Source organism: Lissotriton vulgaris, chromosome 4_1 (assembly GCF_964263255.1).
Source record: "Lissotriton vulgaris chromosome 4_1, aLisVul1.2, whole genome shotgun sequence".
NCBI classification, from domain to species: Eukaryota; Metazoa; Chordata; class Amphibia; order Caudata; family Salamandridae; genus Lissotriton; species Lissotriton vulgaris.
The window spans coordinates 323,998,865-324,143,043 of record NC_141691.1 but is presented as its reverse complement, the minus strand read 5'-3'; positions in this window follow the sequence as shown (position 1 = coordinate 324,143,043).

Sequence of the window (144,179 nt, the reverse complement as noted above, 5' to 3'; positions counted from 1 at the left end):
GCCTGCATCTTATATCCAGTCATTGCAGTCTTGCTAGAAGTAGTGATAGTTCCACAATTCTTTATCCCATCTTCCCCTTCATTGGTCTTGGATGCAGTCCCAGTACACAGTGCTTCAGCATCGCTTTAGCCATTCCCTCAACTGCATCCTGCAGTGGGTCACAGTTTATTATTATTATTTTTTTTATAAACATTTTTATTTGCATTTTCATTAAGTAACAAAAACCCAGTCATGTCACCAATAGTCGGCCCATCCCGACCCCTCACCTCCCACCCACCGTTCACTGTTACTAAAGTCTTTTCATTATTACTCAACACAGGCTCTGCAGACGAGCTCAGTCCTTCACTGGGGCCCTCATACCTTGGTAGCATGCGGTGCACTGGCCCTCCTTCGATGGTTACTGCGGTTTCCCAATCAGCCTCTAAGCCCCTCATCTAGACCATGATATTTCCTCCATTTACCCCAGATTCTACCAAATTTCTTAGGGCACCCATGCACCTTGTAGGTAACCCTTTCAGCTGCCATGTAGAGATCCATGCCCCGCCGCCATTCCTCCAGTAGTGGTCACGTCGCCGCACAGTTTTATCTTAACACTCTCACAACTGGACACATACAGATAATTTGTTGGAAATTAACTTTCCCTGCAAGATACCCAGGGTAACCATCTAATTAGGTTAAGGAGATCCTCTTAAGCACTGCTGGAGTAAAATGTGTCCAGTGTAGGAGCTCATATGTGTGTAACAAACACTGACCTTGCTTGTAAATGATTTAGTTTAGGAAAGCAGTCTCTCTCCTAATGAACCTTTATCTAAAGCATATGTTCCAAGTGCACTCTGCAAAGTGCTGCCTCCGGCATCAGCACAGCTCTATCATGCGTTTGCAATGAGTTGAGCTCTGCACGCCTGTGGGTTTCAGGTGGCCTTTCTGGGAATCCTCCCCAGGTAAATTGAGCAGTTCCAGTCCATCGGACGTAGTTTGGAAACTGATCTGGTTTTCCCTAAATGCAGACTTTTGCCTCATTATAAGTCAGAAACTTGTCATTGTGGTATAGGTCACCCATCCTATGGCAGCGTCCTGTTCTACATTCTGGGACAGCCTTCATTCTTTCCAGAAACCTCACATCTCCACCTGGGGAAGAAAGTGCATGGCCTATTACTTTCAAACCCTCCCATTCTAAGCAAGAGTGTAAAGGCACTGCCAGATAGTGCTAAGACTTGACACATCTGCAAACTCGTCTAACAAACAAAGCATGTTGTCTGCATAAAAAGTGAGTCACGGCCCCAATCTTTATGCCACAGTTAACATGTCCCGTTGAAGCACCACTGCCAGGGTTTGCATGGCAAGGCAAACAAAAGTGGGACCTTGGGCAGCCCTGCATAGTGCCTAACCGATAGCACTTCATTTGTTTTTACTCAAGCCCTGACATGAGAGTACAAATAACGTCATGCCACCAGTAAACCGGGGCCATACTTACATCTCATAAATGCTGCACAAACATTTGGAATGGAATGCCTTTTCCTTACGAAAGACTGCCACTGCATAATCCCTCACTTCTAATTCAAGAAAACAATTAACATGGGCCAACTGATGCAAGTTGGCAATCGTACCCCTACCTGTATCAAATATGAACTGACCAGCAAGGGCACAATTTACACTGTTAATGCTTCTTTAACATAGTTCAAGCAAATTACTGAACTGGTCATATTTTCCTGACAATTAATAGCTCAGTTAAATTATACAGTCCATTTAAAGTAGCTAGGTTTTGAAATAGATTGGATGGAGTTTGTCAAGGCGAATCTTTCATAGAAGATGTTGGTAATACAAAGAGGTATCTTCCCATATGTCTCATCTTCCTCACTAGCTAGTTGGGTGAATTGGCTTAACTCTGCAAATTGAAAACCGACAAGGAGACAGAGGAGAAAGCTGAGATCCTAATTGAGGTGCTTTTAGTTTCTGTCTGTTTATGGTTTGTATATCGTATTATTGTCTTTTGAGATAAATAATGCAATTAAGAAAAATTGATGGTCCATAAATACGATAGAAGGAGAAAAGCAGTGGAGTTTATTTGTGTGTTGTTATTATTGAGATGGCGGCTCTGCCACAAGAGAGTGCCAAAGTGTAGGCATCTTAACAACCGAGTAAAAGATGAGGTACACCACCTGGTAAGAATCTCGCTTTCTTCTTTCTTTAACGCTTTTAATACCAAGTCATTCCTACATTGCCGTTGTGTTAATACACTAATTAAGCGTAAAGATGATTTTCAGTAATAAGGATTTTTATGAATTGTGAAGCTATATGCAGGTTCATAAAAGTAAAACTCACCACTGTAAAGAGAATCGCTTTGTTTAAGAAAGATTCAGTGGAAGTATTCCATTTGTCTATTGGTCTGGCCTTGTTGCTGGTCCTCGTATGCACAGACTAAACCTGTCTGAGATTGTCCCTAAGAAGAGGCTATGCAGTTTGTTTAGAGTTTAGCGGAGACGGTGAACCACCATAAATTGGTGGTTCACCTGCTCTGCCAAACCCATGATCTCCCCTTCTCCATTTACAGTTGATTGAACCACAGTGTTTACTACAGTAGAACTCATGAATCAAGAGGGAGAGAGAAGGAAAATACGAGATCCATCCAATTTCCTTGGCATCTAATCTCATAAATCAGTTAAGGAGGGGGGATCACTTGTCCTGCGTAACCTGGGTATACAGGTAGATTGTATGTCCCATGGTAAAAACCCCTCATGCACGTGTAAAGTTGTTTGTGTTAGCGGTATATCTTGATTCTCCGCTCCTTTACTCACGTGACTGCATAATCATTGGGTTAGTTGGTATGCAACCTCCACCAGGAGGTATTCGCCCTAGGTTAAAAGCAGTAGTGACCAGAGTGATAAGTGGTGTGTTTGAGATTTTAAAATAACTCGGACAACCAGATAGTCCAATTTATTTTCCTGGATTCGAGTTAGGGGTGAGAATGTATTAAGTATACGTAGGTTGAATTATTAGGATTCTTACGTATTCAATTCTCGTGTTGTAAAATGGTCGACATGTTTCCGCCCTGTGTTGCCTAGATAGGTCGGTCGGGCTTTCTTCAGGACCGTGTAAGATATGTGTGGTAGAGTAACGTATTGGTCATCTACCTCATAGAGGTCAAGTTTGTCCTGTGGATTAAAAATAGTGTATGTAATTAGGGAAAGGGTAGTGGGACAGTGTTATTAATGTAGTAAATTCAATAGTACAAATTGCAATTATAAAAATGGCAATACTTTATCGATCACTCTCCATGCAGTCAGCTGCCACATACTCATACTGGTTGCACTTAGCCGTTTGGTCCTACAGGATTTTCTAGTATAAATCCATGTTGCTGTCCCACTTGCGGTGAGGTATTACAAGGGTATCTATTCTAAGGTAAGGAATGAATCTGTGGCTACAAGTCTCTTCAGTAATGCTTTATCTAGGAGAGACTCTGTCTAGCCACAGATTCCTTACAAACCCACCAATCCTCCCCGCTCGGTGAAAGGATTTCAGATTAAAGGGTTATTTCCCTTTTATGGGCCCTAGCTTCACACACCTTAATCAGTGTTCTTCGTGGCGCCACAGTTCTGGCTTGGAAAGTCACGAAAAGATGCTCCGATCAGCATGATGGCGCTTATTTAGGCACTGCGCATGTCACTTCGGCGCTACAATGCAGACGATGTCACACGCAGCTGATAACGTCACCTTCCGGCACAGGGGTAATGCTCATTAAACATTTCCAGATCCAGGGGATAATTCTAAGGTGAAAAATCTGCGGCTAGATAGAGTCTCTTCCAGCTATGGTGTTACTGAAGGTAAGTAACTTGTGCGTTAGTGGTGTGAGGAGGAATCAGATGAAAAAGCATGCCACCATATGATGGTTGAAGGTTCTCCGTTCTTATAACAGATATGTTTGTAGTTTATTTATCTTTACTCTAAGAGTATTAAAGAGAACAAATATGACCCAGCAGTTGTTTGTTTTATTTAGCCCCCTTGCATCTTACGTGTGTTTGTAATTGAAGGTGTAACAAAGGAAGATGAATGTTAAAAGCAAGTAACAGTGGACAGCGTCCTACATGAAGCTTTGGACATGAAGAATGGCTGGGACAAGAGGAACAACTTAAGTGCTGAAATTCTGGAAGGTCAGAGATGAACTCTTAGAAGGTGAGTGGATGATTTTTAGAGGGACCACACTCATACCACTTGTAAAGTTGAGGAAAAACTGGACTGAGTTAGCACACCAAGCTCGCTTTCGAATTTTTAAGATAAAGGAAATATTAAGGTATTATTATTGGTGTCCTTGATTAGACTCACAGATGAAGAGGGTAATCACTGATTGTGTAAAATGCATGAGTAGTGACAAAATACACATACTAAGGGAACAACCAGTGGGGATTAGGAAGTTAACCAAATAGATCGTTGGAAGATGTGGCATCAGGCACCTGTGGGCAATTATAAGGAGGATCTTTTCAACAGTATATCATTTGTTAATTTGACATTGACTTCAGATGGCTGTAGATATATATAACCAATAGTGTTGAAACAAGGAAGACGATCAAAATTCTTCCTTAAAGTATTCATCAGAGAAAGCATACCTGAAATGAAAATGAAATGAAATGAAAACATTTTTTTATCGCGCAACTAAGCCCAGGTGGGCGTCAAGGCGCACAACCAAATAATACCAGCTATCAGAGAATAGTCCTAATTACGGATATGCCCTGACAAAACACCAGGTCTTGAGCACTTTTTTAAAAGAAGACAGAGAGGGTTGCATCTTAATCTCAAGAGGTAACAGGTTCCATAGTTTGGGGGCAGCAATGGAAAAAGCTCTGTTTCACCAGCGTACCCTTTTGGCACGTGGGACAACCAACAAATTCATCTAACACGGTAATGACGGATATCAGACTACACCTTGTTTCAAGAGAAATGGAAGAATTTCTAGACAAAAGAGGAATAAGACTCAAGAAATATTGTCTTTCACCCTGAGGCAATGGCACGGTTAAGAGACGTATTAGGGTACTAAAAGAGACCATACACATTGCTTGGGGGAATGGTAAAGACTGGAGAAGAATTGGTAATCAGAGTGGTAATGTATAGATTAGCACTACATTCTATGACATGTAGGGTACAATTTGAGTTGTTCAGCGGAAGAAAACCTAATACTCAGTTGTGTCCTGCTTGAATAAACAGGAAGTGAGGTGACTAGGACACAGACACTGATGCTTGGAGGAAATGCGAAGAAGGAAAAATGAAAGATAGGAAAATTCATTTGATGAGAAGGCACCAAGTAAGTGACAGTAAGACTTGGTGACATTGCACGGATTAAGAAATCTGTGAATAAATGTGGGCGCTCCAAATTCCCCAGACCTTTAAAAGTTGTGAAATTGTTCACTAAGGCAGTGAAATGGAAGATTCTAGTGTATGGAACGTGTCATTCAAAGGGTTGATGAAAACCACGGTACAGATGTTCTGAGAGGAAGACTGGGTTAGGGGAAGGAAAGATGTTCTAACATGGATAGGACCAGAAAAGTAGGTAAGGAGAGTGAGAGGATGGTTTATAGACCTCAACGCTTCAAGGATTATGTTTAATATGTATATGTAATATATGTATAGGTTTCTTTTCCAAATGCAATGTATTGATTTTCTCAATATTAAGGACAACTTTCCATTCAGTACTTAGATATTATGTAGGAAAATAAATTAAAAGACAAGCAAACAAAAAGAAAAACACCCCTAACAACCCCCACCTCCCTCCCCCCAGTATGCGTCAATCATTTTCCAGGTGCCAAGTAAGATCACATATGAAGAACACTAAGGGTTCACAATATCATAGCAGTGCAATGGCCCACAATTTGCTTTATCATGTTATGAGGTGGAGTCCTCTCTTGAGACCTAGCCGAATAAATTCAGTGCTCATAGTCTGGGAGGACATGTCAGCACATCTTGCGCGTTATCCATTTATAAAAGTACTGGCTGTCAAGTGGTCAAAAGGTTGCTCCTGTCCTTATCTATGCATCCTATCATGTTCTCAGTTGCCATTGTGCCCCAAATATGCCAACATCATGTGTGCCATTCCGGAGTCTTCATCTGTTTCCAATATTTGGCAATGGTCATCCTTGCAATAAACAGTATACTGGTATATTAGACGCCACTGGTACTGTTTTTGCGGGCTCAGCTGGCTCTGTGACACTGGTAGTATCTTTAATTGTGGATAAGACTTCTTTCCAGAGGAGTGTTATCTTTGTATCACAGAAACAACTAAGGAGTGCTTATGTGCAACGTAACATACGTGAAAAGCAAAAACAAAAATCAAAATCAAAGTGACAGGTTGTTCCAGGACCCCTACTTGGTTCAGGCAAAACTGGGATTTAGCATGTCCAATCCTAATAATCAGGAGGCAACAACCCTGTGGACAAGAATGACTGAATCCAACAGGGCAAGGCAAGTAACCTCTTGTTTAGAAGGACCCTCACTCACCACTAGTTGGTAACATGCTTCATCATCGGGTCCCCACTGGGGTGGCCGAATGCCGCCCCAGCGTGCTACAATGCCTGAGTTACAGCGGAGCGGGTTGATGGTGAGTGTAATAGTGATTAAACTCAAAAGAATGTGCAAAATATGTGAGTGCAAGGTTAAAAAATACAAGGTTGGAACCCAAACAAAATTTTTAATGCGGGCCAACCCGTATTAGGGTTAAAAGCGTGAAAGTCGGACACCCAAGGGTTCTTTATTAGGAGACCTGTGTCCTTAACTACAATATCTGGTCAACATGCTTCTGCTGTCAAAAAGCGGGATCGCACAGCATTCGTCAGGACCCCACCTAAATGGCACTCCGGTGGTATGTATGCGCTAAGGTACACCCTCCCGTGAGGCACTTAATGTGAAAAATGTAAAAATAGAATAGTGAAAAGGTAGTTACTCACAGATATTACCCGTGCCGGCACACTGTGGAGTACAGTAGCCAAAGATACCTGTAGAGGGAAGAAAGAGAACAAACTGACGCTTAAAACACACACAACAATGAACATGTAGTCCATATGAGTCACATGTAATGAGACAACAATAAGGCTCGACAATGCCTCTGTGTCATTGACCCCATCGTGTAGTTCCAAGGTTATAGTACCTTTTACATGACACAGGTCTCCTAATAAAGAACCCTTGGGTGTCCGACTTTCACGCTTTTAACCCTAATACGGGTTGGCCCGCATTAAATATTCTGTTTGGGTTCCAACCTTGTATTTTTTAACCTTGCACTCACATATTTTTTACATTCTTTTGAGTTTAATCACTATTACACTCACCATCAACCCGCTCCGCTGTAACTCAGGCGTTGTAGCACGCTGGGGCGGCATTCGGCCACCCCAGTTGGGACCCGATGATGAAGCATGTCACCAACTAGTGGTGAGTGAGGGTCCTTCTAAACAAGAGGTTACTTGCCTTGCCCTGTTGGATTCAGTCATTCTTGTCCACAGGGTTGTTGCCTCCTGATTATTAGGATTGGACATGCTAAATCCCAGTTTTGCCTGAACCAGGTAGGGGTCCTGGAACAACCTGTCATTTTTGTTTTTGCTTTTCACGTATGTTACATTGCACATAAGCACTCCTTATTTGTTTCTGATATACTTTATGGGGTACAGGAGTGTTTACTCGAGCCCTATCTCTCTTGTTGGTATATAGAGTGTTATCTTTGGGCAGCTTCCCCAAACATGGAGTGGATCCCTACCATTCCGCACCTCCTCCAACACAGATTAATTGCATCTATGGGAACATTTTGTGGAGTTTGTCTGGTGTATGGTTTCAGTCTGTCAGTATTTCAAGAGCTGACTCCCTGTGATGAACCAATAGGTTATACTTATAAATATCCCTCCACAGTTTTTCCCATCTCTGTGTATGGATGGTGTGTTGGAGTACCCTTGTCCACGTGAGCATATAAGACCAAGGGTTTGGCATTGGAGTGGTCTGTAGATGCCTGTATATGGCGGAAACCCACCCCTGAGTTCCCAGTACGATTTGAGGAGTTTTTTTAACTCTGTCAGTGGTCGGGTCGCTGCCGTCTTTACTTGTGAGTGAAAGACCCAATGTTGTATTTGTTGGTACCTGAAGTGTTCTATCTCCGGAAAATTATGTTTTTTTACAGTTCAAAAAGGATCTAATTTCCACCTTCAAAAACATGTCTAACATCATTCTACAGTCCTCATCCCTCAAATGCAGGTGAGAGCTCACCCCTAGTACCGGTGTGAAATTTGGATTGTCCAGTATGGAGGATAGGGTTGATGGGAAGATCTTTATTTCATGTCAGGCTACCACAGTGTCCCATATATTCAACAGTGTAGTATTGATTTGGCCATAGTATGCCTTTTGGGGCCTATGTTTACGGGGCGTCCAAATTGCATCCCATAGTGCACTCCCTATAGCAGCCATGTCCATATGGAATTAGTTTTCCATTTAGACCATTCCCCTATTATTCGCAGTTGAGTGGCTCAATAATAGTGGAGACTATGTGGGAAACTAAGTCTCCCCTCACCTGCAGAGCCATCTCTGGCAGGGTAACATTTACAACATTTACTTTGTAAATGTTACTCTGCCAGACAAAGTTAATAAAGGAGCAGGTGAAGTCATCCAGTGTGGAGTGTGGTATGTGCAAGGATAAAGCTGTTCAAGAATCAGGGAACCAAGTTAATTCTGATTTTTACTATCCGGCCTAGACACAAAACGTACTGGCTTTTCCACTGCTGCATTTCAAGTGCCATGTCCCCCAGAAGCTGGGGGATATTGGCAGGTATCCACTCCGATAGGGAGCTAATTATTAGAGGTAACTTTGAAGGGTGTGTTGTTCATTAAAAATGGGATCTCCAGAATTGTGAGTCCCAAAGGGAGAAGCTCCAATTTAGAATGATTAATTTTGTACCCCGAGAGGTCCCCGTATCCATTGCGAAGCTGCATCAGTGGGGGTAAAGAATCTTGGGCCACTCCATGGTAAAAAGGACATTGTCTGCAAAGTGCAAAATCTTATGTTCTACTCCCACAAAAAGGATGCCCTTCACTGCGGGGTCTGGTGAATCTTTATAGCTCGAGGTTCTATGACTAGCACGTATAGTATGGGGAAGAAGGGGGAACGCTGCCTGGTGCCGAGCTGCAGATAAACAGTATCAGAGAAGGATCTGTTCACAAGAATTTTGGAAAAGGGTGCCTGATAGGTCTCCAGGACCATACTTATGAATGTCTCTCCAAATCTGCAGTGATGGAGCACCGCCACTAGAAAGGGCCAGCACACCCTGTTGAAGGCCTTTTCAGCATCTAGTGTTTGTAGTTCACTTTGTATGCGCTTTTCCTTGTTCTTTCAACAAGGTGGGTTATACCGTCGATGTTGTTAAAAGTTTGTCTCCCCATCACAAAGCCTGATTGGTCCTTGTGGATTAGTTGAGGGAGAAGATGGGTCAGTCACATAGCCAGCATTTTTATTTATATCTTGATGTCTATGTTCTATAGGGTTATAGGTCTGTAGGCTGAGCAGTCTTAGTGGTATTTACCCGGTATGAAGATCACCACTATTGTGGCCACCTCCATGGTCGGGATGACTCTGCTACTGGTTTGGAAATGATTAAAGATGCATTGTAATAGTGTTGCTAGTTTCCCCATATAAAGCTTGTAAAATTCCCCTCTGAACTGGTCCGGTCAGGGGGTTGTGTTTCTTTTGATTGATTTAATTGCTGATCTAATTTTGTCCTTTTCGATTGGGGAGTCCAAATCCTTCATCTGGGATTTGGTCACCCTTGGGAATAGGAGGTGACATTGATACTGTTGTATTGCATGAGCCGACACTTCAGTACATTTATAGAGGTTAGCATAAAATTGTTTGAAAAGGTTGGCCTTTTGCTTTGGCTCATAGGTAATGGAGCCTGTTGGTGTTCTCAAATCTATAGTGCACTCTTTATTTTTCCTCCATTTCAACTTATTTGCTAAGAAGCGGTGTGAATTCTCCCTGGTGTCAAAGGCCCTTCTCTTCAAAGCAAGCAGGGCACGTTATGCGTTGTTGACCTGTATTGTTCGAAGTTGCTCCTTGAGAGCCATTACTGCTTTGAGGTCAATTTTAGACCCTGTTTGTTTCTGTTTGTCTTGAGCCATTTTTAACTCCTTCTCAAGGTTGGAGGCTACCAATGTCCTTTCCCTTTTGGCAAAAGCAGCTAAAGCAATACGTTTCTCTCACAGCACAGCTTTAAGGTTGTCCCAAAACGTGCCAGGATAGGTGTCCATAAAGTGGTCAATTGTAGAGGCTATTTCGCTCAATTAGCTTGTCCTGTAAAATATATTTCCCTAGTCTCCCTCACCTTTCGGGGTGATCCAAGTAGCCCTCCTTGAGCTCCATCCCCACATGTGCATGATCGGAGAAAGTTATAGGCCCTATCCAGGTGTCTGTGTTTAGGGGCATAGGGTCTCCCAAGACATTTATCATGTCGATCCTTGAGTAGGGTTTGTAATCCTTGTCCAATGGGTGTAGTGCCCTGCACGTGTCCATTAGCCCAGACTGGCGAAAGGTTACCTGTGTTTCTGCCGTCATTTCCCTGTGTGTCGCCCATATTGTCCCATTTCTATCCATTGCTGTCTGCATGACTGTGTTAAAGGCCCCCGTTCAGAGTGTTGTTCTTTATTTAAAGTCCTGTAGCTTTTGAAAGACGTTTGTCAAGAACCTGTCCTGAGCTTGGTTTGGGGAGTAAAGTATGGCTATTGTTAATTTAATCCCCTATAATGTACCTTTAAGCATGACGCAATGTCTGTGTTGATCATTAATGACCTCAGTTACAGTCAGGTTGAAATGTTTTGCCAGAAGGATGGCTGTGCCACAAGTCTTGTTATGTGAGTGGAATCGCTTTGGATATTGCTTAGGAGTGAACCAATGGGGGTCACCCATCTTGAGGTATGTTTTCATCTAGTGTGATGATCTCAGCTTTATGTAGCGAAAGGAAGTTTTTCTGCTTCGAAGGGGAATTAGGCCCCTTCACATTAAGGGATAGGACCTTGAATGTCATTAGACAAAAGGAATCCATGTCCCAAGTGTGCACCTGCAATGTAGTGTAGCTGGCGACATATCCGGGAATCAAATGCTATCTCCCCACCTTCAACAGCTACCCCCACCCACATCCCCCAAACAGGTACAATAGCATATATATAAAAAGAAACAAACATTCAATAACCCCTTGTGGGTTCATTACCACTGACACAACATGTACCAATGACTGACCTCGTGGCGATGACGTCTGTGATAGTTACATTGTGGAGGCGTTGCAGATCCTTCCCCTGGCGTCTTGCAGCCATGTCTGTTGCACCCTGTCCGTGTCCTCATGCAGAGCCACATAGGGTGCAGACTGGTTAAGTTTTCCGGCTGTCATTTCCTTTCTTTCCCATTGCGTTGTGTCAACGTGGTCTTGGAGAGCGTCCTCTGTCTCTGCCTGTGATGCTGTGCTCCCTGTCCAAGTTGTCAACTGACTGGTTAGAGTCTACATGTAGTAGATCAAGACCCGTATCTACTGTTACTGCATGACACTGTTTCCCTTCCATTGTGAAGGCCACTCCACACAGGAATGTCCACTGTAATTTGATGTTGGCCTTGTTCAGGGCGACCATCTCTTTTTATGTGGTTTGGGCACCATTCAGGTCACAAGCATGGCCTCAAGCATTGGGATAATAGAGACCATTGAGTGCGACCAAGCAGTGCTCACCTCCAACAGCCCCCCAATCCTAAGCATCAAAAGCCACCTGGCCTGAGGGGTTGCTCCGAGTTCTAGCAATGCTGGTCTTCCTTCCTCTACGAGATGCACCGCTGTGTCTCGCCCAGCAGATGTGATGCCCCAGCCCATCTCCACAGCAGTCAGGATACTCACAATGCTCCTCCTTTTGACTGTCTGGCTCCTTTTCCCCTCTTGTTCTTCCTCAGTTGGGTCGGCTCCCTGGTTTACTTTGGACTTGGACCTCGTAACTTTTGGACTGGAACTCGTGTGCGCTTGCCATTTTGGGACCCTCTCCTGTTGTCGCTCTTGCCCTGGGTGCATCTTGCCATGTTGAGATGGTTTTCATTGATGCCCACGACCAGGGTCCGCCATTGTGTGGATTCTTGTCCTTTCCTTTGGTCCCTTGGATTCCATCCTGCTGACCTTCAGACATTTCACTTACGCTGGACTGCCTTATCTCTTTCTCCCCCTCAGGTCCCCCTCTCAACCTCTCACCAATCTCAGCCTCCAACTCTTCTCCCCCACATAACGCTCTCTACCCCTTTTTATTTTAATTTTTTTAATTTTTTTATTTCTCTTTTCACTCTGTAAATATGTGATATATACTTGTCCAAGCCGAATCGCTGGTAAAATGGAATCCTGAGCCAATCTACTATTTCTATATATATGTATATAGAGATAACTCTAACCACTAGTATATTTAGTAGACCTTTGTACTCACTACCATTCATATTTGATTCTTAGAGTTTATCCATTTGTATCTCTTCCTTGAGTGACTTTACAACTTGTGCATTTGCAATTTTTTCTACTTGCCGGTGACTTGCCCTACTTCATCTGGAGGGCCAACGCTGTGTGTCTCCCTGCCGCCCCTTCCCTCCACCTCGCAGCCGGAGACTACAGCACCCAGGTAGCTTGGCGGGCACTTCCGGATTCTGTCACCATCGCACCTGGAGGCGCTACTTAAGAGGAGAGGCTCCCTCGTTGGAGCGGGGGGCATTTCTGCACGAAGAGTGGTGCATGCACTTACCTGCTGGCCCGGTGACTTGCACTGCATCTGGGGGCCAACGCTGTGTGTCTCCCTACCGCTGCTTCCCTCCGCCGCGCGGCCGGAGACCACAGCTCCCATGTAGCTTAGCGGGCACTTCCGGATTCTGTCACCATCGTGCCCGGAGGCGCTACTTAAGAGTAGAGGCTCCCTCGGTGGAGCTGGGGCTTTTCTGCATGAAGAGTGGTGCGTGCACTTACCTGCTGGCCCGGGGACTTGCCCTACTTCATCTAGGGGGCCAACGCTGTGTGTCTCCCTGCCGTCGCTTCCCTCCACCTCGCGACCGGAGACTACAGCTCCCAGGTAGCTTAGCGGGTACTTTCAGATTCTGTCACCATCACGCCCGGAGGCGCTACTTAAGAGGAGAGGCTCCCTCGGTGGAGCGGGGGGCATTTCTGCATGAAGAGTGGTGCGTGCACTTACCTGCTGGCCCGGTGACTTGCCCTACTGCATCTGGGGGGCCAATGCTGTGTGTCGCCCTGCCGCCGCTTCCCTCCACCTCGCGGCCGGAGACTACAGCTCCCAGGTAGCTTAGCGGGTACTTCCGGATTCTGTCACCATCGCGCCCGGAGGCGCTACTGAACAGGAGAGGCTCCCTCGGTGGAGCGGGGGGCATTTCTGCACGAAGAGTGGTGCGTGCACTTACCTGCTGGCCCGGTGACTTGCCCTACTGCATCTGGGGGGCCAACGCTGTGTGTCTCCCTGCTGCCGCTTCCCTCCACCTCGCGGCCGGAGACTACAGCTCCCAGGTAGCTTAGCGGGCACTTCCGGATTCTGTCACCATCGTGCCCGGAGGCGCTACTTAAGAGGAGAAGCTCCCTCCGCGTCGCGGGACGCGCACAGGACTCGCCGGGCTAAGACGGGGCAAAGGGCGGGCCGTCTGTGGCCGTCCGAGGACGTACAAGGACGGAACGGGCCATCCCCCTTTCATCTGCAGAGGACAATTTCAAGGTGAAGGCAACCCATAAAAAGGTACTGTTACTTGGATTCTAATCCCCCGGGCTATAAACGCACAACAGTAGCAGTTTACTCTGCAACCTTGAGGGAGTTAGACTATCTGATTGGGACCTTGTTGCTTAATTCTATTCCTACCTAGTTTTATTGACCTCCTCAGAATGAGTAAAGTGGGGAAAAAAACACAAACCCCAGCAGCTACACAACCAAACACTAGACTGCAAGCGGCAGTACCACAGCCCCTTCCCAGCTTAACAGCAATCGATAAGATGCTACAAAAAACTATTGGGGTTGTGGTCACTGCAATCGAAAATACCGAGAGAAGGTTATCAATTACACCCACTCTATGTCTGCAAAACCAGGAGGGTGACTGTTCATTTATTGCAACTGATGTCCCGGATCAAAACTCCTACCTAACATCGTCTTATGTACAATTGCCCTGCGCACAGGTGTCCACAGAGACCCCTGTAGTTGTGGAGGATCCACCTATTGTTTTGACTCCCTCCTTCCCTAGGGAAACCCCTATGGTAGGCAAACCACGTCCTAGGAGAAAGAAAGAGAGCCTTCCCAAAAAATCGGGCAAAAAGAACTTGGCCAATCACAACCTGGTGACCCCAATTATTAATACGTCGCATCCAAACTCAGGAATTCCGTGCTGGGTCACTAACATGGTGGCTGACTTGCAAGCATACCTGGAGCAGACTATTGTTACCCACATTGAACCTTTGGTGTCAAAGCTTGACAGATTATCCTCTATGCTAAATAATAAGGGGGCAGGGATTATAAAGTCAGTAAATCCCCAGGGAAACTCTGCATCCTCATCTGATTCTGATTGTGGTGGCACACCTAAAAGAACATCTAGTGACAGGGTAGCTTTATCAAAAAATCCCTCAAAACAGACTACAAACCCAGTAACACCAATAACTAATACTAAGTCTGCACATGTTCTACATCTCCTCCCTCCTAATAGTAACACATACGGCCAAACTCAATTGACAGTGGGAAATCCCACTGCCAATTCTGATAAAACTGATTTGAAGCCGAAGGAGGGTAAAAATGAAAGTAAAACTAGTACTCTAACGACCAGGAACCTACCACCCAAAGCTTTTTCCTGCCAGCTACCAACCATTAATCTACCCGCAGCATTCGACACCATATCCCACGCCATCCTCCTTACCAGATTAAAGGAGATTGGTATTGATAGATCTGCCTTGGCGTGGTTTACCAGCTTTCTCTCCGAGCGTACCCAGAAGGTGAATATGGGCCCTTTTAGCTCCCCCTCGGCCAGCATCACCAGAGGAGTCCCGCAGGGCTCCTGTCTTAGCCCTACGTTGTTTAACGTATATGTCTCCCCGTTGGCTAATATTATGAGGTCCTTCGGGTTTATGCCCATCTCTTACGCAGACGACACGCAGCTGCTGTTCACTTTGAAAAAATTTACGTCGGAGATAAGACAATCTTTCTCCAACGGCATGACTGCGACCGCCAACTGGATGGCCACGAACTTTCTCCAGTGCAATGTGGGAAAGTCCGAGGTCATGTTATTCGGAGAGGCAAAAATCCTGTGGACCCCTGACTGGTGGCCTCCCAGTCTGGGGCAGGCCCCCTCCCCTAAACAGGTGGTGAAAAACCTGGGGGTTCGTTTAGATCACGACCTCACCCTTGCCCACCATGCCAGCACTACGGCGGGATCCTGCTTCCACATTATAAGCCTCCTGCGGAAGGTGTTCCCCCTTCTTCCAGACTACACAAGAAAGATCTTGGTCCAGGCCCTCGTTCTGAGCCACCTGGACTACTGTAATGGCCTTTTCTTGGGAGCTAACGAAGGAGTGCTTAATAAACTGCAGGTGGTTCAGAACACCGCGGCCCGCCTGGTGACCAATGCCCCCCCTAGAACTCCATCTCTGCCCCTTCTCAAGGCCCTCCACTGGCTCCCCATCCGGAAACGGGTGGAATTCAAGATTTGTTGTGTGGTACACAAGAGTCTTTACAACCTCGGTCCTCACTATTTGGCCGAGAAATTTGTATACCACCGCCCCTGCCGCAATCTCAGGTCCAGCAACCAACTGTTACTCCAGGTTCCTAGACACTACAAGACCAGGCAGGGAGGTCGTGCCCTTTCCATTATGGGCCCGCGCCTATGGAACAATCTCCCTCTTTCCCTTAGAGAGTGCCCGAGCCATCTGGCCTTTAGGAAGCTCCTAAAGACAACTCTATTCTAGTTTGGAGTGCTGTTTGTCCTGTCTTCCACAGCTCCGCGCGGAGATACACCTTCGGGTGTGATGCCGGCGCGTTACAAGCCCATAAATAAATAAATAAATACCCCCGGAAGCACTACCATATGTGGTAGCCCTTATAGGAGTTCCAGTCTTAAGTGATGGGAAAAGAGTTAAGGAGTCTGACCTGAAAAATAAGTGCATCCAATGGTTAAGCGCAAACAGACCCCTACCTCCAAATGTCTCAGGGGAAATACTGGCAGTTAGAAGAATAGACTGGATAGGGAGGGGACCTAAAACAGTGTCAGGAGATGTTGTAATAATACATTTTAGGGACACCTCCGCTATGGATTACATCTGTAATGCCCCCTTTCGTAGATCAAATTCCCAAATATGCCCACTACACCTGTCATTCTTTTACCCTACTCCAAATTTGAGATTAACCTAAGGGGACTCACTATAATAGGGGAATTTATCCACCATCAAGTAGAATGCAATACAGGCCGACATTTGGGGAGGACTTGATTCCATATAATCCTACACACCTCCTCCAACCCCATTGGAACAGGTTTAGTGTGTTGGAGGAGGTTGATTGACTTACATCGAAGGGAAACTCCCCACCACAAACCACCAATGAAGAGCCCATTAGGAGACGGGCTTTGGAGGAAAAGGTTACATTTACCTCCATCGGGGATGACTCAATATTTTACTCTTTGAGGAGGGAGGGGACCAGAGAAAAGAGGAACCTGGATACCCCCATGTAAATGGCGGGGGGGGATGCACAAGGTTCTGATAAAGCAGTGGAAGGTTGTTTAAAAATAATTTCCTGGAACATAGCCGGGCTAAAAAACAAACTGCTCACACCAGAGTGGGATTCTTTCATGGCTGCTCACGATATCTGCCTGATGCAGGAGACTTGGGCAATGGAGGAGAGCAAAAGTACGGCCTTTGCAACTTACGATATCCTTGCAGTATCTACAGGTAGAGGCCGCCCTTCGGGCAGACTATCAATATGGATAGGCACTCATTTGGGCATCCAGGCAAAACAAATGCAAACAAATTACCTAGACATCCAGTGTGTCCTATTAACACCTCACAGTAAACCACAAGTAGCTATAATAAATATCTACTCAAAGCCAGTTAAGAAGGGGCAGGAATCAAACACAATTGAAGCACTCGATTATTTTATCCAGGGATTGGACCCCTCTATCGCACAATTTTGGGTGGTGATTTTAACTGCCAGTTCGAGCCTCTGGGTAGTATGGAGTTTTGTGAACAAGACGAGGTAGACTCACTCTGGCGTATCCCAGACCCCAAGATCATTCCAGTTAGGGCATGGACACCGTTGGTGCTCCAGATAAAATCTTTCCTCTTGCAACGTCTCTGTCGGCGTGCAATGGGAGATTGGATCCTGACTGTTCAGGGCTAGTCACCTATAATAGGGCAAACCAAACCTCCATCATTGATTACATCATGATGGAGGCAAAATATTGGGATAGGCTGAAAGAATTCAGGTTGTACCAAGGCATGATTGTGACCATAATGCCCTGGTTTTAACCCTTAAGCCTGGGTCCTTTGGCCTTACAAATCCAGTCCCAAATCCTGCCGTGGTGATGACACCTCTCACGGTAACAAACAATAGGAAAAGGATTAAATGGCCCCACTTTGGGAATTACCCCACCAGGCTTGCAAAAATATACCAGATTGCAATTCCCCGCATAAGCGAGATGGGCGAACCGGCCCTTTGCCGGCAACCCGTAGAAATACATACGCAAGTAGCCATGACACTAGGGGAGGTGCTCTACTCAGTAAGTAGAAACAAATGAAGCACACCTAGGTCGCATCCCTGGTTCGATTGTACCTGTAAGAAAGTAAAGAGGGATCTCCTTGCAGCAATTAAATCCAAAGATAACGCAATAATTAGGGCAACTAGACTGCGGTACAAAAAGGAGATCATCAGGGGCACGAGAGAGTGGGAGGAAGCCAGGTGGGAAAAACTGAGACAAGCGCTCCTTTGAAAGGATGCCAAATCATTTTGGGCTATAATTAATGCTGGTACAAAAGGGGGGGAGAGGTTAATTTCCCAAACATAGCTCTCTCAGTATGGGAGGCACACTTCGCAGCCCTTTATACAAGCCCCGAGACTGACGCCTACGTGTATTAACGGCAGGCCCAGATGCCAGGAATAGATAGGACCCTTCGGACTTCCCCGGCCCTAGACCCCCTGCACGAGCATCGACTGCTGGGGGCCTCAGGCTTGGGTCGCCGGAGGGGCCCGCTGGATGATCAGGAGATGACTTCCACTCAAAACCTTGAGAGTATTTCTCTCAAGGAAGGGGAGTCTGCTATGGAAAGATTGCTCCCAAACAAAGCCCCAGGCCTTGATAACTTACCTGGCGATCTCTTTCGCTCCCAGCCCAAACTTTGGACTCCGTACCTTGTAGTTTTGTTTAATGCGATCCTTGGGGGTTCCAAGTTACCGGAAACCTGGTTGGGAGCTGAGATCGTCCCCATTTACAAGAAGGGCTGCCTGTTATCTCCATCAAACTACAGGCCCATTAGTCTTTTAGACACTACGCAAAAATTAATGGGCCGGATTTTACTAGACAGAATTTTGGGATGGACAGAGGAACATAAAATACTGACCACTCTCCAAGCCGGATTTAGGTCTGGCATCTCGACCCTGGACCAGATTTTTAGGCTGCAGGTCCTTTTTTGGAGGGTGGCAGCCTCTACTTTGTTTTTGTGGACCTGCGGGCCGCCTTCGACCTTATGCCTAGGGAGAAATTATGGAGGGTACTGGAAGAACTCGGCCTCCCGTCCTACTTATTAGATGTCTTGATCCGACTTCATGCGGGAAATTTTGCCCAGGTCAGGTGCGGAAGGAATGGAGAACTTTCGGCCCGCTTCCCAGTAACCAGGGGTGTACGCCAGGGTTGTGCCCTGGCCCCTACACTCTTTAGCCTTTGTGTTAATGGCTTGGTAGATGAATTAGATGGAGTCAGGGATAATGATGCCCCGAGGTTGTCTACTGGACTTGTGCCCGCTCTGATGTTCGCGGATGACACCTTGCTGTTATTCCGAACATCAACGGGCATCCAGCGGGTTCTGGATGGGTTTGCAACCTTCTGTGCCTCGAGGGGATTGTAGGTAAACCAGGATAAAACCACCTTTATGGTTTTCAATCCCCCAAGGCACACCCGCCCGAACCCTGTCTTGAATGGCACCCCGCTTGAGCGGGTGAAAACCTTAGTTTACCTCGGTGTCGGGCTAACCGAAGACTTTGACTGGGGTCACCAGGTGTCTAGATCCGCCCTGAGACTTTCACAGATTACAGGGGGTATTGGGAAATTTCACAAAACATCACAATTTAAACCAGTTGCCCCTGTTCTTGAAACCTATAGAACTCAGACCAGGTCAGCAGCTACGTACGGTGCAGAACACTGGGGACACAAGAACGTACTGAGTCTTCTAAAGGTTGAGCAGGCTTTTATGAGAAATCTGGTAGGCCTACCCCAAAGCACCCCTCTCATACCATTGCGGCTATATATGGGCCTTGAGTCCATTAAAGATCTGATAGCCGCATAACCCCTGCTCTACTGGAGAAGGCTCTGGACTGTACCGGAGCTTGTTGATTACAGAGCGGAATTCTCTGTAGTCTGGGGGAAGGTCAAGAACAAAAACATCCCACATCAAGGTTCTCCTCTACCAAATTGGCTTGCCTCAATTGTGGGAGTCCCCGGGGGAGAGCTGCCCAAGGTTACAGAGGTCAGAGCTGTTGGCTATTCTGAGAAACCATAGCCTTAACATGCTACACTGCTCGACAACTCTGTGTAGGCTATCAACTGAATTTCTGCAGGTGAAAATTGCACCCAAGAGAGAGGAATTTCTAGATCTAGTGCAGCCTCCTCTTGCGAGAAAACTATATACCCAATTGAGACATGGCTGCTTGCCCATTAGGGTGCTGACCTCTAAATGGACTATCTCAAATGAGGGAACCTGCGCAGCCTGCAATAATAGCCTAGAAGATATTGTGCACGTCCTGTTCTTCTGCCCGGCGTATAGCAAAATACGGAAATGCTGGTTGTCTCCACTGTGCATTAACTTGGGACTCAGACAATGCGCACAGGCTTGTAGAGTTTTTTTTTTTTTTTTTTTTAAATTTGTTTTTATTGCAGAATTAGAGACAAGTCATCAAAATTAGGCCAACCATTACACTTATGACATCACAGTTAAAAATGAAGCAAATACTCTACACAGCCATTCAGCCCACATCCCGGAGGCTGGGCGGCGCGCCAAGAGCACTGTTCTCCAGAAGCTGCCTCAGTGTATGCCCTGCTCGGGTACTCGGTCGGTCACATCATGTTGTATCTGCTTTTACCCCCCTAACGCCCTCCCCCCCCTTGCACCATCAGAACCCAGAATACTCCCTGGGTACGTTCTTCAGTTCTCGTCCACATCCTAACAGGTCCAGTTGTTTCTTCTGAACTACGCCGCGGTGCCTAACTACCCTTTCAAGAACGCCCCCCCCCCCCCCCCCCCCCCCCCCCCCCACAACTGCTGCTGATTCGGGTACTGACAAACCTTGCAAACACCAGAGTACATCCCCCATAGGATCCATTCACCTTCGTGCAATCCACATGGAACCCAACTATCACATCTCCTCCTCTTCATCTTCCGCCACATAGTCACGCAATGCCTGGACCACCATCTCCCACGCCCTCGCCAACTCCAAGCACTTCTCATGGCCAGTCCTAGTGGCCTGCCGCATTCTGATAACACTTTCGCAGCCTGACCACTTCAACAATTCACTCATCCATCTCCTCACTGACGGACCTTCCTTAGATTTCCAGTGCCAAGTTATCTCTCTTTGAGCCAGCATGATTCCCAGGTCTATAAATTTACTAGTAACTTTTGTCTTCTTGGTATGAGGGAACCAGAGGAGCAGACACGCTGCCATATCAAAGTCTACCTCCCTATCCGTTACTGCATTCAGGAGTTCCCCCACTGCCGGCCAGTACGCTCCTAACTTCGGGCAATTCCATAGCATATGATCCAAATCTACCTCGGGTGTCAAGCATCTCGGGCACACGGCATCGGGCACTTGGAAATACCGTTTCACTCTCTCCGGTGTCATGTATGCCCTATGGATAATGAAAAAATGCACCAGTTGAAATCGCGCATTCCTCGTTCCCTTCCACGTCCGTCGTAACACTTGGCTCCAAACCGTGTCCGGTATGGGCTTGCCTACGCTGACCTCCCACCGCGACTTCAATGCCAGTAGTGGCGCCAGTCCCTCACTCAGCATTCTAGTATGGAGACAAGACACCGCCTTAACAGTGCCCGCCGCCATCACCACATATTGACATGCCATGGTCACTTCCGGTTCTTCCAACCCTTTCCTCCAATATCGCTGCATCGCTGCCACCACAGCTGCGTGCAGCAGGAAAGTCCCATCCGGTAGGCCAAATTGATCCTGCAGCGTCCGATAGGGGACTAATGTCCCATCAACACACAGATCCCCCACTACCTGCAGGCCCAGCTCCTCCCACCCCAACAGTTGAGACCAATCGCCTCCATGAGGCAGCGCGGTCAGCATTCCTAGCGGTATCTCCGGCGCGTACGGACGGTCTCTTTTTGCTCTTTTCAAGCTCCTGTGCCAACACAATTTAAGCGTTCTTTCTTCTATCGTGAGCTCCCTCATGTCCAGTTTCTGTTGCATTATTATATATGACAAAACACCCCTCTGGATGCCGAGCTCCCGATCACGCTCAGGGCCCCTGAATACTCTGGCGACATTTTGTGTCAACACCTGGAGTTGCGCCGCCAGGTAGTATAATTCAAAGTCAGGAACGGCCAACCCTCCCTCAGGCTTAGGTCTAGTCAGAGTACTCAACGCGACCCTGCGCCGCCCATGGCCCCAAAGGAAGCCAGTCACCAATGTCTTCAGATCTTTAAAAATCTTCTGCGGGATCCATATCGGTAGCGTCCGGAAATAGTAAAGCAGCCGCGGGAGTGCCACCATCTTCAACAATGCCACCCGTCCCAATACCGACAACGGAAGGGAGGCCCAGAAATCCATGCAGCCCTTCAGCGCCCGAATACACCGCTCCACGTTCCCTTCCAAGAGATCCACAGCCTCATGATAAATGCGCACCCCCAAATAGGTGAAACAGAAGGGCTCCCACACCACCTCTCTCGTCAGCGGCGGACTGGGCGCGCCCTTCCGCAATGGAAACACACAGGTCTTGGTCCAATTCACCCGGAGGCCTGATAGCTGCCCAAACCTACCCAGCATATCCACTGCCCCCTCTAGTGATTGCATTGGATCCGCTAGATACAATAACAGATCATCGGCGTATAGTGAGATATAATGCGACTCCGGGCCTTGCGCTATCCCATTGTACATGGTGCCCAACCGTGCCTGTGCCGCCAACGGCTCCACTGCTAAAGCGAACAGCAGAGGGGATAACGAGCAACCCTGCCTCGTCCCCCTACACACTGGGTATGCTGGAGATACAATAGGCCCCAGCCGTACTCGCGCCTTCGCCGACGAGTAAAGCACCCTCGTCCACCTCCGAAAGCCTTCGCCTATCCCAAATTTCAACAGTACTCCATCCAGGTATTCCCACTCGAGGCTATCAAAAGCCTTTTCGATATCAACCGCCAATACCACAGGGTCAAGATCCGACGCCCCGGCACCATCCATAATACGGATCAGACGACGTATGTTCATCGAAGTGTTCCTAGTCGGGATAAATCCCGCCTGATCCCTGTGTACCAATGTAGTCATGTGCGGCATCAACCTGGCTGCCAAGATGCGACTCAGAATCTTATAGTCCACCGTCAACATGGACAATGGGCGGTAAGATGTCACATCCAACGCATCTCTGCCCGGCTTCAGCAGTGGCACCACCAGTGCCTCCCTCATTGATTCAGGCAAGCACCCCCTCTGTTTCGCCTCCGAGTACACCACCAACAATCTAGGTGCCAGTATATCAACAAATTTGGCATAAAATTCTATAGGCAGCCCGTCCACCCCCGGTGTTTTGTTTCGCGCCATATGTTTAATTGCCCCCCTTATCTCAGCCAATGTTATGGGCCCTCCCAATTCTGTCGCTTCCTCGCTATCCAACACCGGCAGCGGAATCGGATCCAGGTACTCGCCTATCTCCGAGACCTCTGCCTCCAGGTGGCTTTCATACAATCCCGTATAATAGGATTGAAAGCGCGCCAGGACTGCTGATTGAGAATAAACCACATCTCCATCTTCCTTTCGTATACTCATGACCAGGCACCCCCTAGGCTCCGGATCAGCTAGTTTGGCCAAGAGCGTACCCACTTTATCACGCTCCTCATGCACCTTAGTAACATATGACTTATAATCATAGCACCGCAGCCGCTCCGTCTCAGTCGCCACCATTTCTTTAGCCTGCATCAGTTGTTCCTGTAAGTCTGGCCGCTCAGGCCTTCGTCGTTCCAGCCCTCTCAACACCTCTTCTGCTTTCGCAAGGTCATTCAGCACTGCTTTTCTCGCATTCGAAAATCTGCCCATGCATACTCCTCTCACCACCACTTTCATTGCATCCCACTCCACTGATCTGGTCGAGGCCGAGCCTCCATTGTCTTCAAAATAACAGTCAATGCCCTGTCGAACCGTGTCGCTAAACACCAGATCTTCCAATGTATCAGGCCGCAGTCGCCATGATGGAACCGCCGATCTCGCCTGCTGCCACTGCATAGAGATCAGTAAAGGGTTATGATCCGAAATGGTTCTAGTTAAATATTCAGACTGGGTCACCACAGCCGCCAGGGGGCCGCCGCATAGCACAGAGTCCAGTCGAACATGCAAGTCATGAAGCGTGGAAAAGTAAGAGTAATCCCTGATCTCAGGATGTTGTACCCTCCACACATCTATCAGTCCCCACCTCTCCTGCCATTCCCTCCTTTGGGTTGCTAGCCTGCGCACCGGGGAATCGACCAATGGCGGATGTGACCTATCCAGCTGCACATCTGTGATTGAGTTAAAATCTCCTGCCAGTAAGAGAGGGCCCGCCAAGAAATAGGCCAGCGAGCTTGATAAACCCTCAAAGAAGTGGGCCTGATCGGAATTGGGGGCATAAATATTGCATAGAACCACCTCTCTGCCACAAAGTCGCCCCTCAACCGCTACATATCTGCCCTCAGGATCAATTCGTTGGCTCGTCATGTGGAACGGCGTGCCCGCCCTCACCCAAATTAGCACCCCTCTGGCGAATGCTGAGTATGTCGTGCCAAATACCTGACCTCGCCACCTCTTCTGTAAAGCCCCGCACTCGGTCTTGGATAAATGGGTTTCCTGAAGCATTGCAATCTGTACCCCCCGCCTCACCAGGTAGGCATGCACCTTATGACGTTTCACCATTGTACGAAGACCTCGGACATTCCATGTGATACATTTCAAACTAGGTAACGTCCCCATGGTGTACCTTTCTGCACAATGGCACTAGCCAACAATTATCCCCCGCACTGCAGCAGTTGTGTACCCCCCTCAAAACACCCCAAACAACACCCCAAACCCCTCTCCCCAGGACAGGACCTAGTAACCCAGCTTCAGCCCCGTTCCAAACCACCAACACCCCACACATTATTCTAACCTGTGGTCGTCACCACAGAAGGCCTTAAGGGCCTCAAGAGGTCGATGGAGCGCCGATCCGGCGTAGGCGGAGCCCCAACCCTACGCCTGCAGTCCCATAGTGCTAGTACAGCCCCGTACCTGGTAGTCCAACAAATGTCCGGAGAGTTTGTACCAGTAGACACCTCAGGATAATCCAGCGTTCTCAAGCCTCACTCATTAAACAAACCGTCCGAGGTTTGCGGTGTGACCGCCGGTCCCTTCACACTTCCCGTGTCTGAGTCGTCGCCTCCGGACTTCTCTCCTTCCTCCTCCGATTCCGACGCACCGGACGCCCTCTCCTGTTGCGATCCTGTGATGGTCGCCGTTGCAGCCAGCGCTCCCCTCCTGTCCGCCGCCATTTGCGCCTCCCGCTCGGCCTTTTGGAGCTTGTTCCGGGAGCGGATGCGCTGTGATTTTCTGATCCGTACAGGTTTCTGCCGCTCCCTCCCGCTTTTGTGTGCACGATCAGTCCCTGCACGGTACAGTTCAAGCCACGACCAAGCCTCATCAGGAGTCTGAAAGAAGTGGGTCCTGTCGTCAATGATCACTCTCAGTTTCGCAGGAAAGAGCAAAGAGTATTGGATCCCCTCCTCCCTCAGTTCCTTTTTGACTGACAAGAAGGACGCTCTGCTTTTCTGGACTTCCTGAGTGTAATCCGGAAAGACTGTGACTCTACTATTGTCCACTTGGAAGGGGCCCTGGGATCGCGCCCTCTGTATCAACAGATCGCGGTCTTTATAGTGCAGCAATTTGACCACCATCGGCCGAGGTGGTCGGCCCTCCAGGGGCGGCCTGGCGGGAACCCTATGCGCTCGTTCCAGGGAGAAGAAGGGAGACAACCCCTCCGGCGCCACCACCGTCTTGAACCAGTCCTCCATGTAGGATACAGCGTCCCCCTTTTCAATTTTTTCTGGAAGACCTACTACCCTCACATTGTTTCTCCGGTTACGACTTTCCGCATCCTCCGCACGTCGCTCCAGAGTCGCCAGACGGCCAAGGATATCCGTCAATTTATGCTCCGCCGTCACCACCGCCGGTTTCAGTTCCTGGAGCAGCTGTTCATTCGATTTCACTCGATCCGAGAGCTTGGCGTGGTCGGCTCTCAGTAGCCCCAGCCCCGTGGCTACCTGCTCAATGTCCTTGTGCAGAGAGTCCTTTGTCGCAGTGATCGCCTCTAGGATGGCGTCAAGGCGCTGGTGCAGACGTTGTTCCTGCGTTGAGGCTTCCGGCGGGGCGCCAGTGCCGCCATCCTGGGTCAGAGCGGCCGCATCGTCTCGCCTCGGCTGCGCAATTGGTACCTCGCCCAGAGCAGCCATCTTGATCGCAACACGCGGAGCACTCGGGCCGCCGCTGAGGGCCACTCCAGTCCTCCGTGCGCCCAGTACAGGCCTCACGGTCCCAGACCTCTCTGTGTCACCTAGTCGTGTGTCTGGCCCCCACAATCACAGTCCCAACAAGTCCCTACAGCACTCCTGGGCGCCCTTCCACTCACAGATCAGTTTCGCCAGTCTATGGCCGGGAGCTGCCCGGGGCCACCAGCATTCAGCCCAACCAGGGTAGCAAACCCTCAGCTCCCCGCCAGAAGGGTGGGCGGGCGTTGGTCAGGGCCGGTCACTCCCGCTGTTCAGTCCAGCACACTGCAGACACCAGGTCTGCTGACTCTGCTCACTCTCCTCGGCCGCCCAGTCCCCTCGCTATGCAGGCTCCGAGGCAGGCAGCGCCCGCCGCCGATTTCGGGGCACCCAGGACGACCCCACTAGCTCCGGTCGCTCATACGGGGCCACAGGGACCGGAGGGACCCAGGTCCAATCTTGCTCTCGGGCCCGTCGTGCAAGCCGCCACCTCTCCACTGCGCCCCACGCAGGGCGGTCGATCTCACTAGGACAGGCCCCCTTCTGTGTAGTCCGATCTGTCCTTAGGGCAAAAGGCCACCACCAGATGCCTGTGCCGCCGCCCAGGAGCAGCCCGTTCTCCTCCAAGCTCTCTCGTCGGTGAGCGTGGGAGCGGGAGGGGGAGGGGTGCCGTACTCCTCGAGCTGCGGGGTGCCCAGAGCCCCGCCGTTCCTCACCGCCTTCAGTCCCCGTCCAGTCCCCGCTCCGCTCACTCCGCTCACTCCGCTAAGCAGCCTCCGGTGGATCGGCGCAGAGCCAGGACATAGCTCTCAGTCCCTCTGATCGTCGATCGCCGCCATATTCCCTTTGTTTGCCGTCCAGCGCCTCTGGGCTCCGAGGTCCGAGCCACACGCCGCAATCAAGTGTCCGCTGGGTTCCAAACTCTCCCCTCCGGCTTTACAGCACCCCACACAGCAGGAACGTTCCTTCTAGGGCACTAAAGGGCAAGTTTCCAGGATATTAGTTGGGACTCGGCGCGGAGCTTCAAGCTCACACAGCCATCCCGGTCGGCGCTTAAGCCACGCCCCCCCCAGGCTTGTAGAGTTTTAACATATGAAACCTCCCCTCCTATTGTTTTCTCGGTTTCCCGCTTCCTATATGGTATGTGGCGCAGAAGGACCACCTTTCTGACAAGGATCTAACTGGTGTAATTCCCCTTTTTTTCCTTTTTTGATAACTTGCTGTTTAATAACTTTTTAACTGCTCGTATTTATGGATTTTATTATTGTGCTTGTATGTATTTTATCTGCACTTTTATGGTCAAGGACCGAAATAAAGTTATCAAATGAAATGCTATTTATTGCTTTGGTTCTTTTCACTTTTATCTGTATAATCTCTTTATATTTGATGTGTGCTTACATTATGTGTAATTGTTTTCTTCATAGTTATAGTTCAACATAAGATTATTTCCATGCAGGTTCTTGTCATTTTGTATACACAAGAGAAGTATCTCAATACCTGTGGAATTTATGTGTTGTACAATGTTAGTGGGGTGTCTATCAAAAGGGGGCTGAAGATGGACTGCGTAGTAGGGGTCCCTGAGGGCGAGGCGTGTATTTAGGAGAATTAAACTACATTTGGTCTTCAACCCTCTCCAGCCATGTTCCTCCCATCACAATGTTACACTCAGTCTGAGGCTGTGGCGGCCCCCTGTTTGGCCTCAGCCTGTGTAGTATTGAGTCCACTCAATATTAAGTTGAGGAAAGAGTTTATTTGAAGGAAAGCACAGGAGCAAGGCAGGATACAACCTATGCATGACTTCTTCCCCAGCAACTGTCTGCACAGCAGCTGGAAGAGAATCCTGTGACAGCAAAGAATGTTAAAGCAAAACAATTCTGAAACATAACTTAAAGGAACAACACAACACATCTTCTTCCTTATAAACAAAAGAAAAAAAAAACAGAATAATCAACAAACAAAATCTTGTAACCATTTGGGTTTGGAACAAACACGCTTCTCTCCAATAACAGTATCATTAGTACAATTAGGATCTTTAACAGTGGTATTGTTGAAGTTTTGATTTGATGAACAACAATTGTCAGAAATGTTAGCATCACTAACAGTTCCAGTGGAAACCAAACCTTCCTTGTTGACACTTTCTGACATAGCTTCATTGTTAATACTTCCAGGAATATCTTCATTGGAGGCACTAACAGGAACAGAAACACATTCAGAAAAAACCAAACCACCATGATCCTCATTTTGAACAAGTTGAGATTCCGGAGTAATATTAGAAAAATGAGCAGAATTAATGGAATCAGTACATAAATCTTTCTTCCCTTTGTAAATAGCAATCCTCCTTAAGTTCCACACCTTCCCATCACTTTAAAGAACAGCAATTCGTAAAATATTTTTAATCATTAAAGGTTTTGAAAATTGAGATTCACCTTTGCGAACCTTCCAAGGTTTTTTAACCTTAACCATCATGCCAGTTTCAACATTCGCAGAGCAAGTGGCAAATTTATTGTCAAAATTCTTTTTATATTGAAGATGTTTCTCGATAATATTGCCTCTAATTTCGTTCATACAAATGTCCAAACAATCTTTCTTATACAACCAATTTGGATTGTACTTAGTCCTGGCAACACGACCCCTCATAATTTCAAACGGTGACATCTTCAAAGCATCATGAATGTTGGTTCTGTAGGACCAAACAGCTTTATGAATGCCAATTTCCCAATCTTCTCTCTTTAACTTAGCAATTTGAATGGCATTCTTCAGAACCTTATTAAATCTCTCACACAATCCATTACCACTAGGATTATATAGTGAAGTGGTTTTATGAATTATACCTGTTCTATCAAAGTAAGATTTAGCAAGTTTTGACAAGAATTGAACACCAGTGCCACTAATAATCTGAGTAGGCAAACCTTCTTCCATAAATACTTTATCAATAAACTCTAAAACAGTGGCTGAATCAACTCTATCTACAATAGTAATGCAAGGCCATCTAGAAAAAATATCAATAATGGAAATCACAAATTTGTGACTGTCCCCAACCGGTCCCATAATATCCATTGCAACAGTATGCCAAGGGCCATCAGGAACCATAGATACACACACATATCAGGTTTTAGAGTTAGAGTTTTAAGCACTTTGTCTGAGTTTGAACACACCACACATTCACGTATCATTCTTTCAGTCATGACATCAATACCAGGCCACCAGTACCATTGTCTGATATTCTGCTTAGTTTTAACAATTCCACAAAGATCCATGTGACATAAGCCTAGAATGGAGTTCCTCAAAGATAAAGGAGGAACGGCTTTGTCACCTCGAAAGATCGTATCATCTAAAACAGTAAGTTCATTCCTGACCTCCTAGAATGGCTTGAGATCGGATGACAATTTGCTCTTCTCCAGCCATCCTTCACGAATGGATGAAACAACAGAAACTAACACTTTGTCCTTTACATACTCTTCACCCCAAACTTTCTTTTCAATACAAAAAGGGTTCTCATCATGAATAAGAGCAACTTGAAAAGAATCCCATTCATTTACTACACATTCTTGCAAATCAGAAGGCATGCGCGAAAGAAAATCAGCAATTACGTTGTTTTTGCCTGGAAGATATTCAATTTTGATTATGAAGTCTTGTAAACGCATAGTCATCCTAGAAATTCTAGCAGTGGCATTGTAAAGACCATCGGTGGAAAGCAGCTTGGTAAGGGGTTTATGATCAATTCTAACTACACATCTCTTGCCCCATACAAAACTCCGAAAATGTTCTAAAGACCAAACAACAGCAAGAGTTTCCTTCTCGATAACCGAAAATTTACCCTCAGGAACAGACAGAGCCCTAGAAGCAAATGCAACAATGTGTTCTTTTCCAAAACTATCAATTTGCGAAAGTACACTTCCCAAACCCTTATTACTGGCATCAACAGTAATCACGGAGTCAAGATCCAAATCAAAGGGAGATAACACTGGAGCATTGATGATGTCGGATTTGATGCCATTAAATTAATTTTCACAAAGGGCAGACCACTCAAACTTGACCTTACTTTTCAACAGTTGTCTTATGTTAAAAACTTTGCTAGAAAAACCCTTAACGAATTTAGAATAAAATTCTACCATTCCAAGGAATGATCGAACATCATCCTTACTAGTTGGGGAAGGTGCTTCCTTAATAGCATCAACTAACTTGGGTTTGGTAGATACACCATCAGAACACAAAACATGACCCAGATAAGTCACAGATTTAACCCCAAAATGACATTTGGAAAACTCAATGGTCAAACCTTTTTTTTCAAGAATACTAAGAACTTCTTCAAGAATGGAATTGTGCTCAGCCTCATCTTTTCCGTAAACTAAAATGTCATCTTGGCAAAATCTAATTTTAGGATGTTTGCCAAAAAGCTGGTGCATAATACGTTGGAAAATGGCAGCAGCAGAGGCTAATCCAAATGGCATTCTTTTAAACTGAAAACACCCCATAGGAGTAATAAATGCTGTAAGATGCCTACTGTCATTATCCAGAGAGATCTGATGGTAAGCAGCAGAAAGGTCCAAGGTCGAGAAAATAGAGGTACCTTTAACTGAAGACAGCATTTCAGAAATTTTAGGTAATGGAAATGTATCAATTACAATGTTCTCGTTCAAATGGCGAAGATCTACACACAGCCGAATTTTGCCATTTGATCGTCTGGCGATTACAACTGGAGAAATCCATTCGGAGGATTCTATTGGTTCAATTATATCCTCTCCAACGAATTTCTCCAACTCCTTCTCAACATCACTACGAACCAAAATAGGAATATTCCTGGCCTTAAAAATTTTAGGTCTCGCATCACTCTTCAAGATAATGCGATGGGAAAATCCATGAAGATTACCAATCTTGCCACTAAAGACTTTGGGAAATCTTTTAAACATAGAATCGCCAATTTCTTCGCCATCATTAACTTCTAAAACTGGTTCGGGACTATTGGGATTCAAAATAATATCCAAATCCCTCTGATCTCTCCATCCAAGAACAGAAGGACCACGTTTAGCCACATAAAATTTCCCCAGGGATTCCCTGTCCTTAAATCTGAACTTCAAAGGCTTAAAGTCAATCATATTAATCTTTTCCCCCGAAAATCCTTCAGGAGAGATGTCTGAAGCATAAAAATCATTTCCCAAATACTGTGCAAAATCAGAATTCCACACTTCCTCATTAACTATTGTGTAGGGAGAACCAGAATCAGCATAAATATTAATAGGAACCCCACCAATCAACATGTTGCAAATGGGTTTTTGAGAATAATCCCCTTAAAAGAATCATTAATGTTGAAGATATTACATTTTTCAAGCGGTTTCTGAACACATTCATCTTCCATCGAGCAATGTGTAACTTTTTTAATACACTCATCTTCAACAGAACAATGTAAAACTTTTCTAACAAAATCTTCCTCATCACTAGAAGATGAATCACAAATAACCTTAACTTTTTTACTCTTAGATCTGTAACAAGCTCTAGAATAATGCCCAATTAACCCACAATTGGAACATTTTTCCCTAATTGCTGGACACAATTTAAAATTAGCCAAGTGTGAACTGCTACCACACCTGAAGCACTTGAGCTTATCTGAGTTTTTTACATCACTGGACTTGGTTTAATTTTGAAACTTTTGCTTATAATTAGATTTACCTTGAACTTTAGAAATAGTATGTTCAGAAACAACATTAGAATCGGAAGAAACTTTGTCATTTACCTTGATAGCTTTTACACTGCGGCCAGAAAGCTCAGCTTTCCTAACGATAGCTAAAACATCTTTAAGATCTGAATCACCATTAATCCAAAGTCTGTCTTGGATTGATGGATCAGATGCATGCATAACTACCTGATCCCTTATAAACTGTTCTTGAAGGTGATCAAACTTGCAATCATCTGCTATCTTTTTCAGTTCAGACACGTAGACATCAATAGTTTCTCCAGGCTGTTTTTCCTGCGAAAAAATGTATACCTGGTAATACCTATACACACTTTTGGAGAAAAGTGATTATCAAAATCCTTCAAAATATCACTAAAAACATTAGATTCCCCACCACTAGTACATTTTGACATTTCCTCATAAAGTTTCAAACCACCAGCACCAAGAGAATGTAAAAATAATTTCTTCTTTCTTTCCGGTTTCATTTTCCCTTCTTCGTCGATAGTATCAATAAAGTTTAGAAAATATGCTTTCCATTGAAGCCACTTCATACAAGGTTCTGTCCCAGAAGGCCAAAAGGCTTGCGGTGATTAAATGGTAAAGTTTTGAGTAGCCATAGAGAAATATGAAATTTAAAAGGAAAGCAAATAACGGAAGGATGTCACAAAATGGTTAATGGGGAAAAGATCTTACTTGATGTAAAATGGTGAACAGTTAGAATTTGTGAGGAACTGAAGGAAAACCAGCAATCACGACAATTCAGTGTGGTATTTCAAAAATAAAATGCCAGTTGATAGAAGATTTGAAGTTAAAGGAAAACGCTGCTGAAAATTGCCTCAAAATGACGAGATAACAAAACGCTGCTGATCGATGTTTCAGAGTAACGAGAAGCAATTGCTGAATTAGTTGGTAGCGTTGTCAAGGAAACTTCCAAATGGCTGCCAGCGTCTTACGTCATCACGCGATGAGCGTAATACGTCATGGTATGATGTACATCACTTGAGTAGAAAGTAGAATGAAATCGGAGAGTCGGAGAGCGAGGAGGGAATGGGGACGCTCGATCCAAGTAGAAGGTAACCGCTTCACTACGCTTTCAAAAGATGCACTACCACACAAAGCGCTTCGTAGGGAATAAACAAACACAGTTTCAGCGCAAAGACAATGAAAATACTCAAAGTCATCAAAAATCGGTTGTGTTTGAAAACGGAATTAATTAATCAAAGAAAGTTTCCTTACTCACACGGATAACGTGGAGGCAGCAGACAATCAATGTAGAATCAGTATCAACGAAGGTATAGTGTAGCAACTAATTCTTCAGTAAAACGCTTCTTTCTTGTAAATTTGAAAAAAAACCGAAAAATCCTTAAAAATGAAAATCATCAGGGTTCGAGGGGTTTCCTAGTGCTTCCTGGACCTCGTCACCAAAATTGTAGTATTGAGTCCACTCAATATTAAGTTGAGGAAAGAGTTTATTTGAAGGAAAGCACAGGAGCAAGGCAGGATACAACCTACGCAGGACTTCTTCCCCAGCAACTGTCTGCACAGCAGCTGGAAGAGAATCCTGTGACAGCAAAGAATGTTAAAGCAAAACAATTCTGAAACACACGACAGCCTGCTACTGAAGTGATTCACACTGTCTAATACTTACAGTTGAAAGAGCTGTTGGCGAGAACGTCCTTGCTATCATTTTTTTCTCTCTGCACCATCTCTCTCTCTCTTTCTCTCCTTCTTGGTCTCTCACTTTCTGCTCCACTTTTTCTCTACACCCCTTTCACTCCCAAGTTCATCTTCACAACTTTAAATATGAACACACTGTATTGTTTTATGAGTAAACGATTATGCTGCTCATATATGAATGCAGTCATTTAAAAATGACAAACTAAGATGAATAATTCAAATAAATCCTCAATGCCATATTCATGCTGGTTTTCTTCAGGAAGTTTCGGGGGGGGGTGGGGGGATTGATGCGGTTAATACTGTGAAAGGGGAAGCACTCTTTTTCTCACAACAAATTAGTTTTTTTCTGTTTCCTCTACTTCCTGAGAGAAAATTACGTTGCCCTATCGAGATATTGTATATGTGCAAGGTTTGATTACTTGGCCGATGTGGTGGAGGTTTGGTTCGAGGGAGCAATATTTATGATAACCGTGTCACAATCAAAGATTAAATCACCCTTTCTTCTCTTCTTCAACCACCTTCCCCCACTTCCCTGCCATAGCACCCCCTTCACTCTTCTGCACACAAGCTGCTCCTGCTACTTCAGACTGTCATCTCTTGAGACACAAGCCACCTACTTCATAGGGTAGCAGGGGCCTTACTGCAAGGAAGGGAAATGAGTCCATCTGTCCCCTGAGAATGAAAAACAGCCATTATATGGGAACTACATGCTTCTAACTCCACTGGGGCCTGGTGACACTGCATCTACTGAACTATTGTTACCTACACCTTGCTCAGACTGTCACACGGATTTCATCTTTGATTGCGACACGGTTATCATAAATATTGCTCCCTCGAACCAAACCTCCACCACATCGGCCAAGTAATCAAACCTTGCACATATACAATATCTCGATAGGGCAACGTAATTTTCTCTCAGGAAGTAGAAGAAACAGAAAAAAACTAAATTGTTGTGAGAAAAAGAGTGCTTCCCCTTTCACAGTATTAACCCCATCAACCCCCCCACCCCCTGAAACTTCCTGAAGAAAACCAGCATGAATATGGCATTGATGATTTATTTGAATTATTCATCTTAGTTTGTCATTTTTAAATGACTGCATTCATATATGAGCAGCATACTCGCTCACTCATAAAACAATACAGTCTGTTCATATTTAAAGTTGTGAAGATGAACTTGGCACTGTTTCTGCAGATTTGAAATACAATTTGCATCTAGGGCCCGCATTATAAATTGTGCGCCGCGGGGCACAAGAGGCGTGAGCGCCGGCTTTGAGCGCCCCGGGGCACAATGGTACTACAGAGGGGCCGCAGATGCATATGCGTCCCCTTCTGTAATACAGATAGGGATGACTTACATGTTCTGCCAGCGCTATCAGGAGGGGCAGGGGTTTTCCTCATTTGCATGGGGGCCAGGCCTCATGCCCGGGGACCCCGCAAGCATAGGGGTCTCATGCTAATCTATGCACAGACTGGAATTGAACCAGGGGCGAAAATCTACATTTTTATTCCTGTAGGTGGTTGTGTAGGCAGGGCCCAGTGCACTGATTAGCCCCGGGGGTGGGGGGCTATGATGCTGTTAAGACGGTCCTGACTGCACCAGCCTGCAAATGGATTTCTAATCCCCCTTAAAAGTGCAGTCAGATTGCTGCCTGCACAGTGAAACATAGAGCAGCTTTTTAAAATGCTGCTCCTAATTTCACTTGAATGCACAGCTGCCCAGGGCAGCGCAAGTTCACGGCTGCCCTGGTAGCAGCGCATTCATTCTAATATGGTGCACTCTGCTTGTTTGCGCAGGGCGCAACATTTGAAAGATGCGCCATAGCGCAAACAAGGAAAGTGCACTGGATTCGTAATACAGCCCAGCTCCGTATTTTACTTGAATGCGCGACCCCAAGACAGCGTGAGTGCACAGCTGCCCGGGTGGCCGCACACATTCTAATTATTGTTTCCGGAGGACTCACCTTTTGAAATGTGCGCAGAGGCGCAAACAAGGAAAGCGCACTGTATTTGTAATATGGCCCCAGAAGTACAGTTTCTATTGATAGGTGCAGAAAACCATATTGGTGCATATAAAGAAAGAAGATGCTGCCAAGTCTACCACACTAGATTGTTTTTTATGCAAATTGTCTTCGCCCTGATTCGCGAAACCTTGAGTATAGCTCACAACAACAAAAAACCGGGTTGCATAGAAAGAAAACCAAAACAAATTATAGTTGTGAAATTTCACCCGAAGCGTGTAGTACTCTTAGAGAAACAGGCGTAAACCACAGAAACTCCAGAAATGGTGAACTTAACTCGCACAAGCCTGTTACTTTTGTTCCCAGGTTTAAAACTGTACCTAGAGCACGTGCAGTCTTAGGATTTCTTGTGAATCGACACGTTATGCTTCAGCCTCTCGGCTGCATTGGATTTCTGCCAGTGCAGTAAAGCATGTTATTGTTTTTACTATATTTTGGCAGCTGCGCTCCCATGTCATGCAGCCCCGTGACAGGAGGAACTGCCCGGTGTGAAGCAGTTTCTGCTTTGTGTCGAACTCTAACTCTGGTGAGACACTGTTGAAGTTAGGAAATAGAGGACAGCGTAGCCAGGGACATCCTGAGGATATTCGGGGCCCTGGGCCAAACGTATTTTGGGGGCCCCTGCTTGGAACTGTTTTGAATTTATGATCCAACTTCAGCTCTTTCATGCTCTCTTTGGCAAGGTCACTGACAGCGCACATTCATTCAAATTCTAAACGTGTTTACATTTAATATTCAGGGATAGTGATGTGTGTTTTCAATATTGTAACACAGCAGCAGCTCTTTAACATTACTGCAAATAATCTCTGTGATACCCTCCCACTTCTCATATGTGAGGTCCTGTTTGGATCTAAAATAAACTTTTTTTATAGATAATGCATGAAACTTATACACAACATTTCTCTGCAAACTGTCTGTAATAGTCTCTCCGGCATCACTCACTTTAAAAGTAAATTAAAAGAAAACAGTATTTACAATGCGTTTAACAATTATTCAAGGTCATCAGAGCAAAACTCTCTGCAGAACAGAGCTGGCTCTCTCAGGGGACCCCTGAAAGACTGGGGCCCTATGCCAGCAGCTCTGGGTGTAGCAATCCCCCTGTGCCTCAAAAAACATGAATAGAACCTTCTGTAATATACCTTGTCGAATTTGCTGTGTGTGTGTGTATATATATATATATATATGTAAATATATATATATATCCTCAAAAAATCGCTCATTCTCAGACCACGGACCTGTGGAAGGTGGTGCGTGCACCGGCGAAGCAAACCAGCAAAAATATCAATCAAAGTTCCACCTCTCAGAAGGAATAACGCACTCTCAGGACACACCACGACATGGACAGGAATTGCTCAAGATTATTTAATAGCTCCTCGTAATGAGTTTCGGCTGACCTGCAGCCTTGCTCACACGTAGGAAGCCGTGCACAGAAAGTGTCATAAGTACAGAGTACAAAGTTAAAAAATATAGAACAGACTTCAGAACATCTCATTTATAAATAATAACATTTCGGCCATCTTATAATGGTTGGGCTAGGGACTAAGTATCTCCTCAGTTGCAAACATATGAGTGAAAAGTTACATTGACAACATAGTGAATAACCGATGAATGTGTATATGCACCATGCAACACGATTACAATTGTAGAAAAAAGTAAACAATTAACAATGTATTGGCCGTGGTAGCTCTCAAAGTGGCCAAGGCCTTTGACAGAGTGTGTTGGGCATACCTCTGGGAAGTTCTAAGGTCAATGGGCTTTGGCCCAATTTTTATCTGCAAAGATCTTGTTAAATGGCTTGGTGACCTCCAGTTTCAGCATCCAAAGAGGAACAAGACATGATTGTCCCATCTCCCCCCTGTTGTTTTGCATCTAAATCGAGCCATTGGCACAAGCAATAAGACTAGACGATTTAAGTTTCCCCTTTAAATCAAATCAATATAGTAGCAAGTTGGCCCTTTACGCAGATGACTTGCTGTTATATACTAGTAATCCAGGGACGGTTATACCAAGGGTTGAAGCATTGTTGGAGGAATTTGGCTTCCTCTCTGGTTATCTGGCGAACACTTCCAAAACTGAGGTAATGTGCTGGAATATCGATGACTGGGAGCGCCTCACGAGCAAAGAGCTAAAATATCTGGGTATTATTATCATTAAGGATTTGGATAAAATCCCCCAGATTAACTTAAATAGGACCAGTAAGTTATCTGGTATTCTATCGCCTTTCAGTTTAAAAACATCCGGATGTTACTTGTAAAACCGGTAGAGTCATCATGGGGGAGGTTATTGGGTGAGATGGTCATGTTGGAGGGTGGCCGTGGAGAAGAAGGCTTTCTATATAAGTTTGGGGCACCAAGGTTCTTTAAACGGGTGCGTCTGAAGGTTCTTAGGGCTGCCCTGGATATCTGGTTTAAGGTTAGATGTAGATGGGGGATTGGGTACTATCCAGATTTTGCACCCATCTGGGAATTCCCAGGGACCCCGCTTTGTTTGAAGGATAGTCTTGCAATTCCAATAAAAACGGTGGGTATCACCATCTGGTCACAGCTTGTCTCTGAAGAGAGACTTCATCCATGGGAGGTATTAAGGGCTAGGTGGGGGTGAAGTTTTTGCAGGTTTAAATACCTGCAACTTGTCTCTTGGTTTACAGCGGAAAAGGGAGATGTAAGAGGAGATCGGGAAATGGAGCAGTACTTGCAAACGGCACATTGTAAAAAGAAAGAAGTTTCTATTTGGTATAGGAAGCTCATGGAAGCTGACGACATGACATGACAATCCCCCCGCAACATGAGGTCTGGAATCAGTCTCCTTTTGAGTCTAATATTGCAGACTTTTATGAACGCTCCTTGAAACTTCTCTATAAGCATGTTAAACTGGCCAGTTTAAAGAAGAACCACGATCAACAAACTTTACTACACACCTGTAAGAATTGCTAAGTTTGCCCTCTTTCTTCCCCCAAATGTCCAAGATGCAATCTTCTCAACGCCAACGATATACACATTTTTTATGAATGTCCTGAACTTGGAGTCTATTGGAAGAAAGTGGGGGATGTACTTTGTGGCATCTTTAAATCCAATAGAGTGGTGAATATTTCTCTGGTAATATTTGGAGATGATGGTGCGTCTGGGAGAAATCTATCGCAGCCATATAGAGGGTTGTTGTTATACCTGGTACTATTAGCCCAGGGAGAGATCTGCATGAAGTGGAAAGAGCCAAGACCCCCGAGGTGTGAGGATTGGCTTAAAGCTGCGTTTGCTATAGCTCGTTTGGATCAGGGAGAAACTAGGAAAAGTGAAGTGAACATCTGGCAGGCTCTAGTGAACTGGGGCCTGGATCTGAGATTGATATAATCCCCTCTGGTATGATCCAGTCCAATGATTACACCAACATCAAAGGAACTGGTCTGGTTTGACCTAAGCGAATGCAGTAGCCGTCAGGTGCGCAGAAATGCATGTTCACGTAGTTCTCATCAATAAAGCATTAACATTTGATGGTTTCGGGGTATCTGTGTTCCCAACAAGTGGGACAATAAAGTGTGAACAAAATGAAAATGTCCCAAATTAGATGTTAAGTAACTGTGCTTGCCAGCAGTAGTGTGACAATTAATTATTTTACTGCAGTTAAAGTCAGTAGCAGCATAGAGGCTTGATATAGGAAAAAGTGGTAATAACATACAGAATATTGAGGCATAGATTATCAATTTTAGCAATACAAATACTGGAATTTAGCAGCATAAAAACTGAAATTTAGCGGCATTTTAGTGTCAATTTGTTTTGCTACAGTTACACTCACCTCTAAGTTAAACCTGTCTGCTCTGTGCCATAGCTATCAGATGGCTGACCTCAGATTTAATTAGATACTTTAGTGGTTGATCTTGACAAGAATTGTAATTATTACTTAAGGTGAGGCACCCAGGGTTCCTTGTTTTGTAGGGGGGCCCTCTCACCCTCTGAGCCATGCCATTGCAGGCTTTGTAAAATGCGTGCAATGGTATGGAATAAGACATAGTTAAACGCTCTGGAATGTTTCTCGAGCAGGCCCCTCAAGACCAATGAATATCTGTGTGATCTGGGAGACACCGGGGTCCATCATCACGTTCTGCATGGGGCCCAATCATTTTGCGTTATGCCACTGTTTTGGGCATAGGGTGGCAGGATGGAGGATAGAGTTTTTGGAGGTGTTGAGACAAAATATTGAGTTAGAAATGTCGACTTACACAAATATCGAGTTGGAAATATCGTGATTCAGAAATATCAACAGCAAGAATTTCATGGTCAAGAATATCAAATTTAAGTTAAGAAATATCGTTTTTAAAAATATTGAAGTAAGTAATATTGTTTGCAAAATTATAGTTTAAGATATCTATTTGTTTATTAATGTTATGTAATTTAGGTTATATTTTAAATGTATGTGATGTATGTTTATTTGTGTAAGTATTGTTTATGCTTTTTAATATCTGTGTTACATTTTTCGTAGTTATGAATTTTGTTTAATTACATTTTGAATTTTTTAGTTCCGTAGCGGGTTGTGGGTTTATAGGACAATAGGATAGGAAGTAATTTAATTAGAATAATTTAATGATTACTTTTTATTTATTTTTTTTTTTTTGTTAAATTTTTTGAAAACCTTTATTTGAGATCAGAACACACAGCTATTTAGCCTAACATCCCGGAGGCAAGGCAGCAAAAAATGGAGGAGGTCATTAGTGTTCAACAGTAGAAACATAATCATCAAAGGTTAATTTTTATGATAGAGAAACAACAACTGGCGCCCGTGGGCGCGAAAGTGGCAGTAAGTAAAACGTGACGCTGGGTGTCGGGGATGGGTAGGGAATAAGGCAGGAATACTATCAAGAAAGGAAGAATACAGGATAGGATAGAGGGAGGTGGGGGAGGGCATCAGGAGAAAGAATCACTTCGAAGCTCAGTTGGCGTCACAGGTCAGGGAAATTCAGCATCTTGTTGGTCAATTGGTTCAGGTGGTTGGCACACACCCCCCCTATATTCATTCCATGCTCCCCAGACTTTCGTCCAATTCCGCGGCCTCCCTCTGGCTACATAGACTGTCTTTTCCCTAAACATACACCAGTCCATGTTGGCCTTCCACTGCACCAGTAGAGGGGCCGCAGTCGCACCCCACTGCTGGGCTATGTCCCTCTTCGCCACCATGTTCCCAAGGGTGACCCACCTAGTCTGCGCAACATTATGGTCGGACGGTTCCCAGACATTTAGGAGGCATCGACGGGCCTCCGCATGGGAAGCCACGCCAGTAACCTCCGCCATCACGCGGTGGACCCTCCTCCAATAGGAGGCGATCACCGGGCAATCCCAGAGGATATGTAGGAAGGTGGCAGGAGCCCCACAACCCCTGCGGCAAAGGCCGTCAGAGGAGAAACCCATGCGCATCAATCGGGGCCCAGTCACGTAAACCCGGTGGAGGATCTTAAACTGCACAAGGCGAAGACGGGAAGAGATGGCAACCTCCTTAGGAGAGGAAACCGCACTTTGCCAATCCTCGTCGTCCAGCTCAAGGCCATCCGCCACCCACTGATCTCTCAGGCCAAGGAGGAGGTCTGTGCGTACATTTATCAGCTTCTTGTACGAAAGGGAAATCGCACTGTCTGGCACATGCCCATCCAGGATCCTATCCTCCAGCGGGGAACTTTCAGGAATGACACCATCCGGCGGGGAGGCCGAAATCAGCGCATGTCTCAACTGTGCACACCGGAAGAACTCCGACGCGCCCAGCTGGTACTCAGCCTGTAACTGGGGGAAGGTCTTAATCAAACCCCTAGAAATCATGTCCTCAACCCTGCTGATGCCAATGAGGTCCCACTTGTCAAAACCTTTGGTGTGCCACAGCCTACCCAGGATGTCGGAGTCAAAGAGGGGAGTGAACCTCGTGAGCCTGCCCTGCCATCCCTGCGCCTTGGTAACCGCTTTCCAAATGCGAACCGCCGTGCGAGTGGGGCCCGTCAGTCTGCGGTCAAAGGACTTGGAGTATAGGGCACGGTAATAATTCCCGCCGCCCATCAACCATCTATCCATGGCGTATCCAGGGTTCTCCACTGGGCCGTAAAACCCATGGTTCAGGGCAGCGAGCTGCGACGACCAATAGTACCGGCGCACGTCGGGGAGGGCTATGCCCCCATCATACCAAGGGAGCGTGAGTTTGTGGAGGGCTACACGAGGGCGACCCTCCCAGAGAAGATTACGAAGCAGGCCTTCGATGTCGCGGAAGTAGCGGGCCGGGACAGGGTCTTGCGTATTCTGTAGTGCATAGAGGAATCTGGGAAGAGCCATCATCTTAAAAAGGGCAGCGCGGCCTAGGAGGGAAAGTGGCAGGTGGCGCCAGCTTTCGACGTCACGCCGCAACCGCTGAAGAGGAGGGAGCAAATTGTTATCATACCGGAGCTTGGCATTACCGGATATGTATATACCCAGATATTTAAAGCCGCGCGAAGCAATCTGGATACCGCAGCCCCCCGGGAGGCGCGGGGTATCCCCTTTGAGGACATAGAGGGACGACTTGGCCCAGTTAATAACCAGGCCAGAGTATCGCCCAAAAAGTTTGATGACATCGCAGGCCACAATGAGGGAGCTACCCGGTGAAGACATGTACAGCAGTATGTCATCAGCGTAGAGAGAGACCCTGTCCTCAAAGCCGGGGGCCCATTCAATACCTCTCAAGTCGGGATGGGAACGCAGCTGCGCCGCAAGGGGTTCGAGAGCCAGGGCAAACAACAGGGGGGACAAGGGGCAACCCTGTCTGGTGCCACGGCGCAAAGGGAAGGGCGCCGACAGGCGACCATTGACCGTCACATTGGCCATCGGTTCCGCATAGAGGAGTTTCACCCAACCAATAAAGATCGGGCCGAATCCGAGTTTAGCCAGAACCGCCCACAAGTAAGGCCATTCTAGCGAATCAAAGGCCATGGTGGCATCCAGGGACGCCAACACCGCTGGGTCTTTAAGAGTGTGGGCCCGGGCCATAACCCCATGGAGGCGGCGCAAGTTCAGGGCAGTGTTACGGTGGGGGATGAATCCAGATTGATCGGGGTGTACGAGGACACTAATAACTCCAATCAACCGATTAGCCAGGAGTTTGGCAAGGACCTTGGGTTCCACATTAAGGAGGGAAATGGGACGGTAAGAGCGACAAACGTCCCGTGGTTTACCTTCCTTGTGGATAACCACGATGGTAGCCAGTCGTTGGTCCAGGGGAAGGGAGCCTCTCTCAAAGGATTCGAGGAACATCTTGCGGAGATGCGGGGAGACCGCATCCGATCGGATTTTATACAGTTCCACTGGTATACCGTTGGGACCAGAGGCCTTGCCTGAATTAAGGGCGCGGATCGCAAGGTCGATCTCGTCCGCGGTAATGTCCCTATCCAGGTCCTCCCTTTCTTCCTCGGAGAGACTGGGCAGGTCGATATCAGCGAGGAAGGTCGTAACATCCGCCTCCGAGAACTCCGAGGCAGACTCATAGACTCCACGGAAGTAGTCCGCGAAAGAGTCAACAATGGCACTGGGATCCGTAAGGATCGTACCGTCGTCTCCAAGGAGCTCCGGCACCACTCGGCTGGCCATCTCCCTCCTGTCGAGCCAAGCCAACAGTTTCCCGGCCTTATCGCCCACATCGTAGATGCGGCCTTGCTGTTCTTTGGCGAGAACAAGAGCGGCATTAGTGGCCAAGTCGTGGTACTCCGCTTGTTTCAGCGAGAGATTGTGGAGGGCCAGGGGGTCCGGATCGGAGCGCAGCTGGGCCTCGAGGTGTAGCACCTCCTGCTCAATGGCCAGCATAGCCGAGTCCCTATCACGGCGTGTGGCCGCGATGAGTGCCTGGGCCTCACCACGGAGCACCGTCTTAAAAGCTTCCCACAGTGTAACGGCCGACTCCACCGAGCCCACATTTTCGGTGAAATATAGGTCAATAGATTTGGCCAAAAGGGTGCGGGTCTTAAAATCACGAAAGTACCAAGGATTGACCGCTGCCGGGCGTTCCGACAGAGTCACGCCAAAGTCGAAGGAGACCCATAACGGGGAATGATCGGAAATGCCTCGGGCAAGGAAGCGGGCCTCCGACACAGCTAGTGCATCCGAAGCCAGCATAAGGACATAGTCAATCCGCGAGAGACTCCCGTGCGCACCCGACAGGAAAGAGAATTGACGAAGCGTGGGGTGCAAAAGCCGCCACGTGTCCACCAGCCCAGTAGATTCAAGGAAGGACGGCAACCACAGCTGTGGTCCACGTAGGTCGCGAGGCGGTTGGCGATCGAGCAGACCAGAGCAAACCGCATTAAAGTCACCCCCTACAATCAAACGACCAGCCGGCATAGACAAAATGGCACCACCAAGGTCCCGAAAAGTACTAGACTGAAGCCCTGGGGGGACGTACACAGACAACAACGTGAGGGAACGCCCTTCCCATCTCCCGGATACGGCGGCGTACCTCCCCCTATCATCTATCAAGGTGGTCCCTATCTCTAAGGGAAGGGATGCGCGCACAAGAATTCCCGCCCCCCTGGAGCCGGAAGAGAACCCCGAATGAGCCACCATTTTATAACCTTTGCGATTTAGGGCTTTACAGGCATTGCCCACCAAGTGCGTCTCCTGAAGAAGTACAACATCCGGCATATGCCGTTTAACCAGTTGAATAACCACCCCTCTCTTGATACGATCACCCAACCCGTTAACATTCCAACTAAGAATTTTCAACACCCTACCCCTCATCCCTCCACCACCCGCCCCACCCACCACCCAAGGACACCAGCATCAGAAAAAGTCCAGGATCACCATTGTCTGTGTGCCACAAGAAAGAGAAAAAGAGAAACACAAACCAAACCAAAACTGTACCCAACCAACCCCCCACCCTGCACCCCTGCGTAAGACTAAAAAGCCCTCCCAACCTGCAGTGTGCCTGTCGCCCCATTAACTACTCTACCGAAGACCCAGAGGAGGAAGGAATCCCCGTGGAATCGTCCCGCCACCCACCATAAAAAGTAAAGGAGAGAGTAATCACACCAAAACAGCAGTCCGGCGGTCATTCGAGGCAGGGGTAGCCCCGGCTCCCAGTTCAGTCTTGCCGCTCCGCTCCGCCTGAGGCTCCTCCAACATCTTCCTCACGCTCTTCCCGTTCTGGTGTTACAGTGTCCAGCCACTCGCTCACATTGTCCGGGTAATCAAAGAAGTATGCACGGCCCTTGAATTCCACACGGAGCTTCGCAGGGAATTGCATAGAGTATTTGAGACCCATGTCCCTGAGGCGTCTCTTGACTCCCGCGTAGCTCAGTCTTTGGCGTTGCACCAGCCTGGTGAAATCCGGGTAAAAATGCACCTCCGCGTTCTGATATTGTAGTGGCCCGTGCGATCTGGACGCTTGGAGGATCGCATCTCGATCCCTGAAGTTGAGAAGGCGCGCCACAATGGGTCGCGGCGTCGCCCCTGTTTTAGGTGGACCCCCGGGCACACGATGGGCACGTTCCACCGAAAAGAAGTTGCTCAGCCCTGAGGGCGCCAGATGCGTCTTGACCAGTTCTTCCACAAAGAGATCCGCTGCGCCATCTTCGGACCCTTCCGGAACCCCCACTATGCGGACGTTCTGCCGCCTGGCTCTCCCCTCAAAGTCCTCCAGCCTTTTCGAGAACTGATCGGCAGTCGATCTCAGGTTCCGGACCTCCGTTTGTAGTTCAGAGACATCCGAGGTCAGACTAGTGGTCTTAATGTCTAGCGCTCTCACACGGTCGTTCGTCTTGCCCAAGTCGGTCCTGATTAGAGCAATATCAATGGCCATGGAATCCACCTTGTGGGACAGAATCTCGTGCTGGTGTTGTGCGTCGGCACGGAGGCTGGTGATGGCACCCATAATATCCACCAGGGTAGGATCCGAGCCGTCTGGCGGGGCAGTCACTGGGGTTCCCTTGGAGACAGCACCCGACGTAGGTGGTGATTTGAGATTAACATACCGCTCCATACGGTTGTTCTGCGTCTGCGGTTTGCCCCGACTACCTTTATTCGATGCCCTCTCCGGATCGCCTCTGCCCGCCATGTTGGGTCCTCAAGAACAAAGGACCGGTGGTCGCAGGTCAGGGTCCACAGCCAGGGGTCAATCAGATCAGAAAAGACAATCAGGTCGACCAGGGCAAGGCTAGAGCACCGCGTCTTCACCAAGGAGATGGCAAGCAAGGCCCTTGCAGTACGATCGAGCGAAGTGGCGAAGTGACGAAGTCCGGATGGACAATGGCACCGTTACGGAGCGGAGTTCAGCTCGACGTAACTTCGCTCAGGAGCCACCGATTTGGGACCCGATTGCAGCCCCCGCCTCAGCAGGCCGCCAGCTTTACAGTGCCACCAACGTGGACCAGGATTCTAGGCAGGATAATTGCGGTGGATCGGACGGTCCACGGAGCTCCGAGCTTACGCGGCCATCTTGGTCGCCCGCGAAGCTCCTCCCCTACTTTTTATTTATTTAATTTAGATTTTATACTGTTGGGAAGTGATTTATTTGTAATTAGTTATTAATTGGTTGCTAATTAATACTTATAACTATTTGATAATTAATTATGATAATTAGGTGCGGGTTGTGGGGTATATAGGGGTAAATAGTTGGAAAATTAGTTGTTAATTTATATTAATTCATCGATTGAAAATGAATTATGGAAATTGTGTAATTACTTTTAGGTGTGGGTTGTGGGGTTTATGGGGGTAATGGGTGCGAAGTAATTTATGTTTAATTAATTAAAAATTAGTTGATCATTAATATTAATTAATTAATTTATATTTAAGTAGGGTATTTGTTTATATGCTTTTGTGTGTCGGAATTACTGTTATAGGGGGACAGTGTGGGGAGTAAATTCATTTTATTTACTTTTTGTTCCTTTTTTTTTTCTTTAATTTATTTTTATTAGCAATACATGAGTAATCACATAACGTGAAGGAGAAAAAGAATATGGCAGATGCGACAAACAGTCTTTTGATAAGCTAGAAAAACCAGTTACAAATTGTCTGAGACAATACACATGATATAATAGAATTGAATTGAATCCAAACAGGGGATATAAAAAGAGGCACATAGGTATTAAGAAAACAAAAAATAAATAACAATAAACCACACAGGTACATACTATATTTCTATATCAAGATAGGACAAAACAGGACCCCAAATTTGCAAGCCCAATTTCCGTTTACGGCTGCCTTTGAGAGCATATAAGCTATATTCAATATTAAACTTAGCCAGAAACTTAGCTCTCCAAGCATCGATAGATGGTGCCTCTTTCTGAAGCCAACAGGAAGCTATACACAACTGCAACACTGCAGAAGCTACAAAATAAAGGTAAACAGCATTCTGCGGTACGGTATCCACATTTGCATCCATTTCTACACCCAACAAAATCTGGGTAGGTGACAAATGTATAGGGGATCCCAAAATTGCATATGAAAATGTATCTACATGCTCTAGTAGTTTATCTAATTCTGAACATGTGTAAAAAATATGGACCACATCTGCATCTGGATTACCACATCAAAAACATTTCCACTCCTGTTCTCCACCACCTTTAGCGACTTTGTTGGGTGTAAGGTACAAATAAAATATAGTTTTGTAGTGTTGAGCGGCTAGGTTAGCGGACATAAACAGTCGGTTGGCTAATTCAATGGAGATCTCAAGCTGTATCCCATGACTGCCAAGTCTACTCTCCCATTTATAAATCTGTGCCTCCAGATCATTGGGTTTTGTATCTAGCATGAGAGTATACAGTGCCCCAATTCTTAATGACTTTCTGATAGCTTCTATAAGGGAGTTAGTCTAGATATTCCAGCTAGCTTTGAGGAGATAGTCTCTGATCTGTAAATATTTGAAAAAATCTGCAGTGGTATACAATGTTGCTCTGCAATCTGATCAAATGATTTCATACCCCCCGCCATATATAGATCCCCGACCATTCTTATGCCTTTACTCCGCTACTTATGTAAAATCTTGCCCCAGAATATACTCGGAAAGGGGGCCATTGCTGTTAATGGGGTATACCATGAAACTTTTTCTATCTTAAACATTTGCTTAACAACCTTCCATACTTTGTATGCAGCTATCACTATCTTGAATCTTGTGCGTTTGTAATAGCTCCAATCCAATTGTAAAAACAGGCAGTTTTTTTCATCAGAGCCCAGCAGCATTTGATATATAGAGGGGGACTCAGCAACATCACTTTGTCCTGTCCCAGTAAGCAATATATTCATACGCTGTAACATACATGCATAATAGTAAAAAGTAAAATCCGGAACAGCCACCCACCGATACAGCTCTCCGTAACACCATATATTGCATTGCTCAGCGAGCTTTCTTACGTGCCCATATAAAATTCATACATAGAGACTGTAATTGTGCCAAATGAGTTTGCGATATCTCCAATGGAACACATCTGAAGAAATATAATATTTTTGGCAAAATCATCATTTTAAGAACATTACACCTGCCAACAAGTGACATATGCAGACATTCACACTGATCTAATTGCCTACGGGCCCCATTTAACAACTTTCCCCAATTAGAGTCAATCAATGCAGCTGCAGAAGTCCTAATTAAAACTCCAAGGTACATTACTTCCTGCAACACTCTTGGGTCTTTGAAGCCGACTACATTGTTGCACAAAATTTGAGTTTTAGCTGTATTCAGCTTGTAACCCGAAACAGTTCCATACTCCCCTGCTAATTGTTCTATCTCTTGCATTGCTGGCACTGGTTTCGGAGACACTGCAGCAACGTCATCTACGTAGGCGAACACACGGTATTGCTGTTGTTGTAAAAATATGGGTTGTATCTGCCGGCTGTGTTCAATTTGAAAATTTTTAGAAATGGGTCAATGTAAAGAGAGAATAGTAATGGGGAGCAGGGACAGCCCTGTCTGGTCCCCCTCTGGATAGAGACTGCCGTAGATTCAAGGCCCATGGTGTAAATCCTAGCAACAGGTTGACTATATAGCGTTTGTACTGCAGTGAGGTATTATTGCCCGAAACCGCGCTGTAACATCAATTCCCATTAAAAGCACCAAGAGACTCGATCAAAAGCCTTCTCGGGATCTAATAAGATAAGACTCAGGGATCACCGGTGATATTAGCATGGTCTAATAAAGTGATAACACGATTCACATGATTTGTCGTTCCACGGTTAGGAATAAAACCATGCTGTCTTGTAGATACCAGTGGAGTGATGACAGTGGCTAACCTAGTGGCCAGGATCTTAGAGTAGATTTTACCATCCGTATTTAATAAAGATATGGGGCGGTGTGATGCCGGCAGATCAGAGGGTTTGTCTTTTTTCAAAAATACAACAATGCTAGCTTCGTCCCATGATTTTGGGGACAGCCCCCTTTGTGCTCTCCTAACTGTGGCTAACATATCTTCTTTTAAAGACTCGAAAAATAATTTATATATGTCGAGCGGCAATTTATCAGGGCCCGCCGCCTTACCAATTGCAAGCCCATTTAAAGCTTGTTCCAGCTCAAGCATTGTGATAGGGGCGTCTAGTCTCGCTGCGTCCACCTCCCCCAGATCTCGTTCACAATACTGATGTACGAATGTTTTAACCCTTTGTAAGTCATATTGATCTTCCGCATATAATGTTTCATAGAAGTTTTCAAAAACCTCCAATATGCCCGTCTCATTCTCAATACGACGTCCGCTAGAGTTCAGAATAGCATTAATTCTTCCGGCCGCTTCTTTTATCCGCAATTTTTGGGCCAAACATCTCCCACTTGCCTCCCCATTTTCATAACTGAACTGCCGCTTAACAATATATTTTTTTGCAGCCTCTTGACTTCATTGTAAGTTTCTTTTTGCTTTGGTCCGTGCCACTTCTGAAGCTGCAACCCCAATATCTATGCCTGCATGTATACCCTGGACTAAAATCTCTTCAGCCTGTGCAAGATCTTGATACAACTCCTGGAGGTGTAGCCTCAGCTGCTTTTGACTATGTAGCCCATGACTAAGAGTTTCTCCCCTGAAGGCAGCCTTAAACATGGCCTGGATCAGTGTTTCCATGATTAAGACGAAAAAACTCAGCTATCCAAGCCTTCATATGTACCAGAAATTTTTGATCCAGCAAAAGCTTACGATCAAAGGAGAACATCCTAGGTTTATAAAAAACCTCTATACCAGACAGAGTTATTACCACTCGCCCATGATCTGACGTCACCCTTGGATATACCTGAATGCTTGCAGCATTAAGAAGATACTGTGGAGCAAAAAAATAGTCAAGTCTGACTAGCTTTTGGTGAGGACACGAGAAAAACTTGTATCCAGCCTCAGAGCCCCTTAAATACGCCCAAGTGTCAACCAATCCATGAGCAGTGATCAACGATTGTAGTGCCTTAAACACCTTTGGTTTTGACCCATATACCTAAAAATATTGTATAATATTTCAGATGGTAGATTTATATTCAAATCACCACATATGATGAGGGGGGTTGGCTAAGTAGCTAGTTCAATATTCAGGAAATCTAAAATTGCAGCTTCATCTAAGTTAGAGCCATATATTGAGCAAAGCGTAGCGTAAATGTCATTGCTCCAACCATAAGCTCAACAATTGCCCATCTCCCAAATCCATCCGACGCAATCCGACCAATATGACTAATATTTTGTTTTATAATAATAGCAACACCCCTAGATGTACAGGTCTGTTTAGTGCATATGGCAAGGAGAAGTGGATAGGGCACTAGACCTAGTTAATGAGGGTCGTGCTACAGGCATGGACTGTGTGCCCACAGACATATTCTTGAATAACAGAGCCCATTGGAGGATATATATCCTGCATATGGCAAATGCCATAGCACAAGGGATGGAGGTACCCCAATCATGGAAAGGTGCAGAGATAGTGCCAGTGTATAAAAAAGGGGATGAGTCGTCAGCAGCTAATTATAGACTGATAAGTCTGATCGACTCGATCCAAAAGATAGTGTGCCGGCTTGTATTGGGCAAAATCCAGTCCTGGGTGGATGATGATAACATCTTGAGTCACTTCCAGGCTGGCTTTCGCCTGAAAACAAGCACTATAGACCTGGTCTTCAGGTTTATTATGTTATACTGGCGCACGGTGATCTTGGAGAAAGGCACCCTGTATGCCGTCCTTGTCGATCTAAGGGCGGCCTTCGATCTTGTTCCACGAAAAATTCTGTGGCAAGTTCTTGCAGGGTTGGGAATGGGGCCTGAGCTGTTGAGACTAATCGTCCACCTACATGAAGATACGTTTGCCCGGGTTCGGTGGGGTCGTCAGGGAGAGGTAACGGAAACCTTCACCTATCTGGGGGTTAACTCCAGAGAGATTTGGGGTGGACTAGCCAATTAGATATTGCAGTCTTAAAACACCGCCAGCAGGCTGGCATTCTTCTGAAAAAATGTAGCTTATCAATAACAAAGCCCTTAGGCCAGTATTGGAAATCTATGGGATGAAGGTGTTAAGCTCGACATAGTATGGTTCCGAGCTATGGGGTTTTCAGAACTTGAGAAATTTGTCGCTAGCAGAAAATGAATTTTTGCGTAAAGCAACTAGCGTCCCTATAAGTACCCCTCTAACACCTCTAATGTGGGATCTCGGAAAAAAAGCGGTCCAGGACTTTGCCTTTCTACGTCCCTTGCTCTATTGGCGACGACTTTGGACCACAGAGGAACTCCAACATTATGCACAGGGACTAAGGGAGATTATGACTAAAGATGGCAGGCAAAAAATACATTGGCCAAAGTCCATTCGGTCCCTACTATTTAGGTTGGGATTGAGAGAACTATGGGACGACCCGATAAATGCTGCATTCCCTTCCAAGAAAATTCTGAAGGAAAGTTATTGGAAGATGGTAAATGCTGAAGCATGTATAAGGGGTTCTTCTTCACACCTAACAGGCCGTTTCCTAGAGTTTAAGGCCCAACCGAAACTGGAAGTATATTGGGATGCTATCGAAAAAAATCAGGATCGCAAACTCTATTTCGAATTTAGAGTAGGCTCCCTTCCAGTTAGGTGTTTTACAGCTAAATGGGCAGGGGAAAACGGAAAGGATAAATGCCCTAAGTGCGGGGAAGAACGAGAGACAATAAGCCATCTCCTCTTCTTTTGCCCCTTATACTCCGCACCTAGAGCCTTGTGGGTTAAGCCTATTTGCAAAGCAATTGGCATACGTAGGCATGCAGAGACCTTAAGAATTTTATGTACTGACCCCAGCCCTTTAATTGCCATAGCTATGGCTACATTTTTTAAATGGGCTTGGGCAATTCGTATGCGCTTTGTTGCGGCAGGGCTATGATTATTAATTAATTGTTACTGTTGATCAGGTGTAAATATGTGGGCTTATTTATTTTATATAACCTATGCGCAATACCCCCTGTTCTGTTAAAAAAAAATAAAAAAATGATGGACTTTGTTTTATGATTTTAGATTTTATGAAATTGAAATTATTGATATTCAGCAATAGTCTATAGTAGTTTAATCTATTCTTAGATATTTATTGAACTGTTTTATTGGATTTTATATAGAAAAACTGTTTTTTTTAATGTATGTTTTATGAATGCTTTTATGACTTAACTGTCAAATAGAGTTTATGAAATCAAAAGCATATGGCAAGCTCGTAGCCTAAATCATTTAATAATTTTCTTTTCGACCAGGGTATATGAGTCTCTTGAAGACAAATTGTGTCACAGTGAAGTATCTGAAGCTCTCTTATAACCCACTGCCATTTATTGATACAATTCAAACCCCTGACATTAAGTGTCCCAAGTCTAATACCTTTAGCCGACATCTAATTCAGCTGAACCAACATAACAAAGACACATGTGCCCAGTGACCAAAGCTTTCCGACACTTTAACAAATAATACCCATGTATTGCTCCTAATTTCTTGATTTTTACCCCCACTCCCTCAGTCCCACCCCCAGCGCCCCCCCACCCAAGCTGGCCTGCACCCACCCACACCCCAAACCACCCCCCTTCCACCCAAACCAGGGCTTAAGGACTATGTCCTCTGTGATGGAGAGTGAAATGTGCATTATCCCCTTCCCGTGACCCTCCACCCGCCTTAACCCAGCATTACCTACTCTCTTCAAGTATCACCAAATAGAACCTTATTCGCTCAGTTCCTAAACTATCCAAATATTGAAATCATATTTGCATATTCTTACTAATGGAACCAAGCTCAGCGAAACACAAACAAAAACACCAATGCTGGAAGAGAGACTCACATGAAACACTGTTATATCACCCAAGAAGCCGGTTTCATATATGTTAGCCAGAGCCCATAGAATTCAGGAAATCCTGTGCCAGAATCTCCGAGGTGAAATATCTTGTTTGTGCCTTGTATACGATCTTTAATTTTGCTGGATTAAGGAGAAATACCTGAGCACCCTTTGCTTGGAAGGCTGACATTAACTTCCACAATTGCCACCATTGCTGTACCGTAGCCGGACAGAAATCGGGGCGTACAAAAAACTCGCACCCCAGACCAGCTCTACGCCTGTCTGGGCATGCCAAGTCAAAAATAGCCTCCCGTAACAAAAAATTATTGAAACATATTAGAATAGCCCTCGGATAAGCATTAGACTCTACTCTAGAGACCCGCAATACCCAAGACGAGAAGATTATTCTGTCTAGAGCGGTTTTCTAAGTCAATAAGTTTCCAATCAACATCAGCTCTAGAGTTTTGAAGTGTGTCTATTACTGCCTGTTGTTTCACCAGGGAATCTTCAGCACAGGAGACACGTTCTTCAACCTCCCCTACGCGAGCAGTTGTTTCTGCAGAAGACTTGGCCATGCGTCGCACTATGTTTTGCAATTTTTGAACCGCCCCCTGCATACGCAGACCCTCTGCCTTGGTCTCGGCTCGATGAGCCATAATGATCTTATAAATTGTGCCTAGCGTGATTGTGGCTTCATCGATATCATCATCCAAGTTAGGCTGAAGGAGGGGAACACTCAGCCCATAAGGAGAGCACGTGCCAGGATCAGTTGGTTTTCTTACAGTCTCTTGAGGCGGAGACTGAACAGAGTCCTTGCCTTCCTCATCGTCCAAACCATCACCCCAATCACCTACATTGCTCATATTATCATTATCGTCGTCGTCATCCTCGTTCTCTTTACCAGAGGCCATTAAGAGGTCGGACATAGAATAAAACTTGCCTTCTGACCCGGCGTACTCAATATCACTGCCCTTATCTGTAGCGGATGGGGAGCGGAGGCCGAATTCAGGCCCTCTGTAATTGAGCTGCAAGGTGCTATAATAGCAGGCAATGACAAGGTACTAGCAAGTGGTGCAGCAATATTAGTTGTAGTATTTACCAAAGTTATCGAGTCAGGCTCACAATTTGGTCTGCTACCCATGTCCACTTCTAAATTGCCCAGCGCACTATTTAATAGAGATACATTCTGGTCGTCAATGCGCATATCTGCACCTGTTTTATCTTTCTGTGGTAGTTTTTGGTAAAAATTGCAGGTACTCGGGGTCTAACCACGTTTTCTTGTTGTTGATGGCCGTCCCGTTCACTATGTCCATTCACTGGCAGCGGTGACCTGCTCATACCAATATCTTGTTGCTCACTCAACAACAACAGAGAATTCATCTGGGGGCTTTCATTATTTATGTTCCTTGTGTTAGTATTTTTCTGCCCACTATGCATGTTTCTGGGCGCCCGAGCTGAGCTGCACTCCCCATTCACCGCATGACCCGTAGCAGCGTTTCCTCCCTCTGCTTCGCCACAAACAGCAGTTGCGGTACTTGCCGACGCTCCTCCTCGGGTTCTCGAGGTGCCTCTCCCTTTCGGAGCCATCTTTCACCAGTACACATAGGTAGAGCAGAGTCTCCCGGCTGACAATTCCGCCAAACACCACAAAGCACTGATGCCGGAATCGAGCCAAGCTGATTGTCAAATCTGCTCCAGGTGGTGATTCAGTTCGCTAGCTCCACTTCTCTGTGTTCTCTCACCGCTTGCCATTAGTGATCACCGCTGCACCGCTGCAGCGCTTACTGTCTCTCTCACTAGAGTTTTCTCACCACGCTCCAAGCTGTACAAAAGCGTCGTCCGCCGTCCACAATTCGCATTGACGGGAATCCTGCCTGCTTCACACCGTGCTGGATATCAGGTGAGTGGGGAGCCACGGAGGACAACGCACACACAGCTCACTCGGCCACAGTTGCGGCCTCCATCTTGCCCCACACTATCTCATTTTATTTATTTACTTTATAATTATTTGTTAAATATTATTAGTTTTTTAATTGAAAATAAGTTTTAATTGTGTAATGAATTTTTTTACAGTTTCATTTTAGCTGTGGGTTGTGGGGATTATAGGAGTGTGGGAAGTTAAATACTTTTATGAGCTTTAATTTGTTTTTTAATTAATAATATTTCTTTAATTGGTATGAAGTACATTTTTTAAAATTTAGATGTGGGTTGTGAATTGTGTGGTTATTTTTTGTTTTATTTAATTTAATATTTGTAGGTGTCTGTCATATGTATTTTACATTATATTAAATTTCTTTAAATGTTTAATATTAAATATATGTGTATTTTAATTTGTAACATATTTACATAATTTTTAATTAATTTTATTTTTTAATATTTTTGTTATTAATATTTTGTTTGGTTTTATTTTTGAACTGACTGGAGTGAGAATATTAATTGTTACTCCTCCGCAATCCAACACTTTCCCTACTGTTGCACTCACTGGCGTGGGAATACTCATTTTTAACCCTTAGCTATCCAACACTGTTCCTACTATTGCACTGATTGGAGTGAGAATAGTACATTTTATCCCGCCACTATCCAACACTTTCCCTACTGGTGCACTTACTGGAGTGGGAATATAAATTTTTACCCCTCCACAATCCAACACTTACCCTACTGTTGCACCCAGTGGAGTGGGAATAGTAATTTGTACCCTTCTGCTATCCAACATTTTACCTACTGTTGCACTCACTGGCGTGGGAATAGTAATTTTTACCCCTCTGCTATCCAACACTTTCCCTACTGTTGTACTGGTTGGAGCGGGAATAGTAATTGTTACCATCCGCTAACCGAATGTCTGACAAAATATCGAAATCCACAATATCGATGTACAAAAATATCGGAACAAATATATCGAAATCAAAAATATCGGCTTCCTATACTTAACTACATATATACACAAATATCGATTTTTTAATATCGATATACAAAAACATCGTTTACTGTGATATCGACTACATTAATATCGGAATACAAAAATATCGCTTTCTACAGAAAATAATGACATTTACTATAATATCGACTTCAAAAATATCGTGCACATAAATATCGGATTATAAACTATATCGACTTTTTATAAGCATCTGTTAACATAATTAATTAACGTTTTATATGTTTTCACATCAAAATAAACATACAATACTTTCATTAATACTATAGACACACTATTAATTCATCAAATATTTCCTATTGGTATAATTATATCACCTACACATATAAAAATATTCTATGCTAGTTTGTATACTTTTAGAATTATTTTTGGTTTTTCACTTCTAATACAAAGTAATCACAACTGAAATTCAAATATACTAACTAACCAATCACAACCCTAATTTTTTTAATGAACCAATAGCAAACTAATTACTACTGACACTCCCCTATATAAGCAATGAAAATGTAAGCACAAACTACTTGCCAAAAGTCACTGAAGGAGATTCATCTCTATCCGAATTGCTGCACAACAACTAGAAGAACCAGACTATCAACCTACTATTACATCTTCTAAGTAAGTAAATAAAATAGAAACTGCATTATTTGCCAATACTACTTACTTACCTGCTAAATACCCAGTGCCCCTTTGTTATTCATACTAATTAACATGCTAAATAATGATATAAAAATATTTTTTTTAGATACTACCACTACCGAATATTCTACTAAAAATAACTGTGAACAAAGCATAGGAATACAGATTCTAAAAACTATGTAAGTAATTTCACATTGTTTCATTATGTGCACATAAATCTAAACACACAGAAATAATGACTTTTGCACACCATATTTCAATTTTTCTGTAGATTCTACTGCTGAAAACTGCACTACTACTGAACTAAGGACATCAGAACTATTTCTACAATACTTTTTAGTAAGTAAGTAAATCAAATAGAAACGGCTTTATTTGCTACTACTACTTAATTACCTGCTAAATACCCAGTACCCCTTTGCTATTCATAGTACTTAACATGCTAAATAATTATATACAACTATTTTTTTAAGATACTACGACTACTGAATATTCTACTCAAAATAACTGTGAACAAAGCATAGGAATACAGATTCCAAAAACTATGTAAGTTATTTCACATTGTTTCATTATGTGCACATAAATCTAAACACACAGAAATAATCAGTTGTGCCCCACATATTTCTTTTTTTCTGTAGATTCTACTACTGAAAACTGCACTACTACTGAACTAAGGACATCAGTACTATTTCTACAATACATTTTCCTAAGTAAGTACATAAAATAGAGACTGCATTATTTGCTACTACTACTTATTTACCTGCTAAATACTCAGTGCCCCTTTGGTATTCATACTACTTAACATGCTAAAAAATTATATAAAACTATTTTTTTAGATACTACGACTACTGAATATTCTACTCAAACTAACTGTGAACAAAGCATAGGAATACAGATTCTAAAAACTATGTAAGTAATTTCACATTGTTTCATTATGTGCACATAAATCTAAACACACAGAAATAATCAGTTGTGCCCCACATATTTCTTTTTTTCTGTAGATTCTACTACTGAAAACTGCACTACTAATGAACAAAGGACATCACTACTATTTCTAGAATACATTTTACTAAGTAAGTATTATGCAACTGAAATAAATGTGGAAAAACCATACAAACATTTATAACTGTTCTAATTATTTTCTATTATATATTGTTTATTTACAGAGCAAACACGGCGAATAGATATACAGACATAATACAGAACTCCACATTCTAAATAATACTGATACTAATCACAAAGTAAGTATATTAAAGAACATAATTACCAGATAATGTATTAAAAAACGTACCAACATGCTGATTATTCTAACACATATGTTCCTTATTTTTTTAAGATAACACTACAAACTACTCTCCAGAAGCTGAAGAACCAATTATACTGCGAAATACCAACCTAAACAAATATGTAAGTATCTTCACAATATGAATCATGAAGATACACTTTTGTAGTAGAAATGAGCTCTAACATTGCAAATGTACCTAAACATTAATTAATAATATACTACGTTCCTGTTTCTCATAACAGCTACAACAACATCACAACCATTTATCCCCAACTCAAGAAGCAAGGAACTCCTAAGTTTAGCTGGAAATTCTAAAACACGTAAGTATAAACATTCCTACTTATCACTAACATAGATTATTTATCACATTTAATTTGACATTAACTATTATATATATATTTTATAGATATACAAAGTACAAAATGACCGAAGGAGCCGAATTTGTGACCAGCCAAAAAGGAAAACTCTTACTATGCTACATGGGTTACACGTATACACAAGAAAAGCAATATGGCATGAAAGTTAATTGGAAATGTTGTAAATATTATTCGAACAAGTGCTATGGAAGAGCAACAACTAGAGAAGCTACAGTACTGTATACTAGGGAACACAATCATCCACCTAATGTTACTGAAATAGAAGTTAGAACAGCTTTGGAAAATATAAAAGAAGCTAGTACAGGTTCCCAAAAGCAAACAAATGTCATTTTAAAAGAAGCCATTCCTAAAATCCCAAAAACAGCCGCAACCCAAATGCCAAATATCCTATCCTTAAAAAGAACTATAGCACGCACTAAAAAAGCTACAACTGCTACAACACCATCTCCCAGAACATATCAGGATATAAATTTAACTGCTAACCAAATAATAACTTTAAATAAACAACCATTTATAGTTTATGACAACGAAAACAATGACAAAAGGCTTATAATTTTTGGTATCAATATGAATTTAGTTAAACTGCAGCAAAGCCAATATTGGATGATGGATGGAACATTTAACATCTGTCCCAAACCATTTTTCCAATTATACACAATACATGGCCTCTACCACAACTGCAACATCCCTTTGCTATATGCACTATTGCCAAACAAAAATAATTCTACATATATGGAATTATTAAACATAATAAAACAAAAAACGAATGATTTTTCTCCAGAAAAAATCATTCTTGATTTGAGCATGCAATGCTCTCAACTATTCTAAAAATCCACCCCCATACCTCCATTCAAGGCTGCTATTATCATTTCAACTAGTGTTTATGGAGACACCTTCAAAAAACTACCCTAAGTGTCGAATATGCTACAAATTCATCATTTGCTTTCCAAATCAAAAAACTCATTGCACTTGCCTATGTCCCTGTAACAGGTGTAGCTGAACATTACAACATTATTATAGACAGTCCATTCTACAAACAAAATGAAGCTAGATTAAGTCATTTTCTCGATTACTTTGAAGACACCTGGGTAGGCAGACTCCACAGATCTGGCCACAGACGAAATCCAAAATTCCTCATACCCTGGTGGAACGTGTACAATAGTACCCTTAACGGAGAATCAAAAACTAACAATGCAGTGGAAGGTTGGCACAATGCATTTGTACAATCAACTGGCAGAACCAAACCTACTCTAGAAAATTTCATTAAATGCCTACAGAAAGAACAGAGCTATCAAGAATTTAGAATGGACCAATCTGTAACAGAACTTGTCCCAAAAACATCCAAGCAAAATAAACAAATGCACAAGTACCTGGAAGAGCAAGTACAACTGTACCCTAATACAAAAGGCATAGAATACCTAAACATCATAGCCAAAACCCTACTGTAAATAATTCTCAAACTGTTATAAAACACTAAAAGTATCACCTAAGTATGCAAAAATATGTAACGTGAGCTTCTAAAGTATTTAATGTATGCAATATATAAAGATATTATTATAATATATGCACACATTAAAACTAAATAACAAGTAAAAAACAATTCCATAATAAATATGACATTACCCACCCACACAAAAATAGAAAGCAATGACTTACCAATTATGTTGTCGATCCAATAACGTCCTTCTCCACCAAAGTAATCCATGTAGTGCAAAATTAACCCCAAAAAAAGGTAAAAATACAACTGTTCCAAAAATCAGAAATCCACGTGGTCCTGAGCCATCGAATAACCATAAAAAACCCGAAAAATTAGAAAAATAGAAAGAATCGCTCCTGGAAACCCGAAAAATGTAAAGAAGTGTTTGTAAATCAGTGTTGAATTAAACAAACAAACACTTCCTTGAAAAAAAACGGGAACTTCCGATGTAGAGTACACCTATGACAAAAACATAGAAAGCAGACATTCCCACCCACATTACTTAGCTAGTAATTAGATACCAACATATTAACATAGATGATTTAACTTTTAGATATACCCTAAAAGACTTACATTCACTCTATAAATAAATAGTTAACTAACTAACACTACGTGTAGATACCATAAGTAAATATCTGTTTTCAAAATCTAAAACATAACTCCCTCACATTCAACAACACTAAATATAAGGTCACTAGTCAAAAAACATCATAAAAATACACATAAAACATATAAAATCAACCTTACCTCAAGCGACGTGAAGTGTCTCCCAACCGCGACCAGCCCTTCTTCCAAATAACCCAAAACGACCTAACCCGGTTACAAAATAAAGCACCCAAATGCAATAAAATAGTCCCAAGTTTAAAATATAATATCTATACATTACAAAATGGGGGGAAAAAAATGTATGTTTATATTATTGTTAAAAAATATTTTATTTAATCCTACAATGATTTCATTAACAAATATGTACATGAATGTAATAATTAAATATTATGAAAACAATAATGTTTATGTTAACAATGTATAGAAATATAACTACATTGTCACAAAATAAAATAATGTAAAAAAGTGTTAAAAATGTGTGACTTATGTTATAAATATTTGTTCTTCACAAATGAAGCTTAAAAAAGCTTAATAGAAAAATACTTCTGATATTTTTACATTTTTTTCTGAAATAACAATATGTAAAAGAGATAATTAAGAATGTTAATTTTTGTAAAAAAGTTCACAAAATAATAATGCTTCTGTATATTTGTTTATGATTGTGTTTATAATAAAAAAAATTAAAAGCAAATGTAAATAAAAAAATTTTTGTATGAAAAAAATATTATTTTTGAAACATAAATAAAAAAAATGTTTCTACAATCATGTTGAACTATTTGTATCATTATCTTACTAGAAAGTAACAATCGGATTATTAATTTGTCACTGTATATTAAATGTGAGTATATGTTGGACTCTAATAATGTAATTCTTCATATACCAAATCCATTGTACATTAAATTACAGTAGGTGCTGCACACTAATTATATAAAAATTAATATTCCTACTCCAGTCTACATTAAATCTTAATATGTGCTGGACACTAATTAATTATTAAATAATATTCCAACTGCAGTCTACAGTAAATTAGAGTTGGTGTAATATTATATATTTGTAATGTCCTTTAATTAATAGAATGTAAATTAATTATATTTTTACCCTGTACAACTGTACACCAAAAACCCAAAACTGACCCTGAACCCTACAAATACCCCTTTACCCAAAAACAGAAAACTGACCCTGAACCCCAGAAATACCCCTTTACCCAAAAACTGAAAACTGACCCTGAACCCTAAAAATACCCCTTTACCTACAAACTGAAAACTGACCCTGAACCCAAGAAATACCCCTTTACCCAAAAACTGATAACTGACCCTGAGCACTAAAAATACCCCTTTACCCAAAAACTGAAAACTGACCCTGAACCCAACAAATACCCCTTTACCCAAAAACTGAAAACTGACCCTGAACCCAACAAATACCCCTTTACCCAAAAACTGAAAACTGACCCTGAACCCCAGAAATACCCCTTTACCCAAAAACAGAAAACTGACCCTGAACCCAAAAAATACCCCTTTACCCAAAAACTGAAAACTGACCCTGAACCCAACAAATACCCCTTTACCCAAAAACTGAAAACTGACCCTGAACCCAACAAATAACCCTTTACCCAAAAACTGAAAACTGACCCTGAACCCAAAAAATACCCCTTTACCTAAAAACTGAAAACTGACCCTGAACACAGCAAAGAACACCCTTAACCCAAAAACTGAAAACTGACCCTGAACCCAACAAATACCCCTTTACCCAAAAACTGAAAACTGACCCTGAACCCCGGAAATACCCCTTTACCCAAAAACAGAAAACTGACCCTGAACCCAAAAAATACCCCTTTACCCAAAAACTGAAAACTGACCCTGAACCCAACAAATACCCCTTTACCCAAAAACTGAAAACTGACCCTGAACCCAAAAAATACCCCTTTACCCAAAAACTGAAAACTGACCCTGAACCCAAAAAATACCCCTTTACCTAAAAACTGAAAACTGACCATGAACACAACAAAGACCCCTTTACCCAAAAACTGAAAACTGACCCTGAACCCAACAAATACCCCTTTACCCAAAAACTGAAAACTGACCCTGAACCCAAAAAATACCCCTTTACCCAAAAACTGAAAACTGACCCTGAACACAACAAATACCCCTTTACCCAAAAACAGAAAACTGACCCTGAACCCAACAAATAACCCTTTACCCAAAAACTGAAACCTGACTCTGAACCCAACAAATACCCCTTTACCCAAAAACTGAAAACTGACCCTGAACCCAACAAATACCCCTTTACCCAAAAAATGAAAACTGACCCTGAACCCAACAAATAACCCTTTACCCAAAAACTGAAAACTTACCCTGAACCCAAAAAATACCGCTTTACCCAAAAACAGAAAACTGACCAAGAACCATCCAAAAAATCCTTTTCCAAAATTTAATTATTATTATTTAATTACCAATTAATGATTAATTAACAATAACATTATTATATGAACTCATTAGCTGAAATTAAAGAATTTAAATCATTATTAATATTTTTACCCATTTAATTAACACAAAAATAAAATATATATTTCTAAAAAATTAACCTAATTAATATAATTAACTAATTAATATTAATTAATTACCAATTAATTAGTAATTAATTATAAGTACTATATGATCTTCATTAATTAACTAATACATTTTAATTAATTACCAATTAGGTATAAATTAGAAATATTGACTAACATATATTAATTAATTATTATTAAATTACTTCCCACCCTTATCCCCTATAAACCCAATAACCCGCTCCTAGAACTAGATATCTATTATTTATTATTTTTTTATATTATTTTAAAAAAAAAATTTACATAATTTATTTAACATATTTTTAATATTTTAGGTTATTTTACATACATTTTAATACACTCCCCACCCTTATCCACTATAAACCCAATTACCCGATCCTAAACCTAGATATGTTTTTAAAATAATTTTTTTTTTAAACTTTTTTTTTTTAAGGTGACACCTTTTTAACAACATTTTATGTACAATTATTTTACTTTTTCCTATACTATTGATTATTTACATTACTACACGATATTTTGTATTGTCAATATTTTGTCATACGATATTGTTTTAGATATTTTTACTTACTTACCTATTACAATATTTTTGTATCCGATATTTTTGATTCCCTATATTTTGACATTCGATATTTTTTCTTCGATATTTTGTCTTTAAGATATTTTTTTTCTCGATATTTTGTCTGATTACCCCGCTAACCAACACTTTCCCTACTGTTACACTCACGGGAGTGGGAATAGTAATTATCACCCCTCCGCTATCTAACACTTTCCCTACTGTTACACTCACTGGAGTGGGAATAGTAATTTTTACCCATCCGCTATCCAACACTTTCCCTACTGTTGCACTCCCTGAAGTGGGAATAGTAATGTTTACCCTTCCGCAAAACCACCACTTTCCCTACTGTTGCACTGACTGGTGGGGAAATAATAATTTTTACCCCTCCGCTCTCCAACACTTTCCCTACTGTTGCACTCATTGGAGTGGGAATAGTAATTTTTACCCCTCCGCTATTCACCACTTTCCCTACTGTTGCACAGACTGGTGGGGGAATAACATTTTTTTACCCCTCCGCTCTCCATCACTTTCCCTACTGTTGCACTTTTTGGAGTGGAAAATTTAAGTTTGAAGATTTTTAAACAGTTTAATGTTTTAATTTTAAATAGAATGTTTTCTATCAGATTTTATGTTTTTGCTACATATATATATATATATATATATATATGCTCCCGCCCTGCCATTGCAAACAGCAGTGTCCCGGGAGTGGGTACCCCGGGACTGGGAACCCCTGGCGGTTGGCGGTCCCTAGGGCCTAGACAAGGCTCCTGGAGGGGTGCCGCGCAACCCCCGCTCCCACATTTTTTAGAAGCCCTGGGTGGTGGCGATCCCCAGGCCTGGGCAGGCCTCAGAACCCCCTTTCCAAATGTTTTTAAGCCCCGGAGGGCTGGGGGCCCTGAGAGAATCCCCACCGATTTCAAAGAAGCCCCAGGGGTGGCGGTCCCCGGGACTGCGGAGGTGCCCCGTGAGCCCCCCTCATATATTAAATTAGAGCCCCGGTGGTGGCGGTCCCAAGGGCTGGGGGGCCTCAGAGCCCTCCCAGCTAATGTTTTAAAGCCCTGGGGGGCGGTACCCGGGCTGGGGGGGCCCAGCGAGCACACCGCATATATTAAGTAAGAGCCCGGGGGTGGCCGTTCCCCGGTAGGGTGGGGGGATCGGATCCCCACACTATTTTTTTAATAATGCCCCCGGGATTTGGCCCCCCCTGGGGCAAATGACAATATTTAGCGTGGGAGACCGAGTTTCTTTTTTTTATATCGGTAAGATGCGCATCCCGCGATTTAAAAAAAATAAAATAATTTTTGGGACCCCCTGAGCAGGCCTTGGGGGTCAGGGTGTGTCTACCCTGCCCCCTTTTCCCGTTTTGCGGCGTTTGTTTTGGGTTTATTGTGCATTGGTTAAACGGAGGTACAAGATGGCTGCCAACAATTACTGATTTGGAGTGTTGACAGCTCGTGCAAGGCAGGGTGCATGCTGTCTGCGCTTAGGGTACGGGGACCCTACGAGCCCATAGATATATAAATGATTTTAGCTGCCATTTTCTCAGGAACTACTGAACAGATTTACACCAAAAAAGCACAAGTCCAACCAAGGACTATCAAATTGCCAAATTTGGTGTAATTCCATTCAGCAGTTCGGGCTGTAGCTGCGGCTAAAGATCCTATGGGAAATTGCATGGGGAAAATGGGTTTTGGGACCCCCCTTTTTTCTCGGCCCCCGCTTGATAAATCATCGTGGAAATTTCGGGATAGGAGCGGACTAGAGCTGGCCAAAAGTTTGACAAATTCAGCGCAGATTGGTCAATCGGCGCCTAAGTTATTCCAAATAGAATGTTGCCGATTTCCTATGGATAATAGGTCCTAACTATAACTACCTACTGGCAACCACCAGTAGGTAATATATATATATCTTTCATTTAATAAACCGTCTTCCTGCAAACTCACTTGAGGAGTGATTGTTTCCTGGCTGTATTTCGCTGTACTGTGTGAGGCTTCGGAGGTCCAGACCTACTAAGTTCCGCCGTTTACAGACGGAACAAGGACTGCTTTCTTCACACATATATATATATATATATATATATATATATATATATATATATATATATATATATATATATATATATATATATATATATATATATTCAATGAAAAAACCATAGGTTATAGGCCATATATAGTTAGGAATTCGCATTTACAAAACCTTATTTTACTCGCATAAAACCATTGAAATTCCATATATAGTTAGAAGCGCTAACTATATATCGCGCACCCGCAATCCACTGCTGATGATGTCACATATTACATCATTCATGACATGGTCAGTGACATCACTGATGACATCACTGATGACATCTCAAATGACATCACTGATGACATCACTGATCACAACATCCAGTGATTGTATGTGTCTGTAAAGTTTAAATATGTTTCACATATTGAAGAATGAGTGGATGTATAAGTGTCTGGATGAAGAATTTAGTAGGTGCATGACTGACTGTATGAGTGAGTGATTAAATGTGTCTCACTGAGTGCATGGGTTAGTGACTAAACTGTCTTAATTTGTGCATCAGTATGTTTGTTGTTGTGTAAGCTGCTGCATGTGTTGATCAGTAGCTATAAGAGTGGCCATATGGGTTATTGATTGGTTGCCCAAGTATTTGAATGGGAGGCTGAGTGTGTGTGTGGGTGGCTGGGAGGTGCGTGACTCTGTGCATAGATGTGTAAGCAGTTGATTCACTAGGAGTATGAGTTCAAGAGTGCATGTGGAAACAGCTATATGGGCGGTTGACTGTGCATGGGTGTGTTGGTGAGTGAATGGATTTCTCATTGCTACATGTGCAAGTAAGTACGTATGTAAAACACAATACATGTGAGAGTTGAGATATATAAATAACTGAACATAAGAGCCAGTGAATGTGTGAGTGGCTGTATCGATCACTGTGAGCTTGTATCAGGGATTATATAAGAGAATAAATATGTGTTATTATATGTTTGAATAAGTAAGATGTGTATAACTTTATAGTTGAGGAAATGGAGGTGTGATTGATTCTTTGCATGACTGACTAGGTGTGTGAGTAACTCCATGGATGAGTGACAGTCTGTGAGTGTCTGTTTATAGTGAGTGTATGTAAGGTTATATTAGAGTCTGAAGAGGTTCATTGTATTATCACATGAGTGATGTGATCAGTGATGACAAATGAGATGTCATCAGTGATGTCATTTGAGTTGTCATCAGTGATGTCATCAGTGATGTCATTTGAGATGTCATCAGTGATGTCATTTGAGTTGTCATCAGTGATGTCATTTGAGATGTCATCAGTGATGTCATCAGTGATGTCACTGACCATGTCATGAATGATGTAATATGTGACATCATCAGCAGTGGATTGCGGGTGCGCGATATATAGTTAGCGCTTCTAACTATATATGGAATTTCAATGGTTTTATGCGAGTAAAATAAGGTTTTGTAAATGCGAATTCCTAACTATATATGGCCTATAACCTATGGTTTTTTCATTGAATTTTCAAGGTTTTGTAAATGCAAATTCCTAACTATATATCCACTATAACCTATGGTTTTTTCTGTGAATTTCATTGGTTTTTTAATAGCAAATATGAAAAGCTTTAAAATGTCAAGTACGTGATAGATAAAAACATTTTCGTATTTATGCACGCTGATGTGCTTTGAACGCTGCACCCCCCCCCTCCCCTCTTTTGCCTTAGTAGTACTCTCTCTTTGCAGATACTGAAGGGTAGTTAACGCAGGCCTTTACCCCCGTTGTAATCCGTCGTGCCTCCTTGTCTCTCCATTTGATTGATTGTTGTCCAAGCATTTACTGTTTTAGAATTGGTTCTCTTTGGATCATTCTCTATTTACAAACAAGCACAAAGTCGCAATACTCTGTTTAGTCTTTGCAGATAGTGAAAAATCGTGTAAAAAAATAAAAGTAATCGAGCAAAATCAGTAGGCCACTAATTGGATCTCTTTTTGACCTCGCTAAAATAGAAATATTAGGAACAACCCTTCATGAGAAATACGAAAATAGTGAGATGAACTGAGCTCCACACCATGAGGGCTGCAAGACAGCTCGGCTCCATCACCCATCCCGCACAAAATAACGACAAACCCTATGCAAATATTAAAAATATAGACAACACACCAGCAAAGAAACAGGGTAAAACATTTTATTAAAAAACTATTTACATAACGTTGGTTTATAAGATGATGTCAGTAGTGGACCGATGTGTGAATAGATCGAAAACAGCACAAGGCTCCAAGATCCGGATGGCAAGCTCCTGGATGTTGGGTGCCATAGTTTAGAGTTCTGAATTTCAGCCTTTTTCAATGCCTGTGCTTTATTGAATCAAAATGGCGGCTTGACACAAAGCTGACTCAAGCGTTGTTACTAATGCTATGCAGACCAAAACTGGTTTTCAGTTTGTACATTTTTCTAGATTTTTCAATCCAAGTTTGGTTGACTTTGTAGAACGATGGCTTCAGATTTTCAACATACGCTGTGGTGGCGCTGACTGGGAGGGGGCGCTTCGCTCCTGCCCCCTCCCCAAGTAAGATTTTCATACGTGAAAGTACGTTAATGGTTTTGGTCCCTGAGATGCTTCGATGTCACTACCATTCTCAAATAGCATAAGTTCTGAATGTTGGGTGCCATAGTTAAGAGTTCTGAGCAGTGCTTGTAACACTGTCTGAAGCTTATTTCCACCTACTGCAGCTTCACTATTCTCAAAGTAAGTGAGTGTCGTTTGTGGACCTGACTGCATTAGAAAACAATGTGATATGTTACCTTCCTAAACAGCTTGACGGAGGCCCCTGAGGGGCGGTGTGATGGCCATGGACTCGGAGAAGACGCTTGGCTCCGACACCCTCCCCAAGTCTTATAGCACTGGTGTAGCCTGAGATCGCCCCCAACATAGGCGGCCGGCTCCCGGGGTCCGGCGGAACTTTTTGCCTTTTGATGACTCTTCAATTCTGGACCTTGTCCCACAATCCGTTTGACCTGAAGACAAGCTGTAGTGGGGCGCCCCTTTATCGTTTTAGTTGCCATTCCGCCCGCTTTTGCTACACTGTGCCTCTTCCGCCATTCAGCTGTTTACCGCCCGCTCTTGCGACTACAGCGTCTCGCTCACCATGTAGTTGAGATGCGCCCGCTCTTGCGGTGCAGCGATAGGCGGCTGCCACAGGACTCTCAAAATGGCGGCCGGCTCTTCGGTTTTGGGCCTGGTCCACTAAAATGGCCCTGGGACACCTTGGAACTCGGACGCTTGTCTGCTAGGGCTTGGGTCCCATTCTCGAAAAGCGTCCCCTCAGCCGTGAAGATTCTACAAAAGTCTTGGGGGCCTCCGACTCCCGCAGGCTTCTGGTGGGGAGCGGCTGCCATGATTGCTCGTGGAATGGCCACGACGGAGCTACGAGATGGTAGTGGTCTCATGCTGACGCCAGCTTTAGTCTGAAACATCCAGAAACACTGTAGACTACCAATTCGATCAGTTCCGGTAGCGCCCCAACATGACCCGGAAGAGAAGAACTTGCCCTCCCCTCTTTGACTGATGGTTCTTGTTGCCTGTCCCCTCTGTTGTCATTTAACAGAACTTTTTGGACTGCTGAAAGGGGTTGTGTTCTGAACGCTGGTTGGTGGAGACATTTAGACTATATTCTTGACCTACGTTGTCGCGTAATGCGTTTTATGACACGCCGCGTTAGCGCACCCGGAAGTGATCCGAGGCGCGGCGCGCAGCGCGTAACGTAAGCATAACAGGTCATGTGACTTGTTAATAAAACTTTTCATTGGTTCATTTTACTTTTGTTAATTTAATGATGAAAAGCTTGGTCATATGACCTAAAAATTACGCTTTTTATTATTTTCGAACAATATTTTTTTTTCAAACATATGTTATAATATTCCAGGCTAATGCACTTTCCCGGAAAATTTACAACTGTCTTGCAAGTAAAATATATTCCTTTTTCGAGAAAAAGGGCGTTTCTTCCTTCCATGACGGAGCCGTTGAGTAAAAGAGATTCGGCCTGCTGTCTTAGTCGCCGATACGCCTGATTATCAGATTCTTATCGATCACTTTATGTTGCAGACATGAAAAACACAACTGCCCTTGACCATTTATCTTTACTGCGTTCCTACATATTATACCTTTTATCCGTCATGTAATTGGACTGCTTTATTTCACTTGCCTTTTACTGATTCGAAAACAGTCACTAAAAGTAAAAACTTTACAAATGAAAATACTACTACCGTGTTTTGTTTTAAAAACCTTTATTGTGAAAATGTCAGTATACAAATACGGGCCTATAACCACGTGGGCCGGCCACGGAGCAAACTGAAATCGTATATGATGAGGAGACATTTACACTGTAGAAGAACGTAACGAGCGGGCCATTAGGTGACAAGAACAAAGGTGTCTAACAGTTGCGGAATCGGTGGACGTACATTTTGTAATTAAAATACGACAGGGCCACTTACAATAACATTTTCTAGATATACATTTGCGGGCAAGGAGTTACGAGTCCCATTTATACCGGCGCCATTTTGGGCGAGGCCGGGCAGGTCCAAGATATAGTCAAAATGTCTCCACCAACCATCGGCCAGACCAGAACCCCTTTCGGCCCTTTATGCTACAAGATGGTGTCTTCCATTCAGAAAATATTGGTGGCAGCATTTTGAAAGGAAACAGAAACAGCCGTTCTCCTAGTGAGTTTCACATTGTTACATTTAGGAAGAATGTTGAAGAGTAGTATGTGGAAAATCTGAAGCCATTTTTCTACAAACTCTCAATCAGACTTGGATGGAAAAAAAAAACCTGAAGAATGTACAAACTGAAAACCAATTTTTGTCTGTATAGCACCAACAGTAACGCTTGAGTCAGCTTTGTGTCAAGCCGCCATTTTCATTCAATCAATAGCGTCCCCCTGCACACATTCAGGGACCTGGTCGTGTCTTCAGATGAAACGCATTGTAGGAAAAGAAGCAGAAAGGAAAAGGCAAAAAGTTCCGCCGGACCTAGTGAAGCTGCAGCAGGTGCAAATAAGCTTCAGACAGTCTTACAAGCACTGCTCAGAAATCTCAACTGAGGCACTCAACATCCAGGACTTGCCATTCGGATCTTGGTGCCTTGTGCTGGTTCCGACCTATTCACACATCGGTCCACTACTGACATCACCTCATAAGCCAACGGGGCACCCCACGCCGACTTTCGGCGCAGCATTGTAGGATGGCCACACCAGTGCGGCAACTTGCTGGACACAACATCGGGGCCATCCAGATCTCGGCGCGTTCGACTCACTGTACCGCAACAGTGACCGCAACTCAGCTGGACACGCCGTCTTTCGGCGCAGCATTGTAGGATGCCACACCAGTGCGGCAATTTGCTGGACACCACCTCGGTGCCATCCGGATCTCGGCGCGTTCGAGTCACTGTACCGCAACAGTGACCGCAATTCAGCTGGACACGCCGTCTTTCGGCGCAGCATTGTAGGATGGCCACACCAGTGCGGCAATTTGCTGGACACCACCTCGGTGCCATCCGGATCTCGGCGCGTTCGAGTCACTGTACCGCAACAGTGACCGCAATTCAGCTGGACACGCCGTCTTTCGGCGCAGCATTGTAGGATGGCCACACAAGTGCGGCAATTAGCTGGACACCACCTCGGTGCCATCCGGATCTCGGCGCGTTCGAGTCACTGTACCGCAACAGTGACCGCAACTCAGCTGGACACGCCGTCTTTCGGCGCAGCATTGTAGGATGGCCACACCAGTGCGGCAATTTGCTGGACACCACCTCGGTACCATCCGGATCTCGGCCCGTTGTGCTGCCTTCGGCCTATTCGCACATCGGTCCGCTACTGACGCCGCCTCACGTGCCAACAGATTTTCTACGCTTTTTGTAGCCCTATGCCGCATAACAGGTCATGTGACTTGTTTATAAAACTTTTCATTGGTTCATTTTACTTTTGGTTTCCTAAAGATGGAAGGCTTGGTCATATGACCTAAAAATAACACTTTTCATTGGTTTAGAACATTTTTTTTTCCCAAACGATGAAAGCCCCACCTTGTTTCTGGATCATTCAGACTGAAGCTGGCATCAGCATGAGAGCACCACCATCTCGTGGCTCCGTCGTGGTCATTCCGCGAGCAATCATGGCAGCCGCTCCCCACCGGAAGCCTGCGGGAGTCGGGGGCCCCCCAAGACTTTTATACAATCTTCACGGCTGAGGGGACGCTTTTCGTGAATGGAGCCCAAGCCCTAGCAGGCAAGCGTCCGAGTTCCAAAGTGTCCCTGGGCCATTTCAGTGGACCAGGCCTAAAACCGAGGAGCTGTCCGCCATTTTAAGAGCCATGTGGCAGCCGCCTATCGCTGCACTGCAAGAGTGGGAGCAACTCAACAACATGGTGAGCGAGACGCTGTGGCCGCAAGAGCGAGCGCAACTCAGCTAGATGGCCGCCACCTGGGGAGGCCCGTTCACGCCGGCTCCCCCACGCCCCCCCCCCCCCCCGGGCCGTCGCACACCAATTTTCGGAGCAGCATTGTAGGATACCAAAACCAGTGCGGCAGTTTACTGGACATCACCTGGGTGCCTGTCGTACATGTTGTGTCAGCCATGTGACACTGGACACAGACCGCTACTGACGAGGCCTCCCCCCGCACCACCCGGGACGCCCCACGCTGTTTTTCTGTGCTGCATTGTAGGATCCCTAAACCAGTGCGGCACCCAGGCGACATCACCTGGGTGCCGTCCAGAACTCTGCACGTTGTGCTGCCTTGGGACTATTCGCACAACAGACCGCTACTGACGAGGCCTCCCCCCGCCCCACCCGGGACGCCCCACGCCAATTTTCGGAGCAGCATTGTAGGATCCCTAAACCAGTGCGGCACCCAGGCGACATCACCTGGGTGCCGTCCAGAACTCTGCACGTTGTGCTGCCTTGGGACTATTCGCACAAAAGACAGCTTCTAACCATTGTTGCTTTTTGTGTTGAGAAATGTTTAAATGTTTTTAGTTTTTGTTCCGTTCGTTAAAGTTAGTAGTTAATAAAGTTTTATAACCTTACTTTCTTGGAGTGTTATCTATTTTTTTTAAAAACGGGTGAATGGGGCCTTGAATCGGGTTATTGTCATGTGTGGGCTTTGGAAGTGTGCTGCTGCAGGATCGGACATTTCAAACTCAAATGCACGTTCTTTTTCTTACCTTTCCGAAGCATGGAGCGCAATAGCAAGCAGAGAAAGGGTGATGCACGTGTTGAACACTACCTGACCTGGCAAGTTGCTGGCAGTGCCCCCCCGCCCGCTCCTGAAAGAGGGCACACACACACCGCCGCCCCGAGTACTTCACAAATCTTTAAAAGACCATGCGCTTGTTCATGAGGCTTAAATGGTTTATCACCTCTTCTAGAACCCCTGCATCGACCCTCTGACGTTTCATGGAAAAATTACCATGTAACACAATACCAAGCCCTGTCAGCTGAAACCCCCAAGGAATCGTGGGGCATATTATCAAGGGGGTTTATCTCCGCTTTTTTGGCTTTAAAAGCCATGAAAGCGGAGATAAAATTATTTCCCTATTACCAAGCTGTCGCTAACACCAGTTAGTGACAGCTAAAAGGAGATAGCGACCATCTTGGGCCCCGCTTTGCATGTCAGTGATACTTATCACTAATGACATGCAAAGTGGCGTGCCAAGATGTTAGCGACTGGAAACAGTCCCTAACATCGCTACCTTCTATTACCAACTTTTGGAGATATTCGCGCTAAGCGCGAATATCTCCAAAATCTAACACCTGCCCTGAGCAGTTCTTAGCCATGTTATCCAATGGGAGGTGGATAACATGGCTAAGAGCATTAGGTCGATAATACATGAATATCGCTGACTTTTCTGCGATAATAGCAAGGTTTATCTGCAATAAAAATCGCCGATGTGCGGCGATAAGTTTTGTCTCTAAACAAGTTAGAGACAAAAATTATCGCTAGTTGTTCGTAATATGCCCCCGGGTTTTTGCTTGCAGAAATCGGGAGGCGGGAGACTAGCACTGAAATCAGTACTCACACGCCTGAATCAGGAGGATTGGCATGTCTGAATTCTCTACAGCTGGGGCCATAAACTACATCCGCAGGGTTAGGTGATAGCCTGGGACCAGCCTGGCATCTAAAATGGCTGCCGTGCACGACAAAATTGTGGCATTCGAAAAAAGGCAAGATGGCGCAGCCGCTGGAAGAGATGTATCAACATATATCAGCCTCCTCAGCCACCCTCAGGAAACATAGGGGATTAGGATACGTCTCCCGCACCCCCTTATACCTAGTACTTTAATTAACGAAGCACAAAATGGCGAATTCCCGTTTCGCTACCAGTTTGCGGCCCAGTTCGCGGCCCGTGAAGCGCTTCTACTGTGAAAAATCATTTTTTTTTATTTTCCCCACGGGACCCTTTAATAACCCCAACAACATTCCTAGGGGGTCAAGAGGGGGATACCTTGCCCCCTTTCATTAAATTCCCCCTTAGTTTTTCACCTTTTCTTCTCTCTCGATCCTACCGAGAGACAAGATGGCGGCCGCTCCGGACTGTCACGCAGCAAAAAAAAAAAAAAAGCTCACGCACAGCCGCTGGAAGAGATGTATCAACATATATCAGCCTCCTCAGCCACCCTCAGGAAACATAGGGGATTAGGATACGTCTCCCGCACCCACTTATAACTAGTAATTTAATTAACGAAGCACAAAATGGCGAATTCCCGTTTCGCTACCAGTTCGCGGCCGCGCTTCTACCGTGAAAAATCATTTTTTTTTTATTTTCCCCACGGGACCCTTTAATAACCCCAACAACATTCCTAGGGGGTCAAGAGGGGGATACCTTGCCCCCTTTCATTAAATTCCCCTTCGTTTTCCACCTCTTCTTCTCTCTCGATCCTACCGAGAGACAAGATGGCGTCCGCTCCGGACTGTTTAGAATGTTGACAGACACCGGAGAGCCAATCAGCTTTCTGCGCGCAAAGTTCCGATAAGCGAAAAGTAAGCGGACCGGATCGCTGCCCAGAGCGCTGTTACAGATATATATCTTGGTTTGAACGTTAATTTCTCAAAAACTACTGGAGCACATATATTGAGACCTAGCAAAGGCACATCGGGCTAACAGTCCCTACAATTTTGCCAAGTTTCGTGCAAATCCATTCAGCCGTTCGAGCTAAAAGTGAGTCCAACCGCCCTATGGAAAACTCAATGCAAAGAACGCGTTTTGGGACCCCCCTTTTTTCTCAGCCCCCCCTTGACGAAACCCCACCAAATTTTCAGGGGCTGCTCAGAAACAAAATGTTCCATTTTCCTGAAAATTTCAGCCGATTCCGTCCACAAACGCCAAAGTTATTAGACATAGAATTTTCAAAAGTCCCATAGAGAAAAAATTCTAACTATATATACCTACTGGCGATAGCCAGTAGGTAATATATAAATATATATATATATATATATATATATATATATCATATATATATTCACTTAAAAAAACCATAGGTTTCAGGCCATATATAGTTAGGAATTAGCATTTAAAGAACCATTGAAATTGCTCCTATAGAGTTAGTTGTATACTATATTTCGCGCACCCGCAATCCACTGCTGATGATGTCAAATATTACATCATTCATGACATGGTCAGTGACCTCACTGATGACATCACTGATGACATCTCAAATGACATCACTGATGACATCACTGATGACATCTCATTTGACATCACTGATCACATCACCTAACTATATAAGGCCTGAAACCTATGGTTTTTTAAGTGAATTTGCAAGGTTTTTAAAATGCTAATTCCTAGCTATATAAGGCCTGAAACCTATGTTTTTTTAAGTGAATTTGCAAGGTTTTTTAAATGCTAATTCCTAACTATATAAGGCCTGAAACCTATGGTTTTTTAAGTGAATTTGCAAGGTTTTTTAAATGCTAATTCCTAACTATATAAGGCTTGAAACCTATGGTTGTTTCAGTGAATTTGCAGGGTTTTTTAAATGCTAATTCCTAACTATATCAGGCGTGAAACCTATATTTTTTTTCAATAAATTTCAAAGGTTTTGTAAATGCTAATTCTATTAGCGGAATACGTTTATATATGTTATTATCCTTCTGGGACCACCTGAGCAGCCATCTTGTTTCTCAGGAGAAGTGAGGCACAAGAGAGCACAAAACAAGGGTGGATACGTGGAAATGTGCTATACTTCAAGGAAAAGCTTGTCACTTAATTATGGAGGCAATATTAATGAAAGTAGTGAACAATATGAATTCAGAAAACGGAATGTCATTTGTATTTTGTAGAAACTACGAGTCTGTTTTCACTGTCAGTCAGGGTGTAGTCCTAATCACATGACTGTTTGGGTGTACGCTTTTTTAAAAATGGCGATTGTAATCACTGAAGTATCGGTGAGCAAGCCTGCTGGTCAGGCGAAACGCATCCGAGGGTGACATGAAATAAACACTTTGGTCAGCACAAATTCTCGTCACTGGTAGTTTGTTCTACTTGCAAGGTGAAGTGTTGTCGGACCTGACTTCAGAGGTCCCTTGGCTGACGAGACGCCCGCTGGTCTGGAAGGCGGCAGTTTTCCTTCTGAAGTAAAGAGGAGTAGAATATATATATATATATCAAAGGTTAATTTGCTTCTGCCGCCCTTCTTCCGCCCGTGGTAGATGGAGCGCGATGCCGGCAAAGCCCACCGGACACAAATTTTATGCAGCAACAAAGTAAGCGCTCACTCGGGGGATAGTTTGTCAAGCTTAGATTTAATTACCAGTAACACATTTCGGAGAACTAAGTCTCCTTGGGTGTGAACAACACTTAGTCGCTGCAATAAATAAATAAATAAATAAATAAATAAATAAATAAATAAATAAAAAACTATATATATATATATATATATATATATATTTGTACAATTGTATATCATTTTAAAATATTAAAATTAATAGTTTAATTGTTTTACAGTAAAATATATGAATTATTATGTATGTGTGTTTAACACCTTTTATTACGTTTATTATGTTTTGACATTTATATCAAGTCTACTTATTTTATATTAATTTTATTATTTATTATATTTAATATGTGTTATTTTATTTTATATATATATATATATAAAATTCGAAATTTTGTACAACTGTATTTTTTACAATTATATTTTTTCCTCGATATTTTTGTACTTACCTGTTTAAGTATAGGGAGTCGATATTTTTGTATTCTATATTTTTAACATCGATATTTTGACAGTGAACCGTTTTTGGTGTTAGTAGTGTGAAGGGGGCACTGCTGCCATGGGTGCGGGAGGAGATTGTAGCCCCGTTGCAGGCCCCACTTAATTTTGGGTGACAGTGGGTTGGAGGGGCTTGAGTGGGGAACATGTGACAGGGAAAACTTACTTTTGGGCGAGTGGTTGTGGGGTGGAAAGGGCACTTTCAGTTCAAACATAAAACATGTTGGCGAGGGTCCGAAAAATGCTGCTTTCGCTGGTAGCCTCTACAGATATAAAATTTTCAGAAATCAGGAATTCTACTATTGAACGGAGATGCTGTAAATGTATAATTGAATTGAATGCAATGAGAATAAACGAAAGAACCTAAGCAAGGCAGGATGTGGCCTTAGGGCCAGAACTCCCAACTTTGGAACTGGGGAACCAGGTTTGAGTCTCTCGGTTGGCTCAACAAACATTCTGTAATTCTGGGATGCGTGCCTAAAATCAAAAGAAGGTGTCCAAAAACAAAAAGAATGTGTCCGTGTGAAATGTTACTGGTGCTCATGCAAAGTGATCCAATACCTTTGTTTCCAGTCTGTGCTATCTAAAAGGACTCTGTGGATGATTAATTGCTACCCCCTCCTTTGACCAAGCCGTGCACTTTTTTTTCCAGGGACCATTTCCTTGTCAATCACTAAGGATTATTCTTACCTTGTGGAATATGAGCCTTGCATCAGGTATTCTTGGCGTACCTAAACCTGAATTTCTTTTACTATGTAACCTTATATCTAACTTGATTGTTTTATTTATATCCTGTCTTGATAGAAAGTTACTTGTAATTCACTATCACTATCATGTCATGGTACTCTGAAAGGGAATTCTGTGTACAGACAGATCATTGGCAAAGCCTTGAGTTTTGATTTACTATTTGTAACGAGGAGGTATCGTATATACACATGCAGCAATTTTTTCTAAAATATTTATTGCCAAAACATGCATTTTCACACTTCTACCGGCCAGCAGTTTTCAGGAAAAGTTCTACGCCACGAGGTTAAATAAATGACTTGCTAGGAAATGTTCAACTATAACCAAGCTAATGGATAACATCTCTGTAATGCCATAAAACAGAGACACATATTGGAGGAGTTTACAAATAGGTGAATGTAGGAAGCTGGTACTTTATACAGTGGAACAAACCGAGGTACACTGTGTAAAGAGTCCAGGCAACCCCAATTGGTTAACAGAGGCAAAAATGATAACACTAAGGGGTCGATTCCGATCTTGGTCGGAAGGTCTCCGAACGCGATCCGGACAGAAAAAGGTATTAGTCAGACGCATGTTTCCTGACAGACTCGGACACCTGTATGAGCCAGCATGTACGATGCGACTGTACGCGTGTGTTCCGAAAGAAGCGTTTTCAGATCCGAACCGCTCTGGCTGACTCGTACGGACATGATTCGCACCGCGAAACGGAGACGTTTAACGGCCAAGCGAGTATGATGTACACGTCGGACAGCCAGATCGAGCTGAAGTTTCCGGGTCGCAAAACGTCTGGGAAGCTGCTTTTGGGGGTATGTACAGGGCTTCACAATACACCCGCAGCCTTACGACTCTGACACCTACACAGGCATGTACGGTGCGAATGGCACCGACGCGTACCCACTGCAGGGGACGCCCTTTTGCTATACGTACCCATATGGCTGAGATACCCGCCACCCCCTCTCAACACAATCCCCAAATGAGGGAAACCGGAAACAGTTCTTGAAGTTTTTGGAAGTGGGAGGGAGTGACCCTCCCGGCCGTATTTATTAAAACAAAAAATTAAAACATTTAAACATTAATGTACAATTTCATACCACACTGCGATGTTTGGCTAACCTTAACAGATTCTCTAATACAGAGGTTCTCCTAGCCGATCTAACATCCTACAAAACATTTACTTGAAATATTGAAATTGTACATCCTATCGTTTAAGGGCCAACGGCAAGGTCGTAACCGGTGTCAAGATCCCTAACCAGACATACCCCGCCCACTTGGGAGGGGCGACAGCACTGAGGCGTACTCACGTGCAACTACTACAATTTCCCTTGTCTTGACGGGGGCACTTATCAACTCGACGCCAGTTAAAGGTCGTTCGAAGACTCGTGTGAGGTATCTAGAAGGTATCGTAGACCTCCCCCCAACCCCACACAACTTACCGCATCTGCCGTCGCAGATGGCCCTGGCCCCGGTAAATTCCCCTGGAGGGGGCTGTAACCCCTCCTACACAGGAAGGGGCCTTGACCGCCTTTCCTCTTCTTCCGGCGACCCATCCTTAGAAGGGACCGCCTCCCCGTTGAGGGGCCAAAGGCCACCTCCCCCGAGCGCTCCCATCCGTGTTGGGTGACGCCCACTCATAGGGATCTTCCAATTAGTGCTCACCGATCATGACCTTACCGCCTACCGACTAAAATAAATACGACAAGTGCTAACTAAACGAACATACATTGGCCACTATGACCGAAAAACCTGTGTCTAAATGGACTTTAAATCCGACATTCTTTAATCATCAACTTGTAACATTATACCAATCTTTATTACATCAAAGATCAACATAACACCAAAACAACCTGAAAACGAAATAGATTAACTGATCAACTTTATTAAAACAACTAGCTGTCCTCAGGGGCTGGTGGGTGGGTCAAAATTGGCTCTTCGTTCCGTCTCGAGCTCACGTGCAGCGGGGAGGTGCAGCTTCAGAGCACAGGAACAAGAGGATGTCTTCCGGTCTTGCGTCTCCTTTTATCCATCTTCAGGGCGGGCGTAAACCCGCCCCTGCCTGCCCCGAGGGCGTGGCCGGCGGCGTCCGTGTCTAGGCCAGCCCACTCAAGGGCGGGAAAAAGCGCGCCCCGGCTACGCCGCTTCGGGCATACCAGCCGAGACGCGCCTCCCGCCCAAAATGGCTTCCCGGGGGGATCGAGGCACTCTGCCATACGTTCGGGGGGACCGAGTGGTCGCCCCTTTCCATATGGCTGAGATACCCGCCACCCCCTCTCAACACAATCCCCAAATGAGGGAAACCGGAAACAGTTCTTGAAGTTTTTGGAAGTGGGAGGGAGTGACCCTCCCGGCCGTATTTATTAAAACAAAAAATTAAAACATTTAAACATTAATGTACAATTTCATACCACACTGCGATGTTTGGCTAACCTTAACAGATTCTCTAATACAGAGGTTCTCCTAGCCGATCTAACATCCTACAAAACATTTACTTGAAATATTGAAATTGTACATCCTATCGTTTAAGGGCCAACGGCAAGGTCGTAACCGGTGTCAAGATCCCTAACCAGACATACCCCGCCCACTTGGGAGGGGCGACAGCACTGAGGCGTACTCACGTGCAACTACTACAATTTCCCTTGTCTTGACGGGGGCACTTATCAACTCGACGCCAGTTAAAGGTCGTTCGAAGACTCGTGTGAGGTATCTAGAAGGTATCGTAGACCTCCCCCCAACCCCACACAACTTACCGCATCTGCCGTCGCAGATGGCCCTGGCCCCGGGAAATTCCCCTGGAGGGGGCTGTAACCCCTCCTACACAGGAAGGGGCCTTGACCGCCTTTCCTCTTCTTCCGGCGACCCATCCTTAGAAGGGACCGCCTCCCCGTTGAGGGGCCAAAGGCCACCTCCCCCGAGCGCTCCCATCCGTGTTGGGTGACGCCCACTCATAGGGATCTTCCAATTAGTGCTCACCGATCATGACCTTACCGCCACAGGCCGGATAGTTGACCGGCTATCCGGACCCCCCAAAAAACTCCTACCTAAAGGTCATGTTTCAAAGATTTCAACCATGCTAAGAGGTCCCCTAAGAACAACTCATTCCCCACCCAAGACAAATGCACACCATCCCCCGAATACATCCTGTCATCATTAATACAGTTATGAGAAATAGAATGCAATGTCCTGGAACGGAACAACCTATTCACTTTATTGTTAAGTTTTCTAACAGAGTGATTCAAAGCAGGTATAGAGATAGCCCCCCGCCACACCTTTCGTGGGATCAAATGGGACCATGCAATTGTGCACCCCGGAACTCTCCTTGCCAACCAACTTACAGTGGAAAGCATTGCCTCCAGGAGTAGTCGTCTACCGATGGTGGCCAAATCATTGCCCCCAACATGCACTATTACTATAGACGGCGGTGACCTTGTCCGCCCTAACAAACCCTCAAAGAATGTTTGAAACTGGTCAATACAGAGACCGCCCCTTCCGTAGAAGGACATCCTGTACCCGTATTCCCCAGCTACGTGAATCATGTCACCTGCTTTGAATACGTCCGCGGCACGCCTCACGTATGAGTGGCCCACGACCCACACCTCCTTTTTCACAGCCGGTGATGTCTGACCGCTGGCCCGGTGTAGGGTCGACTGCATAGTCCGCCCCGCCTCGTAGGCTTGCGTAACTGAAACCAAACAAAAAACAAGAAGCGTGAGTACAACGTACATAATTACAGCTTCACAACATGTGCAACCGCACATATCTTTTATAACAATTGGAGGACCAACGCCCCATTCTTTTCACTTGCTCAACATCAAGACCCCTTGCTGTAGCTTCCGTAGCAGCCCCTATCCGAAAGGAATGGGTCCCAAATTCGCCCGGGTTCAAGCCCGCAGCGGCAACTGACATCGCAAGCACCCGCTGAAACTGAAATTTCGTCAGTGGGGTGGCGTCCGCGTGTCTTAACAACGTCCCCCCCCATGATGCCACCCTTCGTGCTAGGTAATCCTCTAAACACTTTACCGGACATATGGAGGACCCAGGAATCCTGCGTACGACGACGCAGTCACCCATCCCATCTTGGTCAGTCTTAGACCTAACAAAGGAGACAGTCATCGTGTCTCCCCTGATCTGAACATGTTCCCGGCACAAGCCCCCCGCCACATCCATTTTGTTCCTTGCAACTAGTTCACTTACTCGCATTGCTCCGTGAAATGCTAGCGTAAACGCGGCTCGGAACAGCACTGCCTCAAACTGAGATGAACATGTGGCAGGAAGTGTAGCCAACAACTGGGACAATCTATCCAAACCTATCGGGCGCCTGACATCTACTCTGCGACCCTCAAGGCGTTGCCATCCACGCAGCGCTTTCTGTACAACGAAAGACGCTGTTGGGTCCTGAATAGCGTGTGCTCTGGCAATAAAGGAAATGGCAGCACGATGCCTCTGGGCCGTAGCCACCGATTTCCCAGCCCTACGTAAGGACATCAGGAAATTCACCACCCATTCCTCATGCCCCCAAAGTTGCTCTCTATCCCTCCCCAAAAAGGCTAAATAGGCCCGAAACGCCCCTTCATATGCCATCCTCGTCCTTGGTGCTAGACTCTCTCCCACGAGGTGACGAAGTTCGGGGCACCGAGAGACCAGAGAGCTTCGGTAAAGGGTGCCGGCTCCGGGTCCGCTGAGGGAAGGAAACCCGAAAAGGCCTGCATTTGAAAACGAGACAGTGCGTCAGCTGCCTGATTCATCACCCCTGGCACATGTTTTGCTCTGAATAGCACGTTCAATTGCATACATAATAACACAATTTCTTTAAGCAGTCTTAAGATCAGTTTACAACGTGCTGCCTGACTATTGATGCACTCGACCACGGTCATATTGTCCGACCAAAATATGACCGAGTGATTTTTGAACCCATCGGGCCATGTTCTTAAGGCCACCAAGATGGGAAACAGTTCGAGGAAAGGAATATTACTCGTCAGACCCCTCTCATGCCACCAATTCGGCCATCTTTGTGCCGACCATTTTGTGCCGAAAATGGCGCCAAAACCTATGCTTCCCGCAGAATCTGTCCATAGCCCCAGCTCCTCAGAAGACACGGCTGGTTTATTCCAGACGATTCTACCATTGAAATCCGCCAAGAATGCTAACCAAATACGCATGTCCTGGCGGATCTCGGCCGATAGTCTCGTGCGATGATGGCCTTCTTTAAGGCCGACCATCGCTTGGGCAATTGAACGGGAAAAGGGGCGGGCCATTGGTATTACCCTTAGGGCAAAATTCAACTGTCCCACCACCTGCTGTAATTGTTGCAGCGTAACTTTTGATGCATTTATACACAGTTGCAGCGCAGCCCTGAACTTCAACACTTTCTCGGCTGGCAAACGGAAACACCCCTCAATGGAGTCCAACTCGATCCCCAGAAACTCGAGGCAAGTCGTAGGACCCACTGTTTTACCCGGCGCCAATGGCACACCTAACTGTTTCATCAATACACAAAATTCGGCCAAGGCCCGGCCACATTCAAGACCCCCAGCTGCCCCAAGAAATAAGAAATCATCAAGGTAGTGCATTACATCTTGGAAACCCGTTTTCTTTGTGAAAACCCATTGAAGAAAAGTACTGAATTTCTCGAAATAAGCACAGGATATAGAACACCCCATTGGCATACACCTATCCATGTAATAATCACCCTGAAACATGAAACCTAGGAGACGCTGGTCGTCTGGGTGTACCGGGAGCAATCGGAACGCTGATTCGATATCTGATTTCGCCATCAGCGCCCCGGGCCCCAGGCGATTCAAAATGGCTACGGCCTCATCGAAGGATGCGTACCGCACCGAACACACTTCTGGATCGATTGCCTCATTTACGGAAAGACCTCGTGGGGCTGATAAATTATGAATTAGTCGGAACTCTCCAGGGTCTTTCTTGGGGACTACCCCTAAGGGAGAACAAACAAAATTCTGGACTGGGGGTAGACTAAACGGGCCCGCGACCCGACCTCGAGTCACCTCTTTTCGGATCTTATCCCGTACTACGGTTGTATGCTGTAAGACAGAAAGTTGGTTTTTACACTTATCCACACCCTGAAAGTCCCCTACCGGGATGCGGAAACCATACGAAAAACCGTCTCGCAGCACCCCAGCAGAAGTACGATCCGGGTAATCACTGAGCCAAGGGATCATTGCCAGGGTATCAATGGGAGTGGGTAAAGGCGCCCCTCGGACTATATTAGACCTGTTTGGCACCTCCTCTCCCCCCGTTATCACCCGTTCTGGCTCTGCACGAGGTCTCAGGATGGGACGACCCACAACTACTACATTCATGTTTGAATTTACACGATCCCTGTGGTCTCGTACATTTTCCTCTGTTGAAGTTAAAACAGAAACCCTTCCTTCCGGTATTGCCGGTAGGTTTCGAGTGATCCTCGGCCCCCGAACCTGATCGAAAGGGCATCCCCGCATATTGTCGGGAGGATTCACCCACATTACTTCCTACCAACGGCATTTTTAACATCCCTGACTCCTTCATTTTATCCCAGGTCAAGGCATCATAACAATCCCAGGTTAAACTTTTATTATGCTCCTTTTCCTTTCTGAACATATTATCGTAACAAAACCAATGATTACCCTGGTGCGATGTCGAGTACCCCATGATTCGTGATTGGTAGATTGGGAACTCGGAAAGCAACTCAGGCCTACGTTCCCCCAGGATTGATGTAAAGATTCCCCAGGCATTGCCCCAATTGGCGATATTCTCATTCACTTTAAAGGCGGCCATCTTTGCGCGCCAAACACTCGGATGCATGAGGTCCTTCTGACTCTTTACATGCTCAACCTCATAATGATCCACAAGTAACGAAAAAATGTTCACATACTCCCCCGCCCAAATCTTCTCCTTAATTGCCAAAGGGACATGTTGCCCCAACTTTTCTCTCCGAGAGGGTGTTGACTCATCCCTCGCGATCGGCAATGGCCGCTTACCTGCACCTGACGCTGCCTCTGTGGTCGCAACCGTCCCTGGTGTCTTGTCCCCCACTGCAGCCGGCACGGGCACCTTGGCTGCTTCCCGTTTCTCACGCAATTGCTTAAACAGCTCCTGCGCTTCGACAGCCGTGGCGCCCTCGTTACCTTTTCCCAACCACGCTGCCAATTGTGCTGCCAACTCGGGCGGCATATCATCCTCGGACACGGGGGTGATCGGATTCCCCTCCTCTGGCACGGGAGTTGGAGCCTCGAGCGGAGCACTGGGACCGGGGATCTCCTCTCCTATTGCCCCCCTCCTGGGCCTCTTGTTTTTCCCTCCCGGGACTGCTCCCGCCAAAGGACGTTTCGGACCCCTTTCCTCATTCTTGTCCACCCGCTTCTTTAGCTCGGACATCTCTTTCATGATAAAACGCAGCATCTGGTCGGTATTCATGCGCTTTTCAACCTTCTTCGGCATTCTCCAACAAAGTAACTGAAAAACAAACAAGAACGATTAAAACGCTCAAAATTGGCTCTTCGTTTCGTCTCGAGCTCACGTGCAGCGGGGAGGTGCAGCTTCAGAGCACAGGAACAAGAGGATGTCTTCCGGTCTTGCGTCTCCTTTTATCCATCTTCAGGGCGGGCGTAAACCCGCCCCTGCCTGCCCCGAGGGCGTGGCCGGCGGCGTCCGTGTCTAGGCCAGCCCACTCAAGGGCGGGAAAAAGCGCGCCCCGGCTACGCCGCTTCGGGCATACCAGCCGAGACGCGCCTCCCGCCCAAAATGGCTTCCCGGGGGGATCGAGGCACTCTGCCATACGTTCGGGGGGACCGAGTGGTCGCCCCTTTCCATTCAGTCTATGTGAGCCCATGTACGCGTCATACGACCGGCTCCCATTGACTTAAATGGAAGTTCGACCGAACTGAGTCCGGCAGCATGCAGCCACATCTTACTCGCTCAGTCAGACGGCAGGAGTCCGGCTCGGTCGGAAAACACTCCGGATCCAGCTCGGTCAGAGAGTTTTCTGACCCATATCGGAATTGGCCCCTAAATGCGCTCTTTTGTGGTAGTGTGGGCCAGCAGTTTAGGTTTATCAGAAGGTATACTAAGCATTTGTTATACTCACACAGGCAATAAATGAGACACACACTCAAGAATTAATACGAGACCAATTTAGAAAAATAAGTTGTAATTTTATATACATTTTGATACCTAGAACTTTGTTATCAAGTAATTACTTTTTTAAATATTGAATTTCACAGGTAAGTAAACAGTTCACTTAAATGCTTCTTTACACTGCAGGGCCTCCCTATGAAAGAAAACGCATATGTTGCATACAGTTATTTACAGCCGATGTCTTGGGTTCTCCTTTGGGACTAAGGGTCATAAAGGGCCATTGTCAAAAGTACCAACAGCAGTTACTCGTTGCCTGCGATGTGGCATCTGGGTGCAAAGGTGCTGGTCGGGTTGGTATCTTTGCATGCTATGCCGGTGGAAAGAAGGGGGGCCACCGAGAAACAGGCTGCAGAGGGGAACTTGGAAACAAGTCCATGAGCTCCCAACGGGGGGCTCGGGTCACAAGGGTCCTGGAAACGAGAAGGCACAGCCAATTCTTTGGTACCCGGACTTGGGCGCTCTGGTGCAAAGTCAAAAGGTTGGCTGAGCTCTGTGTATCCTTGTGCCTTGCAGTTGTCGGTCTCGCTGTTTGAGGGTGCAAAAATCAGGACAGCTGGGCCACTCTGGAAGTGGGTCTCTGTGGTGCTGATGTCCCTTGACTGTTCCTATTAAAGTCCCGACTGGACTTAAAAAGGCCTTGGTTGCTGTAAGGGAATAACCCTGACCCAGTGAGCCGAATCCTTCCAAAACCAAGATAGTGGAATTCTAAGTTTCGTGTCCATAACAGGTAGCCCACTTTAGGAAAGTGAATAGAGTTATGGGGATCACACCTCCTGACAAGCTAATTTTCCAGCCTATCCTGGTGCCAAATGGGCCTGGGGCAAGGAGTGGCATTTCCCCTGTCTGGGGAAAACTTGGGTTGCATATCAAAGGTGGCAGACGCCTTTGTAGCCTCCTGCCTTGATATGCTGATTACTTAGGCATCCTGCTTGGAGGAGGTGACAACACCTCCGGCCAGAGCAGGTATTGTTCCTGCTCTCAGAGAGCAAGGGCTCTCACCTGCAGGGTGTCCAAAACCTATCTGTAGTGGCAGACTGGTCTGCACCAATCAGCCAGTACACTAGTAGTCGGTAGATTTTCAGGGGCACCTCTAAGGTGCCCTCTGGGTGCATGTATTGATAAATCCATCATTGTCATCAGTGAGGGCTTATTAATGTGAGATGTTTGATGTCAAATATCTTGAGAAAAGAACAGACGTCCGGGTTCGTTGGACAGTTCGGATGTTGTCTTATTTTAGTGTAGGACTAATGGGCATCACCATTACAAACTAAGGTAATTTATCAATATTTAAGGGGCATATTTACCATGGAGAAGGCAAAAATTACACACTTATTGGAAGGTAAAGAACACACATTCATATGAATATTTGTATTCAGGAAAATTACGTATATGTTGGTTTGGTAAAATATACACGGGGAAGTAACAGACTCCTAAAGCGTTGATTCAGATATCTGAAATCAATCTTATGTATTTACTTACAACATTCAGACAAATTTTAAACAAGTTTTTTGATTAAAAACATATCACCACATATGTTTGGTAACAGTATACAAATTTTATTACACATTGCAATATATAAAAACACGTTAAAAACATTTAACAATAAGCATAATCATCACAATGTTGTTAATTAAAAGGTCACAGAATCAAAAGGTCGACGCGGCGTTTCGGCTTTTTCTAGTACACCTTCATCAGGACTGATTCTTGTCCAACGAACCCGGACGTCTGTTCTTTTCTCAAAATTCCTCTCCCCACCGTCCTCTACAAGTTAGAGTGGGGTCCTCCTACCTGTTTATACATGATGTCGAACATCTCCAGTTTCAATGAAGCCATCAGACATAGCCAAACTGGTAACCCAAAGCAGCCCTGGCAATTTTCTTGAACCAGCCCCCTGGTGAAGCACGGCCTGGCCCCGGGAGGCTAGAAACGCTTGCTTGCTGCTTTTGTTACTGGGGGCCAATATTGCAGAACTGCTGCAAAACTGGCATTCAGTAACAAAACCAGCCCCCACCACTGCAAAACTGCCCCCTACCCTTCCAGCCTCCTGGGGAATCGCCTGATGCCCGGTACGGCCAGTCGGCCTTGCCATCATGTAGCTGAGGCCCTCGTAATCACCATTGTCCAGCATATGTACTTAAAATGACTTCCCTGTTCACTTGTAATATCTATGAATCGACGTAGACATCATAAGGTGAATATCTGCTCATGCAGATATATCCGCACATGCAGTAAAGTGCACTCTGCCTTAGGGCTGTAAGGCCTGCTGTAGGGTTTACTTACCAATACTGCATGCAGTGCCATGTCGTGTCTTCACTTTTCTCTGAACCATGTCATGTAACCTGCAATGGCAATGTGCATGAGTGTGCTGAGGGGTCCCTTAGGCTGGCACAATACACGCTGCAGCTCTTAGAGACCCTCTTTAGTACCCCATGCCTTAGGTGCCAGTGGTACCATTTACTAGGGACTTACAGGGGGTGCTAAAGGTATTGGCAATTGGGGGAACAATTGTACAGTTTTAGGGAAAGATATCTGGCACTGGAGACCTCGATAGCAGGAACCCAGTGCATTTCCGTCAAAATTGAATCAAATACCAGGCAAAAAGTGGGAGTGACCATGTCAAAAAGGGGCACTTTCCTACAGTGATTAGTCAAAGAAAAAAACTCGAATTTTAGGGGAACTTTTGTAAAAATTACAGGATTTTAAAAAAAGTTCCAGTTTGGGATTTTTTTTCAAATTACAAAATCGCTATATCCCGGAAGTTTATAGAGAAACATCTGTAATTTACAGATTTTCAAATAGTTGGTGACCACTGACCTGCCAGCGGCAAATCTCAGCAATTCACCCTTAAAGGTGCCCTTTTAACTCTGTAAAAAATGGCAGCAAGCCAACTGATTAATGTAGACTACTGATTCATCACTCCATCTAGCAACGGGTGATGGGATTTCATGATGAGTATACTGGCCCTATTATCTTGGGAACCCTCTCTGCATATTAGGGAGGTAGGTGGAGCCTAATTTAGATTAGGGCAGTAAAAGTAAATTCATCAGTAAGCTTCAAAAATACTTTTAAACCCTGCTGTCAAAATATTTACCGATTTTGAGAACTGCGAATGGTGGGTACACACCGGTCCCTAACTCTGACATCCAATCCTCTGAGTAGAGTGATAGAATGACAGATCGGCGTGCATGTCTGCTGGTGTTTCCTGAATAAAAAGCCACCATGACAATGAGAAAGACATTCACCAAGTAGGTAGTAGGGCGTTCTTGACATATTCAGAGACACTGTCAGTGTAGATAACTGGCAATTTGATTGAACTAAAAATATGAACATTTTTCTACCAGTGCCTTCAGGTACTTTAGAATTGTCAAAATCGTGAACACGAAAATCCACTATAACGGTGCTTGGACACTCTGCCAACCATACTCTAAATCAGGACCTACAGATGCCGGAAATGACGTACCCCAACATTCGCACTTCCATTTTCCACACATGCTGCCCATTCACAGGTTTTCCATTAAAGATTGTTCACCATGGACTCCTCCAAGTGAAAAATACAGCTATTTAGGTGGAGAACTGTGAAGAGGCAGAGTTTCTACTAACGCCAAGGCAGGGGAGGAAACTGTACTTCACAGGTGGACAGACTTACCATGGAACAACATCCAGAGATCAGGGGTAAAGTATAAGCTTCAGTAAAGTAGTGATAAGGTTATTGCCTTCAGAAGTATATTTTTCACTAAAGGATTCTTCACTGGAGGAATTACATTTGAAAATACACCTAGGTTGGAAATTGCATTGCTTCTACACTTTGTAGAGTTTATATTAAAATTATTTTCTAGGTCAGAACCTTCGAATGCTTTGCGTGTCGGGGTACCCAAGCACCACACTTCTGATAAATATGAATCTGTCAAAGCTTCTGCAAAGATCAGCAAAGTTTACTACACTGCTTTGAATGTAATGTATCCCCACCATTTTACATTTTATTATTGTCTTTTTAGACGACATTTACATCAAAAGTTTCGATTTTAACTTTTGTTTATGATGGGAATAGTTTTGTTAGAATGAGAATATCTGCCTTTTAAAATAAAAGCCATGGGATGATGCTGGATAAGTGAGCAGTTTGTCAATAGCTTGCTTTTTTTACCACACTCAGTGAAGCCGCCTCTCCCACATTTGAAAACACGGCTACAATGTTCTCATTGTGTAAAGGCAGATTGGGCACAGATTATGTGCAGATGACGCTTCAAATGTCAACTGCAGAAGGAGCCTGGCCCAACTTCGACTTCAGTCTGAACATTTTGAAGAGTCAGCTTGGCAGTCAGTACCACAGCAAGACAAGCACCGACAAAGTCAGTAGGTCTGGCTTTGGCATGCTGTGTAGTTTTATTTATTTTTTGCAAAGATATATATCATAAATTATAACAATGAAAGAAACAAGCATTTGCAAGGCAATAGGTCTTGCATTTGCGAGATTTAGAGCTATTGGCGTTATACACATGAAATCGGGTGCTGTGCTGAAACAAAGCATGGCGCCCGAGTACATACAAGTAATGCGCGTGGTGGCTTGCGATGTGGGCACCATGGTACTTTTAAAAAAAAGACATAAAGGCAAGTGCTGTGATACAGCAGACCTGGTAACTCTTACGAAAGTGGAGATGATGGGGTAGATAAGACAGATGGGGCAGAGAGTGGTGGAGAAGGCATGACCAGTGGTGGCTCGCAGTGGGAGTGCTGCGGGGCGGTGAGGCGGAACGGGTGAGGGGCAGGGTCGGGGGATAGTGGAGTCGGACATACAACGGCCAGGAGTAAGGTAAGTAAATAAAACTATATAAGCTCCAGTAATGCTTCAGAACTGCCTAAAACCTATTTGATACTGGAGGGCACCTCAGTCAATCATACTGAACACATCTAAAGGGGAGATGCCACACCTTCCCTCCGTATCCTCACTCATCTCTCTCTTACTGGTCTATGCCTTTTCACTGACTCACAGAAGTACGCTCCCTCAGGCAGAAATCTTGGAGTTCTTCTCAGTTCATTCATGAAAATGGTGATCTTTATTGCCAATTCTTTCAATTACTAAATATAGGAAAGATGCACTCACATATGTCATTGAACACATTCAAAACACTAATCAACTTATACATTTTCAGTAGACTGCACTGTTGTTTCAGATTGACATGCAGAATCATTATTAAACTACAATTCAAAAGTAACGGTTTGCTGTTCTAAGTACATGACAAGACTGAAAATAAAAAATATTGTATGGGGTCTTCACCACATCATGTCAATCTGCAACCTTCCTTGATCTCTCCACAAGTGGACCTTTTCTCGTTCATGTCTTTGTGAATCTTAAATCACCCCAATTGCCTTCTGTACTATCTTCTGAAGTCTTACCAGGTATGTTTTATGGAAGTCCATTGGAGTGACTCCAACACAGTCAATATATCACGCCTGCCTCATTCAATTGCTGGATGTCTCTAGTTGAATGACCCAATGAATGGAATTCAACCTGCAAAGTCTTCACCCTCTCTGGAGTCATCCAGAATGGAGCTGGATGAGGAGCTCCACATTTTGCTTGTCAAAGGTTTCTCCCTCCTGTACTGCAGTCCCTTGAGGGCATCTATATTAGAGGTCGAGGCTCTTGATGCATATTCTGTCCACTACTGGGAGCCAGCAGGGTCGGATTGGCAAGGCGGGCATTCGGGAACGGGCCGAAGGGCCGGTGCCTCAGTGCCCTCTGTGGGCCGTTTTTTTTCTCCCCTGTCCCAGTCCACAGAGAGTGGACTAGGAAAGGGGAGAAAAAAAACCGGCCCACAGAGTGCACGGAGACAGAGACAGAAAATGAAAGCAGCCTCGCTGTGCGGCCAGACAGCAATTGTCAGCTCTCCTTCACCCCTGCCCTGCCAAGCAATCAAGCTGATGCTGGGCTGGGGAGGGGTGAATGTTTGCAATAATCGGCCTCCCTGGGGGCCAGGTGTTTCTCAGGCCTTTGAGCCATTTGCACCTCGGCCCCCTGGCGCCCATGCAACCCAGAAACGGTGTTAGTCTTAACACCTCGCCCACAGCCCTTCACATTCAGGGCATAGTGGGCGAGGACGAATGGGTCTTGCTGTGGGGGCCTGGTGATGTTTGGAATTTTTTTGTTTTCTTTATTTATGTATGCAATTTTATATAGCACGGACTTTACCGAAGGTGTCAGAGAGCTTCACACTAGGAACAGCAATAATACATGAGGAGAAAATTATAAGTGGACAAATTACAAAAGCAAACGTTAAGTTACATGAATCAAAAGTGACAATAGTGAGCAACCAATATACAAGAGGAGCAAACGATACATTACAGGAGGAAAAAGTGATATGTGTGCAGGTTACAAAAGCGTACAAAATACAAGTAGAGGTATAATACTGCAATTAATGGCAGACACTCCAGCACAAGAACAAACGTTACGTAGGCAATGGTGGCACTTGTGCAAGTATCTAAAGCAAACAAAAGTGAGAGGAGCAAACAGTGTGTTACAAGAGAAAAGTGACTTGTGCAAGTTACAAAAGGGTACCATACACAGGTACAAGGGTAATACTACAGTAAATGGTAAACACTCAAACTGCCAGAACACACTGGGAAGGCACTTCCCATGCACCAGCTTCACCTCAGCCTCCCCCCTGGCTACCTGGCTACCTTGGATGACCCAGAAAGCTGTGTTTTGTGCTCCCCTGCCAGGACATTTTCCCAAGGCCTGGAGGGTTGATTAATTTACTAACTCCAGGGGCCTTACCTCTGTTCATGTGCTCCTGAGCTGAAGGTCTGGGGAGGGCTGAGTAGGTAGTAATAGCAGGGCTTTGCTGCTTTTCAGGTGCTCCTGTGCTGGAGGGCTGGAATAATTTTGTGACAAAAAGGGGCCTTGCTATTTTTTTTTAGTTGCTCAGCATGTTGGCCATAGTCACCTTGGCCCTGTGTCGTGTGCAAGAACAGTATCCTCCCACCATTATTCCTTGTCTGTGCAAATGGTGTTTCATGAAAGGGCACGCCCCTTGAAAGTGGGCCACGCCCCTTAAATATGGGCCACGCCTCTTGAATGTGGGCCACTTTTTTCGTCAGTGCCCGGGCCGAATTGTGATCCCAATCCGACCCTGGGAGCCAGTACAGATTCCTTCTATCAGCTGATATAAGTACTATTGTCATGCATTCTAAAACAAAAATCCTCCTGCTGGCATTGCATGCAAATAAAGAAATCCCTTCACTCAGCCTGTGTATTCGAATGACTGCTTGGAAGAATCCCTCATTCAGGATTTGAAGTTGAACCTCTCGCTGAGCACCTAATGCCCAACTACATCACCTCAGGGCACTCAACCTTGCAGAGAAATATTGATCGCACTATGCGAGCCATGCGGGTAGCGTAGTATGAGTTACTAACTCCCAGGCTAAAATGGTGTCTGGGACAAGTGGTCAGCTGGACTTCTTGGCATAGAGGTGGCTATGAAAGTTAGAGATACGACTGCTGATGAGGCAAGCTGTGGATGCAGCCTTCGCTGTCTAGTGTAGCCCTGCTTATTTACTTCTCTGTAACACCACTGCCCCCATTTTGTTTTTTCCTTCTGTCTGTTCCCTTGTCACAGTTGATCTGCCAACCCTGTCTGTTATATCTGCCCTTTCTTGCACTACCTTATTACCATATTTCGTAGTTTTCCAGATACCCTGTTGCTTTTTCCTACCTGTCTGATCTTCCCTTACCCCATATTGTCTGCAATCCCTCTTAATTTTTTACTATTCTTTTTTTTTATTTTTTATTTTTCAATACGCAATGTGATAATATACACGATCCAAATAATTAATTACAATGTCCCTCCCCTCCCCCTCCACGAAACCCTTTGATACAGTCCAAATAAAGAAGTCGGCAGTGGAGGATCTGTTACAAATAATAAATACATTACAATTTTTACCGTATTTTTACATTGGGTCAACAGGACTTATCTGTATAATGACATCCTATCATCACAGATCCACCAGTGGCACAAGAACACAAAAAGAGAAGAGAAAGAAGATAATCCTTTAAATAGTCCTTTAAATGGCCTGTAAATTCATATTATCGAGCCATTTCATTAAGTGCTCCCAAATCTCTAGTGCTCTTTTTTGTGCACGTCTGCTTTTTTTCGCATAAATAGCGCTCTCTAGTTTACATGTAGCCAGGGCCTGCCATTGTGCAAACGAGGGAGGATTCGGATCTTTCCAATGTGAGGCCAAGCAAATCCTAAAAATAGTCATTGCGACAAAGATTAAAGCACCCCCGCCTTACTATTAATCGTTTCATATAGCCCCATCATGATAACTATTGGGGTGAGTTGAATGTCTGATGATAAAACTACCCCCAGGAATTGCTGCACTCTATCCAATAAAGATTTTAAGTTTGGACATGTGGCAAACATGTGTACCAGGTCCGCCGAATACTCAGAGCATCTGGGACGCATTGTTCCCCTGCCAGTTCCCCACTTTGCGATCCTACTAGGAGTGATATACAGAAAGAATCCAGTCTTATAAAACTGTGCCTGTAATTTAGATGACAATAAATATTTTTGAGCAAGACTCAGTGTGAGACAGAAAGAGTCAGGGGGAGTGTTCAATTTCTGCTGCCACTTTTCATCTATCTTTCCATGATCGTCAGTCAAGTCAAGTCAAGTCAGAGAATTTATATAGCGCGCTACATACCCAGAGGGTCTCAAGGCGCTTGAGGAGGGGTGGGGAATTACTTGTCAAATATCCACGTTTTAAGTTGCTTTCTGAATGCTAGGTGGTTCTGGGTAAGGCGAAGGTAAGTGGGAAGCGAGTTCCAGGTTTTAGCTGCCAGGTAGGAGAAGGATCTACCTCCCATGGTGGTTTTGTTGATGCGAGGTACAGTGGCAAGGGCTTGGTTGGATGATCGTAGCTGGCGGGAGGGGGTGTAGAAGGACAGTCGTGTGTTGAGGCATTCTGGTCCGATTTCGTAGAGTGCTTTGTGTGCGTGGGTTAGGAGCCGGAAAGTGATCCTCTTATTGACGGGTAGCCAGTGGAGGTTTTTCAGGTGACCAGAGATGTGTTCTTTACGCGGGATGTCTAGTATGAGCCTGGCTGAAGCGTTTTGTATTCGTTGGAGTTTTTTCTGGAGTTTAGCGGTAGTACCGGCGTAGAGAGTGTTTCCATAGTCCAGTCGGCTCGTGACCAGAGCGTGGGTGACCGTTTTCCTAGTTTCGGTGGGGATCCAACAAAATGTTTTTTTGAGCATGCGAAGAATGTTAAAGCAGGATGAAGAGACGGCGTTGACTTGTCTGTTCATCGAAAGTGAGGAATCCAGGATGATGCCCAGGTTCCGTGCGTGGTCTGTCGGGATGGGTGCTTTTCCAAGGGCTTCTGGCCACCAAGAGTCGTCCCATGCAGAGGGGGAGGTACCTAAGATGAGGACTTCTGTTTTATCTGAGTTCAGTTTCAGACGGCTGTGTTTCATCCATTCGGCAACTTCTTTCATTCCTTCGTGTAGGTTAGTTTTGGCGGTGCTAGGGTCATTGGTGAGTGATAGGATCAGTTGAGTGTCATCGGCGTAGGAGATGATGTTGAGGTTGTGTTGGCGGGCGATGGCCGCGAGGGGGCTCATGTATACGTTGAAAAGGGTGGGGCTGAGTGAAGATCCTTGTGGTACGCCGCAGATGACTTCAGTGGCCTCTGACTTGAATGGTGGAAGGCGGACTCTCTGGGTTCTTCCGGTGAGGAACGAGGTGATCCATTCTAGTGCTTTTCCTTGGATTCCGATGTTTCTGAGGCGCTGTAGAAGGGTGCTATGGCAGACTGTGTCGAAGGCTGCGGAGAGGTCGAGGAGGATGAGGGCGACTGTGTCTCCATTGTCCTGTAGTGTTCGAATGTCATCTGTTGCTGCGATGAGGGCGGTCTCAGTGCTGTGTTTTGCTCGGAAGTCGGACTGTGAGGAGTCGAGGGATTTGTTGGCTTCGAGGAAGGCGGCGAGCTGGTTGTTGACAGCTTTCTCGATGACTTTGGCCGGGAATGGAAGGAGCGAGATGGGGCGGTAGTTTTTGAGTTCGGTGGGGTCCGCTGTGGGTTTTTTCAGAAGGGCGCTGAGTTCAGCGTGTTTCCAGCTTTCCGGGAAGGTGGCGGAGTTGAAGGAGCAGTTGATGACGTCTCGGAGGTGCGGTGCTATGATGGAGCCTGCTTTGTTGAAGATGTGGTGAGGGCATGGGTCTGTGGGGGATCCTGAGTGGATGGAGTTCATCAGGCGGATGGTGTCCTCAGTGGAGATTGGGTTCCAGTCATTAAGGATGTTCGAGGGGGGTGAAGGTCCAGCAGATGGTTGGACGGGTTGGTCTCCGGGTTGGTTGTCGAAGCTGTTGTGGATGTCTGCAATTTTGTTGTGGAAGAATGAGGCTAGGGAGTCGCAGAGGGCTTGAGAGGGGGTGATGTCGTTAGAGTTGGCCGAGGGATTGGTAAATTCCTTGACGATGTTGAAAAGTTCCTTGCTGTTGTGGGCGTTGTTATCTAGTCGGTCCTTGAAGGCGGTTTTCTTGGCCTTTCGGATCAGTTGGTGGTGTATGCGGGTGGCGTTTTTGAAGGCGTCCTTGGTGCTGGTGGTTGGGTCTTTTTTCCAGGCCTTCTCAAGGGAGCGGCAGAGTTTCTTGGATTTCTTAAGATCATCGTTGAACCAGGAGGCCTTCTTGCTGCCAAGTTTGCTTTGTCGTTTTTTCAGTGGTGCTAGGATGTCGGCACTGTTGGATAACCATAGGGTGAGGTTGGTGGCGGCTTGGTCGGGGTTTGAGGAGTGGGCTGGGGGGTTTAGAAGAAGCGATGAGGAGATCTGGTTGATGGTGATTTTGTTCCAGTTTCTTTGCAGAGTTGGTTGGGGGTGGTTGTTGGGTTTGGGCTTGTTGTAGGTAAAGTGAACGCAGCTGTGGTCAGTCCAGAGGAGAGCCGTAGTGTGGCTGAAGGAGACATGATTGCTGGAGGTGAAGATAGGGTCGAGTGTGTGACCTGCGATGTGGGTGGGGGAAGTGACCAGTTGTTTAAGTCCGAGGTTGGCGAGGTTGTCCAAAAGGGTGGTGGAGTTGTGGTCGTTGTTCTTTTCAAGGTGAAAATTGAGGTCTCCCAGAAGGATGTAATCTTTGGAGGGGAGCGCGTGTGGAGTGATGAAGTCCGTGATGTCCTCACTAAATTGTGCGCGGGGACCTGGAGGTCTGTAAAGGAGGGTGCCTCTGAGTGTGGTCTTGGGGTCGATGAGGATCTGGAAGTGAAGGTGTTCAGAGTTGGCGAGATTGACGTCAGAGCTGGTTGAGATGTGGATGGATTTCTTATGGACGATAGCGATTCCTCCTCCTGTGTGGCCGGTACGGTCCTTGCGTATGATCTTATAATCTTCTGGGATGGCAATGGTGATGTCTGGGGCGGAAGAGGCGTTCATCCATGTTTCTGTTAGGAAGGCGACGTCCGGAGAGATGGTGTCTAGTAGATTCCATAGGTCAATGGCGTGCCTGTGGACCCATCGGGTGTTGAGCAAGATGCATTGTAGGTGGTTGTGGTCGGGAATCTGTGGTGTGGTCGTAGCGGAGTTGTTGTCGTTGCCGTGGTGATTTTGGCTCCTGCAGCTTATCTATAAAATCTATCCTTGCAAAGCCTACTAATCCTCCCGATTTATGCAGTAAAAAGTATTTAATGGCATAGTATAGAAAGGTCTGATTATCATTTAAATTATACTGGTCTTTCAGATTTCTGAACGGCCGCACACATTCTGAAGTCAACAGACCCCCCAGCTTCACTATGCCATTTTTGAGAGTATGTATTTTCGAAAATAAGTGGCAGGTTCAGGTTGTTTTTTATGGGGGTGTAATGGTTTAGCCTGCCTAGCCCAACAATTCTACGTGTGTAGGAAAAAACCCTGTATGCATTGATCAGAGTTTTAAACCGGACCCACTTATAGTAGCCAAATTCCAGCTGCCTCCATAAACATCCCCCAGCACTTTCCCCTTGTAATAAAGTATAGGGAGATGGGAGTCCCATGGGATTCAAATCTGGGTGTCCATGCAATAAGACAGAGCAATATTGCAGGACTGTTGCCTATTAATATAGTTTTAGATTTGGTAGTGCCCAGCCTCCCCTTTCTCTAGGTAGGGAAAGTAGTTTATAAGTCCTTCTTGGCTGCAAGTAGGCCCAGATAAATTGATAAAAAACTTGTTCAAACAAATGAAGAATACTGTTATTAAAGTCTAACGGGATGGTATTAAAAAAGTAAAGCAACTTAGGAAAAAAGTCATCTTTATAACATTGCATCTGCCTGCTATGGTTAGATGGAGATTGTCAATTCTCTTGAGTGATTTTTTAGTGTCAGCAGCTAACGGGGTCAAATTCTCTTTTATTACCTAGACCTAAACCAGCAACTATATTAAAACCTAGATATTTGGCCCTTTGAACTACTCTGTTGTCCACCCAGTTTATTTTATCATTTAGGATTATCTGTGTTTTTGATTTATTGAGGGCATACTCAGATTGTTTTCCAAATACTTGAGCCTCTTGTTCCAATGCATTAATGGCAGCTTTGGGTTCCGGGGTGACTACAGCAAAGTCATCAGCATAGGCCATGATCTTCGTGTTTACGCCATACCTGCTTGTGGCCGTTATTTTAGGATTGAGTTCTATTTTGTTGATGAGCGGGTTCAATCAATCAATCAATTAGTGACACTTATAAAACGCGCTACATACCCGTAGGGTCTCAAGGCGCTGGGGGGGGGGAGCCGCTACTGCTCGAACAGCCAGGTCTTCAGCTTCTTCCTGAAGGAGAGGTGGTCTTGGGTCAGGCGCAGGTCGGTCGGGAGGGAGTTCCAGGTCTTGGCGGCCAGGTAGGAGAAGGACCTTCCTCCTGTAGTCGCTCTTCGGATGCGGGGGACGGCGGCGAGGGCGTGGTTGGCTGATCGGAGGTGGCGTTTGGGAGCGTAGAAGTTGACTCGGCTGTTGAGGTAGCTCGGGCCTTGGTCGTGTAGGGCTTTGTGTGCGTGGGTGAGGAGGCGGAAGGTGATTCTTTTGTTGACGGGGAGCCAGTGAAGGTCTCTCAGATGTCCGGAGATGTGGCTGGTTCGTGGGATGTCGAGGATGAGTCTGGCTGAGGCGTTCTGGATCCGCTGGAGTCTCTTCTGGAGCTTGGCGGTGGTACCGGCGTAGAGGGCGTTGCCGTAGTCCAGTCGGCTGGTGACGAGGGCCTGGGTGACGGTCTTCCTGGTCTTGGTGGGGATCCACCAGAAGATCTTCCGTAGCATGCGTAGGATGTTGAAGCATGCCGAGGAGACGTTGTTGACTTGCCTGGTCATGGAGAGGGAGGAGTCCAGGATGAAGCCCAGGTTGCGTGCATGGTCTGTCGGTTTGGGTGCGGTGCCCAGGGCGGGAGGCCACCAGGAGTCGTCCCAGGCGGAGGGAGAGGAGCCCAGGATGAGGACCTCCGTCTTGTCCGAGTTCAGTTTCAGGCGGCTGGTCGTCATCCACTCGGCTACCTCTTTCATCCCTTCGTGCAGGTTGGCTCTGGCGGCGGCGGGGTCGTTGGTCAGGGAGAGGATCAGCTGGGTGTCGTCGGCGTAGGAGATTATGCTGAGGTTGTGTGTGCGTACGATGGCCGCGAGGGGGCTCATGTAGACGTTGAAGAGGGTGGGGCTCAGAGATGATCCTTGGGGGACGCCGCAGATGACTTCGGTGGCCTCTGACTTGTACGGTGGTAGGCGGACTCTCTGTGTTCTCCCGTCGAGGAAGGAGATGATCCATTCCAGCGCCTTGTCCTGGATTCCGACGTTGCTGAGGCGCCATACTAGGGTGCGGTGGCAGACCGTGTCGAATGCCGCGGAGAGGTCTAGGAGGATGAGGGCCGCAGTTTCTCCGTTGTCCATCAGGGCTCGGATGTCATCGGTGGCGGCGATGAGGGCGGTCTCGGTGCTGTGGTTGGCTCGGAAGCCGGACTGTGAGGGGTCGAGGGATCCGTTCGTCTCGAGGAAGGCGGCCATCTGCTTGTTGACGGTCTTCTCGATGACTTTGGCTGGAAACGGGAGGAGCGAGATGGGGCGGTAATTCTTGAGGTCGGTGGGGTCCGCTGTTGGTTTCTTGAGTAGAGCGCTGAGTTCGGCGTGTTTCCAGCTCTCGGGGAAGATGGTGGTGTCGAAGGATGTGTTGATGATGTCTCGCAGGTGGGGTGCGATGACAGCGTCGGCCTTGTTGAAGACGTGGTGAGGGCAGAGGTCGGTCGGTGATCCGGAGTGGATGGAGTTCATCGTGCGGATGGTGTCTTCGGTGCTGATCGGGGTCCAGGCGTGGAGGGTGGTGGTGGGGGGTGGTTGTTCGGTCATGGTGTGCGTTGGTTGGTTGTTGAAGCTGTTGTGTATGTCCGCGATCTTGTTGTGGAAGTATGAAGCCAGGGAGTTGCAGAGGTCTTGCGATGGGGTGATGTCGTTGTTTCCTGCGCTGGGGTTGGAAAGCTCTTTGACGATGTTGAAGAGTTCCTTGCAGTTGTGTGCGTTGTTGTCCAACCGGTCCTTGAATGCTGTTTTCTTGGCGGCGCGGATCAGCTGGTGGTGTTTCCGGGTGGCAAGTTTGAAGGAGGTCCTGTTGTCCGGTGTCGGTTCCCTTTTCCAGACTTTCTCGAGGGCTCGGCAGTTCTTCTTGGAGCTCTTGAGTTCGTCGGTGAACCATGGGGCTTTCTTGCTGCCGGGTCTGCTGGGCGGGGTCCTCAGTGGGGCGAGTTCGTCCGCGCAGTTGCTGATCCACTTCGTGAGGTTGTCGGCGGCCTGGCTGGGGTTCGCTGAGCTGGCAGGAGGGTGCTGGCTCAGGGAGGTGGCGAGCTGGTCTGCTGTGATCTTGTTCCAGCTTCTGCGGGCGGCCTGTTGCTGGTGGTGGTGGGTCGTTGTTTTCTTGAAGGTGAAGTGGACGCAGCTGTTGTCCGTCCATTGAAGCTCTGTGGCGTGGCTGAAGTCGATGTCCTTGCTGGATGAGAAGACAGCGTCGAGTGTGTGTCCGGCGAGGTGGGTGGGGGTGGACACCAGTTGCTTGAGTCCCAGGTTGGCGAGGTTGTCGAGCAGGGTGCTGGTGTTGCGGTCGTTGTTGTTCTCCAGATGGAAGTTGAGGTCTCCCAGGAGGATGTAGTCAGCGGAGGGGAGGGCATGTGGGCTGACGAAGTCGGCGATGTCCTCGCTGAATTGTGTGCGTGGTCCAGGGGGTCGGTAGATCAGGGTGCCTCTGAGGGTTAATAAAAAGGGCAAAAAGGAGTGGCGAACAAGGGCACCCCTGCCTTGTCCCTTGTGAGATCTCAATCTGTTCAGTCAGATTGCCATTGAATAAGGTTCTGGCTGAAGGGTTCCTATATAGTGCTTGAAGAGCCTGCACTATCTTTGGTCCAAAGCCGATCTGTCTCATGAGGTCCCAGAAGAATTGACAGGAGACTCGATCAAAAGCTTTTTCAGCATCGAGTAGAATTAATGCGATTGGGTCTCCCGCCACCCTGGCAATGTCAAATAGAGTGATGGCCCGACGGACATGTTCTGTAGTTCTCTTTTTAGGGATACACCCGTCATGCCATTTAGAAACAATAGGCTCGATGTCGAAATCCTGGATGCCAGGATTTTATAAAATAAATTTGAGTCCGAGTTTATGAAGGTTATTGGCCTATAGGAGGACATTTCGAGTGGTGTTTTATCTTTCTTAGGGAATATTACCATTTTAGCTGAGGACCAGGAGGGAGGAGGAGAAGTGCCATTAAAGATAGAGATGACCACTTCCATAAAAAATATCTTTAATCTGCGGTGAAAAGTGTTTATAAAACTCAATTGGAATGCTGTCCATTCCCGTGGCTTTGCTATCCGGTAGGCTTGCTCATGCAGAAGCTATTTCTTCCCAAGTAGGGGTGTGTTCCATTTGGTTGCGACTCTCTAAATTGAGTTCGGCCATCGGTATTGTTTCAAGGTATCCCGCAATTTCTATTCCCCTAATCTCTGAGGGTCTAGTATCTTCTTCAGTATAAAGTTTTTTTGATAAAACTCCTGAAAAGCCTCTTGTATTTTGTCAGGGTCATTTGTTACCCCGTCTGAGATTGTAAGAATTGAAGAGATTGCATTGGAAGATGACTGCTGCCTAATAGAGAGTGTTAGTTGATGACCAAAGGGTTCACCACACTCATATAATTTCCCTCGGACTGATGCCCATTTAGCCGCTGCTCTCTCAGCGAATATAGACCCAATCTTGGCTTTTGCAGCGGCTACAATAAGTTGTGCTGCTTCAACTCCTGCTCCTGCTTTAACTGTTAGTGTTAGTTTCCTTTCTGCTTTTGACATTTTATCTTTAATGTGAGCCACCTGCTCCTTCTCTTTTTTGTTCCTCCTGATAGAATACTGGAGCGTTTCCCCCCTGATTCCTGCCTTTAAGGCATCCCACACCATCATTATCGAAGCTGACCCGCATGTTCAAGAACTCCTGGATCCAGCCCTGCATATGCTCTCAATACTTGCAATCATATAACAGTGCTTCTTCAAAACTCCAATTCGAGTTTATGACCCCATCCCTCTAAATTTAAAATAAGTGGGCTGTGGTCTGGCATAAAAAGGGGTGAAATGTCAATACAACAGGATTGGACCAGAGAGGGAAAAATTAAAAAGTAATCTAGTCTTGCTAGAGAGAGATGGGGAGCTGAGAAAAAGGTAAAGCCATCTTGTTCAGGTTTCAGATTTGCCCAGACATCCATCAGTCCGTGAGTATTTATTAAGTTTAATATAGCCTGAAAGAACCTTGGCTTCCTGCCTCTATATTTCCAGCTTCCATCAGATTCCCAGGTACTAGACAAGTTTAAATTTATATCCCCACACAGAATTATAGGAAGTGGCCAATGTGCTAATTCATCATTTACCCAATTAATTATACCTGGACCATCTAAGTTGCTACCGTAAATAGAGCATATAGTAAATGCAAGGTTTGGAGGAAGGGAGCACCCTGCAATTACCTATCTCCCAAGTCCATCTGATTTTACTCCGTTGACATTAAGAGGCAATTTCTTGTTAACTAAAATCCCAACTCCTTTAACCCTAGCGCCTTGTGTAGTTGCCCCAATTACTTTATACCCTCAGTGAGTTCAGCAGGTGCTTCTGTGCTCCTTCAATATGCGTCTCCTGGAGACAGACAAGATCAGCTCCCAATGAACGCAATCCCTGTGCTACTTTTTACCTTTCAGCAAGGTCATTAAGGCCACAGATATTTACTGATTCTATTCTGAGTTTATTCAACATGCTTATTTTCTACCCCACTTTATCCAACCCTGTACAAATGCACAAGTTTTGATCACATTGATATTATAATTTAACTCAATCATACTTCTGTCTTCTGGTGCGCCCTTCCCCATTCTTCTTATATATATATATATTTTTCCCCTCTTTTTTTTATTTGTCTTTTTATTCTAAATTTCCTGTGTCCCATTCCACCATACGAAAAACCACCTGAAAATCCACTAACATTTTGCTTAGAAAATCAATTTTCCCCCCACTACAAACCTTTTGTATCCCCTTCCCACTGCTCTTACTCCCTCCACATTTGAGCAGTCAGGAAAACCCTGAATGATGGTTAGCATGTGTGAGTTCCAACTGCCAAGCCGCAGTATCCTAATTAATCTAGGTATGAGTCGGCATATACCTATTCCAGGGGATCTGCCCCACAAACATACTTCAGTATATGCTGTAAAAAAGTAGGATACCCACTTATTCTATTGATAAATGACAAATGTCCAGAGACACTGATTAGTTCAATCTTTTTCTCCCCGCAATGTCTTTTAAATAGTCTCCAGCCTTGATTTCTGACAAGAATATCCAAGTAGATCCATCAAAAATGACTTTAAGTCTGGCCGTGTTCATTAGGCAGACTTGAGCACCTTGCTGCTGGAAAGGGGATATTAGCTGGCAAAGTCTCCACCTGCGCTCTACAGTTGCATGACAGAAATCCGTCTTTGCGAAGAATTTTATCCCACCAGCTTCATTCTGGGAGTTCGGTCTAGCCTGATCTTATACCAGTTGCCTCAAGAGAAAGTTCCCAAAGAAGACCAAGAAAGCCCTGGGTTTCTCATTCTTAGAGCTGTTGTCATCCCGCCTCTGCTTGATGTGATAGGGAAAGCGGAGTGCCCTTTGAATTTCTTGGTCCCAATTCCAGTTAGTTTGCGTGGGGAATGCCTCTCGAAGCAATCTGACTACAAACCCTCTATGGTCATCCCCTTCAACTCCCTCCAGAATCCGCAATAGTTGCAAATTGTTCCTCTGTTGCCTGTTTTCTTGCTCTTTCTTTTTAGCCATCAGATCTATTAGACAGGCCTCATGAGCGCCTCCCTTTTCTTTCACCTTGGCTACTTCCACCTCTAATGACTCTGTCCGAGCTTCCACCATTGAGACCCAGTCGCCGATGTCCGTACAGATCTTATTTAGCTTCAGAATGCCACCCTGGAGTTTTTTGGCGCCCCTTTGGCGGCCAGATTATCTGAGCAAGTTTCCTCTTGGAACTGTTTGATAGAGTTCATTATAGAGGCCAAGGAAGGTTCGCCCAGGGTTTCGATAACAGTTTGCGGTCTTCCCTCCTGTTGAAAATTGGCTGACTGAAGACAGGGTGGACCCCCGAGGGGGAGTAAGCTGAGGTAGTCTGAGTAATCCCATTTAAGCTGATTCCGTTTTTTGCTCCATGATTTCTTTTTCCATTGGATAGTTCTGGTAGCGGCCATGGGGTCATGCTCAATATTGCTATCATTCCCATTAGACACATTGCTTTCGCTTGAGCTAGAAAGATAATTTTCGATGCCGGATATGGAACCATCAGATACCGAGTAGAAGTTTTCACCTGCAAGATCAGGAGTCTGGGGTACTGCAGGGCCAGGATTTTCTGCCAATTTGCTATTAGTCACCTCATTGGTCTCCTTGGCTCTATTGTCCTGATGGTCTCTCCCTCTGTTACCCCGCTTATGATGGCAACATCAGAGGTACCAACGAGAGGGTCTAAGCTCAACATTACTGGGAGCACTCCAATTTCAATCCCAGCAACCCCTAAAGCTGTCTGAGGGGTGGTCTGTTCAGGGGCCCCCTGTGTCGGTGTACAAAAAGCATTAGTATTGTCCCGAGTAGGTGTAGGTGTGATTGCTTCATTGGTTGTAGAGGTCCCTTTAACTACTGGGAAATGTTTGTTGATAGAGGATGAAACTCCCGCACTTCCCACAGCCCCCTCTTTCATTGAGCCAGTCTTCCCAGTGTGATTTTTGACAGTCCCCAAGTCCTGTTTACCTTAAGGTGGCAATTCTGTTTTCTCAGTTTTTTCTGTGTCCACTTGCGGCAGGATAGGTCTTGTCTCGAAACTCTTCTGCCCCTGGGTGGTCAAGATTGCTTCACCTCGCCTCTGCTTCCACAGTCCTGCTCCTAAGACCTTCCTTGGTCTATTTGTTAACCTGTGTCCCATCTGGACCCACCAGGTGAAAGCCGTGTAGCCCCCAGTAGCCGCTGTACCGACAGTGAGGTTGCAAGAAAAGTGGATTGTTATTGTAGTTGGGACGCGGAATTCCGTTCTACTTCGCGGAGCTCGCTCTGTGTTTTCGAGCACGGACGCAGACATCTACAGTGGCGCTTCCAGGTCAGCTAATCGACTGCTGATTGTCCGACTCTCCCGGCATGCAGCATGCGGCTTGGCGATTGGAGTCCGAGTTCCTCACACTAGCGCCATCACTGCTCCAATTAATTAATTTTCTATTCCGATGTTACACCATATCTCCCATCGTCCAGCATTGTCTCTTTAAGCCCTTGCTCGTTGTTTCTCGTGCTACATTATTATTTTCCTTTATGCTACCTTTTTTCTCTCTTTTGTTTTATCAGCTGCTTCTTTTTCTGCCCTTTCTCACTGCTTCTCCATTTTCTTTTTCCCATTTGAGCCTTATATCTTACTACTGAGTGCTTTCTCCATATTTTCCCAATTTTCCTCATCTCTTGCTTCAGCATTTCCCCCCTCTATGTCTTGTTCCTCACTCTGTCCCTGTGTCCATCGTACCCGTCTGATGCTGACATCAGTCATAACATTACACAATAAACCTAAAACAGCGTTTTCATACAAGTCAAATATTCTGCAGTGGTTGTCATTTATGTTTTTAGATCCCACACCTATGGTTGGGATATGTTAAGCATTATAACTTTGAGCTCCCAGAGGTCCTGCCCTCAAGTAACTAGGCTCCCGGTGCGTAGTTAGGAGATGCACTTTGTGTCTTCTTTGATGATTCCAAAAGCCAAGCTAAATTCAGTTAAGAGCTCAGTTCAGTCCTCTCTGCTCCCATGAAGGCCTTCATGACCAACAGATAGAGCGATGCGAAGCCAACAGGGATAGCAAACCTACTTGATTTAGTGCAGAGTGTTAGCCTGTGAGGGAAGGGTGGGGTGGCAATATGTTTGGTTCCATAAACAACATCAGGAGACTACAGCCCTGCAAGTAACTAAATCAGCATGGATAGGACAGGACAGACGTACGGAGAGTTAGAAAGACGTTTCTAATGCCGAATGCTGCACAAGATGTCATGACATCGCCTTGATAAAAGGCTTACAAGTTATCTAGAATGAGTTTGTTGCAGATATGAAAACGCACTTATAGAAAACAATACCTATTTAGTCAGTGTAAAAGTGAGACTGTCAAACACAGGGACATCTTAAGAATTTTGGGGGCCCTGGGCCAAACGCATTCTGGGGCCCCTATTCGGAACTGCTTTGAATTTATGATCTACTTTCAGCTCTTTCATGCCCTCTTTGACTAGACAACTGACAATTCAAAATCTAAATATATTCACATATATTATTCAGGGATAGTGATGTGTGCTTTCAATATTGTAACACAACAGCAGCTCACTAATATTACTGTAAATCATATCTGTGACACCTTCCCCTTTCTGATATGTGAGGTCCTCTTTTGATCTAAAAGAAACTGTTTTATGGATGTTGCATGAAACATAAAAACTACATTTACCTGCAAAATGTCTGCAGTAGACGTTCACACATCACCCACATTAAAAAATAAATTAAAGGAAAACGCTATTTTAAACAATCTGTTTAGGAATTATACAAGGTCATTAGGGCTAGACTTTTTCCAGAACAGGGCTGACTCTATCAGGTGTCCTCCCTAAAATGTCTCTGGTCAAACAATGTGTATGTATGCATGTGTAGAGAGCGAAGAAAAGTAATCAATGGCATTAAGATGGTGAAGAGAGAGACTAGCGTGTGCTGTAAATGCAGATACAGTGGCGGCCGGTACAGTAACTTCTGTTATTATCATTTTATTTTTTATTTTACACTGCTCCAACAGCAGTCGGGGCGCTCCTCCGCCTTAGCGGAGGAGCCGCCACTGTGCAGTGGTGGCCGGTAGGGTATGGGAGTGGCACTGCTGGGGGATGTGAGGAGGGGAAAAAAAAAATCACTTACCTGAGCAGCCGTCTCTCCTCCTCGTACCTTCACACTGACACAACAGTAAGCACACTCAGGCTCCCCTAAGCCAATCACAACACTGCACTGCAGCGTTGTGATTGATCGGAGCGCCGTGGTTCGGCGCTCAGACTGGGAATGGGAGCCTGGGCATGTTTTCCACCCAGGCTGTAATGCAGCCTAGGTGGAGAACATGCAAAGTGCGCATGACGGTTTGGCCGGGCTAAGAAGGTCAGCCAAATCGTCATGCCCACTGTAGAGTGCAGCAACCACTCCTCCTCCCCGACGTCACGGGAGCCAAGCCCCGCCTTAACCTGGCGGATACTAAAAATAAAATGATAATAACTTATGTTATTATCATTTTAAATGTTCTTTTACATTGGTCCTAGAGCAGTGGGGGACGCTCCTCCGTGGAGGAGCTGCCACTGTGCAGTGGCGGCCGGTATGGTAGAGGGGTGGCGGGGCTGGGAGGAGGGGAAAAATAAAGAAAGAAAAATTCACCTTCCTGAGCAACCGTCTCTCCCCCTCGTCCCTTTGCACCGTTGGAACAGGAAGCACAACAGTGCTACCCTAAGCTAATCACAATGCTGCATTGCCGCGTTGTGATTGGTCTGCGCTCAGACAGGGAATGGGAGCCTGGGCATTTTCTCTACCCAGGCTGTAATGCAGCATTGGTGGAGAACATGCAAAATACGCAAGCCGGTTTGGCCAGGCCAAGACAGCCAGCCAAACCGCCATGCCCACTTTAGAGTGCAGCAACCACTCCTCCTCCCCGACGTTACGGGAGCCAAGCCTGACCCTAACCTAGCGGATACAACAAAAAAAACATGATAATAACTTCTGTTATGTTCATTTTCTTTTTTCTTTTATACTGCTCCTAGAGCAGTGGGGGGATGCTCCTACGCCTTAGCAAATGGTCTAGTAGCAGTTCAGGCTACCGCCGCAGACGTGAACTGTATCTCCTTGCCTGCCATCCGGATTTTTGTGAGAAGATTCACTTTAGGTTCTGGTTTTAATTTTCAATATTATTTAAGATTATACAGTCTATTATTTCATCCTTCAGGCATGCTTAAAGCGTTATTTTAATGAGTGCCTCACAGTCAAACTCGGCTATAACAAATTCGTAAATGCATAAACCACATGTACAGTAAAATGTCATATGTGTGGCTGAGGAACATGCATTCATGCTTGTTTTTTGGCAAACACGACTTAACGTAATAGACTGCTTTCACCCCAAGCATCCATCCAAGTCCTCTCACATATTTTGATCAACTACGAACAGAACTAACAAAAAACTTCCGCTTTTTTCAGTGTGACTCGTTTTATTTATTCTGTTGTTCCACAGGCACATGATTAACAGAAAGGGAAGAGCCAAACGATCGCAATGAACAGCATTGGGATGTAAGCGAGATGAAATCAATTTAGTAGAAAGGAGCCCAGTGTGCAGTGTGTTGTAAGCGAGGATTATGTGGTGAGAATGTACGCGACAAGGCCAAAACAAAAGTGGGTCAGTAAACACAAAATGGGTCCATGTGAGGAAGGTAGAAATGGGGTTAATATACTGTGCAAAGTGGGGCTACTGGAGATAACAAGCATTGGCGAAGCCAAATTAGGACTGGCTTTAATGAATGAAGATGTTGAAACAAAAACATGCAAAGACGCTCACACACTGTATGTGCCAATCATTTCTACAAGCAATCTCCTTCTGTGCCTCCTGTGTTTGTTCCGTGTATTTTTTTGTCCTAGCTTTCAGTGCTGCTGTTTTCATATCTTAGCTATACAGCCAGGGGGGGGCCCAGTGTGATAAAGCCTTTTTGGTAGCCCCCCGATGACCGCCTTCTCACAAATTCCCTCACTACCTCCCTTCACCGGTGCCCACATCTCTCCATAGCCCTTCGTTCACATAATAAGAATATGTAACTTCCCATACTAACCCTTTTTTAGTGCCGCGCAGCGAGTCCTTTTCCGCGGGGAATTGAAAATGGACCTGGAAATTCCACGCATTTTTGCGTGTTATTTCCAAGGTCCATTCTCATTGGCCTTCGCGTGCGTGCTGTTTTGTAACGGAACACGCAATAGGCCATGAGCGGTCGCGTAGCTCCGCCCATGGCCTATTGGTGTCTGTTACGCGCACCAGAGGCCATATGTTTTGTATTATCGCGGCATGACAGCTGCGATAATTCAAAACATATGCACGCAGTGGCGTGCGCGCGTGCGCACCACTAGCGGGCATTTTTTTTTTTTTACAATACGATCGTTTTCGCGATCAGTTGAATGAAGTGCCGCTTGCTTTTAACTACTGGTTAGCAGATGACCAGGCTTCACAGGGACGCAGTAAAATAGGGTACAAGGACTGTAACACGTTGTGGTTTTTTTTGTAAACACACCAGGCTCAGCCAATCCACCCTGGTAGCCAATTACGAGAAAACATCGACTAAATAAAAAAAAACAGAGCGTAGCCTCATCGATTTTTATGGATCTCCTTAGTATTGTGAAAAGACAATCAATTAGAGAAGGAAGGGTAATGTTACAGCTGCAATTTAACAACTCCATGGAAAGGAGGAGAGCTATTGATCTTTATACGGAATGCCGGAGCTTATTGAAATAAATTGAGATTCACTGAAGGAGGCGCGTGCACGCTGTTAGGACGAATCAACATTTGTGAAGTAAGAATCGTTGCGCCGGGCTCTAGTACACGAATTAAAACAAAACTTCCAAAATAATAATACTCCTGAAGATTGAATTTTGTTGAATGGTCTTATATTGGAAATGTTTCTGGACTTTTGATGGCTTTAATTTTGGCTGAAAAATAGATTAACAATGAATACACTCCTTTTCAATTGTTTTGTTGGATGCAGTGGCGGAGAGTGCAGTGGCATAGAGTCTAGCGGCATAGGGTGCAGTGATGTAGAGCGGTGCAGAGAGCAGTGACGTAGAGTATAGTGATGCAGAGTAGAATAGAGTGGGGAACAGTGTCGTGACATATAGCGCAATTGTGTAGAGTGACATAGCATGCTGTGGCATAGAGTGCAGTGGCACAGAATAGAATAGTACAGAATAGAATATTGTAGACTACAGTAGCACAAAGTGCAGTGACACAAAATAGTTGGCCTATGTATTGTGGCATACGGTGCATTGGTTTTGAGTAAAGTGGTGTAGAGTAAAAACTGGCACAGAGTGCAGTGCTTGGGAACAGAGTGGTGTAGTGTAGAGTGCAGTGACATAGAGTGACACAGCGTTGAGTAGAGTGGTGTAGAGTGCAGTGGCATGGAGTTCAGTGACATAGAGTAGATTGTTTCAGAGTAGAGTGGAGTGGTGCAGGGCAGAGTGCACTGGCATAGAGTAGTTGGGTAGAGTACATTGGCATAAAGTAGAGTGGTGCACCATTGATTGCAGTTGCGTAGAGTTGAGTGGTACAGAGTGGAGAAGAGTGGTGTAAAGTGAAGTGGCATAGAGTGCAGTGCTGCAAAGTGGAGTGTCGTAAGGAGCAGTGGTGTGGAGTAGTGTCATCAGTCAATAATACTTTATTTCAATAAATATATTCTTATAGAAATATTACATACACGTACAATTCCTAACCTAAAACAACAAAGCATGGTTATATCATTCAACCACACATACTTATAAATTATACAATTACAACCATATAAACATTAAAATTTCTCTCTACCCAGACCCAATACAATCTATAGCCCAGAATTTCACATGTTGAAAACATTTGACTAAAAATAGTAGGAGTTGACTAATATCAAAACATTTAATTTTTCTCACAGTCAGCATTTTAAAGTGCAATATTCATTTGACTTGTAGCAAACAATTAATTTGACCCCAATCAGGATTCTAAAGTACAACATGCATAAAAGCTTATCCCAACCTTCCCATATGGAGATCTTCTCATTGCACTTGGCATCACTATACTAAATATTAACACACCCATACCAACCTAGATCTTGAACACTAAGGTGAAGATAGTACCACCTGAGTCTTTATGATTTTACACACATATTGACCAACAGCAATATTTACATCTCAGAATCTGGGACTATGAATCAACTCTAGCCCCATTTCCCTAGCTTGGACCCTGTCTTTTTTTTTAAACAGCCAAAAGTGTCTTTTTCATTGCCTCAATAAATAACACACAATCCATCGACAGGTGGCTCACTGAATATTTCCTTCCTCTCTTACAGGGGACGCCGACTGTTGTTCGTAACAACATCTGTTTTTAATACGCCACCCAGGGTCGATTCCCACCCTCAAGCGCAAGACTTCATTATGCAAGCACTTGTCTGGGATATTATATAGGTATGATAACAAATCTGTGCTCTTCTGTGAGGTTAAGAAAGGGATAGCTGAGCTCTTAATTTTAAGGTAGTGCAACTCCTCCGTCCAACTAGTTTCTAGGGCACTTTGCCTAAGTGTACTGGTTGATCGGTACCACTTCCCCTTCTTCAATGCGCCTGTAGGAATGTAGGATCTTTCTTTTATGGTTACCCCCACTTTTTGCCAGATGTCAGTATGTTTTGCCTGTAGTTTGCTGGGATCCTGCTAATCAGGACCCCAGCATCCGTGCTCTCCCTCCCAAAATGGCTTTGGTAAGTACTTTGGTACCTCTACAATTGGCTACTGGTGTTTCCTTATACGTCCCTAGTATATGGTACTACGGTACCAGGGCATAGGTACAGCAGGGGTCTTCCATGGGCAGGTATTGTGCCACCTATGGGAGTCTACTTAAACTCTGACTACAGACCTGCCAGTGCAGCCTGTGTGAAATTGTGCTTGCACCTCTCACAACAGACATAAGTTCTCTTATATCTGAGGTCACCGCACTTAAAACCTATAAGTTGCCCCTATGGTAGGCCCTTCATTCCTGAGGGCAGGTCTCTTGGTTATAAGTATGAGGGTGCTCCTGCATGAGCACGACACTCCTACAAACCCTGGACTCAATCCTCCAGGCTTTGTAAGTGTGGTCAGCCATTTTTTGACATAGTGGACATTAGTCATTACGAGATGTCTAACTATATAATGGCTGCACCGAACCTGGTCATGTTTGGTATCAAACATGTTGGAATCATACCTCAATTCCGGTGTTGGAGGTATGATCCCATGTACTGGGGAGTTTCTTAGAGGAGCTCCTGTACCCCCAGTTACAGCCTTTCAGGGTCTGACAGCAAGCTAGTGCTGCTGCCGACCACAGACACTGTTCTGCCCTCCTGCTGCTAAGCTGAGCTGAGCTTAAGCAGGGGAAGGTAGAACAATAGGTTTCCTTTCACAGGGAGGTTTGACCACCTCTCAGACAGGACTTAGTGTATTGGGCTGAAGTAGGGGCGCTTTCCGGTGCCACTAGACTGCATTGAAGGCCACATTTGGTAACCTCCCTGCATACACTAGTTTGTGCCTTCCCGCTCTGACACAAAACTAGACAAAGGACAGGGGAGTATCCCCGTCCCCCTTGCCAGATCCTCCTCTGGCAGGGTCGCGGAAGTTGTTCCAACCCTTTCCTTGGGTATTTAAAGGCTCCCAGGTGTGTAGATCCTAATATTTCTCATGTAACAAGACTCATCTCTGAAACCAAGACACTCTTCCACTGTCTGGACACTTGGACATTGCTGGACATCACCTGGTACCGAGACTGCATCAAGGAAGACTCCTGCTGCTCCTGGTCTCACTGTTCTGCAAATATTCTCCCTTGTCTGTGTCTGTGCTTTGCACAGGAGCTCCAGGGACCTGTGGGCATCAAAAACATCCAAAGTAAGCTCCCTTGGAGTGAAGGAGTCACTGCCCTGTACCTGCAGGCACTGCATCTAACTGACCGGTCTGCTGATTCTGTCATCCTATGGGTCTCCAGAGACTCAGTAACACAGCCGGTAGGTCTGTGGCTCCCCATAGTCCTGACTTGTCTTCCCTGCAACCTGGAGGACTGTATCCCTGTCGGAGCCACTGAGACTGAGCCCCTGTGCATCGTTTCTATGTGTTGTTGCAAAGGCTTGTTGGAACTGTACTCTATAGTTCTTGCGGCTACAAGAAGCTCCAGTCTCCAGCACTTTACCCCTCGAAGAACAGCGTCCTCCCTGCAGTTTTACATCATGGGCCTCCATCTTTTGTGACCTGCCTGGGGTCCTCTTGCGATTTGTGTGCCTGAGGCCCGTGGATCCTCTTGACTCGTCTGCTTTGGTGGGCTCCTCTGCTTGCTTGAGGTCTGCGCTGACTCTCCTGCTCAGGGTGATTTCCTTGGACCTTGCTGGTCCCAACGATTACATATTTTTGTCTTCCACGCCAGTTGCAGCAACCAAGGCTTGTTTTTGCTCCCGCCGGACACAGACCACCTGGACACCGACATCCGACATGGGACAGCTCATGTATGGCTCCTGGTCTTCCACAGCGTTGCTGGGTCCCCACAGCTGCAATGAAAAGTTCCTTGTGAACTCTTCTGAACTTCCCGACATCGGTGGGTAATGTGGCATAGACTATGTCCCCTCTGATTGCAGGTTCACCTCTTCAAGAATCCACCCTTTGTCATCTACAGGTCATTCCGACGTCACTTCGCCCCTATGCACCGTCTATCCTAGTGCAGGTAACCTGGTTCCTGGGCCCTCCACGGGTGGGGTGGCTCTCCAACCTTTCGTCCTCCAAAGGGTTTTTGCGGGTTCATATGGGAAGGTTCCTTTTCTTTAAAAATGCAACCGCACCTTCTCCATTGACTTCTATTGAACACACCGCTTTGTTTCCATTCGGCACACAGCCTCCTTGGGTTGTGCTGGGTACTCACCTTGGGTTTTTCCCGGTTCACCAAGCTCTTATAAGTCCTTTGGTCCAAGTTCTCCTTTGCAGTTCGCATTCCACTTATTTAGTATATGATTTGGTCTCTCCTGGAGATCAGTGTATAATGTTGCTACTTACCTGATTTCTTTGTAGTATTCTTATGTATATTATTGATATCTCAGGGTAGGAGATATACCAAGTGGCAGCGAATGTGTTGTGTTAAGAAATATCCTTATTTTTCATAAACACTGTGTGGTTCTTTCTCATTAATCTACACTATTGATTAAATGTGATAAAACAAGCTGCTTTACACTCATTCAAGATAAGCCTGAAGGCTACTCTCCGATGCTACCCCTTTGAGAGCTTTAAGGTTATCGTAGATCACTAAAATCACCATAAGGGTTGCCTGTCGTAGTGCAAGGTGTGTCACTCATTTAAATGAACACCATATACCAAGCCATCCTCCTTCAATGCCTCTCTGGGACGTTCAAATGCTGTAGCATCATTACCACCAGGTTCATTTTATCAGAGAAGATTGGCATTATCTCAGGTAAGATTTGCTCTGACAAGGTATCGCCAGGGCCCTCATTTTTTAAAGAAAAATAGAAGCACACAGCTCTGCATCTGACAACACTCCAGGCTAGGGTTCTCAACTCCCTCCTTATAGCTTGAATCATAGAATTTGTAGGGAGATCAAGAAGCAATTTTAGGGAATTACCTTCTAGCCCTTCCCATCCGACCCGCCTTTCCAAAGTCAACACCTCAGCTCCCTATAGTGCCTGCGGAATTAATTTACCCTTCATGACTTTACATAATGGCTTAAAGGTATGACTAGGAAACTTACGGTCAAACCTTTTCACCACATTCACTAATGCCTCTGAGAAGCCATTTGTTTATCCCACCTCGGATCATCTGAAAAGGTTAGCTCCAAATATTTATACTCTCTAACCTGCTCTCATCTTATGTTACCTAGGAACTTCGCAAATTTCCTTTTCCTCCTAACGAAAACTTTTTTTTTGTCTTGTCAACATTTATCATTCATTTATTTTCAAGGCAGTAAGCATAAAGGGCATTTAATTTCTGTTGCAGCTCTATAGGTGTAAGATCCATCACCACCAGATCGTCTGCTTACAAATGGCAAAAAATGTGCCTACCTTTAACCTTTGGTGAATAACTGTGTGTAGCACGCAGCACCTGGAAGAGGTCTGTAATGAACAGACTAAATAGCTGGGGTGGTAAATGCATCCCAGCCGCAAGTGGTTCTCAGCCAGAATTTTCCTAGTCAGGCTTCCAAGTCCATCAAGAACAATCTGAACCCAGTTAGTATGGAGGTTCATCACCAAGATCAATAGGGTTCCAGATATCTTCCACTGCTGTAATTTACTCCAAAGCGTACCTCTATTCACCTTGTCAAAAGCTGTTCGGAAGTCAACGAAGCAGCAACAAAGGCCACCTACCGACTCTACAGACTTTCTTGAGACTCCCCATTGCGTGAAGCAGTAGTCCATCATAGAATGCTTTAGCCTAAAGCCTCCTTGCTCCATTGGATCAGTTTGGTATCAAAAGCCTAGGTCGCTAGATGCTTTAACAATGTTTGGGCACAAAGTTTGGATGGGATGTCTTAAAGAGAGATCAGACAGTAATTAGCTGGCTGATTCATTTTGCCCTTTTTATGAATGGGCTTCACTATAGCTCCTTTCCAAGACTCTGGGAAGCAGCCAGTCAGTGTCAGTGTTACCCATTAAAAAAACCTGCTCAGGATGGATCCCCATTTTTTAAAATATTTTTTAAATAGAACCAACGGAAGACCATCTGGGTCACCTGCCCCAGAGGCTTTCAAATTGCAAATTATCTCGGACAAGATTACTGCCACGTGTACATTAGCTATCACTTCGGTATCTACTTCCGAACTGACCTGTACCACTAACTTATTTTCTGGGCTTCCACCCCTATATAAAAGGAGATAAAAACAGAGCAATCTTCTTCACTTATTTGAGCCTATAAAAAGGATGCTGATAATAGGGTTACAGAGTTCACTAGAGTGGCATAGAGTGCATTGGTGTAGAGTGCAGTGTCATACAGCGGTGCAGAGTAAAGTGACGTAGAGTGCAATGGTATGGCGTAGAGTGCAGAGGCATAGTGTAGAGTGTAGTGGGGTACAGTGCAGCGCTGCAGAGTAGATTGACATACAGTGCAGTGGCATACAATGTATTGGTTTTGAGTAAAGGGTGTAGAGTGCAGTGGCATAGAGTGCAGTGGTGTGGTGTGAAGTGGGATGGTGTGGAGTTGCGTAGAGTGGAGTGGTGCAGAGTAGAATAGAGTAGCATTGACTCTAGTGGGATAGAGAACATTGTTTCATAGTTGAGTGAAGTGGAGTTCAGTGGTATAGAGTAGAGGGTCGTAGAGTGTCGTGGTGTAGAGCAGATTAGAGTGACTTACATTGGATTGGCGTAGAGTGCAGGGATGTAGAGTAGAGCGATGAACAGGTCTGTGGCATAGGCTGGCATAAAGTAGAGTGGCAGAGTGCGGAGTTGCAGAGTATACTGTCATAGAGTGCAGTGGTGTATAGTACAGTGGCATGGAGTGCATTGGCGTAGAGTGCAGTGGCACACAGCAGAGTGGCGTTAAATGTAGTGGTGCTGAGCGCAGTCTTACAGAGTAGAGTGGGGTAGAGTACAGTGGTGCAGATTAGAATAGAGTGGAATAGAGTGCAGTGAGGCAGGGTCGAATAGAGTTGTGTAGAGTGCAGTGGTGTAAATTATAGTGGCATAAAGTATAGTGGCGTAGAGTGCAGTGGTGAAGAGTAGATTGCCATATAGTTCATTTTTTTTAGCAAAGTCATGTAGAGTGCATTAGTAATTCGTGCAGTGGCACAGAATGGTGCAGAGTAGAGTGCAGTGGCACTGAGTGCAGTGGTGCTGATTGAGGTGGCATTGGGTAGATTGTTTCAAAGAGAGCAGTGGTGCAGAGATATGGCGTAGAGGGGATTAGCATAGAGTGCACTGGCATACAGTGGAGAGGTACAGAGTGCATTGGCGTAGAGGGCAGTGGCATAGAGTGCAGTGTTCCAGAGTAGGGTGGCATTGAGTGGAGTGGTGCAGAGTGGTGTAGAGTGCAGTGGTAAAGAGTGCAGTGGTAAAGAGTGGAGTAGTGTGGTCTAGAGTGCATTGGCATAGATTAAAGTGGTGTACAGTAGAGAGGCGTAGAGTGGAGTGGTGCAGAGAAGAGAGCAGTGATACAGTGTGGATAGGAGTGCCGTAGTGCGTAGTAGTGCAGAGTGCAGTGGAGTGGAGTGATGCAGAGTAGAGAGGAGTGGGGAAACGTGGAGTATGCATGGTATGGTACCGTGCTACCATTAAAGACAACACATCTTCAGTTGAAATGACCATTACATTTGCACTCACATACAGTAACGATAACGTGTGGAAATGTCATCACTCAATGTATTACATTGACCGTCAGCACAGTTCATTTATAGACATTTAAATTTAGTTGTGTGCTAGAAAAAAAAATAACATTGTGTAGCCTTCCTCAAGCTGACCATCAGTTGCTAACGTGATTGTCATATAAATCCTCTCACTTTGAAGTGAGAGAAAGAAAAATAAACACCATGCTCCCTGGAAGACACAGCTTGACATTTTACATCTGTCTTGGAATGCACAGCAAATGTGACAAGATAAGAACAGGATTCAAAGGCCTGTTTACAGAAAGCGAGATTGTGGAAGAATACACTAAACAAGGTTTGGGTAATGTGAGGAATGAACTCGAACTGAACAGCAGCAAGAAAATAAAGCCAGCAAATAGAAAGCCATAAAATGTGAGTTACAAACTACAAAGCCAATGTTTTTTTTTGTTGAAAATTTCTTTTTATTGTTGCATCATACGGACCATCAGTAAAAGCATTACGTCTTCACGGGGGGGCGTCAACATTCCGCACCCCCGTTTATGCGCAACTTTTTGAACACATCAATACACGGTAGTTATCATGGCATAATCAATTCGTGTTTTGTCTTTTCACCCCGAACCCCCCCCCCCAACTTCCATGTAAACACCCCTGGGCAACTGAGAGACCTCTATTTGAGGCCCCCCTCCCCGCCCTCCGCCCCCCCCCCTCCGCCCCCTCACCCCCTCCCCCCAAGCAGCTCGTCCCCTTTACCTCCACTCTACCACCAAATCCCCGTGTCCTCCTCACTCCTCAAGGCATGTGTCGTGAACATACGTCGTCTCCCCACCCCAGTCCCTCCAGGTTCAACAGGTTCAGACCACTCACGCCTGAGACCACCCCCGTGATCAATATCGCCCCCCGTATTCCCCCCCCCTACGGTTCACCCCCCTACTCGAGTCCGTGATAGTGCCGCCACTTGGCCCAGATTTTGCGAAATTTTCTCGGGCACCCCCTCGCTTTATACGTAACCCTTTCAGCCGCCATGTACATGTCTAGGCCTCGCCTCCAGTCATCCAGATTGGGCCTTCCTGGCGCCCCCCACATTCTCGCTATATCTCTTTTGGCTACTACCAACGCCAACAACAGAAAGATGAGTGAGTGCCGCGTGACATCCACCTCAGTCGACATGCCCAGGAGTGCCAGCCTGGGGTCCCTAGGAATGTCCACCTCCATTACCGCTGACAATTCAGTGAAGACCTCATTCCAGTATTCCTGGACCACGGAACAACCCCAAATAATGTGGAAAAAATCACCCAGTGGATGTTGGCATCTTAGGCAGGAGGCATTAGTAGCCCTCCCGATCCGGAAGAGTCTTGCCCTGTCAAAGTAGGCCTGGTGTAGAACCTTGAACTGGATGAGGCGAAGCCTCGACTTTATGGCCACTTCTCGAGGGTGCATGAGGATGAGTTCCCAATCCAGGTTTTCTAGTGTGCCTACATCACCCTCCCATCTCTCCCTCAGAGCCTGTAGGTCCCCCAACATATTGTTTGTCAGTGTTTTGTATGTCATGGACACCGCCCCCCTGTGTATCTGTTCCTGGAGCAGGCGTCCCTCAAGTGGTGCATATTGGGGAATGTCAGTAAGGGAGATGTTTTGTGCCCCCCACGCCAAAGGCCAAAATCCTGCTGTAGCGCCTGAAAGGTCTTTAGCTCCCCCCTCGCTATGACATCCTCGATCGTCGAGATGCCAATGTCATCCCACTTTTTAAATCCCCGTAGTTTGTGCAGTTCGGGCAGCCAGCTACACGACCACAGGGGGGTTTGACGGGTGGGTCTTTCCTGCCATCCCATTTTTACCGTGGCTCTACGCCATGCTGTCAGGGTAATTCTAGTCGCCGGGAGAAGCCTACGTCCTCCCTTCCCTCCGTAGAGGAAGTGGAGCACCGTCTTAGCTCCCCATTTGGATTTTTCCAGTGCATAGGTTGGGTGATCTGCAGGGGCATGTATCCACTCGTTAATTGGGGCCAGGTGTTCAGCCCAGTAGTACGCCTCCAAGTTAGGTAGCGAGATTCCCCCGCTGTACTGGTGACGCTGCAGGGTCGTGAGTGCCACTCGGGGTTGCTTCCCCAGCCACAAGAAGGAGCGGAGGTCAGCGTGGATTTTCGGTATAGTTGGAGTTGGCAGAGGGTAATATTCGTTTTGGAGGGCGTATAAGAACTTCGGCAAGAGGATCATTTTATACAGGGCGGCCCTGCCCAGGATGGTGAGTGGAAGCTGTCTCCACCTATCCATCTCCGACTTCGCTGCCACCAGAACCCTGTCTATGTTATCAGTATATGATCGACGTGCATCTCGGGTGATAAAGACCCCCAGATACCGGAAGCCTTCTGTGGTGTGTAGGAGGTGTTCGGGCAGGCACTCCCCCCTAGGGGCCCCTTGCGGGTCATACATGACCGATTTGTGCCAGTTAATGGTATGTCCAGCCACTGCCCCGAAGTCCCCCAACTCCTTAAATAGCGCAGGGATAGTCCTAGCCGGGTCCGTGATATACAATAGAACGTCGTTAGCGTAAAGGGAGATCTTCTCCTGTTCCGCGGCCGACTCCCCCCAGTGAAACCCCACCACATCTCGGTTATGCCGAATGCGGATCGCCAGGATCTCAATCGTGAGGGTGAAAAGGAGGGGGGAGAGCGGGCACCCCTGCTGTGTCCCCCGCTCTATCGCAAACTCTCTGGAGAGCCTTCCATTGACCCGCACCTTCGCCCTGGGGTTCGAATATAGCAGCTTCACCCAGCCTAAAAACTTGGGCCCTATCCCAAAGCCTTCGAGGGTGCCCATCAGGAAGGGCCAATGCACCGCGTCAAACGCTTTCTCTGCGTCCAGGGAGAGGAACCAGTGGGGTTCATCCCTGTCACAAACTTCCTGGAGCCAATTGTGAGTACGCCGTAGGTTGAGTTTGGTGGCCCTGTCCGGGAGAAACCCAGATTGGTCTGGGTGCACTAGATCTGTAATGACCTGTCGCAAGCGTCGCGCCAATATGGTGGCCAACAGTTTGGTCTCGATATTAAGGAGAGAGATCGGACGATAGGAGGAGCACTCCTCCCTGGGTTTATCCTCCTTGTAAATCGGGACTATGGTGGCTAAGGTCAAATCTGGCGGGAGCCGCCCGGCGTCAAACGCCTCGACAAACAATCCCTTCAGGTGGCGGGAGAGGAGGTCCCCCGTCCGTTTGAAAAACTCCGCCGGGAAACCGTTTGGGCCCGGCGCCTTTCCGGGCTTCAATAGCGCTAACGCCTCCGTGATTTCGTCGAGGGATAAGTCGGCCTCCAGGGCCTCGCTATCTTCGGGGGTCAACTGTGGGACCTCCATATCTCCCAGGAACGCCTGCACTACCTCCGCGTCCCCGAGGTCTCTAGCCCTATAAAAGTCTTCGAAGTAGGCCGCAAAGGCCTCCGCTATGGAGTCATCCGTGGACGCCCGCGCGCCCCCGGGGAGTCCGATCCCGTCCACCCACCTGGCCGCTCTCTCCCGCCTACTCAGCCAGGCCATAAGTTTCCCTGATTTGTCGCCCACATCGTAGAGATGGTGGAGGGTGGCCAGTGCCTGTGTGCGTGCCTCATTCGTGGTCAATTCCTTGTAAAGTTTTTGGGCATCTAGCAGTTTCCTAAGGTCTACCTCCCTCTTTGACCTGTGGTATTCGGCCTCCAGCGTCAGTATGTTCGCCTCCTCAGTTGCTATAGCCTCATCACGTTTCCTCCTAGCCTCACCCACCCTGGATTGGAATCGATCCCTCAGGACTGTTTTCATGGCCTCCCACAGTGTAACCCTAGACTGTACCGAGCCCTCATTCTCCGCCACAAACACTCGAATATCTGCTCTGATACCCCCCAGAATCTCAGGGGTCAGTATGTCCCATGCCGACATATGCCAGTGAGGCCGTCCTCTCCCCCCACCTCGTCCTATGTGTGCGAACAGTGGGGAGTGATCTGATATGCCCCTCGCCCTATACTCGGCCAGGTCCTCCAATGATAGTTCCTGCCTCGAGGTGAAGATATAATCCAATCTTGAAAAGACTTTGTGTGCCCCGGAGAAAAAAGAATATTCGGCCTGCGCGGGGTGGAGCCACCTCCAGACATCAGTGAGGCCAAGCGTGTTCATCTGGCGTGCAAGTGCCGTGTCTGCTGTTACTGTGTGGGTGTTGCTCGACCTATCTCGTGCCGTACACATCACATCATTGAAATCCCCCCCCTATGATTTGCACCGTGTCAGCCGTGTCCAGTAGTATGTTGGTGACCTCCTGCATTGTGCGTGCCTGAAGCTTGGGTGGGTCATAAACCGACAGCAGCGTGTACCCGCGTCTCCTCCAGGTCCCCTGCACCCCTGCAAATGTCCCCTGTGGATCCAACCATGTGCGCATTACAGTGAAAGGGGTCGTTTTTCTAATGAGTATGGCCGTGCCCCGTGAGTCCATGGTGTACCCCGCATGTGCTAGAACTACGTATTGGCCCCGTGCCAGGAAAGCGCATCTGTTCCCTCTCAAATGTGTTTCCTGAAGGAAGATAATGTCTGGCGCTGCTCGTTTAATGTAGGCCGTGACCAGGCCCCTCTTAATTTTGGAGCCCAGGCCGTTCACGTTCCACGTGAGCGCCTTCACCCCGGGGCCGTCTCGGGCCGGTTCAGTTAGTGTACCTGCCATTGTGTTGCTCGGTGATCATCCAAGGCCGGGCCCCGGGGCCCGGATGGTAGTAAGTGTGGCCCTCCCCGACTCCGCTGCTTGGTGTAGTGCTGTCCCCCCCCCCTTCAACAAACCAACACCCCAACATGAGGCAATAACAGTTCCAACAAACCCCCCTCACCCCCACCCCACCTCCCTCCCCTTCCAGCTGCGCCCCAACATGGGGCCATACTATCAATGGGAGCAGGTCAGTCGCCCTCCCGCACATCCCTCCCCAACTCAAACAACAGTCAGAGCGAACTCTGAGGAAGAAAGAGTAAAGTACTTGAGGGGTTTCGTGCCAACTTGCGTGCTCCTAATGCGCCGAGTTGCCATCTCCATCGAGTCTCACATTAGCAATGTTCATGAGTGGGAGTCCTGTGTGTCCGTTGACGGGCCTTGCCCCGACAGTTCCAGTTCCATGTGTCGGATCTCCTTGACCAGCGGATGTAGAGATTCTTGCAAAAGTTCCATGTCCTCAGCTCCGGACGAAGGGCCCTCCGAATCCTCCATGTCGTCCCCTTCCGATCTAGCGCCCCTCCGGGGTGCGTTAGCTCTCGCACCTGTTGTCGGGTCGGGGGACTCCGACCCGCCAGCCCTCCTGTTCTCCGCTCCTCTGGTTCTATACGGAGTCGCCGCGGTCTTGTTTTGGGTCCTCCTGGAGCGCAGTCTCTGGGGCCTGGGTAGTTCCCACCGTGGCTTGTTGCGGGTTGTTTTGTCCATTGCCTCTCGGCTGGCCACATCCCTACTGTTCAGGATGGGGCGCTCCTCCAGCCACTGCCATGCTTCCTCCGGATGAGCGAAAAAGAGCGCCCTGTCCTTGTAAATCACTTTCAGCTTGGCGGGGAACAGGAGCATGTACCTGATTTGGAGGGATCTCAACTTTGCCTTGACCGCGTCGTATGAGCGGCGTTGCTTCGATACCTCTTGGCTATAGTCAGGGAAGATCATGGTCGTAGCATTCTCCAGGCGGATCTCTCCCAGAACTCTGGCTTCTCGCAGGATCAGGTCTCTATCTGCAAAGTTCAAAAAACGGGTGATGACTGGCCGGGGTCGGGCCCCCTCCGGAGGTTTAGCCAAGAGCGCCCTGTGCGCCCGTTCGATAATGAAGCAGGGAGAAAATGGCGCCGTCGGGAAGGTGGTCTTGAGCCAGTTCATCAGGAAGGCCGCCATGTCTTTGCCCTCGATTCCTTCTCTGAACCCCACAAAACGGAGGTTGTTGCGCCTGGACCTGTTTTCCGCATCGTCCACCTTCCATTGAAGGTTACGGTGGGAAGCCTGGAGTTCCGCCACGTCTCTCCTGAGTGCGGTGATCGCCTCGCCATCCTCCTTCAGCCTTTCCTCCGCAGTCGTCACCCTTTCAGATAGGTTTCGGAAGTCCTGGCGGAGCAGAGTCACCTCCGCACCAACCTCGCCGATCTTTGTTTCCAGCGCCGAACGCGACGCTTGTATGTCCGTCCTGGACGCCTGGATGGCCTCCAGCAATACAGTCATGTCGGGGCGGGAGCCCGGTGGTTCGGCCATCGCCCTCGGGGCTGCAAAGTTGTCCATGGGCCCCTGCTTCAGCGCCCTGGAGGCCATTTCCTTCTTCCCCATGTTCCCCACGCGGACAGGGGGGGGAACAGCGAGACCCGATCCGTGGGTCCCGAGGGGGGCAGGCGGGGAGCAGACGTTGGGTGGCTCGCCCCGCTCTCAGCACCGGTAGATGTAGATCGGGGAGGTGCTCCGGCCGGGGTGGTCTGGACGTGTCCGGATGTCTTGCCGCTCCCTCGATGTGTCTCTCCCGTCCGACCCCTAGCTCTCCACTGTGTCCCGGCGGGGCGGGATCCCGCCGCAGCACTCACCGCCTGTCGCCATCTTGGCCCAACGGCTCTCCCGGCCAAATGTCCAACGCGGGTCCGGAATGTCTCCCCGGCTCAGCGTTCCAGGTGCGGATCAGTCAGAGGGTGGCACTGCACGGTCTGTCCCTCGGTCTGGCCGCCGCCAGTCGAGCGGTGAGTCAGCGTTCTCGCCGTCCTCCGCACCTCGCCGCCGCCATCATGGATACCCGCTCCGCGGCGTAGTCTCTCCGCACTCAAAAATCCGAGAAAGCCCACACAACCACCCGGATCACTAGCACACTGTGAAACGGAGAGGTTTTCCTGCAGGGTGGTGTGGTTTTCAGGCTCGATGGCAAGGATTAAAGTCGGATTTTGGGGCAACTCGGCCGGAGCTCCGGCGAGGCACGTCTAGTCAGCCATGCCGTTGGCCACGCCCCCCTACAAAGCCAATGTTAAGCAATGGGCGAATGCATCCCTAGGTCAACTTTCTTAATGTTTCCAAGATGTCTTTAGCAAACATTCTGGTAGGCTGTGAGCTAATTAGCAAACCAGCAATCTAAAAAGAGCTGAATAGTTAACTTTCCAGGCCTTTCTTCAGAACTGTATTTGCCTGAAAAGTTGCAGTCACTAGTAGACAACAAAGACACAATTACAGTTGTATGTTTTATTACACTGCAGGACTTTATTACACGAAAGTAGGTATCTTCATCTGTGGTGGTACTCCGCATTCTGAATTACATCAATTTTTTAAAGGTACCCGGTTAACTGCTCAAAACATATTTTGCAAAAAAGCGCTAGCTTGATATTTCCCCAAGTGTATTTCAACGTGCTCATTTCAAATGTTTGCTACATGTCTTGAGCCACATAATATTGCTTTCAGAAGAAAGAACTGGGACGAATGATTTAAAGGAGATCTGGGGAAATGGTGACGAGTGAACACGTATTATAAGGAATATTGTACTCCTTATTGCAAGTCACGCCAGAGGCTTTCCGTGGAACTCGGCCTCCATGCTCCTGGTTTTCCCATTATGCTCCAAGAACGTCTTAGTTACTTGCACTAGCCTTACAATACACGGTAGCGGTTGTTTTATCCCATACATATTTGCCTCTGCTTTAATTGTTACATGTCTATTTTGACAATTCCAAAAATATCAATACAATGCAAAGTCGATTTTTGTCTTTTTAGTCTGTGCAAGTGCTGATTTATTGGCAGCGTTTCATCGCCTGGAAGGATAATTTTGCTGGCATGTGAAAGTAATCTGATCTGCATGCAACACATTTGCTGTGTAAAAAAATAAACAAAAAGAACAGCTGTTACTGGAAATGCGGTTAGCTTGTTTCGGCTCGTGGACTCCACATGACGGGTGCATGACAGCCTTCACTATTTTGGCTCGAGGAAGCAAACGAATGCAAGGGATTCTGGGAACTGCAGGCACGTTTCCAGCCCACTCGGCAACAAGCCAATGGGATGCCCTAACTATCCTAAAGCAATTCAACGGAGCTCACATGCCGAGGGTAAGTCCGTCTTTCCCCGGTAAATTGTGGTCCGTGAGCTGTGAACCTGACAGAAAGTTGTAAACCCTCGACAGCGCAGCAGGGTTTTATCATCCACCTACACATTCAGGCTGCGTCTCAAAAATAGTGCACACATCTAGGATAACAATCCAAGCAGACAGTTTCCCGACCCACTCACTTCCCAAGCATGATAGGCGCCACTGTTTTATAGGTCTGCACTAAGGTCAAGGCTGTCTGTCTCTGGAGTGCACAAAAATGTGTGACGGTATGATGCCGTCATCACGAAAATGCAAATCAATGTGAAAAGTATCAGAACTCTAAACATCTTTGTGTGTTTACTATATACGAGGAGACAGGGTTGCTTGACCTCGCCGCCATCTTCAGATCTCACTGCAAGGTCTGTTTGTTCCGATCAGTTCCTAACCAGAGGTGGGTGAGCCAACAAGTGAACAGGCAGAGCAGAGCCCTGAACATGTGTAGCATGTAAACTGCAATCAACACCATACAAATATGATAAAGACTCTTAAAAAAACAACATGCAGAAGCGTTTCAACTTAGTGCGTCAGATTTTATCACAGTATTGAGAGGCATCCATTAAAAGTGGCAGCAGCTTTAAAACTATTCAAGCTCACTTCTACCCCTGCAATGACAGCAATGCCATTAGGGAATTAAGAGGCAAGTTAGTTGTCATATACACCCTATATGTGGCCTAGATTCTTGCATGGAGCAGCACTATTGACTATTTCACTAAAACACAAGAGAGGTGCTCACGTATTTCAAAGTGCTCTCAAATGTAATTAAAAAAAACACAGAGACAATAAAATATTTGCTTAGGATCACACAATTTGGTCAAGCGGGGAAGTCGGGAAAAATCCCAGGTTTTCTGATTTCATATTGTGCCATTCAGCCTCTAAATGTGTATCTCTTTCCCAGTGTCCGTCTCCTGTTTTACATCAGAGGTCAGTGTTTTTTTCTCTAATTCTTTGTGCATTAGGTTAGAGCAAGGGTGGCAGGCAGGAGCCACATGAAAGCTCGCTCGTCTTGACTCAAGAGTGCAAGAGGGCTTTGAGCTGGCATGATCTTTCAATGGCTCGCCCAACTCTACTCCTCCCTTGCAATGTCTATCCATGTCAAAGTTCAAATAAGGGACGCTTCTTTTAGATGGTTTGCTTTGCTAGAGATTCAAGCAACTGATCTTGTGAGCAGCTTTTTAAAAAACTTTTATTTATATATTTGTGAATTTATATAGCACCTACATGGCCCGGAGGAATCAGAGTGCTTTACAAGACAACAATTACCAAACTATCACAGAAGTAGTGCGGCTCACTGGTTAGAGGCGGCAGACCCGAGAGCAGAGGACGGCACGGGACCAGGGTTGGATTCCCGGCGCGGCAGGTTTCTGGACCAGGGTCAGCAGACTCGATAATTCTCTCGCCTCGGTGCCCACTCTGATCAGCGATCACGCTCGGCAACTCTGGGCATTAGCTTGCCTCATCTTCACTAACGGCCCCAACAGACCGCCGGGGATGCCTTGTCTCACCCTGGAGATACCCATTAAGGGACCATCTCTCAGGGAAGCCAGGAAGGGTTTCGCAGCGGTCGAAGCGCCTTGGGGCCCTCCGGGTAAGTAGTGCGCTATATAAATGCCTATACATTTACATTTACATTGATACAAATAGCCCCCAAGACGGGGCTGAGGCACCACCAACTTCAGGGAAGCATGTTTAGTGGCTTCAGTAGAGCAGCAAGCAGCCCTCCCCCAGATATGTTTTCTTCAAAGTAACCCTAAGCTTCCCAGGGGATATATGGATGACCCAGGGGGAGGTAGCTATGTTTTATGAAGCTTGACTTAAACCTGTACATTTGTACAGAGGCTCCAGAGTGCAGGGACCCCCGTCCTTTAGATGAAGTAACAACATAGTAAAAGTAAAAGAAAGAATCTTTGACACATTTTTCCATGTAATGCTTTACTGACAATGTAGATGGTTAACAATGCAAGGTGTGCCATTGTAAAAAACAATGTTGCATGTTGGTACTGCCTCTTTTGACTTAAGCAGCTGATTATACAATGTAATGAATAATGATACTGTTCCCATTCATTTCGATAGGTTTGCCATGGTGAATCATAACATGTGGCTCCTTTTACTGATGTGGTGACACCCTGAAATACCCAGTAGGCCTGCCTTATTGATAATGACCCCCCTTGTATATCAGATATTGCTCCTAGTAAATGTGAGTGGATATTGTGGTTATAGGGTTCAGCACACCCTAAGGGTGAGGGTGGCACCAAACGTATTTCCATCTACATGATGAAATATATATATATATATATTACCTACTGGCGGTCGCCATAAAGGAAGTTATAGTTAGGACCTATTTTCCATAGGGAAATCGCAACATTCTATTCCCAATAACTTTGGCGCCGGTTGACGAATCTTCGTGAAATTTTCAAAACTTATGGCCTGCTCCGGTCCTCTCCTATCTTGAAAGTTTCGGGGTGATTCGTCAAGCAGGGGCCGAGAAAAAAGGGGGGTCCCAAAACGTGCTTTCCACATACAATTTCCCATGGGAAACTTTAGACACGGCTACAGCCCGTACTGCTGAACGGAATTACCCCAAATTTGGCAAAAAGGTAGCCCTTGGTTCAGAAAGAACCATTTTTGTTAAATGGTGTAAATCCGTTCAGTAGTTGCTGAGAAAATGGGACACTGTAGTTTGCTATGGCAGGATGGGAACCTCGCGGCTTCCGCCCTGCCATAGCAAACTGCTTTGGTATTTGGAAGAGAGAGCAGGAAACCTGCTCTCTCTTCCAAATGCTAAAGCCGATTGTTTTCCATACGGGGATCTGCATCTTAGCAGCTCCCCATGTGGAGAAGCAATGCCGGCTCCCACAGGCGGCGGGGAGCCGGCAGGAGCGTGGGGGGATTGGGGACCCAAGAAAGGATGTAGGCACGGCGCACAACCTTGTTTCGTAATGGGGATTGTGTAAGAAGGTATTGTGGTTTGGGTAGTTTTCAGGTGCTCCGGCAGGTGACGTAACTGTCCGAGTACGTCAAATAATCAATGAAGGGGTGAGTGCATTACCTCAAATCCCTCGGGAGGGACCTGGAACTCCCTCCCGACCGACCTGCGCCTGACCCAAGACCACCTCTCCTTCAGGAAGAAGCTGAAGACCTGGCTGTTCGAGCAGTAGCGGCACCCCCCCCCCCAGCGCCTTGAGACCCTACGGGTATGTAGCGCGCTTTATAAGTGTCACTGATTGATTGATTGATTGAAGTGTAAATGCATCCCTGCATGTGGGCACTCTATAGTGGTTCGTTGTCATGAAACAATCAACTCCAATAAATATAGTCAATGAATGCTCATTTGAGTTCAAAAGATCCACAGTTTACTTGACAGTTTTTGAACTGACACATTCTCAGTTTTCAATATCCATACTATTTTTCAAAATTCATCATCAGTGGTAACACCGAGGTTAACCATACGAGCTCCGATGCATTTCGAGCCGGTTGGCTCTTTGTCAAGGAGCAGATTAAGGTTAAGGTTGCATTCCCGCGATCAGATGATTGGTGTAAACGGTATCTCAATATCGGATCCTTGCAGGGAGTACAGCTGGGCTTGCGGAGTTCGTGAAAACTCCGTGTGAATTGATGGATATTGAAAACTGAGAATGTATCAGTTCAAAAACTGTCAAGTAAACTGTGGATCTTTTGAACTCAAATGAGCATTCATTGACTATATTTATTGGAGTTGATTGTTTCATGACAACGAACCACTATAGAGTGCCCACATGCAGGGATGCATTTACACTTGAGGGATTGGGGACCCCCACGGTCCCGAACGGATAGGGCTGGCCCCGGGGGATGGGGTCCCAAGGGCCATAAGTGGCCCAGGAGGGTGGCTATACGCGGCCCCCTCGCATATTATAACAAAATTCATAAAAAATAAATAAAAACAGAAAGGCCGGCCCCGGGGGATGGGGTCCCCGGGGCCTTGAATGGCCTGAGGAGGGGGGCCACGAAGCCCCCTCCAAAAAGTAAAATAAAGAAAAAAAACTGGCCATGCCCCGGGGGATGTGGTCCCCGGGGCCGATTATGGCCTATGGAGGAGGGGCCATGCCGCCCCCTTCCAATATTTTAATTAAAAAAAAAAAGGGTCAGGCCCTGGGGGATGGGGTCCCCAAGGCAGATAAAAAAGTAAAAGACCGGCATTGCGCTGGAGGCCCGCTCCCTCCCTACAGCACTCTTCAAACGCGTGCCCTGGAGCGTTTGTAAATAGGGAATTAATTCCCCCTGAATCCTGGGGGTCCCTGGGGGCCAACTGGCTCACCAGGAACCTCTAGTATGCGCCAGGGAGCTACGTTGCAGAGAGGTGTTCAGAGACCACACCCCTTTTTACACCTCTCTGCAACGCAGCTCTGTGGTGCTTAATGGAGGTACCTGGTGGGCTAGTTGCACCCCAGGGATCCTCAGGATTCAAGGGGACTTAATCCCCCAACTTAAAACACGCCACAGGCGCATTTGCACAGTTGTGAAGGGAGGGGGCGGGGCCTGAGGTGACATGTGTGCAAACACGCCCTGTGGCGTGTTTTAAGTAGGGAATTAATTCCTCTTCAATTCTGAGGTCCCCTGGGGGCCATCTAGCCCACCAGGTACCTCCAATAGGCGCCACAGAGCTGTGTTGCAGTGTGTAAAAAGGGGCATGGCCTCTGAACACCTCTCTGCAACACAGCTCCCTGGCGCATACTGGAGGTACCTGGTGGGCTAGTTGGCCCCCAGGGACCCTCAGGATTAAAGAGGAATTCATTCTCCAACTTAAAACGCCCCACAGGGCGTGTTTGCCCACATGTCACCTCAGGCCCCGCCCCCTTCGTTCACCACTTTGCAAACACACCCTCTGGAAAATTGGAAGTTGGGGAATTAATTCCCCTTCTATACTGTGGGTCCCTGGGGCCTAACTAGCCCACTAGGTACCTCCAGTATGCGCCAGGGAGCTGTTTTGCAGAGATGTGTTCAAAGGTCACGCCCCTTTTTACACCTCTCTGCAACGCAGCTCAGTGGCGCTTACTGGAGGTACCTAGTGGGCTAGTTTGACCACAGGGACCCTCAGAATTCAAGGGAACATAATCTCCCAACTTAAAACTGCCACTCTTCCAATCTCTCACTGTCACATATACTCACTTATATACTCCAATACTCACATATACTAGTTTAAAACATATATAGTTACTCATAAAGATACTATTGAGACAGTAATTCACTCACTAACACACCCATACACACACTCATCCACCCATACAGTCCTAAACACATGCAGTCTTCAACACATACAAACAGTGAGTCACTCATTCATGCATCTATGCGCTAAGTAATACCCCCACTGAACCATACAGACACTCTTACTGATACTCAAAATAACTACTAATAACCCATAGAGACACTCATGTATCTACTCACCAACCCATGCAGCCACTTATACACAAAGTGAGAGACTGATACAGATATGTACATATTTAAACATTACTTGCTTACCCATGTATTCACTAAGATGCACTCTATCAGTCAGTTATACAATTAATTTTACAAAAAAACATCATCCATTTAGACACTTACATACCCATTTATTTTTCCATCGACCTTGAGATATACATATATAAAACATATTTAATTTTCAGAAAAACAACCATTCACTGGATGATGTCATCAGTGATGTCATTTGAGATGTCATCAGCGATGTCATGAGTGATGTCACTGACCATGTCATGAGTGATGTAATATGTGACGTCATCAGCAGTGCATTGCGGACGTGCGAGTTATAGTTAGCTGAACTAACTATAACGGGGGAATTTCAATGGTTTTGTACGACGAGTGAAATGTCCAACTAACTATAACGCCCCTGAAACCTATGTTTTTTTCAGTGAATATATATATATATATATATATATATATATATATGTATATATATATATATATATATATATATCGGCACACGCTCGCTTCTTTCAAGAAAGCAGACGGCACTCCAAGCTGATTTTATCTTGATTTATTGGCAGACCCCCTACCCCAAAGAAAGAAAAAAAAAAAAAATATATATATATATATATATATATATACATATATATATATTCATATATATATTCACTGAAAAAACCATAGGTTATAGACCATATATAGTTAGGGATTAGCATTTAAAAAACCTTATTTTATTTGCACAAAACCATTGAAATTCCATATATAGTTAGTTGCACTAACTATATATCGCGGACCCGCAATCCACTGCTAATGATGTCACATATTACATCATTCATGACATGGTCAGTGACATCACTGATGACATCACTGATGACATCTCAAATGACATCACTGATGACATCACTGATGACATCACTGATGACAACACCCAGTGACTGTATGTTTCTGTAAAGTTAAAATATGTCTTACATATTGAAGAATGAGTGGATGTATAAGTGTCTGGATGAAGGATTTAGTAGGTGCATGACTGACTGTATGAGAGAATGATTAAATGTGTCTCACTGAGTGTATGGGTTAGTGATTAAAGTGTCTTAATTTGGCAATCATTATTTATGTTGTTCTGTAAACTGCTGCATGTTTAAATCAGTAGCTATATCAGTAACTATATGGGTTATTGAATGGTTGCCCAAGTATTTGTATGGGAGACTGAGTATGTGTGTGGGTGGCTGGGAGGTGTATAACTCTGTGCATAGATGTGTGAGCAGTTGATTCCCTAGGTGTATGGGTTCAAAAGTGCATGTAGAAACAGCTGTATGGACAGTTGACTGTGTGCATGAGTATATTGGTGAGTGAATGGATATCTCAGTGCTACATGTCAAAGTAAGTACATATGTAAAACACACTCCATGTGAGAGTTGACATATATAAATAACTGAACATAAGAGCCAGTGAATGTGTGAGTGGCTGTATGAATCATTGTGAACTTGTATCAAGGATTGTATAAGAGAGTAAATATGTGTTACTATATGTTTGAATAAGTAAGGTGTGTATAACTGTATAGTTGAGGAAATGGAGATGTGATTGATTCTTTGCATGACTGACTAGGTGTGTGAGTAACTCCATGGATGTGTGACAGTCTGTGAGTGCCTGTTTACACTGAGTGTATCTAAGGTTATATTAGAGTCTGAAGATGTATTATCACATAAATGATATCATCAGTGATGTAATCAGTAATGTCAAATGAGATGTCAGTGATGTCATCAGTGATGTCATTTGAGATGTCATCAGTGATGTCATCAGTGATGTCATTTGAGATGTCATCAGTGATGTCATCAGTGATGTCACTGACCATGTCATGAATGATGTAATATGTGACATCATTAGCAGTGGATTGCGGGTCCGCGATATATAGTTAGTGCAACTAACTATATATGGAATTTCAATGGTTTTGTGCAAATAAAATAAGGTTTTTTAAATGCTAATCCCTAACTATATATGGTCTATAACCTATGGTTTTTTCAGTGAATTTTCAAGGTTTTGTAAATGCAAATTCCTAACTATATATGGTCTATAACCTATGGTTTTTTCTGTGAATTTCATTGGTTTTTTAAAAGCTAATATCTATAGCTGTAAAATATATTCTTTATTAAGTGACGTATCACGTAGCCCGTGAGACGCCTCATGATGCATCGCATAACCGTGACGTATCGTCTCTGCAGCGCAAACCAAACCCAAAACGTAAGCGCGCCAGAACACGCTTAAAGATATATATATATTTTTTTAACCTTAATTAGACAAAATCCACACGTGCACATATCACAAACGTTCAAAAAACACAATATGTCGGACTCCCGTTACGCTGCCGGTTAGCTGCCCGGTTAACGTACAAGGAAGCACCTTTACCGCGAAAAATCGCAATTTTTTTTTCTTTTGCCCCGCAGGGAACTTTAATAGCCCCCTCATCAATCCTAGGGGTTCAGGAGGGGTCTGCCTTACCCCTTTCATTCATTTACACCTTTTTTTTTCCACCTCTTGTCTCTCGATCCTACCGAGAGACAAGATGGCGGCCGCTCTGGACTGTTTACAATGTTGACAGCCAATCAGCTACTCCTCAGGATTTTTTTTTTTTGGGCCCCGCGTGGTTTTATAATATCCCCCTCATCAATCCTATGGGGTCAGAAGGGGTCTACCTTGCCCTCTTTCCTTCATTTCCCCCTTTGTTTTGGTCTCCTCTTGTCTCTTGATCCTACCGAGAGACAAGATGGCGGCCGCTCCGGACTGTTTACAATGTTGACAGCCAATCAGCTACTCCTCAGACTCCCGTTACACTGCCGGTTAGCTTCCCGGTTAGCTGCCCAGTTAGCTGCCCGGTTCGCTTACCAAGACGCGTCTCTACGGCGAAAAAATCGGATTTTTTTTTTTTTTTTTTTTTGGGCCCGGCGTGGCTCTATAATATCCCCCTCATCAATCCTAGGGGGTCAGGAGGGGTCTACCTTGCCCCCTTTCCTTCATTTCCCCCTTTGTTTTGGCCTCCTCTTGTCTCTCGATCCTACCGAGAGACAAGATGGCGGCCGCACCGGACTGTTTAGAATGTTGACAGACACCGGAGAGCCAATCAGCTTCGCTTTGCAAAGTTCCGATACGCGAAAGGTTCGCTAACCGGATAGCTGCCCGGAGCGCTGTTACAGATATATATCTTGATTTAAACGTTAATTTCTCAAAATCCACTGAAGCACATATATTGAGACCTAGCAAAGGCACATCGGGCTAACAGTCCCTACAATTTTGCCAAGTTTCGTGGAAATCCATTCAGCCGTTCGGGCTAAAAGTGAGTCCAACCGCCCTATGGAAATTAACATGGGAAAAACGCGTTTTGGGACCCCCCTTTTTTCTCGGCCCCCCCTTGACGAATCCCCCCCAAATTTTCAGGAGCTGCTCAGAAACAAAATGTGCCATTTTCCTGAAAATTTCAGCCGATTCCGTCCACAAACGCCAAAGTTATTAGACATAGAATTTTCAAAAGTCCCATAGGAAAAAAATCCTAACTATATATACCTACTGGCTATCGCCAGTAGGTAATACATATATATATATATATATATATATATATATATATATATATATATATATATATATATATATATATATATATTGAATATAAGATTATTTAAATGGGAAACAGACAACCATTCGGCACTCCAAGGTAGGATTAAAAGTCCTCAGTTTATTTATAAAATGACAAGCTGACATCAACGCGTTTCGGGAGTCAAGCTCCCTCGTTCACGATGTATATATATATACAGAAACTTCCTGACCGCCTAGTGCTCGGCGGAAAGCCTTCAGGTATGGACCTCTTTCGAATTCCCCTCGCAAATCAAGGACCAACACAAAGGATGCAAAGTGCAAGCAGTGCAAGTTTTTAATCCGGCATTATAAGACAGGTGTCTTCCATGACGCATTTCACTCCTCGAAGGAGCTTGATCACATGACACGCCCAAACAGATATGACCTTTTTATGGTGCATTAAAAGCCCAACCAGCTCTAAAAATTGAACTGATCGGTAAAACAGTGCAGGTAATAGACACAGTTAACGACTTAGGCATATATCATATAGATATCGTGTTGCAGTAGACTTTTATAAAAAATCACACAATTGTGGTCCACAACATAAATAAATACATAGTGCATTATAATCAGCAAGTTGTGCAAATATATTTCATCTGAAAAGCGCAAATGCAAAAAGAAATAAATATAACGCCTTAAAAAACAAATAACGTTGGTATTAAAAAACCTATAACCATAACAGATGAATATTTCTAACCACAGTTACAAAAGTGCACAATCTGCAATAGTAAATAGTGGACCAACACTCTTCATTAGGGAAAATCCACGAGGTTGTTTCCCCGGTCCCCCTAACCCAACTGACTAGCATTTCCACCAACATTAATATTGATTCAGAAGGAGTAACCGTACCCACTAGACAAAATCCGGAGTCAGAGGGGGGTGTCATCGATATTGCCGAAGATTCTATATCAGAAAGCAGTTCCCTTTACCAAAATCTACTCCATATTGAGACTGATCTCTCTGACTCCCCTAATATTATTCCAAGTCCGGAGCGAGAAATACTTTCTCCGAACTCTGAGTGCTCGCCCGCACAAAAATCTGGTAAAAGGAAAAGAGTAAATTTGATCCAGAAGGAGGGTAATAAAAACAAAAAGGGTTTGAGAACTAACAATGTATCTCCTCTATTGACAACTGCATCTGCCCTAGCTAACCCCCAAGAGAACAATAAAAATATAGGAAATGCAGTAGAAAATATTCTCTTGGATAAAATAGAATTATTGATCAAATCTCTACTCCTGCCGTTATTTGAACGGACTAGGTTACTAAATGATAAGATGGACATTTTAGATACATTAGTAAGAGAAAATATAGCCACATCAAACAGAAGTAAAATGTCTACTGCCCCTACAGGGTCAGACCCGACGCACCCCCAGAAAAACCCTGTGAGTAATAGACAAAAGGGGAATAAAGTTAAACCGGCAATATCCACTTTGAAAGCCCCCCAGCAGAAACCTGCTTTTGACAAAAGTAGACAGACTACTGTGAATGCAATTCCGCAAAAGGTAGATATTGTTTCTAACCCACAGCCGCCCCCCAGAAAAACACCTAAATCTACTGGATACACTGACCAAAATACACGGACCAGGATAAAACCTGTATCCAGGAAACAATGTGTGAATCTCCCCCCTGAGTCACTACCCTATACCATAATTCTAACAGGAGTGGCCCCATTAGGAGAGGGCAAGAGGGAAACACATAGAGACCTATACAACAAAGTAACTTTTTGGCGAAATAAAAACCGTCCTCTCCCCCCAACGTCCAAAACTGAAATCCTTAATGTTAGGAGGGTGGATTGGGTGGGATATAGCAAAAAAGATCTTGAGGGGGATTGTGTGGTCATTAGTTTTAGGGAGTCATGGGTTGTTGATTTTATCCGTAGAGAACCAAGATATGGATGACTGGGTGACGTCCAAACCTTGTCTTTGCATTACTTCTACCCTACACTCAACCCAGTAAGAGACCACTCCCACCAGAACTATTCCAATCAAAATTTTAGATCTAGAGACAGATATTTTCTAGAAACACCTATTTATCGAATGTTCCTGCCCCATCTCTCAAACCGTTTTGCCCCTCTAATGGGACTGGATGGAGTAGACTGACTTAATAATAGTTCATTAGTCTACAGACTACCTAGATTATCCATCAGGGAAACATCTCCACACTGTCCAAACCCTCAGGTGTTAGAAAGTTCCACCAAAAATCAAATTGTGAATATTGTAGACACGCTGAAGGATGAGTTGGGTAATGTCCCCCCAGGAATTGAATGGATAGATGAACATAAAAGTAATTCCCCAATATATGAGGGAAACGGGGGGAATGTTGGTTCACCTGGTAAGACACCAGCGAAACCCGAAACTACCCTTAAGATATTATCATGGAACATCGCTGGGTTGAATGGGAAAATGGACGAAACTGAATGGGGGTCCTTTGTAGAACAATATGATATCATTGTATTTCAAGAAAGCTGGTCAGTCGATGCCATCCATCGACTTGGCTATTTGAATTTTTATAAACCAGCATCCAAAGGACCGAAGGGTCGCCCGTCGGTGGGTCTTGTCATTTGGATTAGACAAGCTCTTGGCTATAAGATCTATGATTGACCTACCATGAGTAGCGATATCCAGGGGTTAAAGTTAAGCTGTGAAAATAGCCAAGACCTTTTCCTGATCAATATATATGCTAGGGGGCGTCCAGGAGGGAAGATTTCCAAAACAGTTGAGGATCTAGATCCCTTATTGAACATTATTGGCAGAGCAAAATGTGTAATGATGGCCGGGGATTTTAATTGTACATTTGAACCTATTCCCACTTTGGATAACGGGTGTTATAGCGAAGCAGATCAGCTATGGAACATTCCTAGTTAAGCCATCCCTCCTGTTAAAAAGGTCACAGAGGCCGTTATGCAGTGACTCGGTCTATGTATGGAGTGGGATTTGAGAGCGGCCAATGGGAGGACTAAGTCAGATCTAGAGGGAAATGTTACTTTTGATAATTGTTACAACTCTAGTCGTATAGATTTCTTCTTAATTAAGATGGAGTTCTGGAGTCTACTAAAGGACATGGAAATACTCGCAAGACCGGAAAGTGACCACAATCCCTTAGCAATAAACCTGATAGTAAATGGTGACCTACTTAAAAGCAAAGCAACAAACCTTATTACTGCCGACGCAGTCCTTACTAATGACTGCCGTAGGGTACGTTGGGTTAGGTTTTTGGAAGACCCTGGCATCATTGATTATATATCAGTAGAAGTATCGGCAGCGACCAAGAAGATTAAGTCTTTACTGGAAGATGTGGGGTCACTGGAGCAAATTGGTGTAATCCATGAGTCCCTTTTTGCTAAAATCAAAACCTTTTTTATCAAACCAGGTAGCGGGAGGAAAACTGGCTTGATTCATCTAGGAGCCAAATGGTATGATAAGTCCTGCCGCAATGCCCATAGCTCCTTGATATCTGCTATCAAATCTAGAGTATCAGCGGATATTAAAAAAGAAAGGGCAAATTATAAGAAGGTGTTAAAACATGCAAAGACAAATTGGGATGATCAACGTTGGCTTGACTTATATGAAGCCAGCCTCTCCACCAACCATCAAACATTTTGGCAGGTAGTGAAGTGGGGGGGGGACTGGGGATACACAAGCCCCAGTCAATCATGTTCCGGCTGAGATCTGGGTTGAGCATTTCTCGGCGCAGTTCAGTGGTATAGAGCTGGGCTCCCATAACTTAGGGGAGAATAACGGACCTCTAATTGCAGTTGTTTTTTGTGATCAAATAGTTTTTAATGAATCAGAGACAGTAAATGCCCTTAAACAGGTCCACAATGGGAAAGCTCCTGGTATGGACTGTGTTCCAGCGGACCTTTTTAAGTATGATCTAGAAAACTGGGTCCCTTATATAACTACTCTGGCCAATGCCATAGCTAAAGGTGTCAGAATACCAGACTCCTGTAAAGGGGCTGAGATCCTGCCTGTGTAACAAAAAGGCGATAAGACTAATGCAGGAAATTATCGCCCTATCAGTCTTATTGACGCCCTACAGAAGGTAATTGCTAGAATGCTGTTGGGCAGAATACAGTCTTGGATGACCGAAAAAACATCTTCTCCCCACTACAGGCTGGCTTTAAGGCTAATATAAGCACAGTCGACCAAGTGCTCAGATTTGTTATGATCTATTGGAAGACTGTGTTCCTAGGAGGAGGTACATTATACGCAGCGTTCGTGGATCTTAAATCTGCGTTCGACTTGGTCCCTAGAGAAAAGATGTGGGCAGTTTGTGCTGGCTCGTTGGTTGCACCACATTGGCTCCAGTCTAATACCATGCAGGCCCCAGACCAACTTGCCCCCAAGCAGGGCCTGTGCGTCCTGCACCTCAGCCCAGCACGTCCCAGCCCGCAACGGGTAGCCCTCAAGTTAAGCACTCCAGCGCCGGGCCAAGGACACACCAAGCGGGCACTCACCAGCGCATGTCCGCAGCTCGTGGCGACCAAAAGCACGACCAGCAGGGGACTTTAATTAATGCTTCTACAGGTATTTATCCGCCATTGCGGGCTCTGTGGAGGACCGCAATAAACAGGCCCGATCTTCCATGGGCTCCGTGCATCCCCGGCGTGTCTCGCCCCACCGGAGCACCCATCCAAGTGGTACGGGCCCAGCCTCCCGCCAGGCGCCCCGCCTCGGGGCATCTGATCTCGCAACACCAGGACCGCCTGGCAAGACTCACAAGAGCTCCCGGTTGGCCAGGCCCGTACTCTCGCACTACGGCTGGCGACGGCTTCCCACTGTTCATATAACCCGCAGCCCGAGAGAGTGCTCATACAGGGTCTTCAACTGCATTCGGCGCTGCAGGCTCAGCCTGGTCACAGAGGCCACCTCCACCTCGCGCAAGCCTCCATAACAGCCACGGGGCCGTGCACACCAGGCCGTGACAGGCCTGGTCTTTCCCACTGCTGCTGGAGGGCAGCCGGTGTCCCCCACAGCTGTCGGGTCAGCAGGATATTAACGCTCCAGGCCCCAGGTAAGCCGATCATGCATTTTTCCCTTGTTTGTTCCGGGATTAGACAAGATAAGTGCAGGATATATGGGCCCGGCCGGCAGACCCCTCTCTATGAGCGGCCATCTTGCTGCTCGGCTTTGGCCACGCCTCAGAGGCTCATCCTGGTCTTGGTGGACCATGCTACTAGGTATCCTGAGGCCATACTCCTGACACCAGTGACTGCGCTTGTGGTGGGCAATGGATCTTTACCCGAGTGGGTTTCACCAAGGAAGTTGTGTCTAACCGGAGCACCAACTTCATGTTTGCCTACATAAATGCAATGTGCGATGAGAGTGAAGTTACCTACAAGTTCTACACACCATTCTATATTAAGACAAAATATCGAAATTTTTATATTGACCTACATAAATATTGTGTTGCAAATATCGTGATACAGAAATATTGTCAGCAAGAATATTGTTGACAAGAATATCTATTTTAAGGTAAGTAATATTAACATAAAAAATATAGAAAGCATTAATATCTATTATAAAAATATCTATGTTGGTAATATCAATGTAGTTGATAGTATGGATTTTTTATTATTTTGTGTATTTTAATATATATGTTAATTGTATATGTTATCAATTGTTTGTATAAATATTGTTAATGTTTTGTAATATAGTTTTACATTTTTTAGCAGTTTTTAAATTTATTGTAATTGTTTCTTGTCATTATTAGTACCGTAGTGGGTTGTGGGGTTTATAGGGGTGGGAAGTACATTAATTATAATTTATTAATAATTATTTTGAATTAATATTAATATCAATGACTTAATTGTTAATTATTTATGTTGATTGTATAAATATTATTTCTTTAAGTTAAGTTTTAGGTGTAGGTTATGGGCTTTGTAGGGGTATAGGAGGGGAAGTTAATTAATTATAATTTATTAATAATTAGGTTGTCACTATTATTAATAATTTAATTGAAAATGATTTAAGTAAATTGTACAATTACTTTTTTTAAAGTTACTTTTGAGGTGTGGGTTGTGTGTTTCGTAGGGGTATAAGGTAGGAAGTAAATTAATTATAATGAATTTGTTATTTATTTTGAATTAATAATAATTAATTGATAATTATTTATGTTAATTGTATGATCAATATTTGTGTAAATCAAGTTTTACGTGGGGGTTGTTGGTTTTGTATGGTTGTATGATGGGAAGTAAATTAATTATAAATAATAAAAAATATTTATTATTATATATTATAATTAATTATTTAATTGATAATTATGTAAATTGTGTAATACAATATTTTAGTTTTTGTGTGTGTTGAGATTTTTATATGGGTAAAGGGTGTGTAGGAAACTAATTATAATAATTAATAACTAATGATAATTTATAATATTTAGGTAATTGATAAATACTAATGCCAATTGTGTGACTATGATATTGTTTAAGTCACATATAATGTATGACCTGTATTTTTGTAGGGATAAAGTCTGGGCTGTTAATTAAATATAATTAATTTATTATTAGTTAAATATTATTATTAATTGTTTACTTGATAGTTAATTATGCACATTTTGTAATAATAGTTTTTTTAAATCTATAAATTAGGTGTGGGTTTTAAGTTTTGTATGAATAAATGTTGAGAAGGTATTTGAATATTATTTCACTATTAGTTAATTATTATAATTGAAAATTAATTATGTAAAATGTGTACATTTTATAATTTGAAGAAAACTATTTAGGTCTGTGTTATGTAGTTTGTAGAGGTATATGGAAGAAAGTTATTTAAGTAATAACATATTTAATTGTAAGTAATATTGTATTTTTTTTTTTAATTTTTTGAAAACCTTTATTGTGCATGAGAAAGAGAACAAATACGGGCCTACAACCATCAGGCCGGCCACGATACTGTAGGCACAAGTGTAAGCAATGCGGTTCCCCAGCGGCATCAGGCAATATAGCATCAAGTAGTAGCAGTTACACGGTATGGGAATATGTCGCCAAGGAAAGGAGCAATGAAGGTTTAGTTTTTTACATTTTTTGATCTAAATATAAGTCAGTGAAGAATAGATTCGAGGAGAACTGAGTCCATACATTAGCTTCACAACATGAGTAGGCAGCATAGTTAAGAACAACAGTAGCGAGAAACACCCTACCAGTATGGCAGTATAATGCAAAACAGCAGGAGTATCAGTACACAGTTACGCACCACCTACAGCGCCACCCACTCCCCACTAATCCCATGTCAGACCCAGAGCAGAAAACAGAACAAGAAAGCGCAGAAGTGTTAGAAAAATAAGGCCCATAGAAACTAAGAAGAAAAACTAAATCTACCCCCCCCACCCTACATCAATCCGGAGGCTACGGCCTACCCCCCCCCGGTAAAGTGCCTGTCGCCCTTTAAAGAGCCCGAAATATAGAGAAGAGAAAAGAAGGAAACGAAAAGAAATAAAGATTCTCACTCTTGAGTTATAGGGAGGAAGAAAAGAACAAGCCAGTCTACCACTCCCAAAAGAAAAAAGAGAGACGGGGAGGAGCCCTAACAATAACATAATCACCCGGTCCCCCAGCCACTTGTAGCCCCTACATCGACGAAACAATACCAGCAAAAGAACAATATCAGAGGTGAGTTGAGTCAAGTACACCCCGGTCCCCGAAGCAGTACACGAGTGACCAAACCATCTAGGAGGGTGAATAACAGGATATACTCTACTCCACCTACGTGCGAGAGTACCAGGATAGACAGCAGCAGCCACCAGGAGGAGGGTCAACTCAATACAGTCTCGGTCACTTCGGTCCAACACACCCACATCACCCCACTGATTGGTATCAGAAAATGTAGAGAATCACAGGTCCCAGCGAGGGGAGTCATCACTTATCGTGCATACAAAGCAAACACAATCCCGTCTAGACCCAGTCTTCGTGTGCCAATGAAACAGTACTGCAAAGATAAGCGACTAGCCCTGGCCCGATTTAGGATGGCCCCCAAAGCGATACACCTGAAGGAAGCCGCCCCCCTCTAGTACGACGATACAAAATGGCTCCGGATAGAAGAAGGAGGGTCCGTTGTTCCAAAATGGACGTCTCCAGTCCCCTCGAAATCCGTCATCTGCAATAAGGAGCACAGCCAGAATAGTCCAGTGGCACATCTTGCAACGTGTAGAAAGCGGAGGACTCCGAAAAGCATTAGGCTTAGGAGACGGAGGCCACACAGAAGGCACCCAAATATGACGCAGTGGTAAACGAAACAAAGTTGCAGTCATTGGAGGAAGGGGAAACAAAGTAGCAAGAGTAGTGCCGGTGGAGGGCGGAGTGCGTGCGCCAGTACCGCCAGTAATCACCCCCTTATCGCTTGAGACATGTGCAGACATTGTAGCCCCATCAGCCGGCAGTGATGGCAAGTCCATACGGTGCCAAGTATCGACCCTCCGCGCCCGCCCCAGGTCAAGCAAAATGGCGTCTAGCTTCTCACCCAGTGTGCGGGAGCTAAGGTCCATCGCAGCTCGCAGGTCCTGGAGGGCAGCGAGGACGGTTCCATAGGTAGGAGTGATAAGCGGAGCCTCCGTCTCAGAATCGTGAGAGGGTTCCCGGAATCCGTGCCCCATCGCAGGCCGATTTCGGCGGTCAGGGGGTGAGGGTAGATGATCTATACCACAATGGGAGACGCGGGGCACCTCCATTCCGTAATCCGACGATGAAGTTGGGGCTGGCGCGGTAGGAAGGAGCTGCAGTCCGACTCGCTGAAACTGCAGGGCGAGCTGCAGTCGGCCGTCTTTAGCTGGGAGCGTGCGTCGCTCCGTTGTGAGGTCGGGACACACCAGGGTCCGCTCGCCGGTGAAGGGCAGAGACTGTAATGGAGGCTAGGCACCTCGTCTCCGGCACCACTCAAAGAAACCAAACATAGCGCACATCCCTTCCTCGCCGTCAGCAGTCACAAAGGTCGAGAAAACCACGGCAGAATGATGCAGTCTGGTCCGATTCCAGGCAGGAACGGCTCTTCCAAGCCGCCGGCACCAAACCATCCGCGCCGTCGTTCTTTGTTCTTCCCGGTCCGGCGGTGCACAGCGGCTCATACCGGGGCCATAGCTGCGGGACGGACTAGTGGGTAACTCCGGTCACCGGGCAGATAGAAATCCCGGGAAAACGTAGGCAGACTCAGCGCGACCTCCGGAACACGCCACCGCCGAAAACGCCAGGATAGGTAACAGGATCTTGATGCGGGGCTCAAGGGCTGGCGGAGCCGAGGGCTTACACGTCTGCCCCGATCGCCATCTTGGCTCCTCCCCAATATTGTATTTGTTGATGTTATTTTGAGAATATAGTTTGGTGATTTAATTATAATAAAATTTGTTTTCATTTATGAAACATGTATAAAATATATGTAATTTGTTTTTTGAAAAAATAAATATATATATATAAGATCTTTATATTTAAATATTTATGTTTTTTGTTATCTGGTATATTTTTGCAAATTGTTTATTTTCTTGAAGTGAATTAGTCTGTTTCTGATGTTGCATAAAGTACAGTGTGAGCAGTGAATGTAACCCTTTGCAATCCAACACTTTCCTCAGTTGTGCAGTGAGTGGAGTGGGAATAGTAAATTTTACCTCTTCGCAATCCAACACTTTCCTTACTGTTGCACTGACAGGAATGGGAATAGTACATTTTACCCCTCAGCAATCCAGCACTTTCCCTACCGTTGCACTGACCGGAGTGGGAATAATACATGTGACCCCTCTGCAAAGCAACACTTTCCGTACTGTTGCACTGACTGGAGTGGGAGTAGTACAATTTACCCCTACGTAATCCAACACATTCCCTACTGTTGCACTGACTGGAGTGGGAATTGCAAATTTTCCCCCTCTGCAATCCAACACTTTCCCTACTGTTGTATTGACTGGAGTGGGAATAGTAAAGTTTACTCCTTCACAATCCAACACTTGCTTTACTGTTGTACTGACTTGAGTGGTAATAGGAAATTGTACCCCTGCTGAGTATGTATTATTTGTATACTTTTATAGTTTGGTTTATATTGCTTACATTTATAATATTAAGTTTTTGTGTATTTAAAATGATATTAATTAAATTGTGGGGAACTTTGTACTCTGCTGTTAGCATTAATTAAAATATTGTAGTTTTTTATGCTGTCTGGTCAGGCAGCGGTGCATGCAGGAAACGGGTGACCCCCTCCCGGGCCCCTCGCCCCCCTTCCGCTTTGAGGCTAACTCGGGGGCCGGTGTGCTCCAGCGCACTGCAAAGGCCTTCTCCTGCCTGCCATGCTGTGTGGAGGGCGGCGAGGCCTGGAGCGTGGCCTGCTGGGTCAGCGGTGCTGGGCCTACCTAATTCTTGAGCCTGTGGATCATTCTGCA